Source organism: Macaca thibetana, chromosome 10, assembly GCF_024542745.1.
Source record: "Macaca thibetana thibetana isolate TM-01 chromosome 10, ASM2454274v1, whole genome shotgun sequence".
Taxonomy (NCBI): domain Eukaryota; kingdom Metazoa; phylum Chordata; class Mammalia; order Primates; family Cercopithecidae; genus Macaca; species Macaca thibetana.
In genome coordinates this window covers 11,995,837-12,128,567 of record NC_065587.1, presented here as the reverse complement: position 1 = coordinate 12,128,567, position 132,731 = coordinate 11,995,837, and the positions used below count along the sequence as shown (strand labels likewise).

Here is a 132,731-nt window from a genome sequence, read left to right as displayed (position 1 = left end):
GAGGGCTGGTGGGCCTTGGTCATGGCTGAGGGCATTTGAGCCTGGGACCCCAGTTCATTCAGCCCTCCTCTGTGCCCACTGCCCCTCCCCCAGTGCCTCTGTTTCCCTGGGGACGGTGCTTCCCGACAGCCAGAGTGATCCAGGTGTGGGAAGTCTGGGTGGGTGGCCTTGATGGCACAAAACTGCATGTGGGCAGCTGCCCAGCTCGACTTGACTTGGACCTGCAGTCAAGCACGTCAGGTGGCACCTCCCAGGGCCCTGTCCATGCACCTGTGTGTTATATGCAGGATGGCCTGTGGCTGCCAGCCCAGGGCCTCCAGGGGCTTGAGAAGCAGGAAGTGGCTTGGCAGTAGGGCGTGGTAGCCAGGAGGTGTAGGCTGAAGAGTGCCGGCTTCTTGATGCTGAAGGGAGGGATGGTGGGGCAGGATCAACTGAGCCAGGGACCAGGGCTGCCCCCTCCCCTCTGTGTCCAGGAGAGGCTCACCTCCAGGTGGGTGTGAGTGATAATGTGAGAGTGTGTGTGAGTATGAGTATATGTATGGGAGTGTGTGAATGTGTGTGTGACTGTGTGTAAAAGTGTGAGTGTGTGTGGGGAGTGTATTGGGGGAGTGAGTGTGAATGTGTGTGTGACTGTGTGTGAGTGTGTGTGGGGAGTGTGTCGGGAGTGTGTGTGAATGTGTGTGCGAGTGTGTGAATGTGTATGTGTGTATGAGTGTGAGTGTGTGGCAGTGTGTGAATGTATGTGTGAATGTGTGTGTGCAAGTGTGTGACTGTGTGAGAATTGTGTGTGAGCATGTGTGCATATGTGGTATATGTTTGAATGTGTGTGAATATGAATGTGTGTGTGTGAATGTGTGTGCATGTTTGAGTGAATGTGTGTGAATGTGTGTGTACGAGTGTGTGATTGTGTGACTGTGTGTGAATGTGTATATGTGTATGTGTGTGTGAATGTGTGTGTGCATATGTTTGTGTGAATGTGTGTGAATATGTGTGTGTGTGTGAATATGTGTGCATGTTTGTATGAATGTTTGTGTGTGAACTGATGCCTGCTCTGGCGACCTCTCCTCTGTTCCCTGGACTGGCTTCCCAAGCTTGGCCACACAGGCTCTGAGTGCCCCCTGGGTCATGGTCTTCCCTCTCTCCTTTGAGTCTGGGGTGCTCGGAGCTCTCCTGTTTTCACCTTCTTTTCTGTGTCCAGGTTCTTTTCTCGGTGACCCCATCCTCCTCCTGTTTGATTCTCAACAGCTCGGCTCTTAGGGCCACAGTGGCTGCGGTGATTTGTAATTCAGGCAATTTCTTAATCTTCCCCTTCCGGGCTCTCCCCAGCCCAGCCCCCACTCCCACCTCAGCTACCTCAGTGCCAGGTTCCTGCCCCCACCCCTTGCTCACCCGAGCCCTGCCCAGGACATGCTTTTTGGATCCTGCACCCCCTTCTCCCTCTCCCAGGCTCAAACAGTTCCCTGGGGACCCCCTTGGCACAGCCCCGCCTCCTCCCCCGAGACAGATGGACCTTCTGCCCCCATGGGGCCTCTTGCTACACTGTCCTCTTCTCCAGTGAGCTTCAGTCCCTGAACTTGACCCTGGATGGTTTCTGCAGCTTCCTGGCTGCCCCCTTCCCTCCCCTCTGCTCCAGCCTCCACAAAGCTGCCAGGCGAATGTTCCTGAAGCAGGGGCTGGACCCGGTCACCTGCCTGCAGCCAATCATCCTGCATGGCTCATCAGCCCCACGGCCAAGTCCATGGCCTGGAGGCCCCCATGACATGGCCTCTATCTGCCCCTCTGCCTCATGGCCTCCCCTCCCCTCCTTTCCCCCTAACTGTGCAGAAAAGAATGAACATAGCAGGCTGGAGACAAAGGCCTGCTTGCAAGGCTGGCCCTGGTCTGGCATCTGGGAAGCTGGATTTTGGGAGGGTTGCCACCATTCCCTAAGAAGACCAGCCCGCAGTGCCAGAACTGTTTCTACACACAGTGTGTCCACGACGCACGCCAGCTTTCCTTCTGCGGGGCTGGAATTCTGGTACGTGCCAGGCAGAAGGTGCCCATGTAACCAGCCCCCGGGCCGAACCCCAGGCACTGAGTTTGTTTTGGGCATCCCTGGTAGACAACATTCACGTATTGTCACCACTTGTTCTGGAAGAATTGATTACATCCTGGTAACTCCACTGGGTCCACTGGGGGAAGATTTTTTTTTTTTTTTTTTTTTTTTTTTTTTTTTTAACCTTTAAGCTTTGTTGGACTTGATGGGAGAAGATTGTTTTTTTCTTTTGTCTTTTTTCTTTTTTGAGACAGAGTCTCGGTCTGTTGCCCAGGCTGGAGTGCAGTGGCACAATCTCGGCTCACTGCCACCTCCGCCTCCCGGGTTCAAGCGATTCTCCTGCCTCAGCCTTCCGAATAGCTGGAATCACAGGCATGTGCCACCCCACTGGGCTAATTTTTGTATTTTTAGTAGAGACAGGGTTTCACCATGTTGGCCAGGCTGGTCTCGAACTTCTGACCTCAGGTGATCCACCCACCTCAGCCTCCTAAAGTGCTGGGATTACAGGCGTTAGCCATCGCGCCCAGCCAGTCCAAGGCTTCTTGACCAGGGCAACTGAGGTGGAGGCTCCCTCACCTTCTTGCATTTTTCATTATTAGTAAGCCTCGAAAGCGTGTTATAAACAAAGGCTGATTTTCACGCAGTCTTTGGGGAGCCCTCCTGTCTGTGAAGCAGAGTGACCCCGAGGGTCAAGCTGGTGACAGTGGGCAGGAGGCCTGGCTTAGTCCACGTCCGATGGTAACACTACCCCACTGGACAGGGGTCGGAGACACTCCTCCTTCCAAACTCGTGTGCTGGAAAAGATGCCAGCCTGGGCAGCTGCGGAAAGAACCCCAGGCAGCTGAGAAACAACCCAGGCTTTGACTGTTGGAAACACCCCCTGCTTTTGTTTTGTTTTGTTTTAAGATGGAGTCTCGCACTGTCACCCCGGCTGGAGTGCAGTGGTGCGATCTTGGCTCACTGCAACCACCACCTCCCAGGTTCCAGTGATTCTCCTGCCTCAGCCTCCAGAGTATCTGGGATTACAGGCGCCTGCCACCACGCCTGGCTAATTTTTTATTTTTATTTTTGTATTTTTAGTAGAGATGGGATTTCACTATGTTGGCCAGGCTGGTCTTGAATGCCTGAACTCGTGATCCACCCACCTCAGCCTCCCAAAGTGCTGGGATTATAGGCGTGAGTCACCGTGCCCGGCCGGAAACACCCCCTGTTTTTTAGTCCTTGGGGTGGATGATGCTGTCCCAACCCTCGGGAAGGACGCTGGGTATCAGGGCCACAGCGCTTTCTAACTGGAGTCACTCTGGCCTCAGCCTTAGTGACCCTCTGCCCTGGTGAGAACTAGAAAGGGACTGTCCCTGCAGCAGGATGGCCATCCCGACCGCACCCAGCCATGCCTCTGGTGTGGGAGTGGGACCTCATCCTCAGAAGCTGCCCCTTATGTGTTATGGGACCTCGTCAGCCACGCACCTCTCAGAGGACAAGAGTGTTTTGTGGGGTTAGTATGAAGGTTAAATTAAATTATTTTTATTTCAAATGATTTTTAAAAAATAATTTAAAATATTATGACTTGGCTGCGCGTGGTGGCTGATACCTGTAATCCTAGCACTTTGGGAGGTTGAGGCAGGCAGATCACTTGAGGTCAGGAGTTCGAGACCAGTCTGGCCAACATGGTGAAACCCCATCTCTACTAAAAATACAAAAATTAGCCGGGCGCGGTGGTAGGCGACTGTAATCCTGGCTACTTGGGAGGCTCAGGCATGAGAATCACTTGAACCCAGGCGGTGCAAGTTGCAGTGAGCTGAGATCATGCCACTGCACTCCAGCCTAGGTGACAGAGCAAGACTGTATCTGAAACATAAATAAAATAAAATAAAATAAAATAGTATGACTCAATGAATGAATCTGTGCCACACATTTTAGGATCGAGAAGGGGTGGGCTGTGTATCCCTAGGCTGTCCCCAGGCCTAAGACTCTGCGTCTGTGTCTAAAGTCCTGGGAACCTCACTTGTGGTGGTTCATAGACATCACCAGGTCACGGGCGGTGACAGAGGACAGAACACCCCAGGGGAGGCTCTCACCTGCTCTCTCAGCACTCAGGAGAGACGAAGAGGGGTTTCTGTTCCCCTCCAGACACAGGTGCACACCCCCCACACACACAGACACATACAGAGATACATAATGACATAGACACATACATTAGAGACACACAGACACACTCGGTTACATCGAAAGATGCGCGCGTGCACACACACACACACACACACACTTCTGAGGAGCTCTGCTAGGCCTTGGGACCTTGGGGGTTCCCAGGGAAAAGTAGGAAAGGGACTCCCCCAGGCCACTTGGGGTAACAGTGGGGGAGCTCCCCATTTAGCCCTTGTAGCCACTGTCACCCTGGAAGTGCTCAGGTTGGGAAAGGCTCTGTAAACCTGGGGAAGGGGCCATAGGACACCACAGTGGGGGCCTGCGGGGGCTCAGGGATGGGGCCACCCACTAGCTAGGAGTCAGGAGCCCCTGCTCCCATCCAGTGCTCTAGGACAGGCTACAGGTAGGTGGCCTGGTTGCTTGCCAGCCATTCTAACCAACTACTCAAAGCCCAAACCTCTCTGAGCCTCACTGGCCCACAGGTAGACCGAGGAGGTGGCCAGACAGCGGTTTGCCAGAATGTTCCCTAAGATCTGAGGACAGGATCCCCGCCGACTCCCCTGACTTCGACTAGAGCTGTTCTGCTCTGGTTTACACACTGGGGTTCCCTGGGCAAATTTATTTGAAAAAAGGGATTCCGCTGCCAAAAAAGAAAAGGGACAAAACACACACACACACACACACACACACACAACTGGCCTGGCCAGCTGCCCTGTGACTCACCCTGGACTGGCGCCTGCCACCCGCGTCCCGGATGAGGATGAGCAGCAGGAATCCTTCAGACCTGGGCACAGCAGGCGAGTTCGTCTCCCCTGAGAGGCAGCTGGGAGAGTCATGGGCATAGCTTGGCTGAGAAGCTCCAGTGGCCCCAGGCCCACCCCAATCATGGGGCAGTGGTTGGCCAGGCTGGGCCCAGGGAAGCGGGGACGATGTCTCGTAGGCTCGGGTCTCGTGGAAAGGCCGAGGGGCTGTCAGCAGACACGGCCTCATGTGCGCCCTGAGCTCAGGGAAGGATGTTGGCTCGTTCCCTATTCCTCTCTGAGCCTCAGTCCTCCCAGAGAAGGGCGTGGCCACTGACTGCCTTCATTATCTTGTGCCAGGCGTGGGGTTCCCAGTGAGTGAGACCCCACAGGGCTGTCCTCTGGTGCAGAGAAGAGGGATTTGTGGGGTCACACCAGGACTCACATAATCATGTAATGTCCTTACAGTCTCTTCAGTCCCGCTTCAGGCCTCTCCTTTTTTTTTTTTTTTTTTTTTTTTGAGTCGGAGTTTCATTCTTGTTGCTCAGGCTGGAGTGCAATGGCGCGATCTCAGCTCACCGCAACCTCCACCTCCCGGATTCAAGCCATTCTCCTGCCTCAGCCTCCTGAGCAGCTGGGATGACAGGCATGTGCCACCATGCCCAGCTAAGTTTGTATTTTTAGTAGAGGTGGGGTTTCTCCATGTTGGTCAGGCTGGTCTCGAACTCCCAACCTCAGGTGATCCACCCACCTTGGCCTCCCAAAGTGCTGGGATTACAGGCGTGAGCCACTGCGCCTGGCCAGGACTCTCCTCTTGCTGTTCCCTTGCCTGGAACACTCCCAAACATAGCTAGTTGCATGGCCCGTTCCCTCCCTGGCCCTCTGTCCTGGAGCCCCACTGACATCAAGATGCCTTGGCAGATGGCAGGGACACTCACGTTAGGCCAGGGATGGCCACTGCTGGTCCTGGGTAGAGGGGCCACTGCGGCATGCCTTCTACAGCCCCAGGGACAAGATCCTGCACCTGCCAGACGGACCATGGGTGCAGCTTCACCTCCCGGGGCTTTGGCTCCTTCACCTGCTAAAAGTGGAGTAGTGACATCTGCCTTGAGGGGCTGTGGATAGGCCGGAATGAGAACGTGGCTCAGGGCTGTGCACATGCCGGCCTCCCTTCCTCCCCTGGCTTCCTTCCCCAAACAGCCCACAGGCAGGCCATTCTAAAGTTGGGGGAAACGGGCCTGGATCCCTCAAGAACACGGGGTTTCGAGCCTGCTCTGGACTCACTGTTCTGCTCGGCCACATTAGCTGTGTGATCCTGGCAGGGCACCTGGCCGCTGTTTCCCCGCCCTGCCTGCTCAGGAGCACCCGCAGGTGTACGTGGTTCTAGAGGGATACTCCAGGGAGTGGCTTTCTAGGGGAGGAGGGGCGTACGGAGCAGGCAGGGCCCCTTTTCAGGGTGACTGTAGGCTTGCAGTGTGGGGTAGACTGTGTTCTAGAGGTGACACCCCCAGCCACAAAAAGGGCGCCAAGAGGGGCTGGCCCTGCCTGCATTTTCCCTAAGCCCAGATACTGCGGGGCCTGTGCTGCCTACAGGGGGTAGGGAGTCCCCTTCCCCTGCAGGGAGCTCAGAACTGCCCCGCTTTAGGCAAACCGAAGTGAAGAATCCGAAGAGGCTGTGGAGGGAATGTTGGAGTGCTCCCCAGAGCTTCCCCCTCCAATTCCATTATCTTATCCCCTGGGGGAAGAGGATGAACTAGTCACCCCCATGAGCTCCCAGAGAGGCACCCAGCATGGACAGGGGCACTGGGACAATGAGATTTGGGCACCCAGGCGGGAGCGCTTGGAATAACCCTCTGAAAGAAAGGGCCTTGGAGTGCGGAGGCAGGAGCAGTGGGAGGAGGAGGTGGGTGGTGATTGCCAACAGGACCACCAGGTCCCAGGTGTCTCCCTGGCCAGGACATGAGCACCTTCCCCTCTGCCCTCAGGAGCCCTGTGAGACCGGCAGTACTGAGCGGCAACACGGGGTGGGCTCGGAGAGGTAAGAGGAGGCGCTGGGGCCCGCAGGCCTGCAGCTGCAGCGAGGTGCAGACCTGCCTGCTCTGAGGTGGTTGCTCTAGGACCTACACAGCTAGGGTATGCAGCAGGTGCTCAATAAATATTTGTGGCCGGGCACAGTTTCACACGCCTGTAATCCCAGCACTTTGGGAGGCTGAGGCGGGTGGATCTTCTGAGGTCAGAAGTTTGAGACCATCCTGGTCAACATGGCGAAACCCCATCACTACTAAAAATTAAAAAAATGGCCGGGCGCGGTGGCTCACGCCTGTAATCCCAGCACTTTGGGAGGCCGAGGCGGGCGGATCACAAGGTCAGGAGATCGAGACCACGGTGAAACCCCGTCTCTACTAAAAATACAAAAAATTAGCCGGGCGCGGTTGTGGGCGCCTGTAGTCCCAGCTACTCGGGAGGCTGAGGCAGGAGAATGGCGTGAACCCGGGAGGCGGAGCTTGCAGTGAGCCGAGATCGCGCCACTGCACTCCAGCCTGGGCGACAGAGCGAGACTCCGTCTCAAAAAAAAAAAAAAAAAAAAAAAAAAAAAAAAATTAGCCGGGCGTGGTGGCAGGTGCCTGTAATCCCAGCTACTAGGGAGGCTGAGGCAGGAGAATCACTTAAACCTGGGAGGCAGAGGTTGCAGTGAGCTGATGGCACTACTGCACTCCAGCCTGGGCAACAGAGCGAGACTCTGTCTCAAGAAAATAAATAAATAATAAATAAATATTTGTAACTGAAGAGCAGAAGGAAGTCAGGTCTGACTCGAAGCCATCACGCCTTTTCTCAATTAGTGTGAAGAGTCTGAGCCTCAGAGAAGAGTGAGGTGAGCCCCCCAGCTCCCTCCCAGCAGGTCCCCTCAACTGCAGTCCTCCCAGCGTCTCCCCCAAGTCCTCCCAGGGCTTGGCCAGCCCTCCCAGCATCCCACCAGCGCCCTGCGCATGAGCCATGTTATGCCCACATGTGGCCATGAGAGGTCGCCCTGCGCCGCCGGCTGCAGTGAGACTCTGTGTGGTGGAGGAAAGAGCTCATCTTGGAGAAATAGCAGGTGAGCCAGGGCACGGTTGGAGGATTGTATCATCCAGAGGGGCAGGGGTGCAGGGAGCCCCAAAGTTCTGCTTAACAGCGCACCGTAAAGGGGCCCCTTGGAGCACACAGGAGAGATGGTCCCAGAGAGGGGGTGGCTGGCCCCAGAGACACACAGCAAGCCCATGGCAGAGCCAGAGGGTGCCCCAACCCAGGCCCTCGCCTCCTGGGCTTGAAGAAGGCCTGCCCGTGTTTGGGGCACATCACAGTCAGCCTCGGTTGGTTGCCCAAGACTTCTGGACTGCAAGGTGGAGATGAGGTCAGAGGACAGGGCTGGGGACAGGGAGCGTGCGCTGGGGGCTGAGGGTGGAATTGGCTGACCCAAGGCCACAATATCCTCCCTCACTGGGGGTCCTGCAGGTCATGCTGGTCACCCCTGTTGATGTGGAAGTGGAGCTGGGTGAGGCCTGGCTTGGTGGCTCTGCCAGCTTGGTTTGGACCTCCCCGATCCTGGGTCCCCAGACTTGAGGATCAGAGCTGGGCCCTGCTGAGAGGTGGTGGGTCCAGGCCATGCTGGGCCTCACAGGTCAGGCTGAAGTGCTGGGTTTTGTCCAGGGAAGTGGAGAAACCGCCGGCTGGGGGGTTAGGCCACGCTAACCAGCGTGGTTCCTCTGGTTATTGTCAGGCGAGAAGCAGGTGAGAGCTGCCTTAGGAGGCTGCTACTCTCCGTGCCTATAGCATAGTTTGAGGCCCAGATCCATTCTTGACCAGCAGAGCAGGTTACCGGCCCTCGGAGCGGGAAGAAGGGGCCTGTGTTCTTCAGGCCTGGCCCTGTGGCATCCCTCTCCTGCAGGAAGCCCTTCGTGGCTCCGTGCTGTGGGCCCAATAACGTGTGTGTCTCACCCAGCCCCGTCTTCAGCGCTGTGCACTCCTCACCCATAGCTCGTTGGCTGCAGTGTCCCAACCCCTCCTCATCTCCCTGGGGCCTACTGAAATCTCTTCCAGGCCCAGCTGTGATGTCCCTTCCTTTGAGAAGCCCTCCCGGCCAACCTTGGGCATCGAGGCCTCTGCTCCTCTGGGCTGTCGGGCACTTCCAACCCCTGGGAAGTCAGTGGTCATGTTGGCTGAGTCTGCAGTCAAGGCCTCTGAGGGGAGGGAGCTGCTGCTGGTGGCAGGGATGGGCCGTATCTGGCCATTCCAGGGTCCAGCAGCAAATATGGCATTCCACAAAATGGATGGAGCCCGGGACAGAGGGGACAGAGAAACCGGCTGAGACCCTGTCCTGGAGCCCCTGAACTATGCATGAGCTGTATAGGCCTCATGCAACCCCCTTGCTTCTCACCCCACTGGGGCCTGGAGGGGCTTGCCTCCAGCCTGGGTACCCAGCACTGTCCTGGGGTCTGGCCTGCTGGAGCCTTATTGAGGAGAAGATGGGGCTGGGCTCTGGAATACTCATTACAGGATGCGTCCTCGCCCTGGACAAACCTCCAAAGACGCCGGCCCATCACCAACATGCTACTGTCTTCTTCAGCTCCATGGGGTCCCTGCGCTGAGGCGAGGACCACCCAGCTACATCACTGAGACGCCCCCTCCCTGAATCCTTGAGGCCCTCCTTTCACAGTGGCATTTCCGATGTCTGGTGAGTCGCCGCACTTGGTCCCCTTCCCCTGTTCAGCACCCTCTCTCCATCCTGGCCGAGGTTCCCTGCCCCCAGCCCACCCTCTGGGAGGGAACTGCACCTGCCATGTGGGTGCTGTCACCTCCTTCCAAGCCACCCATTTCCACGCCTTGCCTCAGCCAATGAATCCCACACAGGTCTGACCCCCGCCTGCCTCTCCAGAGGCATCTCTCATGACCCCCTCGCCCACGTGGCCCCCTTGCCCTGGCTGCACCAAATGGCCTTGTTTCCTTTTTCTTTATCTTTTCTTTTCTTTTCTTTCTTCTTCCTCTTCTTCTTCTTCTTTTTTTTTTTTTTTTTTTTTTTGAGATGGAGTTTCGCTCTTATTGCCCAGGCTGGAGTACAATGGCACGATCTTGGTTCACTGCAACCTCTGCCTCCCGGATTCAAGCGATTCTCTTGCCTTAGCCTCCCGAATAGCTGGGACTACAGGTGCAAGCCACCACGCCTGACTAATTTTGTATTTTTCATAGAGACGGGGTTTCTCTATGTTGGCCAGGCTGGTCTCGAACTCTGGACCTCAGTTGATCTGCCTGCCTCGGCCTCCCAAAGTGCTGGGATTACAGGTGTGAGCCACTGTGCCCGGCCAGTGGTCTTGTTTCCTAAAAACGTCATGCTCTTTGTTTTCAGCACCGTGCACACACTCCCGGCTCCTCCTTAATCCCATCCTCTTGTATTGACCTCCAGCTCCTTCCTAGAGATCCAGTTCAAATGTCCCTCCTCTGGTCTCTGCCCCTGTCCCGGGCACTCTCAGCACCCAGAATGGCACTCTGCATACAGAGCTGTCCCTGTTGTCTCCTGCGTCTGCCTAAACGCAAGGTTCTCAAGTGTGGCGACCATGTCACACTGTCCTGTGTTACTGGCCCCAGCAGAGGCCAGCACAAAGAATGGACTGGAAAGTTTGGTGAATGAATACGTGGATGACAAGGGCATTTACTTAATAAACAATGATTGAGCACCAGCTGGGTACACAAGCCCATACTGAGCCTCGTAGTGGGTGCTATAACACAAAGCCCCTCAGCTGGGGCAAATGCCTTGAGAGCAGTCAAAGCAGGGAGGTTCTGCTTCCCACCCCGCCGCAGGGTGAACAGGGAAGGCTCCGGAGAAGCTTTGCAGAGCACTCCTGCTGGGAGCACCCTCCGGAACATCTGCCCGGTGCCCCCTCAGCTCTGCCGGTTCCTTTAGGAGGCCCCTTTAGAGTCTGTGTCCCCTGGGAACCAGAGTGAGTGTCTGTTTCCTCTGCGTAGGGCCCAGCACCTCGCAGGAGCCCCTGAATATTTGCTGAATGATGGCCGGAAAGACCGCCAGGACAGCAGGCTGGTGCCCAGGTGCAGGTGACACTGAAAGCTGTTGTCATGTCAGAGGCTTGTGAACCAGAGCAACTCCATCTTGAATAGGAGCTAGGTAAAATGAAACCTACTGGGCTGCATTCTCAGGCGGTTAAGACGTTCTGAGTCACAGGATGAGATAGAAGGTCGGCACAAAATACAGGTCATAAAGACCTTGCTGATAAAACAGTTTGCAGTAAAGAAGCCGGCCAAACCCCGCCAAAACCAAGATGGCGACGAGAGTGACCCCTGGTCGTCCTCACTGCTGCACTCCCACCAGTGCCATGAGAGTTCACAAATGCCATGGCAATGTCAGGAAGTGACCCTCTGTGGTCTATAAAGGGGAGGCATGAATAATCCACCCCTCATTTGACATATCATAAGAAATGACCATAGAAGTGGGCAACCAGGCCGGGCGCGGTGGCTCAAGCCTGTAATCCCAGCACTTTGGGAGGCCGAGACGGGCGGATCATGAGGTCAAGAGATCGAGACCATCCTGGCTAACACAGTGAAACCCCATCTCTACTAAAAAATACAAAAAACTAGCCGGGTGAGGTGGCGGGCACCTGTAGTCCCAGCTACTTGGGAGGCTGAGGCAGGAGAATGGCGCAAACCCAGGAGGCGGAGCTTGCAGTGAGCTGAGATCCGGCCACTGCACTCCAGCCCGGGCGACAGCGCGAGACTCCGTCTCAAAAAAAAAAAAAAAAAAAAAAAAAAGAAGTGGGCAACCAGCAGCTCTCGGGGCTGCTCTGCCTAAGGAGTAGCCATGTTTTATTCCTTTACTTTCCTAATAAACTTGCTTTCACCTTACTCTGTGGACTCACCCTGAATTCGTTCTTACACGAGATCCGAGAACCCCCTCTTGGGGTCTGGATCCAGACCCTTTTCCTGTACAGTCACAGGACTAACATAAGACCCAGAGCCAAGCTGGTCTCCTACTGGCTGCTGACCACCCTCCAGCCGCTACTGGTGACAGAAGGGTTATGACCCACTGTACAGCTGCTCCCCCAGACCCTCATCCTCCCAGTGACCCTCTGGGCTCAGCCAGCAAGGACTTCTCCCCATTTTGCCCACAAAGAGAATGGGGCTCAGGAGATGAAGGAACTCACTCAAGGCCACATGACTGGCATGGGGTGTGGCTGGCACTGGAACTCGTCTCACTGCAAAGCCCATGCGCTTTCTCCGCTGGGCTCTCCTCAAACAGCACCTTCCCTTCCACCCACGGGCTCCACTTGTGCTGGATTTTCATCTTTTCTTAGGAACCAGCTCTAAGTGGAGTGATTGTGAGTCCCAAACAGACCTGAGGCCTTTCATGAGGGGCCTGGAAATTTGGCAGAGGGTATCAGAAGTCAGATGACAAAGTTCGACCCCCAACCCAGTCCTTGCTGATACACCTTCTGGAGAAGTCTTTTCTTTTTCTTCCTTGTTTTTTTTGAGGAGTCCTGCTCTGTCATCCAGGCTAGAGTGCAGTGGCATGGTCTTGGCTCTCTGCAACTTCCGCCTCCTGGCTTCAAGCTATTCTCCTGCCTCAGCCACCTGAGTAGCTGGGATTACAGGCATGTGCCACCATGCCTGGCTAATTTTTGTATTTTTAGTAGAGACAGGGTTTTACCATGTTGGTCAGGCTGGTCTTGAACTCCTGACCTCAAGTGATTCACCAGCCTCAGCCTCCCGAAGTGCTGGGATTACAGGCCTGAGCCACCACGCCTGGCCCTGGAGAAGTCTTTCCATCCATCCACCCATCCACTCATCTACCTATCCCCCCACCCACACACCCACCCACCCATCCATTCATCCATTCACTCATCTATTCATCCACCCACTCACCCATCCATCCACCCATCCACCTATCCACCTATCCACCCACCTATCCATCCATCCATTCCATCTGTCCATCCATCCACCCACCCACCCACCTGTTCTTTCATTCACTCACTTGCTAGTCACAATGCATTTTCCATTCATATCAGGCCCTGACCCAGTCATTGCTGATGCACCTCCTAAAGAAATCTGTTCCATTCATCCACGCATCCACCCATCCATTCATCGATCCGTCCATCCACCCATTTCCCCACCCAGCCATCCATCCACCCATCCATTCATACTTTCATTCGCTCACTTGCTAGTCACAATGCATTTTCCATTCATATCAGGCCCTGGGCTAGGCATCGGGGATGCAGAGAGATAAGACAGCCCCAGCCATCGAGTAAATAAAGCATAGCAGGTATAGACACCATGACAGGAGATGTGGCACTGTGGGGACGCAAAGTGACTATGTCAGGGAGTGCAGCAGGGAAGGGGTTCTAGAGGAGCTGGTATCGCTCTGAACTGCTGATGTGCAGTGGAGACCTGAGGCCAGCTCCCACCCTGGCATGTCACACGTTCTCTACGACGCCATCTCCCTACTGTTAGGGGAAGGAGGAGCCACATGGAATCTTCCAGGCTGCTCCACTGGCCATTTTGAGACTGGAAGGACAAACGCAGTGTGGACCCTGCTGGGTCAACAGCCGAGTCCTCCCACATAGTTGCCGTTGGGATTGTCTTTCCGGGTTCTGGTCACAGCCACCTGGGGCCCTTGGTCACTGGACCAGGTGCATGTGCATGTGTGGCTGCCCTGCCTCTCCTGCTTTGGTTCCCCCCAGTGCCTACGGGGGCTTAGAGATGATAACCTCCCTATCTGGCACACCCCAGCCTTCCAGACTCCCAAGCCTCTCACCCAGAGTGGAGGCCCAAGGAAGGGATGGCTCCCCACAGTCCCTGACCCGAATACTTATCAGCCCTTCCAACTTTAAAGCACGCTCACATTCAGGGCCATTGTCTCCTCGGGGCCTTACGGTAACTTTGGGAAGCAGGCGTAGCCAGAGCTGCGAACCCTATCTTGCAGGTGACGAAACTGAGATCTGAGAAGCGAAGTGGCTTGTTCAAGTTGGCAGGCAACCCTGGCGAGGGTTCAGAGCTGTCACAGGCCTGCGGGGAACCCTGGCTCTGCCACTTAGGTCGTGGGTCTCCTCATCTGTGCGAGGGGGATACTGAGGGCATCTGCTCACGGAATGGACGTACACATTAGAGAAGATGGGGTTGGTGAAATGCTTGGTGCCGTGCCAGGCACGTTTGAGGAATCTAATAGTTTGGGAATATTATTCAAAACGATTCAAGTCTTCTGCCTTCTAGGCGTGCTCTCCTTCCACCCCCACGGCCTTTCTAAGGATTGGAGATGGCAGCTGGTGGTGGGAGGTGGTTACTTTAAATATGAGATGAGGAGAACGAAAGGAAATTAGGACAGGGTGGCGGCTTTTGTGGCTGCACTCTGACAACCCCCTCCGAAACCTGGACACAATCAGATGCTGCCTGCTTCTGCGCTAAGGAGCTGAGCCTGTGCTGCACAGCTCTCACTCCTGCTGCGGGGTGTGGCAGGGGACACCGGTTTGAGTTGGATCCCCACAGCCCAAGGGCACACCCCCTTGCCTACCTGTAGGGTCTGTCCTCTCGAGAAGCAGGAAATAGGTTAAACAAGATGCTGGAGTTTCTCTGCGCCTCTTCCAAGGCAACATGAAATATTCACCAGATTTCTCCACAGGCCCCGCAGAGAGCTTCAAAGGCGGTGGTCCCCGCGGCAGCACATCCCCTCCCACAGGCGCCACGGGACCTCGTGACCAAGCCCTCACCCTCCACCTTCTCACACTGACCGCCTCGGCACCCCTTGCTCCCCACTCTTGGGAAGCCTGTGGTTCTGGAGTCCCAGCAAGGGGACCTATGGTTCACTCTCTGATCCGGCCGGGGCACTCGCTGCTCTCCCAGGCAGAGGGACAGGCCCTGGGGTTGGGGCCTGTGACTCCCTCTCGACATGTCCAGACAAGGTTTCCGATTTGCCCCACACTGAATCTGGCTGGGCCCAGCAGAGGGGACTGGGGTGTCAGTGGGGCGAGGCCCTGCTCCCCACACTGCAGATGGTAGCGAAGAGGTGGAGTTGGTGGCAGGCTTGTGGTCGCTGCCTCCACTATAAATGCTGCAACTGCCATAGAGGGTGCAGGGGAGGCCTGGCGATGGTAGGGGAAGCAGCTAGGAGATGGATGGCCCAAGGCATGGCCAAGCCGCGGGGAGCCCAGCTGTCTGTGGGGGACGGGGCAGGAGGGAAGTGGACAGAAGGTCTGAGAATGCAGCGTGTGTGGAAGAGCAGGGACTATCCAGGCAGGTAGCCCAGGTTCAAGTCCCAGCTACAGCTGCTCCCTAGCTGGACCCTGGGCCAGACACTCCATCCTCCGAGCCTGGGTTTCTCCATTTGTAAATAGCAACAGCAACCCCTAATTTGGAGGTCTGTTGAGAGTTACACATCAGGGTCCTGAGGGAGGAAGCCCAGTGCCTGCCAAGTGGGGGAAGCCTCCTTCCTCCTGAGCCCCAGCAAACCCCTTCACCTTCAGCCCCGTCCTCTCTCCCCACCCCCGCACCCTCTCCCATCCACGGCCACTGCCCAGCTTCCCTGAACCCATCGTGAGTTTCCTGGAGTTGCGGCTCTACACGGGAGGCTGGTCCCTCAAACAATGGTGACTTCCCCCTCCCTGGGAAAATGCCAAGACCCAGTTCAATGCCACCTCCTCTGTGAAGCCCTCCCCAGTCACTCTCCTCTCTGAACTCCAGATTCCCTGAACCCCACCTTCTCTTTTCCGGCAAATGAACCTGTCTTGCTTTTCTGTTCCCGCTTCTGGCCCTCAGTAGCCTGTGTGCTGGGTGGCAAGGATGGTGCCTTCTCCATGGTCACGGCCCTCTCCTTTCAGCCCATCATCAAATGCTTATCGAATGTTATGGGCAGCAAGGGCCCTGGAAGGCCAGGTGTCCACGTCTGGCATGGGTCTAGGGGAGTGGAAGTAAAGCCATCGGGGCAACACACCTGCCATGGTTCCCAGTCACCTGACCTGGCCCAACAGTGACCACACCATTGTCTGGGAGCAAGAGAGGGAGACTGAATGACCCATTTCTGGGAAGGCAAGTGAGGAGGGGTGCAGTGTATCCCTCACTGCTGCAGTGACAGGAGTGACTAGGGTGGAAGGCAGGCTCGCCACCCGTGGTGCCACTGCAGTGCGCCTGTGAGGGCCAAGCACTGTACAAGCCCCGTCTCGCTGCATCTCCACCCACCCTGAGAAGCTGGTGTCAGCACCCTGTCCACGAGTGGCAAGAGGAGGAGCACAGCGACAATGTGGTGCACACCTCGGGGGCGTCACCTGTTCCAGATGCGGTCCCAGGCCTGCTGTCAACCTCATGAGGTGGGTGCAGTGTATCCCCATTCTACAGACAGAGCCACCAAGGACAGAGAGGTTAGGAGGAGCAGGGCCAGACCCGAACCAGCTCTGCGGGCCTCAGCACCCACGCTCCTAACTGCCACCCCCACCACCCTGGTTGCCAGCTGAGCCAGCCTCGCTTTTTGGCACCCACGTGCAGCAGATGAAAGGAGAGAACAGATGCAGAGCGGGCGGTTAATCAGCGCAGCTATTCCAGGCCTCGGCGCCTGCTCCCCACCTCCAGCGCCAGCCCCCGCCTCTCCGTTCACTCCCTTCTGCCAATCCCTCCGCAGCACCCGCATGGCACAGGGCTCTGGCCAGGGCAGGTCTGAGGCCAAGGAGCTGCCCATCCGCCAAGTCCCAGAGGGCCAGGACCAGCTGCAAAGCCGCCCAACCAGACGGTCAGCCTTGAGGCGGCGACTGCGCCTTCCCGTTCTTGCTTGTCTGTCCCGCTGCTCTCAGGCCGGATGCACACACGGCAGCAACCTTCCCCTCGGCTGCAGGGGTCTGGTCTAAGCAAACCTTATCTGCTCGCCATGAGGCTGTCCAGCCAATCTGTTGACAGATCTTGTTAGTGCTGGACGCTCAGCCTCACAAGGGCGGGACTGGGACTGACAAGGACAGGGTTTCAGCTCCCAGACCCATGTGTCCTAGGGACCATCTCAGGAGGGCCCCTGTGTGCACGGCAAGGCAGGCTCTCCCTGCTCTGTCCATGGCCGGGGTGTTCACTTCTGAGGCTCGAATGCAGGGGACAACCCCTGAGGGAGCTTCACAGTCCTGCACGTGGCTCCTGTCCTCAAGTCACTTCTCATGTCCTGCGTTTACCCCAGGAGTAACGTCTAGTTTTCTAGACATTATGGGGTAACGTCTAGTTTTCTAGACATTATGGGGTAACGTCTAGTTTTCTAGACATTATGGGGTAATGTCTAGTTTTCTGTCCTAAGAGCAGCCCTCTCCCTTGATAAGATCCCGTTTTCCCTTCAAGCGTCGGCTGTCAGGCCTTACCCCACTGGAGACCCCTGTACTCCCCAGGCTGGGCTTGGAGTTCCTCCTCCCTCCTCCCAGAATGCCCTATCCTATCTTACAAGGTTACTTTTTGCATGAGTGAAATGATGGAGCCCATGCCCTCTGCCGTGGACCGAGAGCTCACTGAGGCCAGATCTGTGGCTTCTGTCTTCGTATCCTCAGCTCCTGGGGCCTGACCCTCAGTGGCTGCTGAATAAGCATCTGTTGAACTGAGTGAAATTCTGTGGGCCTGAAAACGTCTTTAGTGTAGCTCAGTCCAGCTGCCAAGAGTATCTCAGTGTCCGTGTGGCCCCATCCGGCTGCACTTGGCCCCCAACCTCAGTGACCTAATGGTGACAGGGGCCGGGCCGGATCTGGTGGGGCTATGCCTGGGCCAGGGGCTTCCAACAGCCTCACAGGTTAGCCAGAAACATCTCTAGGTACCTGAGCCTGAGGATACTGATCACACCTTCCCCTAACATCAAGAGACTGTAGAATGAGGTCAGTTTTTGGTACTTTTAATTGTAAAAACCAAGACATTTATATAAATAAGACTGCTGTGTAAAATACGATTCACCCTTCTACTAAAACTTTTCTCCCACACTCAAAAAGAACATAGAAAACCCAGCAGAGAGCAGTACAAATCAGCATGCGGTCCCTGATGCGAAGTCGCGGGCAGGCCAGGGTTCCCTGCGGAAGCAGCCTCGTGGTGAGAGCACTCCTGCCCAGGTGTCCCACCAGAGGCTCAGTGACCCCTCGAGAAACTGCCAGGTAGCAGCTCCCACACGACAGCCCCTGGCTCTCAACTGCGCGGGTCGAGGAGGGGACGGGAAAGGCTGCTTGGTCCCTACCAAGGCTGGGGAGCTGGGTGGCTGCCGGCCCAGTGAGATGCAGTGGTCTGTTCAGCCTGGGGTCAAGTTGGGGGGAAGGGGTTTCTGCGGGGTCAGCACCTCCCCAGAGGACAAGGAGAGAAGCTGCCTGTGTCCCTTGAAAGAATCGTCTCCTTCTTGGGGCCATTTTCATATGGCCACCAACGACAAAGATGGCAGACACTTCCCGGGAGTACTGGGGATGGCAGGGCAGTGGGGCTCCCAGGATGCAAGGGGAAAGCAGCCCTCGAGAAAGGGGGGACTGGTGCGTTCCTGTGTGGAAAATCTCATCTCCCACCTCCTCTACCCTGTCACACCGCCCCACCGTGGCACACAGACCAATGCCTGCTGCCCCGTCTACACCCTGAGACTCCGAGGGAGATGACTGAGAGCCTGGGGATGGAGATGTCAAGTTCACACACTGGGTGTGGCTCAGGAAACTGGTACACAAGGACAAACAGAAAAGATCCCAACTCTCCTTGGAGAAACCGGGACCCGCCTGGGACTGCTCCCCCCTACAGATGAGTGGCAGGAAAAGGCCCTGCAGGGGACGGGGCAGGGGACAGAGTGTCAGGAGCACTTCCAGACGCACACGGCCAGGGTGCCCCCGAAGTACAGGTAGAGGAGGTTCTTCACCTCGTGGGTGATCTCAAACCCGAAGCCCTCGCCGATCACCACGTGCCAGGAGGAGCCAAACTTCTTGTCCATCGTCTCCTTGATCATCTTGGCGGCGCTCTGGAAGGAAGAGGGCGCTCATCAGGGGGCGCAGGGGAGGAGGGGGCAGGACTCAGGTCCTTCTCCAGGAAGGAGAAGGCTGGCACCGAGGTCTTGGCAAGAGAAAGACCTGCTGTCCTATTTCTGTTGTCCTCCTGCTTCAGAAAGGATTTCCACACAGGCCACCTCCTGCCAGGCCTATTACACAGGCACAGAAAACTAGACATCACCTCAGCAGTCAACAAGAAACTGGCTGAGGCGGGAAGGCAAGCATCAGGTCTGCAGACAGCCTGGGGCCACGTCCTGGCTGTGCACTTAGTGCGGGCTTCCCGGGCCAGTGCCACCTCCCTCAGATGTAACCCGGACAAGCAGGGCACCAGGCAGTCTCAGGACCAACTGAATGGACAGACTGCAGACTGTGAGGTACCTAATGCGTTCAGTGGGCTCCGGGGAGGTGCTGACTGCTCCCCTAGTCATGGCCACAGCCGACTTCTTCCTGTGCCTGCTCTTCCAAGATGTGCCCCCCATGTGAGGAGGTCTAGAGGGGCAGGGAACCCCGCTCAGCAGGGCGAGTCCAGGCGCAGGCGCCTGAGGTACACCAACAGTGCCTCCCACCATGCCAGGTGCCACGCTGGGCACTCTGTCCCCATTGTCTCAGTAAATACGTCCTCACGACTGGCCCAGTGAGGAGGCACCATCACCACCCTCCATTTAAGGACTAGGAAACTGCACTCAGAGTTGAGAAATGGCTTATTCAAGGGCACAGCTGGGAAGGGCTGAAGCCAGGACCTGAACCTGGGCCTGGCCGACCCAAAGCCTGGGCTCCCACTGGCCAGTGTCTTGCCTCCCCACCGGCTGCCATAACACTGACTTCTCGCTCTCCCCACCAGATTGATGAATGGCCTTCCTGCGTTGATGCCTGCTGGCCGTATCCCCAGCACCTAGAACAGCACCTGTTCAACACCTTTTTGAATGGATGAATGAATACATGAATGGATGCCTAGGCAGGCCTCTGTTCACCACTGGGATGGAACCATGGGGAAAGGTGCCCTATTCGGCAGCCCACCTGAGGCAGGGAACACGGGCAGAGGCGTCACGGAGACCCTTGTGGCTTTGCTCCTCTAGGGCTGGGTGTGACCGTCAGTGCCTGGAGTCAGCACCAGCCTCTCACTCACTGACTTTCCCCAGACTGAACGCTTCCAAGGAAGGCTCTGGCCCTATACTGGCAGTACTCTCCGGAGCTGACTGCAGGCAACAGGGGCCATTCTATTCACCCACAGGGGCCACCAAAGGCACGAGGGGCCGCCTGCACTGCTGGCAATACCTCGTTGTTGTTGGAGAATTTCTCACAGGCTGTGACACATAGTTCCATGGTCTCCACGCGCATCTCCTCTGGCATGTCCGAGTGCTAGAGACAGGGCAGGGGTGACAAACAAGAGACAGGCTTAGCCCGTGACCTGGCCTTCCTGGCTGGCCTCTCTGTCCCAAGCTTAAGGCATGGACAGCAGGTAGCCTCCCTGGCCCAGCCCTGGGCAGGTGACCCATCTCCTGACTGAGGGCCTGCAGCTGGGGCAAAGGTGTGGCATGGAGCTGGGCCGTGTGGGCTCTCAAGCCCAGGCTCTCTGCAAGGGTGCAAAGCCAGCACCAGGCTCCAGCCAACAGACATGGGCAGAAGGCTGGCTGAGGGCAGAGGGAATGCTGGCTATGGAAGTGCATTCCAACAGAATCTCACTCCGGAGGCCTGCAGAAGCCGCTGGGCGCTCTCTGGGGCCCCTGGTTTTCCTCCGGCCTTTCCCTCTGCTCCTTCTCCAGTGATCTGCTGGATTTCCTTCTTCCTCCCAGATCCTGGAGGGCCCTGGGCCCCACCTCCACTCTCCCGTCTCCAGTGACTCCATCTCTGGGGTCTTGTGTGTTCCATGCGTCTCTGTGTCCTCTCTATGGGAGGGCTCCCACGCTTCCACCCCCAGCTCTAACCTCTTCTTTGGGCTCCTGACTACTCTGTCCAACTGGCCACTTGATAACCTCACTTAGATGTCTAAAAATAACTTGATTCCCACAAACCCATCTTCTTCCATCTTCCTTTTCCTGGTAATTGATACCATTTTTTTCTCCCAATACTCAGGAAAAGACAGACTCTAGCAGCCACCCTGGACTCTCTTGTTCCCACACCCAGTCTCCAATTTGGCAGCAGGTCCTTCGGCCTCTGCACTCATGGAACACCCTGAACCCGACCGCGTCTCACACTCTGCGCCGCGAGCCGCACGCAGCCGCCCTCATCGCTCTGGGCCTCCACAGTGGCCTCCTCGCTGGTCTCCTCACTTCTGGTCTGGCATCCCCAAATCCACTCTGCTCACAACAGCTGGAGTGAGCTTTTGAAAACCAAACAGATCTCATCACTCCCCTGCTTAAAACCCTTCGCTGCTCCCCCTTCGATTCAGGACAGAACCCATAGTTCTCACCACATTCTTCACTGTGGCTGGGCAGGCCTGTGGGGTCTGGCCCCACTGGTGGTTACGTCCCGCCACCCCTCTCAGCACTCCATTCCAGCCATGCTGGCCTTCTCTCTGTGCCTCCAAAATGCCAAGTTCATTCCTATCCCAGGCTTCCTGTGCCTCTGTTTCCCCGGCTTAGCATATTCTTTCCCAGGTCTTTGTGAGGTTTGCTCTCTGTCTTCAGGTCTCTGATCTGTGAAACCTCTCCAGAAGCTAACCTCGGCTCTCCAGCCCCTTCCACCTGCTTCATTTTTCATTATAGTACTTACCGCCTACAATCATTCTTTTTTTTTTTTTTTTTTTTGAGACGGAGTCTTGCTCTGTCGCCCAGGCTGGAGTACAGTGGCTGGATCTCAGCTCTCTGCAAGCTCCGCCTCCCGGGTTCACGCCATTCTCCTGCCTCAGCCTCCCGAGTAGCTGGGACTACAGGCGCCCGCCACCACGCCCGGCTAGTTTTTTGTATTTTTTAGTAGAGATGGGGTTTCACCGTGTTAGCCAGCATGGTCTCGATCTCCTGACCTCGTGATCCACCCGTCTCGGCCTCCCAAAGTGCTGGGATTAATCATGCTCTTTAAACATGTCTTTCATGTGGACCAGGCCTTCGCCTGTCTCATTCGCCATCCCCACAGCGCCTTGAACAGTGCCTGGCATATAGCAGGTGGCCTAATACTTGGTGAATGAATGAATGAATGAAACAATGAATCACTGTCAACTCCAAGATGTCTAGGTCTGAGCCAGCAGAGGCCTTCTTAACTTCCTCCCACTGCCATCCTGCAAGGGACAAGCTCCACCCACCTCTCTCCAGGCTGTGTGGGCCCCGTCAGCAGTCCTGCCTCCCTCCCCTGGGGCTTACCCTGACCAGCGGGAAGGTCTGCAGTCGCTTATAATCAGCCTCATCTTTCTTCCCTTCTGTTTCTCCCATGATCCTTCCACTGTGACCGCTGGAGGAGAGAGTGGGGCTCTCAGGAGGTGCTGGGACTGGCAATTAAGACACAACCAGGAGATTCAGGAAGCAGGCCCTGCCAACTTGGTGGGAGCAGAAAAATGTCTTTCCCCGGGGGGTGCTGTAGAAAACAGGAAAAACCAGAAGAAAAGAGTTGGCTTCAAAACCATACATCACAAATTAGAAATGTCTCTGTAACAATCTGACACCTCCCCATCTTAACTCCTCCGCACCCTTTTCCAAATGGCCAGCAAGTCTGCAGACGGGAGGATGAGTCAACACGAGATGCTGGGACCTGGTTAAGAACACACTGGTATGATGCTGCAAGCCCACACTGTCGTTATGAAGACAAATACTGACTGTGGGCCAGGCTTGCGGGATGGAGCCTTGAGCTGGCAGTGAGCAAATGTAGCTTCCCCGCGTACCCACTACATACATGAGCCTTCCTTCTCACTACATACACGGACTTTCCTTCTCACTACACACACGAGCCTTCCTTCTCACTACATACACGGGCCTTCCTTCTCACTACACACACGGACCTTCCTTCTCACTACACACACGAGCCTTCCTTCTCACTACACACACGAGCCTTCCTTCTCACTACACACACGGACCTTCCTTCTCACTACACACACGAGCCTTCCTTCTCACTACACACACGAGCCTTCCTTCTCACTACACACACGAGCCTTCCTTCTCACTACACACACGAGCCTTCCTTCTCACACACGGGCCTTCCTTCTCACACACACGGGCCTTCCTTCTCACTACACACACGGGCCTTCCTTCTCACTACACACACGGGCCTTCCTTCTCACTACACACACGGGCCTTCCTTCTCACTACACACACGGGCCTTCCTTCTCACTACACACACGGGCCTTCCTTCTCACTACACACACGGGCCTTCCTTCTCACTACACACACGGGCCTTCCTTCTCACTACACACACGGGCCTTCCTTCTCACTACACACACGGGCCTTCCTTCTCACTACACACACGGGCCTTCCTTCTCACTACACACACGGGCCTTCCTTCTCACTACACACACGGGCCTTCCCTCCCGCTACACACACGGGCCTTCCCTCCCGCTACAGACACGGGCCTTCCCTCCTGCTACAGACACGGGCCTTCCCTCCCGCTACAGATACAGGCGTTTCTTCCCAGAAGCTGTGCTTAGGAAGGGAAATGTTCAGGTCACCACTGACAGTCTGGGCTTGCTGGCAAGCGAGGGGGCCACTCTGCAGCCCTGATCTTCAGGGGAATGGGCACGGTGCTGCTTTGTGCCCTCCCTGGCACACCAGGCTCCCTGGTTGTTCTTTCCTACTCCTTCTTGGACCACTGGGTCCTGTCCTGCTGGACCAGCAGCTGGGAGGCTTGGGCGCTGCTGCTGGTTCAATCACTCACCAGCAGTATGGCCCTGGGCCCCAGACTCCTCACCATTAACGCCGGGACAGTCACATCCATCTCATGAGGCCGTTATGAGAATTCAGTGAAACAGTGTCTGTAAAGCTGAGACAGTGCCAAGCACAGGGCAGGCACTCAGTACACGGCTGTTCCCTAACCGACGGGGCTTCTAAAGAGACGGGCCTGGACCCGAGATGACTGGGAGCACTGCTGGCAATCCAGGCATTTCTCTTTCATCTTCGACCCAATTTATCTCATAATTCAAAGTTTTTTTTATCTCAGAAGTACTGACATAAGCGAATACAAATCACCAGGTTGTTAAGCCCTTTTTAATGATTTATATTAGACAAATACAGCAAAATAATGTCATTCCAGCATTTCTCACATTTCCAAACAAATTTACTTTCACTTTGGGTCATGGAACCCAAAGGTGCTGAGCACAGTAACTAACAGGCAGGTAATGACACGTGATGGCTGTCAGTGTCCTGCCTGTCGGTGTTCCACATGCATTTACACACCTTGTCATCGCAACAACCCCAGGAGTTAGGTCCTGTAGGGACAGAGGCATGAAGCTGGTCAGTCGCTGGCCTGAGGTCACTTAGCTCGTTAGCGACAGAGCTGGGGTGTGAATCCAGGCCCGGCTCTCAGTGTGGGCACTCTGAACCCCTTATTCATCCATTTCCTCATGGGCACACAGGAGGCACTCACAAGCATACATCAACTGTCCACTGGGACAGCTCCTATCTGCCTAGAAGGGAAACAAATCAAGAATTTGCTCTTCCCTTTTGCTGTCTCTTTTTCTTTCTTTCTTTCTTTTTTTTTTTTTGAGACGGAGTCTCGCTCTGTTACCCGGGCTGGAGTGCAGTGGCGCGATCTCGGCTCACTGCAAGCTCCACCTCCTGGGTTCACGCCATTCTCCTGCCTCAGCCTCCCGAGTAGCTGGGACTACAAGTGCCTGCCACCAAACCTGGCTAACTTTTTTTTTGTATTTTTAGTAGAGATGGGATTTCACCGTGTTAGCGAGGATGGTCTCGATCTCCTGACCTCGTGATCTTCCCACCTTGGCCTTCCAAAGTGCTGGGATTATAGGCGTTAGCCACCGCGCCTGGCCTGCTGTCTTTTTCTAATGTTAACTTGACCCTGGTTTGGCCAAGCCTTGAGCTTTCTGGGCACTCTTTCTGGGCTGTGCTCTCGACTGGATCCCTGCTCCAATGCCTCGGTGCCACTCCATTTGGTCAGCTCCCTCTTGTGAGGCTGGAAGCCTGGCACGGACCCCACCATCCCATGACATTGGTATTTTCTGATTTCCCAGTGGACAGATGGCTCCACTTGTCTCATCAATTCTGGACATTTGTACCACTCAGATGTTAGCAGGTTTTGTTTGCCTCTCTCTATAAGCTGGCGAATTACCAAGCACAATTTCATTGTACTTTCTAGTCAGGTTTCTTATTTCACAAAATTCAGGGAATCGTTTTGTTTTTGCTCATGAATGTGAAGGCCTATTTCCAATTCCAGGCTGTCCTCCTAGCCTTCTTGCTTCCTCCTCTACCTCTGTCCAGGTGTGACAGAGGTGGCGGCTACACTGATGATAGAAGGAAAAAGTAAACACAGTTTGTTTACCTCTGAGAATTTCGGGGGGGAACAACCGAAAATGTGGAAGCACCTTCTTAGGCATCTTCCACGGAAATGTTTCCATTTGATTCAATTCATCCTCTAGGCTAAAGAGTGTGGGCATCTAGGAGCCAGGAGGGAATTAGGAGCCAGCTGTGGACGTGCCGCCCTCCAGGAGGTCAGGGTCTGTGACAGCTGCTCTAACATGCAGAATCCTGCTGAGATGTCCTGTGGCTTCAGAGGTATTACCAAGGCCCATTTCTCAGGAACAACAGGGAAAGCCAGTGGGAGAGTGACCTGTGCAGCATCTTGCAGAGCAAAGAACTGTGTGGGCCGCAAGCCAGAGTGCGCAGGCATGGACACCAGCTCTGCCAAAGACGCGCTTCTGCTCACTTCCTTTCTCTGCAGCCTTTGGTGAGTAATTTCACCTAAGCCTTGGTTTCCTTCTCTATGAAACGGGATACTAAATCCTGTCTCTGCGTTCTCGGGAAGCTGTTGCAAGCCCCAAGTATGTGCATGTGAGCGATTTGAAATGTTAAAGCTCTCTGCACTATTATCACACTGCTCTCTGCTACCACCATTAATTAGCCAGGACTTGGTCACCGTGATTCAGCCAACTTTACTAAGGACCATGACTACAAAGAGCTTTTTCTAACCACTACACATACTTCTGGGGACCTAAAAGGGATGAGACAGAATAAAAAGGAATCATTACAGATGATGTGTTTCCAAATACAGAAAGGCAGGAGAATTTTTTATGACACTGTATCATTATAGTACAGCTAGAGTCATTCAGCCACAATCCTAAAACTCTGCTCAAAGAAAGCTGCCAAAAATAGCAGAACTAGAGGTTCTAATAACCTTATCAATCTCCCATGCAGAGGAGCACGTGCCTGAATGCTTCGGGCCAGAAGGAGTCGTGTCAGGTCTAAAAGAGCCTTTTAATAACGTTAATTGTGGCTGGGTGCGGTGGTTCATGCCTGTAATCCCAGCACTTTGGAAGGCCGAGAAGGGTGGATCACTTGAGGTCAGAAGTTCAAGACCAGCCTGGCCAACAGGGTGAAACTCTGTCTCCACTAAAAATACAAAAATTAGCCAGGCGTGGTGGCACATGCCTGTAATTCCAGCTACTGCAGAGGCAGAGGCAGGAGAATGGCTTGAACCCAGGAGGCAGGGGTTTTGGTGAGCTGAGATCATACCACCGTTGCACTCCAGCCTGGGCAAAGAAGCGAGACTCAGTCTCAAAAAAAAAAAAAAGTAATTGGGCCCACTGCCAGGGTACTTGAATCTGCCGGGTACAGAAGCTCAACCCCAGCCCATCTGGCTCACAGTGGTACAAAGCCAGGGGCAGCCCTATTCTCGCTCTCACTGCCCGTGCTCTCCTCCTCACTCAAGGGCCATCTGTGGGCTTTACATATCCTTGCCCTGTTTGATGTGAGGCTCTTCCTAGGCAACAGGAGGCACAGACAAGGGCCCTTTATCTCGTCGCCTGGTCAAGGCCAGTGTTCCTGGTCTTGCTATCCCTTGTTCTTTTGTGGCACTGACCTCAGTCACTATTCATTACTCTGTGTCTGAAGTGTCTGGGAAGAATCCTAAAGAGGGTTAGGGTATGTGGGAGGGATCCGGAAAAATGAATGTGTTCTGGGAAATAAGGCCCAAAGTATCTGCCAGCCCCATGGGAGGGGGACAGCCACTCAATGTCTGGAACATCCTCGGCCCTTAGATCACGCTCGCCTCCCTGTACCACTCACCATGCACCTGAGATTGCAGGACACACCTGGAGCATGTCATGGTGGTTCTGAGTACAGACTCCATCATCAGATCTGAATTCACATTTTGGTTCTGTTTCAGACAAGGGCTAACCTCCCTAAGCCTCAGTTTTTTCTTTTCTTTTTTTTTTTTTTTTTTTTTTTTTTTTTTTTTTGAGACGGAGTCTCGCTCTGTTGCCCAGGCTGGAGTGCAGTGGCCAGATCTCAGCTCACTGCAAGCTCCGCCTCCCGGGTTTACGCCATTCTCCTGCCTCAGCCTCCCGAGTAGCTGGGACTACAGGCGCCTGCCACCTCGCCCAGCTAAGTTTTTTTATTTTTTAGAGACGGGGTTTCACTGTGTTAGCCAGGATGGTCTCGATCTCCTGACCTCGTGATCCGCCCGTCTCGGCCTCCCAAAGTGCTGGGATTACAGGCTTGAGCCACCGCGCCCGGCTTTTTTTTTTTTTTTGAGACAGGGTTTCACTCTTGTTGCCCAGGCTGGAGTGCAATGGTGTGATCTCGGCTCACTGCAACCTCTGCCTCCCAGGATCAAGCAATTCTCCTGAATCAGCCTCCCAAGTAGCTGGGATTACAAGTGCCCACCACCACGCCCAGCTAATTTTGTATTTTTAGTAGAAACAGGGTTTTACCATGTTGGCCAGTCTGGTCTTGAACTCCTGACTTCAGGTGATCCACCCGCCTTGGCCTCCTAAAGTGCTAGGATTGCAGGTGTGGGCCACCGTGCCCAGCAGCCTCAGTTTTCTCATCTGGAAATTGGGGCTAAGGACTAAGCTCCTGTCACTGGTGCAGTAGGAAGGATACTGCAATATCCTTCTACGTAGACCAGCCTGCTACACATCTAAATGTGCAGCCAAACAAACCACTATTTCCCAAGTTCCTACTATGTGTGAACCACTGTGCTAGTACTGAAGGAGGAAAGAGTCACAAGGAAATTCTGTGAAACCTGCTGGGGCCGGGGTGGTAGTGGTGTGGCTATGGTGTGCCTTCACATCCACCATCTCATTTCATCCTCGTAACACCTGTGAGGGAAGGATCCAGCTCCCCATTCTCAGACAAACCGCTGGAGCTCAGAGGGGTTTTATGGGCAGCCTGAGGGTGCACAGCCAGCAATGGCAGAGCCAGGATTGGAACCCCAATCCATTCTTCTGACTCTACCTTCTGTGCTTTCTCCTTTGGCACAAGCAAGTAGGAGACAAGCCAGTAACACAGATGACTTCGATTCTCAGCATCCACTCATCCAGCCTCTGTCCAGGCCTGCCTCTTGCTTCCTGCCACACTGGGGACACAGGCAGGCAGTCCAGTCTCCCTTGGCCTTCTGGCAAACAAATGACCAAAGCTGGCCGGGGAGGAAAAAGGATCCTAAAGACTTGGGCATTCGTCCAAGATGCCTGTAGTGAGGTCAGGAAATGATACAGAAGCCAGGCTCTCAGACCAGTTTAAAGTGGGGCCAGACACAGTGCTGCCATTTTAAAATTCTGCTGCAAAAGGGCCTTAGAAGACACATCATCTACTACAAAAGAGGAAAATCTGGCAGAATAAAGATCAGCCCTCCTTAAGAAGTCAAACACACGAAGTTGTTGTTTTCATGTGGTCCTTAATTTTTCTCATTTCGCTGAAGTCCAGTGAAAGCTTAATGTGCCTGGGACTGAGGGAGGAGTGGAGGGAAGGAGAGGAGGGAGGGAGAGGAGAGAGGCCTGTTGTCTGAATCTGCAATTCTCTACATTTCCTCATGTCCGACACCATGTGATAAGTGACATTGACTCACACAGGCACCCTCAAGGACTTAACCAGACTTGGATGAAATCCCAGACAGTTTTGTCAAGATACAAAGTATAAGGAAACTCACAACCATCACAGCTATTAGCTCCCAGAGAACAGCTGCTCACCACACACAGCAGGGCAGGCTCCCGCCCCCCTCTCTCCCACTCAAGAGAACAGATTTGAATCTAAGGGAGTAAGAGTGACATTATCACAGAAATAAATTGGACTTAGCATGGATTTATTTTTTAGAAGCTCATTCACAATTGCTAATTACCAGTGACATCTCACAACCGATCACGACTTAACCGTGCCTGTGAGTCCAGATTCCCTGGGGCTGAGGAACTTGATTTGGCTCTAGATGCCCTAGAGCACAAAGGCCAGTGTCTGGCACACCGCAGAGGCCCAGAAATTATCCAAATTGTAATTAACTTATATTTCATTGGCCCCCTGGGAGGGGAGAGGACCTATCACATCCATTCAAGACATTTATTGAACACTGATCCTGAGCCAGGCGCCAGAATGGGCGATCTACGTACAGGATGTCCCTCCCCCAGTCACTCTGTCAGACAGGCACTACTAGCCCTACGTTACTGGTATATCCACACAGACTGAAAAAAAGAGAGTTTCCACTCAGTTAATAAACAAAGGGGCTAGGATTTGATCCCAGATATATATGACTTCAACGATTATGCTTTTGCTTTTCTTTTCAAGACAGGGTCTCACTCTGTCGCCCAGGTTGGAGTGCAGTGGCATGATCACAGCTTACCGCAGCCTCAACTTCCCAGGCTCAGGTGATCCTCCTGAGTAGCTCATGCTACCACACTCAGTGGTGGCACTCTACAGGCTTGTGCCACTATCCTTGGCTAAGTTTTGTATTTTTTTGAGAGATGGGGTTTTGCCATGTTGCCCAGGCTGGTCTCAAACTCCTGAGCTCAAGCAATTCACCCACCTTGGCCTCCCCAAGTGCTGGGATTATAGGCATGAGCCACCATGCCTGGTCTGATTATGCTTTTTCAACTACTCGACTATAAGCAACAGCCAGTCCCTGCCTTTAAGGAGCTTACAATCTAATATGGAGACTAACAGGCACACACAAGGAACTAACTATGGTTCCTGGCAGAAAGTAGTGCCACAAGACGGGCATACTTGTGGTGGTGAGGAGGGTGAGATAAGAAAGCAAAAGCAGCTTGCTGGTAGGGGCAGCATTTGAGTCAGGACTGGAAAGGTTAGGAAGAATTGTAACAGGTAGACGAGGTGAGGAAGACCTTGCAGGCGGATGTACACAGCAGTGCCAAGGCAAAAAGTACAAAGCATCTTCTGGGAAAGTCTAACAGTCCAATTCAGTTAGAAGATAGAATTTGGCAAAGAAGGGAGAAATAAATCTGGGAGAAAAGGCTGGGGTTGGGCTGTGGAAGTGTAGATGGGTCCTGAAACCCATGCTTAAATATTTTTGTAGACATGGGGGTCTCTATGTTGCCCAGGCTGGTCTTGAACTCCTGAACTCAAGTGAGCCTCCCACTTCAGCCTCTCAAAGTGCTGGGATTACAAGTATGAGCCACCATGCCTGGCAAGAAGTGTGGATCTTTTTCATAGTGAATGGGAAGCTCTTTGGAGGTTTCTGGGTGGCTGGTGACGTGGGTGGGCTGGGTTGACAGGAGCAGAGACTGGAGGTAGGAGCAGTCGCTAGGAAGCTGCGGTAATTAGTACCAGGGGTACTAATGTCACAGGCATGAAAGACTTGAAGGAGAGTGGTGGCTTCAGGAATGGAGATGATGTGAGCTCCGCATGGAGGCAGAATCAAAACAACCTGACAACTGCCCGAGTGGAATGGGCATGGCGGAGTGAGGAATGACGCCCAGGATGATGGTGATGCCACTGACGGGGAGAGGGGAAACCAGGGGGCACAGCTGGGTAGAGAAGCAGGTCAGTTTCATTTCAGAGCTGCCAAGTTTAAGTTGCTGGTAAGATATGCAAATGGAAGTATCTAGTCAGGAGAAAGAAATCACCAAGTCATGGGCTATCGGTGCAGAAGGGAAGCCATCAAGTCCAACTATGGCATCAACACAGTCATGCATTGCTTAACGACAGGGGCATGTTCTGAGAAATTCATCGTTAGGTGATTTTGTTGTGTGAATATCATGGAGTGTACTTACACAAACCTAGATGACGTAGCCTACTACAGACCTAGGCTATATGGTACAGCCTATTTCTCCTAGGCTACAAACTTGTGTAGCATGTTACGGTGCTAAATACTGTAGGCAACTGTAATGCAATGGTGTTTGTGTATCTAAACATAGAAAAGGTACAGTTGGCTGGGCGTGATGGCTCACACTTGTAATCCCAGCACTCTGGGAGGCTTAGGTAGGTGGATCACTTGAGATCAGGAGTTTGAGACCAGCCTGGCCAACATGGCGAAACTCTGTCTCTTCTAAAAATACAATAATTAGCCGGTGTCATGGCGTGCGCCTGTAATCCCAGCTACTTAGGAGGGTGAACCAGAAGAATCTCTTGAACCTGGGAGGTGGAGGTTGCAGGGAGCAGAGATCATATCACTGCACTCCAGCCTGGGCAGCAGAGTGAGTCTCCACCTCAAAAAAAAAAAAAAAAAAAAAAAAAAGTACAGTAAAAATATGGTATAAAAGATAAAAAATCATATGCCTATAAAGGTCACTTCCCACGAATGAAGCACGCAGGACAGGAAGTTGCTCTGGAAAAATCAGTGAATGAGTGGTGAGAGAAAGTGAAGGCCCAGTACATTAATGGATACTACTATAACTTTATTTTATTTTTAATTTATTTTTATTTTATTTTATTTTTTGAGACTAAATCTCGCTCTTGTTGCCCAAGCTGGAGTGCAATGGCGCGATCTCGGCTCACTGCAACCTCCGCCTCCCGGTTCAAGTGATTCTCCTGCCTCAGTCTCCTGAGTAGCTGGGATTATAGGCGCCTGCCACCACACCCAGTTAATTTCTGTATTTTTAGTGGAGATGGGGTTTCTCCATGTTGATCAGGCTAGTCTCGAACTCCTGACCTCAGGTGATCTGCCCGCCTTGGCCTCTCAAAGTGCTGGGATTACAGGTGTGAGCCACTGCACTGGGCCTATTTATTTTTATTTTTTATTTATTTTTATTTTTTGAGATGGAGTCTCGCTTTGTTGCCCAGGCTGGAGTGCAGTGGCCGGATCTCAGCTCACTGCAAGCTCCGCCTCCCGGGTTTATGCCATTCTCCTGCCTCAGCCTCCCGAGTAGCTGGGACTACAGGCGCCCGCCACCTCGCCCAGCTAGTTTTTTGTATTTTTTAGTAGAGACGGGGTTTCACCGGGTTAGCCAGGATGGTCTCGATCTCCTGACCTCGTGATCCACCCGTCTTGGCCTCCCAAAGTGCTGGGATTACAGGCTTGAGCCATGGCGTCCGGCCTATTTTTATTTTTTGGATGGAGTCTTGCTCTGTTGCCCAGTCTGGAGTGCAGTGGCAGGATCTCAGCTCAATGCAACATCTACCACCCAGGTTCAAATGATTCTCCTGCCTCAGCCTCCTGAGTAGCTGGGATTACAGGTGTCCGCCACCATGCCTGGCTAATTTTTAGTTTTTTTTTTTTTTTGAGTACAGACAGGGTTTCACCTTGTTGGGCAGGCTGGTCTCGAACGCCTGACCTCAAGTGATCCCTCCGCCTTGGCCTCCCAAAGTGCTGGGATTACAGGCATGAGCCACCATGCCTGGCCACTACTGTAACTTTATAAACACCGTACACTTAGGCTGCACTAAATTTATTGAAAATATTTTTCTTTCTTCCACAATAAGTTAACCTTAGCTTACTGTAACTTTTTTACTTTTTTTGTTAACTTTTTGACTCTTTTGTAATAACACTTAGCTTAAAACGCAAACACATTGTGCAGCTATACAAAAATATTTTCTTTATATCTTTATTGTACAAGCTTTTTTCTATTTTATATATATATATATATATATTTTTTTTTTTTTTTTTTTTTTTTTTTTGAGACAAAGTTTCTCTCTTGTTGCCCAGGCTTGAGTGCAATGGTGCTATTTACACGCACAGCAATCTCCACCTCCCAGGTTCAAGCGACTCTTCTGCCTCAGCCTCCCAAGCAGCTGGGATTACAGGCGCCTGCTACCACATCTGGCTAATTTTTTGTATTTTTAGTAGAGACGGGGTTTCACCATGTTGGCCAGGCTGGTCTCAAACTCCTGATCTGCCTGTGTCGGCCTCCTGAAGTGCTGGGATTATAGGCGTGAGCCACCGCGCCTGGCCTTTTTTTTTTTTTTTTTTTTTTTTTAACATTTTAAACTTTTTTGTTAAAACTCAGACACAGATACATTAGCCTAAGCCTACACAGGGTCAGGATCCTCAGTGTCACTATCTTCCACTACCACATCTTGTCCTGCTGGACTGTCTTCAGGGCAATAACACGCATGGAGCTGCCATCTCCTATGATAATAAAGACCTTCTGCTTGAATACCTCCTGAACGACCTAAGACTGTTTACAGTTAAATTTTATTTTTTATAAGTAGGAGGCGTGTACACTGTAAAATAACAATAAAAAGTGTAGGATAGTAAACACATAAACCAGTAACAGTCATTTATTACCATTATCAAGTATTACGTCCTGTACACAATTGTATGTATTATATTTTATATGACTGGCAGCACTGTAGGTTTGCTTACACCAGCATCACCACATACGTGAGTCATGCATTTTGCTTTGACATTACGATGGCTATGTAACTAGGTGACAGAAATTTTTCAGCTCCATTATAACCTTAGGGCACCACCGTGGCATCTGCGGTCCATCTTGACCAAAACGTTGTTATATGGTACATGACTGTATTTCAATCTCCATCTGTCCCACTCCCCACCCCCTAAGTAACTCTAACCACGGAAGGCCAGGAGGAAGATCAGAGAGGGCCAGCCGGAGAAATGACAGTTCATGCCGATCACGTTGATAACATTTCCCAGAGAGGGAAAATGTGGTGAAGAGACAAAGGAAGGAAACTAACAAATATTGAATATATACTGGGCTGGACTCTATACTTCATATTAGCCTCAGAATTCCCAAAGGAGATGCACCGTCGTCTACTGATTTTACATATGCACAGATTAAGAGCGCAGGTAGGGTAGGTCTTGAGGCTGGGAATCCAAATTAGGTTTGCCAAGTTATTTTCACAACACACGATACCTCCCACTGGGGAGCACATCCTCTAGGAAGCCTAAAGTTGGGTCAAAGAACAACGACATCCCAGAACGTCAGAGTGGAAGAGGCCTCAGAGATCACTCAACCCAACTTCTCGTTTACAGATGGGGAAACTGAGGCCCAAAGAGGGGAAATGACCAGCCCGGAATCCCAGTACGTCGTCGCCAACTCTCCAAGCCAAGAGCGGTCTGACCGAGGTGATGGCGGCCCCGCGGGAGAGGGGATTACTCCGCGAAAGGTCGGGGGATCAAGGTGCTGGGGGAAGTTGGCTAAAGGAGGACGCGGGAGCACGAAGCTGGACAGGCCTCGGGTGGGTGGGGAAGAGCAGCCGGCAGAGTCGCCATGGCAAACCTGTCACAACAGAGCTCGCAGGTCCCGAAGTGGGGGTGAGGGTGAGAAGACCTGGGGCTGGGGAACAGCAGGCAGGAGACTGAGATGAGGCCTCGGCGGCCGGCGAGGCCTCTTCCGCCCTGCGTTGCCTCCCGCCCTCCCTCCGGGCGGGCCCTCCCCGCCTGGCTGCCCGCCGCGCCCCGGGGCCTCACCTGCTCCCGCGGGGGCCGGAGCCAGGGCCGCAGCCAGCGCACCCCCGCCAGGGTTGTCAAGGAGCGGAACAAGAGTGTCTTAGCAACCAGCAAGGAAGTCCTGCCCCCTCACCGGACGTTAACGGGAACTTCACTTATTATTGGTGAATAAAAGTATCAATCAGTGTGAAAGGGCCTTACAAGTCAGGCGTTTGCACGGAAAGGCCAGGGAGGCGGGACTTCACTTATAGTTGTCTTAAGCGTGCCCAAGGAGCCGGGGGCACATTGAAGTTTTTTTTCTAGGAAAACAAACTTCGAAAAGCTGTACTGCCTTGGGGGTTTCTTTAGTCATTTGAAATAACAAATGCAACTTGTTGGTGTCATGACACTTAGCCACCACTTTTTGGGATCTGGAAAGCCTAATAATAACTAGCATTTATGTAGGGCTTTACAATTAATGTCTCACTTGATTCTCACTACAGTACTTTTAGGTAATAATATTCGTCATCCTATCTGAACTAAAGTTCAGAGAGGTTAAGTAACTTGGTAAAGGATGGAGGTAATCTCTCTGCAGAAGGAACCCAGGGGCTCCTTCCTCTGTGCCACACCCTTGTATGGTCACCTAGCCCTAGTCACTAGGAGACATTTGTACCATCTAATTTGAGACACAGCTGTCCGGAGCCTGCCTTTTCTTCCCCCTTGGGAGGGAAAATTAATCTGAAAGTACGGAGAAGGAAAAAGGGAAAGGGGAAGAACTGGTGGATTCTATTATTTGATTGGTAGATCAAAGGGTCAGTTGGGTACTTCATAGTTTAAACTTTTATTATTGTGATGAGTACTTGGGGTAAAACCCCACTGCCACATTTACTGGCGTTGAAACCGTCTTTGCCAAAATTATAACTGAGGAAATTATAACAGTGAAAGAGATCAGACCTAAACCACTCCATCTTGCCTTTCTAGCCTTTAAGCTGTCCTCGTTCCTTCCTAGGCATAGGCCAAACGAACCTTGGGAAGGAATTTAGTTTATAGTTTTACTCTGAAACAAAATGGACAATAGCCCTTTCCCAAAAAGACTCTCTTCCTGCCTTGGGACCAGTCTGCCTTTGTAGGACTAACAAATTAGCTACAAAATTAGAAATTATGGTTTAGGGGTCACAGAGCAGCCTTTGACTGCAAGAGTCTGAACATTCCCAAATTGCTCCTGGGGATAACATCTCTATTGTAAAACATAAGATCAGTGTTTGAGATATTTTGCAGACCCTGCACTCGATGGATCAGCTGACACTACCCAGACCAGTAATTTGGCTCAAACAGTTCTGTGATCCCTCCCAGGAACAGAAGACAGCAAGAAAACCTCACTTCAACCCCCGCGGGATTCCATCTTCTACCTGATCAATCAGCATTCCTCACTTGTCAAGCCACAAAATTATCTTTAAAAATTATCTTTTATCACAAAATTATCACAAAATTATCTTTAAAACCTCCGATCCCTGAATGCTTGGGAAGCGTATTCAACTGCCTCCTAGCCATGTCCACCAGAATGTTCCACAAGCCCTTCAAACTCAGTGTGTCCCAAACTGAATTGATCATCTCCCTCCAATCTGCTCTTCCTGCATTCCCCATTCCAGTAAATGGCGCCATCCCCCAACCAGTTGCCTCCGTCAGAAACCAGGGAGTCGTCCTTCACCCTTCCCACTACCATCACCCACTTCCAATCACAAGCATGCCAATTTCAACTCCTCACTATTTCCTGATACAACCTTTCTGGTCATGTTCATGGCACCCTCCATGTGCACACCACCACAGTCCCATCTACATGAGTGCAGTCTCCTAGTGGGACTCCCTGACTGCAGTCTTGCCCCTCTCTAATTTATCCTCTGTACCATAGTCAACATGACCCTGCCAAAACCCAAATCTCACCACTGCATTCCCCTGTTTGAGTAATTTCAGTAACAATAAAACTCCCGTCTCCTGCACAGCTTGCTCTGTTTGAATTACCTTTCTCCATTGCAATTCCCCTGTCTTGATACATCAACTCTGTCTAGGCAGTTGGCAAGGCGAACCCATCGGGTGGTTACAACATCTACTGGGAGTTCAGCCCTAGCAAGTGCTAATGATTCAGAAAGGAGTAAGATGAGGACCTTGATCCCATGGAAGGCACAGTCCAGTGGACAGACAGCCATGTGAACAAATAGATATAGAATAACTCATTCTACTGATGCTATGGTAGAGGTGTGGGCAAGATTCTGGCTCTCCCAAGGAGGGAGTAACTAACTCTCAGAGTTTGGTACTTGAGTTGGCTGAGTCCAAGATGACCCCGGGGGGCTAACTGAGGATGGGATAGCATGTTTCACTGGGGAACTGCGGGCTGCTCCATGAGGTCTGGGTGGAGGGTGAATGTAGGTGTAAGTGGGAGGTGATGGGGGTGAAGATGCTAAGGGAAATAGGGAAGTAGTCAGAAGGGTTTTGAATGCCAGGTTCAGGGACTTGAGTGCTCCCTGGGGCGAGGTAAGAATGGGCACAGTAGCTGTTGGAGGGTTTCAAAACGTGGTCACGTTTGTGCTATGGAAAGATCACTCTGGTGGTGGAGATGGTGAATTGGATTTTGAGTGGGTAGACAGGGGGCAGGCACAGGGGGTTTGGTTCTGAAACTTGGCAGCTTAAAGGGTGCTAGTTCCTTGCTGGTTCTCAGGATGCCTCCCTGGTGCGTTCTGATGGTCTGTGGAATGTCTGACTCAGCCTCCAGATTTCCTTAATCCTCTTTGCCAACTTTCTCCAGGAGAGGGAAGGTAGCCTTTGAGGGGGAGGATGCTCTTGCCTACGCCTCTCATCCAAATTTCTCCCAAAAGGGGTCCACAGTTGCTGTCTTCTTTTTCTCACCTCCCATTCACTCTTCAGCCCACTGCAATCTGGCTTCCACTCCCACGGCACCACTGAAATTTCCTCCTCCATGGTTACCAGTGACCTCCTGAAGAGCGGAATCCAATAGATCCTTCAGTCTTTAGCTTACTGGACCCAGCCCCCACTGCTGGCATGAGCCTGTTGACCATGCCCATCTAAATGAACTTCTCTACCCCATCGGTGGTACCTGGAGAACTCTTTACCATATAGATTCTAGGGCCCTACTGCTCCAGAATGGTGAAAAGCAGGAATGTGTATTTCTCATCAGCACCCCTGGTGCACACTAGAGAATCACTGCTCTATCCCGACACCAAGGGAACCTCACTTTTCTACATCTCCTCAAACCTCTCCTCCTTTTCGGCCTTCTTCTTGGACTCTTCCTTCTTTGCTCTCTGTGCCTATCTTGACCCCCTTTTCTTCTCACTAATGCTCTCAAATTTCTTTCTACCTGAGGTCACCTTCTCATTGGTAACAGTGTTCCCTTGAGTCACATTCCCTGGAGTATTTACTGGAATTGAGGGTAGGGTATGCACTTTTGGAAAAGTCTCTCTGGTGATCCTGGACACTGTCCCAGGGAGCTGTGCCACTCCATGCATATCTTGTTGAGGATTGCTGCCTTAGGTACTTTCCCTTGGGAGTCTCCTCCACTCCCATGGTTTCCATCATCAATATCCTTCTAAATTCTGATGCCTCCTGTATTTCTCTTTCTATATTAGACCTCTCTTTGGAGCTCTGTACCCAAATATTCCACTGCCTCCTGGCCACGTCCACCAGAATGCTCCACAAGTCCTTCAAACTTAGTGTGTCCCAAACTGAATTGATCATCTCCCTCCAATCTGCTCTTCCTGCATTCCCCATCTCAGTAAATGGCGCCACCCCTCACCCCCCACCAGTTGCCTCCATCAGAAACCAGGGAGTCGTCCTTCACACTTCCCACTACAATCACCCACTTCCAGTCAATCAAAAGCAGGCCACTTTCAACTCCTGTTTCCTGATACAGCCTTTCTGGTCATGTTCACGGTACCCTCCATGTGCACAACACCACAATCCTATCTGCATGAGCGCAACAATCTCCTAGTAGGACTCCCTGGCTGCAGTCTTGCCCCTCTCTAATTTATCCTCTGTACCGCAGTCAACATGACCCTGCCAAAACCCAAATCTCACCGCTGCATTCCTCTGTCCGGTAACTTCTTCTCTCCTTCCATGACTTCCCATTGCCTAAGGGTGATATTCACCTGCCCTGTTCTGGCATTTAAGCCTCCCCATGGTGTGGCCCCCAGGCTCCCTCCTTCCTGCTGCTCCATCCCCTGTGCTTTACACCTCCACCACACCAACTCTCATGGCTCTCCACACACACCAGGCTGTTTCTCACCTCCCTGCCTTTGTTCACGAATTCTCTCTGCTCACATCCTCCCTCTGCTCCTCCCTCCCTCCTTTTGGTTCTATGAGCCCGTAAGGTTTTGGCCTAAGCTTGTATACTTTGAGATCTCTTCTCTTGCAGCCAGAAGAGTCCTTTGTGTTCCTGTCTCATCTGGTGCATGTTTCTGTCACTGCCCTTCTTCACCATTTTATACTTGAGTTTCATTCTCTGTCTCCCTTTGTGAGCTCCTGGAGAGCAAGGGCCTTGCCCTCTTCATCTTTGCATCCCATGTACCACACAGGACCTAACCAAGAGTTGGTGCCCAGTCAATACTTCGTGAATAAGTGTGTGAGTGAATGACTGAGGTGCGGAGGGTCACACTCTACTTCTCCCAGACTCAGCTCTTGTCAGTTCCAAGACTTAGCCTAGGTACCAGCTACACCCTTTCTTGGGCTGCTCTTGCTGTTTAAAGTGGCTGATGGTGGACACCCAGGAATCAGCAATTGGATCAGTTGCAAGTAACAGATTGGAAAAATAGTGGCTTAAACAATGCAAAGTGTCTGTTTTTCTCATGTAACAAAGTAATTCAGGACTGCCAGGCATGGGTCTCCATGGTCTCATCAAGGACCCAGCTGAGCCAGCACAAGATCCACACCCCCACACATCCAGCATCTCACTTGCACCCAGGTAGAAAAAGGGGGAAGGACAAAGGACAAACTGATGATTGCTAACTGGGTCAGTGTCCTTAAATGACACTTCCTCTAGCATCTCATTGGTCAGAATGATGTCACATGATGGTCTTAGCTGCAAGGGAGACTGGAGAATATATTTTAGCAGGGCATATTACAGCCTCCAATAGAATTGTGGTTCTGTTTGTAAGGAAGCAGGGAAACGCAGACATTGAGTCTGCCTACCCACCCAGTTGCCATCTTCCCAGCCTTCTTTGCTATGAGAGTTGCTATTGAGTATCAGTATTGAGTAGCACATACTCAGGGAAGTTGGGCCCAGTCCCAAAGGGTGAATCCTGTCTAGTTTAAACCAGTCATGGTACTCCCATTTGTACCCGAGATGGGTTTGGGATGAGCATATGACCTACTTCTGGATAATGAGACGTAATTGCCTTCTGAGGGCTTTCCAGAGAGTTTTCCTCCCTCATAAAGAAACAGATGTGATGAGGTAATCACCTCCCCTTTTTCCTGTCTTGAACACAGTTGGGCGATGACGTGATCCTGAAATGGTCTTGGTAACCTACAACCATGAGTGGTCAGGTCTGCAGGAAGCCAAATGCGGAGGATGGTGAAGCAGAGAGATAGGAGTTCCTGGCTTGATGGAGTCTCTGAGTGGCTGAGTTTACCAATCTTGAAGTTGCCTACCTCCAGGCTTCTTGTATAAGCCACATTTTAGCCATATGTTCTGCTACTTGCAGCTGAAAATACCTGATATTTGTGATTTGTCTGTCTAGCATCCTTCCCTTTGGGAAATAGCATCCTTTCTTTTTTGGGGGAACTCCTATCCTCACTCAACCCTGTGGTTCTAGTTGGGGATGGTATTCATTGTACCTCATCCTCCCTGGGGAAGGATGCCTGATACAAGCTAGAGCCATCCTAATCCTTCCCTGAGATTTTTTTTTTTTTTGAGATGGAGTCTCGCTCTGTCGCCCAGGCTGGAGTGCAGTGGCCGGATCTCAGCTCACTGCAAGCTCCGCCTCCCGGGTTCATGCCATTCTCCTGCCTCAGCCTCCCGAGTAGCTGGGACTACAGGTGCCCGCCACCTCGCCCGGCTAGTTTTTTGTATTTTTAGTAGAGACGGGGTTTCACCATGTTAGCCAGGATGGTCTCGATTTCCTGACCTTGTGATCCGCCCATCTCGGCCTCCCACAGTGCTGGGATTACAGGCTTGAGCCACCGCGCCCGGCCGAGATTGTTTTTTTAAACTAAGCATGCTGAGGAGCCTCTTAGAGCAAGTCAACCTGGAGAAATAAACAGACACTCAGAAGGTATGAGGGACAGGGAACCAGAGTCTTGCTGGAGGTCCAGTTGTCCTTGAGGCCAGCTGTTCCCATAGGTTGATTATGAGAGTTCATAGATGCCCCACTTTTTGCCTACACTGGTTCAAGTTGAATTTCTGTTACTTCTGACACAGATGGGTCCTGAACCTCCTTCTTCCTCTGCCTAAGTCCTTCCCATCCTTCAAATTTCCACTTGGTTGCCTTTTTATAGCCAATTCTTTGCTGGAGTTAGCTGCTGAGGACATAGGGATTATTAAGACTCAGTCCTCACAACCCAATGGAAAGACAGACACAGACAGTCACAATCCTGGGGGGGGCAAGTACTACAAGACACAGAAAACCTAAGGCCAAGGTGACTGATTTATTTTTATAACCTAATGTGGTTTGGATTTGTGTCCCTGCCTTAATCTCATGTCAAATTGTAATCCCCGTGTTGCAGGGGGTGCCTGGTGGGAGGTGATTGGACAATAGGGGCAGATTTCCACCTTTGGTGCTATTCTTGTGATAGTGAGTGGGTTCTCACAACATCTAGTTGTTTAAAAGTGTGTAGCACCTCCACCCCATGCCTCTTCCTCCTGCTCCGGCCATGTGAAGACATGCCTGCCTCTTCTTCACCTTCTGCCATGATTATCAGTTTCCTGAGGCCTTCCCAGCCATGCTTCCTATAGAACCTGCAGTACTGTGAGCCAATTATACCTCTTTTGTTTATAATTTACCCAGTGTCAGGTATTTCTTCATAGCAGTGTGAGAACTGACTAATCTATAACTCTAGTGTCTAACAAAGGGTCTGGCACAGAGTGTTGGTGTGATGAATGAATGAACACATGCACAAATTTGGTTAGAGGAAAAAGCCTTTTCACCATATATAGCTTATGGTCAATGCTCTTATCCCTGGGATTTTGCCATCATGGCCCAAGCTATTTCACACCACATCCTATCCCATGCAACAAGATGGAGTAAGGAAGGGAGAGGAGGGGAAGGGCATGCCATCTCCATTTAGAGATTCAGCTGGGAAGCAACGTGCATCATTTTACTCCATCCCGTTGCCCAGAACTTAGTCGTGTGGCTTAGCTGGAAGGAAATCTGGGAAATGTAGTTTTTATTCTGGATGGCCATATTTGCGCCTAGCTAAAAACTAGGTGTGTGCGTGGAGTTCTATTTCCATGAAGGAGATCGGAGAACAGGTATTGATGTCCAGCTAGTGCCTCTGCCACAGTGGGGCCTCAGAATAAGGCAGGTGTGATTTCAAAACTCAGTTTCTCAGATCTGTGATCTCAGCAAGTCACTTTGACCTCTCTGAGCCCAACCCTCTTCATCTGTAAAATGGGAAGGATTGTGAGGGTTGGATGGCATACCTTGCACTCAGCACTTTATGGGGGTTAAATGTCTATCACTGTCCTCTTTTCCCTCCAACGAAAGGACTCATGCTTGAATTCTAGCCCTGTCTTTAGGGCTCTATGTGACCTAGACTCCTGGGTCCTCTTGCTGGAGGAAGAGGTATTTAAGGCTTGACTGGATGATCACTTAGTGGGAAGTTGAGAAGGAGATTCAAGATCATATAGATCTTTGGCTGGACACAAAGATCTGAACCTGAGATTATAGTATAGGTTTTTTGACACCTGGAGTGAGTGTGTGTTGAGTGTTATGAAACTTCTCCCAAGACAGCACACACACATGTTGCCCTGCTCAGGCAAAATGGATAGACTCGAACAACAGTTTCTCTGTTCAGGTACTGCAGGGGTATACCTCCAGTTCCACTATTTGAGTGTCACTTGTTTGTCTATACGGCTGCCTTGTCCTGGACTGAGAGCTCCTGGGAGCAAGAAAAATCATTATATTTATTGAGCAGCTGTTATTTGCCACTTGATTTCTTGTTTAGTTCTCACTACCACCTAGCAAGAATAGCTTTATTGTCCCCATTTTGCAGATGGGGAAATTGAGGCTCTGAGTTTACTAGAGTCACCTGTCTCTCAGTAGCAGAGCCAGAATCTGAGCCCCAAACTGCATCATGAGAGCCCACGTTCTTCCTCCTGCACCATGCTCCCATTGCCTTGTTCATTTCCAAATCCCTAGCTCTCAATATGGTTTGTAGAACACAGGAAATGTTTAATGAATTCTTAAAATAGAGAAAGCCTTGCCACAGGGAGCAGTGGCTCATGCCTGTAATCCCAGCACTTTGGGAGGCTAAGGTGGGTGGATCATTTGAGGTCAGGAGTTTGAGACCATTCTGACCAACATGGTGAAACCCTGTCTCTACTGAAAATACGAAAAGTAGCCGGGTGTGGTGGTGCATGCCTGTAATCCCAGCTATTCGGGTGGCTGAGCACGAGAATCACTTGAGTCCTGGGAGGTGGAGGTTGGAAGTTGCAGTAAGCCGTGATTGTGCCACTGAACTCCAGCCTGGGAAACAGAGTGAGACTGTCTCAAAAAAAAAAAATAAATAAAATAAATAAAAAAAAAAAAATAAAAAAAAAAAAAAAAGAGAAAGCCTTGTGTGGACCAGAGTTGAGGTGGAGGCGAAGAGGTATTAGACTTTCCTATCCCCATCCCTGAGCACCTCCCACTCCATTCCTGACCAGGCAGTTCTCCACTTTCCTGGGGGTCGCTTCACGCTAGGTCCAGATGACCCAGTGGTGGGGAATGTGGCTCAGCTGTAAGCTTGGATCCTTCTCCAGAGCATAGCTAGCTTCAGGCTAGCTGTGACAAAGTCTTTGTCACAGCTCTCTGGGGCTTGTTCTTGTAGCTCCCCACCCGGGGCACTCCCTGGCTCCCAGAACTTTCTCCCTGCCTTTCTCTCTTTCTTTCTCTTTCTTTCTTTCTTTTTCCTTTCTTCTCTTTCTTTCTTTCTTCTTTCTTTCTTTCTTTCTTTCTTTCTTTCTTTCTTTCTTTCTTTCTTTCTTTCTTTCTTTCTTTCTTTCTTTCCTTTCTTTCTTTTCTTTCTTTCATCTTCTTTCTTTTTTCTCTCTTCTTCCTGTTTTCTCTCTTTCTTTCTCTCTTTCTCTCCCTCCTTCCTTCCTTCCTTCCTTCCTTCCTTCCTTCCTTCCTTCCTTCCTTCCTTCTTTCTTTTTTTTTTTTTTTTTTGACGGAGTCTCGCTCTGTCGCCCAGGCTGGAGTGCAATTCTGTCGCCCAGGGTGGAGTGCAATGGCGCGATCTTAGTTCACTGCAAGCTTCGCCTCCCAGGTTCATGCCATTCTCCTGCCTCAGCCTCCCGAGTAGCTGGGACCACAGGTGCCCGCCACCATGCCCAGCTAATTTTTTTTGTATTTTTTAGTAGAGACGGGGTTTCACCATGTTTGCCAGAATAGTCTTGATCTCCTGACCTAGTGATCTGCCCGCCTCGGCCTCCCAAAGCGCTGGGATTACAGGCGTGAACCACCGCGCCCACCCCCCTTTTTTTCTTTCTTTCTGTTTTTCTCTCTCTGTTTCTCTTTCTTTTCTTTTTTAAATAGAGACAGGGTCTTGCTTTGTTGGCCAGGCTGGTATTGAACTCCTGGCCTTGAGTGATCCTCCACCCTCAGCCTCCCAAAGTGCAGGGATTGCAGGAATGAGCCACCATGCCAGGCCCCTTTCTCTTCTTTCTGCTTCACTGAAACTTAACCATCCTAAATCCTTGTTTTAGAAGGAACCAATTTTTGGTTTTATTGGTTCTCTCTATAATATTTTTGTCTTCTGACCAGGCGCAGTGGCTCATGCTTGTAATCCCAGAACTTTGGGAGGCTGACATGGGCAGATTACTTGAGGTCAGGAGTTTGAGACCAGCCTGTCCAACATGGTGAAATCCTGTCTCTGCTAAAAATACAAAAATTAGCTGGGTGTAGTAGTGCATGCCTGTAATCCCAGCTATTCGGGTGGCTGAGGCAGGAGAATCGCTTGAACCCGGGAGGTGGAGGTTGTAGTGAGCTGAGACCACGCCACTAGTCTCCAGCCTGGGCGACAGAGTGAGACTCTGTCTCAAAAAAGAAAAAAAATTGTCTTCTATTGTATTAATTTCTGCTATTATCTTTATTACTTCTTCTGCTTTCTTTCTGTTGGATTTACTCTTTGCAATTCCTTGAGATGGAGCCTTAATTGACTATCGGCCTTCTTTCTTTCCTAACGTATACATTTATGCCTACCAATATCCCTCTAAACATAGCTTCAACTGCATCTCATATGTTTTGCTGTTCCGTATTTTCATTATTATTTAGTTAAAATTGTCTAATTTCTATTATCATTTCTTCCTTGATCCTTGAGTTATTTAGAAGTGTTTTGCTTAATTTGTAAACATTTGGATGTTATCTAGATTCTTTTGTTTTGTTTTGTTTTGTTTTAGAGATGGGAATCTTGCTGTGTTGCCCAGGCTGGTCTTGAACTCCTGGGCTTGAACTCCTGGGTCTTGAACTCCTGGGCTCATCATCCTGCCTCAGCCTCCCGAGCAGCCGAGATTACAGGCATGAGAAACCACACTCAGCTGGGGCTATGTATTTTTTCAAAAACATTGATTTCTGGCTTCCAACTTAGTATGCTTTCATTCTCAAAAATTCATTGAAACTTACTTTTAACCCAGGCATGTCAGTCGTCATCATACTTTTCTACTTTTTTACATGCCTATAATCCCAGCACTTTGGGAGACCAAGATGGGCAGATCACCTGAGGTTAGGAGTTTGAGACCAGCCTGGGCAACATGGTGAAACTCCATCTCTACTAAAAAAAAAAAAAAAAAAAATTACCTGGGCATGGTGGCACGTGCCTGTAATCCCAGCTACTTAGGAGGCTGAGGCAGGAGAATCGCTTGAACCCAGGAGGTGGAGGTTGCAGGGAGCTGACGTCGTGCCGCTGCACTCCAGCCTGGGTGACAGAGCAAGACACCATCTCAAAAAAATAAAATTAAAAAAATAAATAAATAAAATAAAAATAATAAAAATGAAAAATGAAATGTGTCTCATCGGGCTAAAATCGAGGTGTCCCCAGGGCTGCTGTCCTTTGTGGGTCTCTAGAGGACACTCCATTTCCTTTCCTTTTCTGGCCTGTAGAGGTTTCCCGAATTCCTTGGCTCATGGTCCCTTTGCATCTTTAAAGCCAGCAGTGACCGGTTGAGCCTTTCTCATGCAGCATTTCCACTATTTGAGTGTCATTTGTTTGGCACTCCCTCTTCCACATCTAAGAACCCTTACAATTTCACTGGGTCCATCCAGATAAGCCAAGTTAATCTCCTTATCTCAAGGCTACTTGACTAACAGCCTTAATTCCATCTGAAATCTTATTTCCTTTTGCATGTGACATATTTACAGCTTCTGTGCATTAGGATGTAGTCATCTTGGTGGTGGGACATTTGCTCTGTTTGTTCCTTTGTTTGTTTGTTTTTGAGACAGAGTTTTGCTTTGTCACCCAGCCTGGAGTGCAATGGTGCAATCTTGGCTCACTGCAACCTCCGCCTCCCACATTCAAGTGATTCTCCTGCCTCAGCCTCCAGAGTAGCTGGGATTATAGGTGTGCGCCACCACACCCGGTTAATTTTTGTATTTTTAGTGGAGATGGGGTTTCACCATGTTGGCCAGGCTGGTCTCCAACTTCTGACCTCAGGTGATTCACCCACCTCGGCCTCCCAAAGTGTTAGATTGCAGGTGTGGGCCACCACGTCCAGCCCAGTTTGGGTAAATTTTTCATGTGCAATTGAAAAGAATATCTATTATGTAGTTGCTCTGTTAGGTCAAATTTGTTTAATCATTTTGCCAAATTTTCTATAACCACACTGGATATAATTTTTTTTTTTTTTTTGAGACGGAGTCTCGCTCTGTTGCCCAGGCTGGAGTGCAGTGGCCGGATCTCAGCTCACTGCAAGCTCCGCCTCCCGGGTTTACGCCATTCTCCTGCCTCAGCCTCCCGAGTAGCTGGGACTACAGGCGCCCGCCACCTCGCCCGGCTAGTTTTTTGTATTTTTTTTTTTTTAGCAGAGGCGAGGTTTCACCGGGTTAGCCAGGATGGTCTCGATCTCCTGACCTCGTGATCCGCCCGTCTTGGCCTCCCAAAGTGCTGAGATTACAGGCTTGAGCCACCGCGCCCGGCCTAATTTTTTTTTGAGAGAGAGTCTTACTCTGTTGCCCAGGCTGGAGTGCAGTGGTGCGATCTCTGCTCGCTGCAGCCCCGCCTCCTAGGTTCAAGTGATTCTCCTGCCTCAGCCTCACGAGTAGCTGGGATTACAAACATGAGCCACCGTGCCCAGCCAGATGTAAAATTTTTATCTGCTTGTTCTGTAAGTTACTGAGATAAGTGTATTAAAATATTCCATTAGTCAACTCTTGTTTTGCACTTGTTAAATTTTCCTTTTGGTTCTGCCAATTTTTTTGTTTTGTTTTGTTTTGTTTGAGACTGAGTCTCGCTCTGTCCAGCCCAGGCTGGAGTGCAGTGGCATGATTTTGGCTCATTGCAACCTCTGCCTCCCAGGGTCAAGCGACTCCCACGTCTCAGCCTCCCAAGTAGCTGGGATTACAGGCACCCGCCACAATGCCCGGCTGATTTTTGTGTTTTTAGTAGAGACAGGGTTTTGCCATGTTAGTCAGGCTGGTCTCGAACTCCTGACCTTGAGTGATTCATCTGCCTTGACTCCCAAAGTTCTGGGATTACAGGCATGAGCCACCACGCCCAGCCTTGGTTCTGCCAATTTTTACTTTATATGTTACAAAGCTATGTTAATATGTGCATACAAATTTAAAACTGTCATACTGTCCTAAGAGATTGATTCTTTACCATCATGAAATATCCCTTTTATTTTTAGCAATGCTTCTTGCCCTAAAGTCTACTTTAATATAACTATACCAACTTTCTTTGAAGTAATGTTTGCATGCTATATATTTTCTATCTTTTTAATTTCAATCTTTCTATGTAGTTTTTTTAACCCAGATTGACACTATTGGAATACGTATCTTTTTATATTTAGGGCAATTACTAATTTACATTAAAATTGTTTAAATCAACCCACTTACTATTTATTTTCTATTTGTCCTCTCCTTTGGGAGTCCCCTTTTTCTCCCCTTTTTGGGCCTTTTTTGAATTATTTTTACTATTCTTGTAGTAGCTTTTTAGTTACATATTCTTTTCCAATCCTTTTAGTGATTACTGTAGGAAAATATAACGTTGATCCTGGACATATTAGAGTTTAATATAAAATTAGTACTTTTGCTACTTCCAGGACAATGTAGGGACATTAGAATATTTTAATTGCATTCACCTCTTCCCAATTTTTGTTTTTATTGTTGTCATGAATTGTAAAACTCACAAGATGTAATTGCTCTTATTTTCAACGATTACTAAGTAAAATTTATCCACATACGTATCCTTTCTGTTGTTCTTCACTGGAATCTCCATGCTTCCTTCAGGGATCATTTTCCCGCTCCCTAAAGCACTTCCTTTAGTGAAATTCTGTTGATGACAAAAATCATTAGTGATGAGTCCTCTTAGGTTTTTCTTTGTCTGAAAACATCATTATTTCATCTCCATTTCTGAAGGATGTTTTTACTGACTCTAGAATTCCAGTAATTTCCTTTCTGCACTTTGCAGATATCGGTTTATTGTCTTCCTTTCTCCATTCCTTCTTTGAAAAGTTAGCTGTCAGTCTTGCTACTGCTCCTTGAAAGGTAATGCATCTTTTTCCTTTGGATGCTTTTAAGATTTTTCTCTTTGCATTTGATTTACAAATGTTTCACTATTTACAACTGTTTCACTGTTAGGGGCTTAGTTGTGGTTTTCTTTTCATGCTTAGGGTTCCCTGAGATTCTTGAATTTGTGGCTTAATGTCTTTCAACAGCTTTGGGAAAATTCTCAGATGATCTCTATTAGAACATTATTTTGACCAGGTGTGGTGGCTCACACCTGTAATCCCAACACCTTGGGAGGCCGAGGTGGGTAGATCATGAGGTCAGGAGTTCAAGACCAGCCTGACCAATATGGTGAAACCCCATCTCTACTAAAAATACAAAAATTAGCCAGGCATGATGGCAGGTGCCTGTAATCTCAGCTACTTGGGAGGCTGAGGCAGGAGAATAGCTTGAACCTGGATGGCAGAGGTTGCAGTGAGCTGAGATCACGCCACTACACTCCAGTGTGAGTGACAGAGCGAGACTCTGTCTCAAAACAAAAAAAACAAAAACAAAAACACACAAAAAAACACCAAAACAAAACAAAAAAACCATTATTTCCACCCTAATTGTGCTGTTTACTTCTTCTGGGTCTCCTTACATGTTAGACCTTCTCACTATGTCCCATATTAATCTTCTACCCTTTTCTGCACTTTTCATTCTTTTCTCTCAGTCTTTATTCTGGGTAATTTCTTTTGGTCTTTCTAATAGACTTCACTTCAGCTGTATCTGATCTGCTGTTAAATCTATTTATTGAGTTCACAAGTTCATTTAATGTATTTTTCAATTCTATTATTTCCATTTGATTCTTTTTTACAATTTACAATCCTCTGTTGAAATTCTCCCATTTGTCATCTAAAGTCCTGAGTAGGCTTCCCTGTAATCCCAGCACCTTCGGAGGCCAAGGCAGGAGGATTGCTTGAGCCCAGAAGTTCAAGACCAGCTGAGCAACATGGTGAAACTCCATCTCTACAAAAAATACAAAAATTAGCCAGGTGCAGTGGTGCACGCCTGTAGTCCCAGCTACTCAGGTGGCTGAAGTGGGAGGATCCCTTGAGCCTGGGAGATGGAGGTTGCAGTGAGCTGAGATGGAGCCACTCCGGCCTTGGGGGAAGAGTGAGACACTGTCTCAAAAAAAAAAAAAGAGCCCTGAATATATTACTGATAATTATTTTCAAGTCTATGTCTTATAACACCACTATCTGGATAACAGGCCCATCATGGTCTGTTTTAAATTAAATATTTTATTTCAAAATAATTGTAGACTCACTCAGTTTTAAGAATGACATAGAGAGAGCCCATGTACCCTTTACCCAGCTTCCTTTAATGGTAACATCCTACGAGAGTAGAGTACAACATCACAACCGGGATGTTAACACTGATACTGTCTTATTTAGGTTTTCCTAGTTTTACTTGTAGTCGTGTGTGTGTTTGTGTGTGTGTATATTTGTGTGTGTAATGTGTGTGTGTAGGTATAGGTGTGTGTATGTGTGTGCATGTGTGTGCATGTGTGTTTGTGTGTATGTGTGTGCATGTGCGTGTATGTGTATGTGCATATATGTTTGTGTATATATGTGCATGTGGGTATGTGCGTGTGTGTGTGTGTATATACATGTGTGTAATGTGTGTGTGTGCATGTGTATGTGTTGTGTATGTGTGTGTATTTGTGTGTGTGTGTGTGAGAGAGAGAGAGAGATTTAACTGTAGGCAATTTTATCACATGTGTAGGTCTAGTGACCTTAAAAAAATTTTTCCCCCTCTGTCTGGATTTTCAGTCATTCAGTTTCATTTCCAGATATGTCTGGTAATTTTTTTTTATTGAATGCCAAACTTTGTGTAACAAAAATATAATGTGAGAGTTTGGATGGCGTTGTTCTCTTCCTCCAGAGAATTTACTTGGCTTCTGGCAAGCTGTTGGTGAAGAGGCAGACACCTTAATTCAATCAATGAATGGGATGCTTGGAAACTGCCATTCTGTGTGTGGGAGGGCTGTACTATTTCCCTACTTGAGTGTGTAACCCACTAAAAGCCTGGGTCATTTACCAGAGCTCCTCATCCTAAACTTCAGTTTTTACCTGGAAGCTGTAGTTCTCATTGTCATGTAATTTATTGAAGATATTAACTGACTGCTCAACTTAGCCATTTGTTGTTAGTGGATAGGGGCCATAAGAGGAAGGCTGCTGCCCCAGAATCCAGGCTCACCTCTCTGAACTTCTCTTCTCCCTGGGATCTTTGTCCCTCAACTCTGGCTTGTCTTGATATCTCTCCAATGCCTTCCTTGGATGCCTTCCTTTATTTTTTTTTGAGATGGAGTGTTGGGATTACAGAGGTGAGTTACTACTGCACCCGGCCAGAGAATGGATTTTAAGAGAGGAAACTGCATTTTTAGGAGACAATGGTGGCTTGGAACAGAGTGGTAGCAGAGTGGAGAGGAGTGGACGTGGGTTGAGATATGGGTTAGTGGTTGAGTCAATGGGCAATGGATTGAATAGATGGGCAAGAGAAAAAGAGAAGTCAATGAGCAACCGGAATTGAGCCTATTTATTTGAGCCTATTTATTGGGAAGGGGGGCGAGTGGGGCAGGGAGAGGAAGATGAAGTACTTAGTTTTAGATACATGCATTTTGAGACTCCTATCGGGCAACCTGCATATGCAAATGTGGAGTTCAGGGAAAAAATCTTGGAGGGAGTCAAAACCATGGACCTGGATGAGATTTCCTAGGGAAAGCATCTAGGTAGGAAGAATAAAGAGACCCAGAACTGCGCCCTGGGGTACTGCAGCATTTAGGGACCAGGGAGATGAGGAGGTATCAGAAGGACCCTGAGAAGGAACGGCCAGTGAAATACAGCAGTGGTTCTCAAAGTGCGGTCCCAGGACCAGCAGCCATAGCATCATCTGGCACTTGTTAGAGAGGCAGGCTGTTGGCCCCCGCCCCAGATCTACTGCCTCAGAACCTCCAGGGTGGGGCCCAGCGGTCAGCAACCAGTGCTTTAACTCGCTCCAGGCTATTGTAATGCAGGCTACAATTTGAGAACCACTGAGGTGAAAGACAAACCAGGACAGGGTGTTTTTCGGAAGGCAAGAGGATAAATTTTTCAAGAAGGAAGGAGTGTGTTTGATGCAGCTGAGAATGTGGCTAAGACAATGGCAGAGGCCTGGTCATTGGATTTTGCAACATGGACGTTATTGTTGGCCTGGACAGGTGAGACTTTGGTGGAGTGGGAGTGTCGGGGGAACAGCAGCCTCATGGGAACTGGACAAGGTGTGAATGAAGGTGGGATGAAGTGGCATAACAACTGTAGACCTAGCTGGCTGTGGTGGCTCACGCCTGTAATCCCAGCACTTTGGGAGGCCAAGGCAGGAGGATTATTTTGAGCTCAGGGGTTTGAGACCAGCCTGGCCAACATGGCGAAACTCCGTCTCTACTAAAAATATAAAAATTAGCCAGGTGTGGTGGCAAGTGCCTGTAATCCCAGCTACTCTGGAGACTGAGGCAGGAGAATCGCTTGAACCCGGAGGCAGAGGTTGCAGTGAGCCGAGATGGTGCCACTGTACTCCAGCCTGGGGGACAAAGCGAGACTCCGTCTAAAAAACGAAAAAAAAAAATACCCCAAAACTCCCAAAAAAACTGTAGACCCACTGTCTAGCAAAGGGTTAACTCAGCAGGCTTGGGCTGATCGAACCCTGCACATTCCAAAGAAAGGATTGGGCCTGGAGCAGCTCCCCAGCAGGCAACTTCCAAACCCTTGGAAGGTCCTGCCTGATGAGACTGTCTTTGTTTACCTTGGGCCATGCCAGATAATTTATGCTGACAAAGTCTTTTATGGCAAATGCCCTTAGTCACACTGTATCAGTTTGACCTCTGGAGAGGAGTCCTTAGACTGAGTAGTTAAGGTCAGTCATATGGGTCCTCCATTACATAATCATCCCCCAGTATAGACCCTGGACACCAAGACTGGGGTGAGCTTCCCTGATGGACAAGTCTCGTGCGTGTGTCATACATCATTGCTGAGAGAATGAAGTGCTGTCCGTAGGACTTTGGGAGAGAATGACTGGAATTCTGCTCCTGGTCTGTCCTGGATTCCACCCTATATGCCTTTCTCCTTGGCTAATTGGCATCTATATCCTTTTAATGTAATAAACCATAACCATGAGTTTAGCGGCTTTTCTGAGTTCTGTGAGTCCTTCCAGTGAATCATCAAACCTGAGGGTGGTCCTGGGAACCCCTGATACACCTGATTTTGCAGTGAAAGGAGAAAAGGAATGAGTGACAGCTGCAGGAGGTATTGGCTCGAGGCGGGATTCTGTGTAAGAAAGGAGATACTGGGGCAGGCTTGGAGGCCCATCGAAATGACAAAGTAGATAAGGATAGGTTGGTAATGCAGGAGAAGTGTTGTTGAGAAGACAAAGTGGAAGGGGATCCATTACACAGTGCCTCTGATAGGAGCAGCGACGGTTTATTCAGAGTAACTGGGGGAAGCCAGAAAATCTGGGTACAGTGCGGGTTTGCAGGCAGACTTGGTGGTGGGGTGATGGGGGAAGACTGAACTAATGGTTTTCTCAATGAACTAGGAGGTGAGGCCACCCTTGAGTGTGCAGGGCTGGGAGTGGAGGGCTGTAGATTTGAGGAGAGAGGGGATATGATATAGTCACTTTGGAGAGCAAGGCCCCAAACAAGGAATGTGTACTAAGATTGCAGGCCAGGATTGGAGATCTCTGGCCAAGGACTAAAAATGAGAGTCAGGCTGGGCGCGGTGGCTCACACCTGTAATCCCAGCACTTTAGGAGGCCGAGGCGGGTGGATTATTTGAGGTCAGGAGTTCGAGACCAGTCTGACTAACATGGTGAAACCCTATCTCTACTAAAAAAAAAATACAAAAAAATTAGCTGGGCATGGTGGCATGTGCCTGTAGTCCCAGCTATTCGAGAGGCTGAGGTAGGAGAATCACTTGAACCTGGGAGGTGGAAGTTGCAGTGAGCCAAGATTGCACCACTGCACTCCAGCCTCGGACACGGAGTAAGACTCCGTATCAAAAATAAATAAATAAATAGAAAAGAAAATGAGAGTCAACACACATCAAAATCTGTGCTTTTTCACATCTGGGTTCAATTGTGCAGGTGCTGGCACGAAGCAGGTGGACAGCAGGATTTCACCAGGGTTGGACCTTGCCAGCTGAGTGGGACAGAGGGAGACGGAGTGTTTGCAAGTAAACTGGTGCAAGAGAGGATAAACAAGGCATAGCTGCCTGTAGCTTAATTTTGCTCAGTGGTAATTAAAATATTTTTATTTTAAAACAAATCTGGATTCATTCTGGAGTAGAATGAAAAAAGCACATGAATTTTTCAGATAACTTAGCAGTCTTCAAAGGCAGTTTCCCCGTTTTGAAGTGCCACTTCCAGGGATACCTACCCCCCTCGTCCTCATGTGGTGAATCTACTCTTGTTGGAAGTTTGGGAAGCTTTGGAAAAGTCTGGAAAGCCCTGTCCTGCCGGTGTGATCCCCTGTCTCCTGGCTAGCACCCTGACTTTTCACAGGGATCATCTGAGGACGGCATCCAACCAAGAACAGTGACAGTATTGAGAGAGGAGGGGGATGAAGCCTTTGTGGCTCTAAGATGGTGTGTGCAGGGAGGGCTGGGGACTAATCAAGACCCTCTTAAGGATGGGGCGGGTGCTGCAGGGGTGGGGTGGGGTAGCTGACCCTGATGCTGGTCTTAGAGTCCAGTCTAGAGGCCAAACATATCAGAGGAGTCTGGGTAGTGTGGGGAAGGGAGCGGCTGAAATACAACAACAAGGGTCCCTCATCCCGGCCTCCCTCCCTAGGAGCCCAAGAGATGAAACACTCTGGGGGTCCAGGCAAGTGACTGGGACAGACTAGGTCCCAGGAAACAAGTCAGGGACCCGGATCCCAGAACTAGAGCACAAGATGTGGACGGGGTATTGGGAATGAGGCCGAAGCCCAGTTATCAGAACTGGGACACGTTCCATGTGGGACTTGGGTTCTTTACATCCTTCCTGCATAAATTCTGGGAAATGGGGTGTGTCTAAGCCTGGAACAGGGAGAACTTGACAGCTGGGAGGCATATTTAGGGGCACGTGTGGCCTTGGGGCAGTCCAGGATCAGGCATCTCCTCTGCCTTTCCCTGCTGCCCTGTCCAAAGCAGCCCCCTCCTTCCTGCCCAGCACCTCCCAGGGCAGCCCCATCCCAAAAGAAGAACCTCAGAGTAAACAGCATGTTTATTTTGAACATTCAAGTTTACAAAAACAAAAAGGTAACAAAACCATGACACAGATCACACACATACACACACACACGCACACACACGCACACATGTTGCAGCTCATGTCAATTTATGTACAAAACAGGGAGAGGAGAAAGGGGTGAGGCTGGGGAGGGGTTGTCAGTAGGGTGCACTAATGTCACAGTGTCAGACAACTTGACATGCTCACTCACACTCAGCCTGGGCCCACGTGAGCCCCTTCCCCACCCAGGGGTCGGAGGTCAGGGTGGGAGGTGGGGTCTGGGGTGGCAGGCAGCTGGAATAAAGGGTGAAGAGAGTAATCCCATCTCTGGGAGGGAGCCCCTTTCCACATTTACTCAGGCCAAGGGTGCTGGGACACACAGAGGAGGGTGGACTCAGTGCTTGGGAGAGGCTGCTGTGTTCTAGAGAGGGCTGAACGCAGTCAGAAGGCTGGGCTCAAGTCTCCCGTGTCCAGCCGGGTGGCCTTGAGGGTTGTTCCCCTCCCCGGGCTTCAGCTTCCTCATCTGTAAAATGAGGGCTTTGGCCTCCTCTCAGAGCCCTTCCTGCCCAAATCTGTGGTCCCAGGTGATGCAGAGTGGTGGCAAGGGGATCGGTCCCCTTGGGATGTCGGTGGGGGCACCACGTGCCACAAATGGGAAGATCTGGCAGATAACAGCTGGGAAGCACCTGGTTTAGGGCTTGGCCCCAAGCAGGAGTTGGAGGAACAGCAAGTTCCCTCCCCTTCCCTGCCAAGGACTCTTGGGAGATGCTCAGTTTCCTTTTCTTTTTCAGCTCTCCTCTGAACTCCAGCTGAGCTAGAGAAGGGCTAAAGCTCTGGCCCATGGTGGAAGGGACACATTCCCTAAAGCAGCTGAGCCCCATGGCATAGCTTCACCAAGGGGACCCTGGCCCTAGGGCTGGCTCCCTCCCTGCCTCTGTTCCTTCACTTCAAGCCCTGTGGGCTGGGGAATGGTGTCAGAACACATCTGGAGCAATGGTGCCCAGATGACACTCTACACAGTGAGTGGGTACTCGGCCCCTGGAGGTAACCCCCTTTGGTTTGAAATCTGGGCTCCATCACTCGCTAGCTGATTGACACCAGGCAGATGACATCACCTCTCTGTGCCCCAATTTCCTCACCTGTCTAACGGAGCCAAGAACGTCCTAACTTAGAACTGTGTTGTGAGGATCAACAGGACCTTGCCAGTGCCACTCTCAGTGCAGTGCCGGACGGCAGGACAAACACGGGCTCCATTGTGGTTATCAGCCAGGGAGCAGCTTAGGATGTGACTGGGCCATGTCTGACTCCTCTTTCCTTGTCTGCTTGGATGTGCTCAGGGGCAGCAGAAGATAGGAAAAGTGGGACCCAAACAGTGGCGCTGGGGAAATTTGTTCCTGTTCCCTTTGGAAGGCTGAGTGGGTGAGGCGGCACGGGAACAAGGCTTGGACATCAGAGGTCTCATCTTCACTGGGACAAAGCATAAAGGACTCGAGGTCGTGTGTCTGGGTGGGCTCAAGTGACCAAGCAAGTGCTGTCGCCTCCTTCCTAAGACCTCATCCTTCTCCCAAGTCCTCCACAAGAGCTACCTTCTTTACAGATCAAGCTTGGCGTCACTGAAATCGAAGTTCTGAATTCTGCCATCACCCCAGCAACAGTGCCATTATGATGAGACACTTGACACAGCCCTTGGGTTGATGTCATTGGCTGTTACCGTGGCAACCTAGGTCTCAGCGAGTCTGGCTGAAGTCCGCCATTGCCTTTTCTTCCAGTGGGATTGTACTGGAGGGGCTGGGCAATCTATTTATGTTCTCGAAATGGAAAGAAGGATCTGGGTGCTGGAGGCAATGCGTCTTGGAGGAGCTTCCATGGCACTGAGCCCCCCGGCCTGTGGCTCTTGCATCATGTCTCAGGCTAAGTGGCCTCAGGGAGTGGAGACACACAGGGAACAAAAAGGCAGACAAAAGGTACAATGCCCACTTGAGCCAGGGAGCCTGCAGCTGCTCAGACACCTGGTAGGTGACTAGCAGGGGAGGGACACCTCAGCTCTCCATTCTGCCGAAGCGCCCAGGGATCACAACCCCCTCCCTGCACTTCCTGGGCGGGGGGGACGCCAAGATGTTTGGGTGTTACGTAAAGGAAGATGTTCCAGGTGTCATATTGGAAAGTATCTGACCTCTCAGATGTCCACCTGCTTAGGTGTAGACTGAACTCAAAGGCCTTCAAGGGCAGGCAGCATGGAAGGAGAAGAGCACTGAAGAGGGAGTCAGACGCCCTGAGCTCTAGTCCTGGCTCTGCCCCATCGTGCTCTGTGATCCTGTGCAGGTCACGGGTCCTCCCTGAACTCTTCCCCATTTCTCACAAGCAAGATGCAGATGTGGTGCCAGATGGGGTGGCTTTTCTCATCTCTAAGATTATTATTATTACTTTCTGAGACGGAGTCTTGCTGTGTTGCCCAGGCTGGAGTGCAATGGTGTGATCTCGGCTCACTGCAACCTTCACCTCCTCAGTTCAAGAGATTCTCCTGCCTCAGCCTCCCGAGTAGCTGGGACTACAGGCGTGCACCACCACATCGGCTATTTTTTGTATTTTTAGTGGAGATGGGATTTCACTATGTTGGCCAGGCTGACCTTGAACTCCTGACTGCAAGTGATCTGCCCGTCTTGGCCTCCCAAAGTGCTGGGATTACAGGCATGAGCCACCATGCCCAGCCTCTCAGCTCTTAAGATTCTGACACTCTCTTGGAGAAGCTGGTGACGACTCAAGGGGACCAGGAAGCATCAGCCCTTTGAGATACTCTCAGACAGGCAAGGGTGCCAGGCTGGGGTGATCCAGAGGGAGCTGGTTTTTTACAATCCATGCATGAGGTTAGTCTGCCTTGAACCTTGCCCTCGATTCTGAGTCTCTGCTGACCCTAACCCATGACTGGCTTCATCCTATCTACTGCCGAGTACTGGGACCTACCCCTGCTAAGCCCAGGGTCACCAGTGCTTTCCCCACATATCCACCTGGAATCACAGAGAAGCTCACACCCAATCTGGAGAGCAAATGACCAAACTGAGGGCCTCAGCTCACGAATGAGGAACGCCAAGCCCAGAGAGGGCAGGGACTTATAGGAGGCCACACAGGACATTAGCAGGGCTGGCTAGGAACCAAGGGCTCCTCCCTCTCACCCAGTGCTCTGCCCACTGTTTCATGCTTCTCCCCTCCTTCTCAGCTTCTTCCTTCCTGCCCCAGGACCATGCACAGGGTAGGTAATGTGGCTCTGCCAAAGGCAGGGTCTCCTGAGCCATGAGGCCTCTGCCTTAGGGCTGCTGCTGCCCAGGCTGAAGTGGCCCAAGTCCTGTCCTTGGCATGGAGGGAGAGGGATGACTATCCCAGTGGAATTGCTATGGGTGAGCACAAGGGGTGACTGCAGCCCTTTGGCCTCCCGGGGTCTTTGTTCCCTTCCCTCCAGGCTGGAGCGGGGAAAGGAATGTCCTGGAGACTGAGGTGGGGCTGGGCCAGGCATGGAACCAACATTCAAACCACTACACACAAAGAGAGGAGGAAAGAGGAGGAAGAGGGAGGCATGGGTAGGGTGAGGGAGGCTCCACTGAGATCCCACTGCCCTTGACTGGCAGCTGGTGGAAAGTGGGAGGAGGATAAGTCTAACCTCCGATGTCCTCATCATCCCCTTCTACAGCCTGTTGTGGCCCTGAAGGGGAAGCCACTGGGCCTGTTGCATGGGGGACAAGGGAGTGGGTGGCCACCCCCACCACTGAGATAGTGGGGTCCCTCTCATACGCAACCCTACCCTACTGAGGGTGCTGTGAAAATTAGTGAAATCAGATGCAATCGATGGGCAGGGAGGGGTGGGGTAAGAGACAACTCCAGTGCAATGCCAGGCGGGCAGGCTCCCACTGTTCACTTGAGATGCTCCTCCCCACCCGGGTGGGGACAGGGGACACACTCACAGGGCGGGTGTTCTGGAGGTGTGGGTACAGGTGAGGGGAAACGGGAGGCACAGCCAGGAGTGGGGCGGGAGGGAAGGCCAGTGCGTGGGCAGGCTGAGGAGGGAATATGACCCCCCTCAAGTCCCCAAAGTGGCAGGCAAAGGAGGGGTCCTGGATGAGGTGGCCCCTCATGCCTTGGCTCTCCCCTTGCAGACATCGAAGGCAGCCTTTGTTGCGCCCCCGAAGGCCTCCACCAGCTTGTCTTCCCAGGGAAGGATGTTGCCCAGCAGTGGCGCAGTGCAGTTGGCAATGCCCAGGACCTGGGCTGGTGTCAGGGCGTGGTCCCACAGGTTAAACTGGGCAATGTCACCAACAAAGGCCTGGGTGGCATCAAACCGGCCACCCAGGGTATCCTGGGCCAAGACAGCAGCAGAGAAAGGAGAGATGTGGAATGAGGGAGCAGAAAAGACAGGCAGGCTGACTCAGTCAGCCTCTTGTCCCCGAGGAAGCCCCACCTTCGTCCCCACTGAAGCCCTGCCCCCAAAGCTTTAGCCCCACCTCCAAGATTCTAGCTCCTTGGGCATGTCTCTGATCTCTCTGGCCCTCAGTCTGCCCATCTGCACAATGGGGAGGTCCAGCCCCAATACCAGCCTGAGCCTTACCTGCTCCTGGCCCAAGATAAGGATCCCATGAGGCTTGATGGGGTGCCAGGCAGCCAGGTTCTCACCGGAGCCCTGCAGCTCCCCGTCCTGGTAGGCAGACCATAGGCCATCCCTTGTGGTCCAGGCGACGCAGATGTGGTGCCAGTCATTGTCTTTCAGGCTCAGGGGCAGCTGGGCCACCTGGACACAGGTTCCCCAACCCCAGGTCAGAGGTGCCCCAAGGCCCAAGGCCCATGGCTGAGGAAGCGGGGTGGGGCTGGGGAGACCCATGTCCATCCTTCCAGGGCCCAACCCCAGGCCTGACCCTCTCCATCCTCCTGCCCAGTGTCTTTCCCTGACTCCTCTCTCCTCTTTCTTCAAAGATCAAACCAGATCACAAGGGACTCTCTGGTTTTGGTTTTCAGTTGTCACGAGGTAGTTCACTCACTCTCCAACCTATTAAGGTCTATAAAAGTGGCCTATTAAGGTCACTTAGGGTGGGAGGGATGTCTCATAATCCCAACTTCCCCTGAACACCGCATACAGCACTCAGCACACAGCTGGGCTCAAGAAGTACTGGCAGGGGGCCGGGCGCGGTGGCTCATGCCTGTAATCCCAGCACTTTGGGAGGCTGAGGCGGGCAGATCACAAGTTCAGGAGATAGAGACCACAGTGAAACCCCGTCTCTACTAAAAATACAAAAAATTAGCCAGGCGCGGTGGCGGGAGCCTGTAATCCCAGCTACTCAGGAGGCAGAAGCAAGAGAATGGCGTTAACCTGGGAGGCGGAGGTTGCAGTGAGCCGAGATTGCACCACTGCACTCCAGCCTGGGCGACAGAGCGAGACTTTGTCTCAAAAAAAAAAAAAAAAAAAAAAAAAAGAAAAGAAATACTGGCAGGGATAGAATGAGCCTTGGACTCAGAGGCCAGGCTCCTTGGAGCCCTGGCTCTGCCACCACCCCCTGTGTGATCTGGGGAGGCTGCTCCTTCCTCCCTGGACCTCAGTTTCCTTATCTGTAAAGGGAGGTCAGACAAGGGATGGCAAATCTACAGCTGCTGCCTCTTGCTCCACCCAGGGCAGACATAGCCAATCAATCACGAGCCTCGATTTAGCTCAGATCCTTCAACACAGTGCTCTGGGAAGTCACTGCTGAGGGGTTAGAGCTGGCCTTTAAGATGAAAGGTGCTTGCTGTCTATGGATTTGGTGCTCCCAAAGGGCTCCCTCGTCTGGGGGAGATCTGATTTTTTTTTTTTTTTTTTGAGATCACTTTTTTTTTTTTTGAGACGGAATTTCACTCTGTTGCCCAGGATGGAGAGCAGTGGTGTGATCTCAGCTCACTGCAACCTCCATCTCCTGGTTCAAGCAATTCTCCTCCCTCAGCCTCCCGAGTAGCTGGGATTACAGGCATGCACCACCACATCCAGCTATTTTTTTTGTTTTTGTTTTTTTATGTATTTTTAGTAGAAAGGGGATTTCACCATATTGGCCGGCCTGGTCTTGAACTCCTGACCTCAGGTGATCCACCTGCCTTGGCTTCTCAGAGTGCTGGGATTACAGACATAAGTCATCTAGCCCGGCCTGCAATCACAATTTAATGTAACATTCTCTGAGGCTGACGTGGTGCCTGGTCTTGTTGTGGACACTGGGGATGTGGAGCTGGTCGTTGCCTTAAATGAGCTGAGTCTGCAGGAGGGGAAGGACTTTGTGGCAATGCTATAAGACAAAATAACGGAGGGCATATGGGAGGTACAGAGGCTGCGAGGCCCAGAGGTAGAGGGGATATGGGAACAGAGGCCACGTCGAAACCCGTCGGGAAGGACAATGGATCCACCACTCCATTGCTAGGCAAACCAAGTGGTGGGCACAGTAGGAGTAAAGGCTTAGATGCTGGAATAGAACGGGAACAGTGAGCAGTTTGCGAGGCTGGCTCTCTAAAGGACTCCAGAGTATCCCAGAACAGGGCTGCGCAATGCCCTGTCCAGGGTGCTGAATTCCTTCTAAAGAGAACTGAGTGCTGAACTTGGGCCAGGCCAAGGACGGCAGCCAGGGGGTGATGAAGGGCACCAGGCAGCAGGATCTAGATATGATCCGGCCACCCCGGTGGTCGTAGGGTTTATTGGGCCACAAGGGAAAGTCACTGGTCCCTGGACTTATCTCCTCCCTCCTCCTCCTCCCCCTCCAGAATGCCATGAAATGCACCTTCTCCTCAGCTGGGTTCTGATGGGTGTCAATCACTCCTAGTGGCTCTATGTGTCGTGTGCTGGTCACAGGTGGGTATGATATGTGATATCTGCATTTCCAGGGGGTCTCAATAGACCACCATGGCTGCAAGGCCCAAAGCAATTAGGCAGGCGGGGGAGGAGCTTTAGGAGTGGATGACAGTGATAAGATACTCCCCCTCCTCTCCCCTCAATCACCGTGCTCCTGCCACATCATTCTCTCTGCCTTGTCCTTGTCCTGCCTCCCAGCCAGGCTGAAGGAGGGGCATCGGGGAGGGAGGCCTGGGCATGAGGAAGATGGGTGGCCCAAGGGCAGAACAGGGGACGGGTTAAGAGGTGGTTTCTGGAGTCCAAGACCCTGAATCACATCACACCCCAGCAGCTGTGTGGCCAGGGTGCATTATTTCCCTTCTCTGAGCCTCAGTTTCTCCATCTGCAAAATGGCGATAATGAGGGTACCTACTTCCCAGTGCTGTTGGGAAGATCAAGGGTAATAATGTGAGTAAACTGCTTATTAGCACAGTGCCCAGTATAATAAAAATAGCTCACAGTTATTGATGTCTGCTAAATACTGGGCTCTGCTCAAAGCCCTCTACGTGCATTTAAGCCACTTCTCACTACAACCCTAAGAGGCAAGAGTTCTTATCATTCCTGCTTTAGAGATAAGAAAACTGAGACACAGGGCAGGTAGATGGCTAGTCTGAGGTCACACAGTGGTGAAGATGCAGAACCAAGACTCAAACCAGCATTTGGGCCCCAGAGTCTGAGCACAACACCTTTCTACTCTCCATAGCGGGGAGGGCCCGAGGGGCTGGCTCCAGGGAAGTAGAAGGAACAAGGAGGCCATGAGCACTTCCTTCCTCCCTCCATCCCCAGGTAGGTCTGTGCACCTCCCTTCCCTCTCTCTCTCCCTTTTTTTTTTTTTTGACACGGAGTCTCACTCTGTCACCCAGGCTGGAGTGCAGTGGCGCGATCTTGGCTCACTGCAAGCTCTGCCTCCCAGGTTCTGGCCATTCTCCTGCCTCAGCCTCCCGAGTAGCTGGGACTACAGGCACCCACCACCACACCCAGCTAATTTTTTTGTAATTTTAGTAAAGACGGGGTTTCACCGTGTTAGCCAGGATGGTCTCGATCTCCTGACCTCATGATCTGCCCGCCTCGGCCTCCCAAAGTGCTGGGATTACAGGCATGAGCCACCGCGCCCAGCCACCTCCTTTCTCTTTAAGTCCAGGAGGATGAGCAGGGCCCTGGCGGCAGACACCTCAACCCTGTCCCATAGCTGGGTCACTGGGGAAGTCACTGGATCTCCAAGAGCTTCACTAGCCTCCTCTGTAAAATGGAACAACACTTAGAGCCTCCATTAGACACAGCCTCTCTTCCGGTAGCCCCATGTCTGGCTTGTCTTTATATTCCCAGAGCCCAGCCTGGCACACGGTAGGCATTTAATGTGTGCTGAATATGCAGAGCAGGAGAATGAGCAGGAGAATGAAAGAGCCCAGTGTGGAGTGGGAGCTCCTGGAAGGGTCGCCGTCCCCACTACCAGCCCTCCCCGCCAGCCCTGCCCACCTTGTCGTTGATCAGCAGCTCCATGGGCTCATGGCCCGCCTCTAGCAGTACAATCTCGTTGGCCTGCCCAGGCACCGAGTAGGAGAAGGGGGTGCCCTGGCCGGTGCCGCTGGACCTGGACCGCAGCCACATGCAGGCAGTGAATGCGTAGAGCTCGGGCAGCACCTTCCGCACGCGGGCGTACATGTAGTTGTTACGGATGGGGATGCTGATCTTGAAGGCGTCTGGGGGACTGTAGGCTGAGGACCCTGAGGGTGGGCAAGGCAGATGTGGTGGAGGTCGGTGGACACCGAAAAGGGTGGGGTGGACAGAGCACACTTCAGAAAGAAGGCTAACAGCTCCCAGGCACCTGCTGCATGCCCAGTGCCTTCGGGGCCCTCTCTGCTCCACCTCTGTGTTGAGGGGCATGATTAAAGTGCAGGGGTTCTGGACCTCAGATGTCCTGAGACCAAATCTCGCCTCCCCCACTTCCCAGCCACGTGACCTTCAACAAATTAAACTTGTCTCCCCTGACCCCTTGGGAGACTTGGGGTAGACAGATCAGAGGCAGGGCTGAGGAGGGCTGGAGGTTGCTTCTCCTGTCCCTGTGCCCCAGCCAGGATGCTGGCCCTGAGCCACCAGACCTGTCACTCCCCTGCAGCTGAGTCCCTGCAATGGCCCCTCCATTCTGAAATTTGCTCCCCACCTCCGTTTTCAAGAAGTAGCTTGAGGGCTGCCTCCTCCAGGAAGCAGCTTGGATTTTCTTTCTTTCTTTCTTTTTTCTTTTCTTTTCTTTTTTTTTTTTTGAGACAGTTTCCCTCTGTTGCCCGGGCTGGAGTGTGGTGGTGCAATCTCAGCTCACTGCGACCTCCACCTCCCAGGCTCAAGCAATTCTCTCACCTCAGCCTCCCGAGTAGCTGGGATTATAGGCATGCACCACCACACCCAGCTAATTTTTGTATTTTTAGTAGAAATGGGGTTTTGCCATGATGGCTAGGCTGGCCTTGAACTCCTGACTTCAGGAGATCTGCCCACCTCAGCCTCCCAAAGTGTTGGGATAACAGGCATGAGCCACCATGCCCAGCCCTGTATTTTCTTCTCCTGAACCCCTGTTCCCCATGTAAGCTTGTCCCAGCTAACTGCTCATCATTTCCCCTGTAAGGGGAAATTTTCTGTAAGCCTCTTAAGGGTGGTCTTCACAGGACTTCAAAGCTGAAAGGTCCTTGAGAGCTCATGAGTCCTAAACCCCCATTTTTCAGATGAGGAAAACTGAGGCCTGGGGAAGGAAATGAACTTCTGAGGTCACAGAGCAAGCCAGAGACAGATATGCAACCAGGAGCCAGGTCTCCTTATGCTCATACCTGTACCCTGCCCATTATGTTCCTCTGACCCTTGGCAGTGCCAGGCACAGGTGTTAAAATTCTGACTGATTCATTGAAATTGCTATTTTGTGGGTGGCTAAATGTATGACTGTGGAGTCAGACCTTGTTTGAGGTCTAGACCCACTACTTTTGTCTGTGTGACCTTGAGCATGTCACTTGACTTCTCTGAGTTTCGGTTTTCTCATCTGTGAAAACTGTGAAGATTAAATCAGCTGATGTATCAAGTACTTCACCCTCTCCCAGGACACGGTAAGTGCCAGAAAATGAGACCTGTTAATAATGTTGATAATGATAATAATATCCCCCAATGATTCTCTCCATTGTGTGTTCCACAGCCTTCTCCCCACCCTCCCGTCTGTCCATGTTAGCCTCTGGGGAGCATGGATATATTTTTTGAGTGGCTCTGTCACCCTGAGGACCCCTCCAATGCCCTCTGCAGGACCCAGGACCCACCATGCTCCAGCTCAGCCACACGACCCTGCAGGACGTCCAACTCCTTTTCCACTTCCTGCCTCTGCCGGCGGCTGCTGTGGCTGAGGGCTGCACGCTCCTTCTCCAGTGCCAGCACCTGGGCCAGCAGCTGCCCTTCCAGCTGGTCCATCTTGGAGTGCAGGCCGGTGGGCACAGCAGAGACTGGGGCTGGGGCAGCTGAGAGGTTCACACGGGCTGGAAGCTCCTGCTGTTCACAGAGCAGAGAAAGATAAGTCAATTGAGGGGAGGAAGGAAAGGCTTGGAACACTCAGATGCCTACCACACCTGCTCAGTGACCCCAGGGGAGCATCAGCTTCTCCAATATGCAAAATGGGAATGACAATGCCAACAGCAGGCAACAGATGCATCCCGGGTCCCTGGCAGGCTCTGTTCCTGGTGCTGGCGCATGACGGTGAGCAGCAGTCAGAGCTGGCCCCGGCCCTTGAGGACAGCTCAGCCCGTGGTGGGGGTGTGGGGCCTGGCCGTGAGTACTGTGAAGGTCCCCCAGGTGGTTTCAGGGTACACTCGGGGCTGAGCACCCCACCCTAGTCCTTCGTAGCAGCAAGGCTAGACACTGATGGGCTGGTAAAGGGGCGGACTGTTTCATTCCCTTACTCAGCAAGCTTCTCTAGAATGGTCCTTGGCAAAAGGCTCTGTGTGGCCATTGGGCCCACCCAGGGAGTGAAGCAGGGCCCTGGTGGCTTGACCATACCAGGGTGGCAGGTGGTTAAAATCACATACTTTCGAGTCGGACAGCTCAGGGTTCAAAACCAGCTCGGGAACCAATCTGCTATGTGACTCTGAGAAAATATCTTGACTTCTCTGGACTTGTTTACTCAAAAGAGAACTGCACCTATTTGGAGAGTTGTGGGGAGGACTAAGGATTAAATATCAATAAACAGAGCCACTTATTGCAATTGCTGTCTAGGGCAGAGTGTTCCAGGGTAGGCTCTGACATCCCCCATCCAGCTCAGGATGAGGTCTAAGTGTTTAGAGTTCCTACCACATGCCTGTCTTATCTTAAGACCCCATGGGCAGCAGAACTGGGACAGGAGCTGGGGGGGTTTCCTTCCCCTTCTCATGCTGGTAGAAGTTCCTTCTGGGGTGGAGGAAGGCAGGTGAGGCCACGGGTCCAGACTCTTGGAGGGGACAATCTGTGACAGACATGTCACAGAAATGTCAGTAGGAGATTAATAATTCAAAGAGCTGCTAGGAGCTAAATTAAACCTTCACCATCCTCCACCATCCTCCTGGTTTCCCCCCCGCCACAGTTCCTGCTACCAGGCCCGATGCTTGTGAACTTCCCAGGGGCCTGGAAGGTTTTTGCTCAGTCAGTTCCTTGCTCCCAGGCTTAGGCCCCAGACATGAACCCATTGCATTCTGTGATTCAGTCACTGAGCAAACATTCAGAAGGCAGCTCCATTGTGCTGGGCACTGCCCCAGGTGCTGAAGTTGTGGCTGGAGGCAAAACAGAAAACCAAGAACCCCACCTTTCCTCAGTTTCCTAAGCTGCGAGGGGATGGCCTTGCAGCTTGGGACAAGTACAGAATCCCTTGCCCAGCCTCACTGGCCCAGCCAATGGCCTTCTCAGTCATTTGCTGGGTGACAGGACACTGCTGGCGGCTGCTGTGACTGAGGGCTGCGTGTTCCTTCTGAGCTGCATACTCTTCCTTAACTTCTGTGAGATTGTCTTCTAGCCATGGGACAAGCAGAGAAGTGTGCCCCCTGCGTCAGAGTGCTGGGGGCAAAGGACCACTGCCATACTCAGTGCCTGAGACTTGGGAGCTGCCAGTGTGGACAGCAACATGACCTGGCTTTGAGGAGTTGCAGGAACCAGCCTCGGCTCTGCCACTTCCCCGTGAGAGTAGGGGCAGGTGGGCTAACACTCCGGGATCATTTTCCCCCTTCTATAAGATGGGCACTTGGAATGCTCAGCCTCCAGGGCTGGTCAGCATTCAACGATGGCAGGTAAGGGAAGTGCCTAGAGCCTGGCCCGCAGTGGGTGCCAAGGGCATGGTTTTGGGTGCGTGGGGTAGGTGGGAAGACTGAATGGCAAGCTGTTGTTGCCGGCTGAGCCCCAGCAGACACCTTGCAAACATTCCCTCTCTGAATCCACTTAACAGTATCCCCATTTCAGGGGCAGGAAAACTGGGGTGAGTTAACCAAGATCACACCAGGAGCAGTAGCAGAGCTGGGAGCTGAGCCTAGCAGTCTGGCTCGTCCACCCCCTCTGCATCACTCACCACACAGCCTCTCTTGGCATCTGCCAGGCAGCCTCTCCAGAAGCCCTATTCCTTCTCTGTCCCACTTGTCCCTTGGCTCCCATGGGAAAGGTGAGGTTGCTTCACAGGGCAGGGGGTCTGGTGCCACTCACACTCAGCAACCCCCCTCTTCTGCTGGCAGTGGGGAGGGGCTAAGGATCAACCTCTCCATGACACAAGTCACTGAGGTCATCCAGGCTGGTTCTGGAAAGGGACCCATGAAAGCAGCGGGAGAGGGGGGACTCTGGCCACCATTATCCCCCCTACCCACCTCTTGTGTAAGAGGTCACGGCCGCCTATCCACGCAGATGCCTACTTGGCCCACCAGGCTGGGGTGGAGGCCAGGTGAAGGTGGGCATGGGATGGGCATAGGAGCCTTACAGTGCACTCCCGCCTTACATTCATCTTTGCTTTCCCGAGGGCTCCTTCTGTCAAGGTGCCTACAAACCCTGGCTCTGGTGCAGACTAACCACAAAGCCTTGGTTTTCCTTCCTCTAAAATGGGAACAGGCTGGGCACGTGGCTCATGTGTGTAATTTCAGCACTTTGGGAGGCCAAGATGGGCGCTTGAGCCCTGGAGTTCGAGACTAGCCTGGGTAACATGGTGAAACTTCATCTCTACAAGAAATACAAAGATTAGCCAGGCATGGTGGTGCATGCCTGTAGCCCCAGCTACTTGGGTGGCTGAGGCAGGAGGATTGCTTAAGCCTGGGAGGTTGAGGCTGCGGTGAGTCATGATCATACCACTGCACACCAGCCTGAGCAACAGAGCGAGACTCAAAAAAAAGTGTGTGGGGGGTGAAACAGGCTTCCTCTTGTCCATTCCCAGGACAGATGGAAGGATGGGAGGACAAGTGACAGGCCCTCATGGACTATAAAAGCATAATGCCAACTGTGGGGCTTGACTACATTAGCTGATGGGGCGCACATTACCTCCAGAGCCTTCAAGTGACCTTGGATGGCCCACAGGGTGACAGGTTCAGCCACCCACTGCATTTGAGATGGCTGGACTTCCAGGAAGCCTCGGACTGAGGCAATCAGCTCACAGGATGCATTTCATATCAGGGCTGGAAGGGCTGGGGCAGGGTCTCCCCAGTCCCAGGCGCTGTTCTGTCCTCAGTTCCCCACCCCCTCTGTGCCAAGCTTGAGGCCAGAGGGGCATGCATGGAATGAGGCTGTGCACCAGGCCCATCATTGGCACTTGGCATGTGTTTACTCATGAATCCTCGCAACCACTTGCTGAGGCTGGCACTCTTCCTATCCCCATTTCACAGATGGGAAACCGAGGCAGGAGTCCTTTTGAATTGTCTATAGCAATGGGGCTGGGCCAAGCTGATATCCCTGGAGCCAGCATCTCCTCTCTCCAGCAAAGGGAGAGAGGGGGGAAGACTTGCCAGGAAGAACAGAGGGAGGAAGACCTGCCAGCAAGAACAGCGTGTCGAGGCTATTTAAACAGACGCTGTTTGGAGGAGAAAACGTGCGGGCTGAGGGGGTGTGCGCTCAAGCTGTTCTTTTGTCAGAGCCACTGGCTCTGCAGCGGCCAGGAAGGCCATGGAGGAGGTGGGCTCGCTTGATCGTGTGTGAGTCCTTCCTTGTCCCAGTGTCTGAATCAGAAGAACACGACTCCCGCACCCCCACTTCCCATCTGCTGTGGGCGAATGCTGTGCCGCGTGGGCTCCCGGCCTGATGCCAAGTGGGCCCCTCACCTAAGATGATGGAGGGAATAATGACGCCAGCACCCCCACTCAGCTCCTGCTGGGGCAGGAAGGTGGAGGCTGAGAACCCATGGCCTGTCCCGCTGGGAGTGCAGGGTGGGGTTTGGCGTAAGTGTGCTGGGCCTAGAGCCAGAGCCCCTTGTTCTAGGCCCAGCTCAGCCACTAATGTGCTGGGCTCATTAGCACTCAATCAGAATGCTAACGGCAGCAGCTGTCTCCATCGAGCACTCTGCTGCATGCCAGGCCCCGCACTAGGGAAGCTCTGTGCAAACAGTTCTAGGCTGCTCTCAACAGCCTGGGTAAGTAGGGAGGCCCACTTGGAGATGAGGGAACTGAGGCTCGGTGCCTGCCTAAGGTCACATACCTGTGATGCTGCAGAGCCAGCACTCCAGCCTGGCCTTCCTGATCCTGAAATCTCTGCTCATTCCTCAGGCTTATACTGATGGTCTGGGTCTGTTTGTTGATCTGCCAAGTGGGCACAGTGCATGTTGCCCTGCCTAACTCGAAGGCAAAGGAGGAGAGGTACTAATGGCCACGGGAAGTCTAGAAGGTCCAGAAGGTTGTGTGAGACCATGGCGCAGGGCAGCTTTGCAAAGGGAGACTGATGAAACTGATTGGAGGGTCCACGGGGTGGCTGAGGCTGGGATGATGCAGGGCAGCCCCACCACCTTGACCCCACCCGGGGTCTCTGCCCTTGCTGCAGGGAGCAGAAGGCAGGTGCAGGACTCCAGAGCCAGGGCCCCATCCTCTGCACAGCCCACAGACTGTGCTCATTCCTCAGGCCTACACTGCTGGTCTGGGTCTGTTGAGGGTCAGAGTCCCACCCTCTGCACAGCCGCCCCTGCCCAGGATCACCCAGGCAGTGGTACTCCCAGCTGGCCCAGAGGCCATTCTGGGATGGCCAGACCACCAGGTTTTGCCAGGGCGGGAGTTTGGGGTCAAGAAGCTTTCTCAGAGAAACCCCATCCTGCCACCCCACCTCCCTCTCCAGGGGCAGATTGCAGGGGCAGCAGGACCAGGTGGAAAGTGAGCAGCCTTCAGGGGGAGCAGTGTGGACCATGGCCCCTCACCTCCCCCATCCAACCATCCCCTGAGTTCTGAGTCCTGCTGGGGGCTCACACCTGGGCTCCATCAGTGGAGTGGCCTTGCTATGTAAGGGTGCCGTGCCTCAGTTTCCCCATTGGCCCCAAAGGGTAAAATAATAAATTTCATAGCATTGTGGTGAGGATTGACCAAGTCCATAGATAGAAAGCGCTTAGTGTGCAGTAGGCATAGGAAGCATCACAGGCGTGTCTACTATTAATGTCACGACTAACAATTTTTTTGTGTGTGTGACGCAGTTTCTTTTGCCCAGGCTGGAGTGAAGTGGTGTGATCTCGGCTCACTGCAACCTCCACCCCCCAGGTTCAAGTGATTCTCCTGCCTCAGCCTCCAGAATAGAGGCGATTATAAGTGCCTGCCACCACACCCGGCTAATTTTTGTATTTTTAGTAGAGACGGGATTTCGCCATGTTTGCCAGGCTGGTCTCAAACTCCTGACCTCAGGTGATCTGCCTGCCTCGGCCTCCCAAAGTGCTGGGATTACAAGCGTGAGCCACCACGCCCGGCAGTGACTAACATTCTTTAAAGAGTTCTTGAAGGGCTTCACCTTTCTCCATCTCCAGCCCGAAATGTTTTTGTTGCATAATTATATTGAGAGAAAAGGCAAGTTACAGAGCAGCTGGATATCACCGATATAAAGTTGTAAAACATTCAACTCGATGTGCTGTGTGGTTAAAAGGCACATGACTAGGTGCTAAACGCATGAGAAATGCGTGGGAGTGGTCAACACTCATTCGGGACCGTGGTGGCCATTTGGGGGTGTGTGATTGTGGCTGGCACTGGGGAGGCTCTGGATGGGGATCAGATGATTGGAAATGTTTGGTTCTTGAGCCTGGGCAGGGACCTAGGTAGTAGTATTTATATCTTGTTGCCCATCTGAAACACTTGACAATGATTTTCTTTTAAAAACAAGAAAACAATCCTAAAGTGGCATCTCTCCTGGTTGAATCTAACCCCGCATCTTACCCAGAGCTTCATAAAGTAGTGTCTCTCATGGTTGAATCTAACCCTGCGTCTCACCCAGAGCTTCACTCAGCTCCTAGGCTTCTCCCTAGTCCTGGCTACTGTCCGCTGGACTGGGTCACAGCTTCCACTCCCACCCTCCACACAGCAGCCAGAGGCAAATCCAGCCACGTTGCTCTCCTGCTTAAAATCCTTCCACAGCCCCCTCTCCCTGCCAATAAAGTCCCTGTCCTCCTGGCTTCAGCCCTCCCCCAGACAGGACCTAGGCCACGCCCACTGAAAGTCCTCTGCTGCTCAACTGCCCCAAACTCCTTCTCACCCTAAGGCCTCCACACATGCTGTTTCTTCTCCAAGAACATTCCTCCCGCCCCCACCCCTCCTCTGCCCAGTGCCTGCTCACCCTCCAGATGGCAGCTTCCCTGATGCCTGAACTGAGATGCTCTATATAGAGAGAAGAGGGCCCTGAGAGTTTCTCTGGCAGGGCTGCAGAGCACTCATCCATCCATCCATCCATCCATCCATCCATCATCCATCCATCCATCATCCATCCATCCATCCATGTGTGCTGCAGCGACATGGCGTCCGTCGTGGTTGTGGACATGAACTCTCACGTTAGACAGGCCAGCGTCATTTTCAGCTCTTCGCTTACTAGATCTGTGGCCTTGGGCAAGTTGCTTAACTCCTCTGGCCCTCAGTTATCTGTAAAATGGGTGTAATAATAGTACTACATTTGGGGATATAAATAATGATAAAATGAAAGAACAGATATGAAGTGTGGCCAACCATAAGAGGCAGTATGTGGTTGTCACCATTACTATTATCCTTTGCTATTGTTGAGAGGCAGGAGAGTATAGTGCATCATGGTGCAGGCCCTGGAGCCAGACTGCCTGGGTGGAAATGCCAGCTGAGTGAGCTGGGCAAGCTTCTGAACTTTTCTCAGCCTCAGTTTCCTCATCTGTAAAACAGAGATAGTAATAGTCCCATAGTTCTTGTGGGATTCAATTGTAAGGTCCTTGACAGGCCTGGTGCAGAGGGTGAGCTCACCCCTGCTGCCTCTTGCCAAGTGCCAGGTGCTGTGGCCCCAAAGGCAAATATGGCCCCATGGTTCCGCCGGTGGCGGTGCTCCCAGCTGGCGGTGAGGCAGAGGCTGTTCTGGGATGGCCAGGCCACCAGGTCTTGCCAGGGTGGAAGTTTGGGGTCAGGAAGCCTTCTCAGAGAAACCCCGTGCTGTCACCCTGCCTTCCTCTCCAGGGACAGGCCCAGCAGGTGACTCCACCTCCTCCCACCCAGGCGGGGAGCAGGTGAGTGGTGGGCAAAGGACAGGGTGGTTTTGATCATCCTGGTCTCCTAATGACACTTTGAAGCTGAAGAAAAGAAGATGAACTGGGAGGAGGATGAGGAAGAGGGAGCACGGATGGGGTTGGCCGTGTACCTCCCAGGTCCGAGACCCCAGACCCTGTCTAAAGACCCCTCTGGCCCCAGGCCCCTTGCTCCTCCCTTCAAAAGTCCCTCCTGTCAGGCTGCTGCTTCCAGAAGCCCAGCTGGGAGTTCTGCTGAGGTCCTGCCTGCCCACACGCCTTCTAGGCCCCAGCCAAAATCCTCAGCAGATGGAGGTCCCCCACCCATAGCCCACTTCAGTGAGAAATCCTGGCTTGGTCTTGACTCAGCCTCTGTGGCTGTGGGCAGGTCCCTCAGCCTCTCTGAGCTTCAGCTTCCCCTGGAGTAAAACAAGGGCTGTGGAAGCACCTAAGTGCTCCCACTTTGGGTTGGTTGCTTGTATCCCTGTCCCCAGAGTTCCACGGGGATGATGTGCCCAAGACTGTCCTGGGGAGAGGCCCCCCCGCCCCCGGCCCCGTGCCCCACCTTCTTCACTCTGTGAGGAGCACCGACCTCTGAGTTCATTCCACCTCCTACAGGCAAAGATTTACCCAACGGCCAATAAACATAAGAAAAGGTGCTCGGCCGGGCGCGGTGGCTCAAGCCTGTAATCCCAGCACTTTGGGAGGCCGAGGCGGGCGGATCACGAGGTCAGGAGATCGAGACCATCCTGGCTAACACGGTGAAACCCCGTCTCTACTAAAAAATACAAAAAACTAGCCGGGCGCGGTGGCAGGCGCCTGTAGTCCCAACTACTCGGGAGGCTGAGGCAGGAGAATGGTGTGAACCCGGGAGGCGGAGCTTGCAGTGAGCTGAGATCCGGCCACTGCACTCCAGCCTGGGCGGTAGAGCGAGACTCCGTCTCAAAAAAAAAAAAAAAGAAAAGGTGCTCAACATCATGAATCATCAGAGCAATACAAATTAAAACCACAGTGAGTGCACTACACGCCCACCGAAACGGGAATGTTTTTAAAATGACCATACCGAGTTTGGCGAGGTTTACACGCGGGTGGGCGTGTAAACTCTCCCAGCCACTGTGGGGAAATGTTTGGCTGTACCTTCCGACGCTAAATATATGCCCCTCTTGCAACCCACTCCCGTGGCTCGATCCAGGGAGAAATGAGGGCTGACGGCCGCCAACAGAGATCCTAAGAATGTTTACAGCAGTCTTATTTGTAAATCAGAAACAACCCACAGGCCCATCCACAGAAAAACGGGTAAAGGAATGAAGGCTCGTCTGCACAACGGAACACCACACGGCAAGGAAAACGGCAATCCTCCGTGGGTACACGCAACAAGGCTGGATGCTACAGACGTGACACTGAATGAAAAATCACCAGATGCAAGGGTGCACAGCTGTCTGCGTCCATTTGCACGAAGTCCAAACACAGGCCAAACTGACTGTGGTGACAGGAGACAGAATAGCCGTTGCCTTGGAAGGCCAATGTCTTTTGGGGAACCAGGGAGCCTTCTGGGGGTGCTGAAAGTGTTCCAATTCCTGATCTGGCTGGCATTTTCACAGGTGTATCCATCCATACATTTTCATTTAGCTGTCCACTTACGATTTGTGTCTGTTTAAGTGACATCTGTGACCTCTCATGTATCTTGAATGTAAGATAAACCTCAAAATAAACAAGTCCCACAGGCTTTTTTATTTTTATTTTTATTTATTTTTTGAGATGGAGTCTCGCTCTGTTGCCCAGGCTGGAGTGCAGTGGTGCTCACTGCAACCTCCACCTCCCGGGTTCACGCCATTCTGCCTCAGCCTCCCGAGTAGCTGGGACTACAGGCACCCACCACCACGCTCTGCTAATCTTTTGTATTTTTAGTAGAGACAGGGTTTCACCGTGTTAGCCAGGATGGTCTCGATCTCCTGACCTCATGATCCACCCGCCTCAGCTTCTCAAAGTGCTGGGATTACAGGCATGAGCCACTGCGCCCGGCCCAACAGGTTTTCAAATCTCCATTTCAGACAGGAAACTGAGGCTGAGAAAGTTAAGCACCTTGCCTAAGGTCACAGAACTCTCAAGTGACTGAGCTGGAATTTGCACCCAGGTGATCTGGCCCTGGAGTCTGTACCAGGAACACATTCCACGTTCCATACTGCAGCTCTCTCGGGGCTGGAAGGGGCACTGTGGGGGAGGGAGGACATTGTGGGTCCACATCCTCCAACCAAAGCCCAATAGCAAAAGCCCTCTCTCCACATTCCGCAGCCCCCAGCCACTCCCTTCTCCCAAGCCCTCTTCACTGCCAAAGAGGCAGGGTCAGGGGAACCAGTGCCCACTGGGCAGAAGCTTCTAGAATGGGCAGCAAAATCAGAGAAAAGCAAAGACAACCAATGGAATTTAGAGAAGACACCAAGAGATCCTCGAAGTCGCTGTTTATCTGCAGATTTCCCGGAGAAACATAGTTCTGGGAGTGGGTGGAAGGGGCTTGAGGGCGGCACACACATGTAACCCCCATAAACATACGCCGCACACAATCTCTGTTTAGAAACCATCTGCCCAAGAACTCAGAATGTAGAGCCTAAGGGGGCTGGTACTTAGCTCTTCCTCCTGCCTGTTTTACAGATAAGAAAACCAAGGCACTGAGAGGGAATGTGATTAGTTTAAAGTCACAAGCAAGAACTCAAGCCTGTGCCTCCCAGCCTTTCTATTTCAGAGACTATTTTATTTTTTTTATTTTTTTTATTTTATTTTATTTTTTGAGACAGAGTTTTGCTCTGTTGCCCAGGCTGGAGTGCAGTGGCACCGCCTCGGCTCACTGCAACCTCCGCCTCCTGGGTTCAAGCAACTCTCCTGCCTCAGCTTCCCAAGCAGCTGGGACCACAAGCACGTGCCACCATAATTGGCTAATTTTTGTATTTTTTAGTGGAGACAGGGTTTTGCCATGTTGGCCAGGTTGGTCTTGAACTCCTGACCTCAAGTGATCTGCCGGCCTCGGCCTTCCAAAGTGCTGGGATTACAGGTGTGAACCACCGTGCCTGACCTATTTCAGAGACTTTTTAGAGCTGGAAGTGTGTTTAGGGAGTATCTGGCCTGCTGCATCATTCATTGTACGGAGGGGAAAACCGAAGTTGGTGGGGGGCGGGGCAGGGATTTGCCTGGGTCTGTGTCCTTCACTCTCTCTGAGCTTCTATTTGCTCATCTGTAAGATGGGAATGCGTACAGCCTCCATCATAGGACTGAAGACTGAATAAGCTAATATGTATCTAGTACGTGTCTAATAAGTATTAGTTATTAGCAGCAGCAGCAGCAGTAGCAGTGAAGGTCTGGCAGCAAGTCTCCTGGCTATCTAGCCATTCAGCAGGGCAAGTCTTAAGGACTGGCCTCCACGCCTCTCACTCTGGGGTTCCGAGGCAGAAATGGTCCAGGACAGTGACTAGCACAGGTACCGCCCTCACCTGTCAATTTTTTTTTTTTTTTTGAGACGGAGTCTCACTCTGTCGCCCAGGCTGGAGTGCAGTGGCGCAATCTCGGCTCACTGCAAGCTCCGCCTCCCTGGTTCACACTATTCTCCTGCCTCAGCCTCCTGAGTAGCTGGGACTACAGGTGCCCGCCACCACGCCCGGCTAATTTTTTGTATTTTTAGTAGAGACAGGGTTTCACTGTGTTAGCCAGGATGGTCTCAATCTCCTGACCTCGTGATCCGCCCGCCTCGGCCTCCCAAAGTGCTGGGATTACAGGTGTGAGCCACTGAGCCCGGCTCACCTGTCTTTCTCATGCTCCCGAAGGTGGGTGACGTCTGACCCCTCCAGATGGGTCTAGAGTTGATGATGAAGAACGAGGGCTCTAGAGCCAGACACTGGGCACCACTGCTGACTTGGGGCCAGTTCCTTAACCTCTCTGAACCTTGGTTTCTTTGTACCTCCCTCATAGAGATTTTAGGAGGATTAAATGAGATAATTCGCAGGGCCTGCCGCATAGTAAGTGCTCAGTAAGCGTTCGCTATGATGGTTATTTGGCTCCCACTCCAGGATGGGCGGAGGCAATCAGCTTGCCAGGCTGGGTTAAGGATGTGGTTTATGCCAAAGAAATGCTGTTGAAATTAATCTTGAAGTTCTGTTGTATATATACATTAAATTAACACAAAAATGGAACAGGGAACATGCATGCATGGCCTGTAGCCGCATCAATGGGCCAACTCTTGGAAAGTGGCTCCTGGCCTCAGCCATAAAAAGTCAATATTGGCCAGGCGCAGTGGCTCACGCCTGTAATCCCAGCACTTTGGGAGGCTGAGGCGGGCGGATTACCTGAGGTCAGGAGTTTGAGACTGGCCTGGCCAACATGGTAAAACCCCGTCTCTACTAAAAAAACAAGAATTAGCTGGGCGTGATGGTGGCACATGCCTGTAGTCCCAGCTACTCAGGAGGCTGAGGCAGGAGAATTGCTTGAACATGGGAGGTGGAGGTTGCAGTGAGCCAAGACTGCGCCACTGCACTCCAGCCTGGGCGACAGAGCTAGACTCTGTCTTTTAAAAAAAAAAAAAGTCGATATCCTCTGACCCAGTACCCAGTAATACCACTCCTGGGAATTCAGCCTAAAGAAATCAACAGACTCAAAAATAAACAAACAAACAGCTCTCTGCATGAAACGGATCCTGCAATGAACATCTGGAAGAAAAATAATTTAGAAACAACCTACATCTCCAGTAACAGGAGCCGGTCAAGTGACTGATGGATGCGGAGCTGCAGATGAATCCCAGGATATTATGGCGTCATTAAAATGGTAATTACACAGCAGCTCTCAAACAATGGCTGCATATGGATAAGGACCGAAAGGGGGCTGCAAAAAGGGAGAAAATGACGCAATCGAATGCAGTATTCTCCCCAAAACCTTTTGACTTATTTCAATGAACAACAATAACAACACAAGTAAAAATGGAAAAGAAGACATTTCCCCTAAGCCCTTAAATGTGGCTCCCACTTGAGGCTTTGGGGAGAGGACATGCCAATCAGACCTTCCCTTCCCTTTTGTAGGAGGGAGGTGATGCACGGATGTGCCTGGTGGGGCCAGCAGGGAAGTGTGACGATTATGGAAGCCCAGGTGGGGATAGGAAGGGGACAGAGTGTGAACAGGGATGGCTCCTGAGAGGAGGTGTCCTTGGAGTGGACTCCGAAATGAGGAGCAGGAATGTGCTGGGGGTGATCCAGGCAGAGGCAGGAATGAACTGAGAGAGGGGTCAGGAGGGGGGACGACATCCGAAGTGGTAGCTTAGGAGTGGACTGAGGAGCTTGCACCCTAGGAGAGCCCCATGGTGGGCTTAAGGAAGACCCTTGGGGCTGCCTGGAGAAGGATGGACGGAAGCGTGTGCCGGAAGTCATGAGACCAGAGATAAGGCAGCTGCAAGCGTGCAGAGATGAGGCCAGTAAGAACTGGGGGGAGAGGGAGGGGCCAAGGATGGTTTCTCAGGGCACGTGGAGGTACCCGGTTCAAGCTGAAACACAGTGTGGTTAGGGGGCTGATGGGACAACCAGAGGGAGATGCTCAGGAGGCTGATGTGTCGATGCCAAATCTGGAGCTTGGGAAGGAAACCTGGGCTGGACACTGAGTTTTGGTTTGGGGCCCCTCCGTGGAATGGGTGTGGGAAGCCTCAGGGCATGGCTGAGTGCACCCAGGGAAAGTGAGGGCCAAGAGGGGCATACCCCTTAAAGGAGGAGGACCCTGCAGGGAGACAGAGGCAGCAGACAGAGGGAGGAGGAGGGGTGCTGAGAGAGGCGGCTGGAAGCCCAGGTCATGGAGACCTGCAAGAGGGGATGATAGGCAGGGTCAGGTGTCAGAGAGGGTTCCACCAAGATAAGGACTGAGAAGTCCTCATTTATCATCTTGGGGACATTAGCAAGAGCACTTTCAGTGTATCCTGGGAGGGAAAGGAGACCCTGAAAATCTGAGGACTTTGAGGTTACTGAATGAGAAGAGAGGGGAGAGATTGGACAGTGGCTAATGGGTGCATGTGACTCCGCTGAGCCAATTGGTCTCACCCTGTGTCTGCTGGGCTCCAGCTCCAGCCCCAGACCCTCCTAGAGGCCCCCAAAAGACTAGCTGTGGCTGTTGCCACACTCAGAAGGCAGACGTGGTGGCCAAGCAGGCCCCTGCCCTTCTCTGTCTGTGGCTGCTGCACTCAGAAAAGAGGAGAAAGTATCCATGGGGAAGCCAGGGCTCCCCCAGCCTGGAAGGCTGACCTCTTGCCAAATCCCAGCGCCCAGGATCCCCCCAACCTCAGCGGGCTAACCGGAAGGGAGGCCACCCTGCCAAGTGCTGCAGGTGCTGGGGGCACAGCTCCAAGGCAGGTCCAAGCCTGCCAGCCCCAGACGTGGGAGGAGCCACCTGTGCCATCTGGGTGTGGGGAGAGGGGCTATGGCAGGCACGAGGAAGTTTATTTAATGAAAGTCAAAAATTGTTTTTTACATGAGTAAAACCTGTTGCCTAAAACCTGTTTGCTCCTATTTTGAGTTTTGACTGTATTTTTAAAATGAGTAATATTATAGCTTAATGATAAAAATAGCAATCACTCAAATTGACTGAACATACCTGTGTCCCAGACACTATTCTTGGCCTTTCATATAAAGTACTTAATCCTCCTAATATCCCAAAGAGGTAGGTGCTATTACTATCCCCATTTTACAGGTGAGAAAACTAAGACTTCCCTTCATTGCATACTTTCAGCTTTTTCCTGATTATTTTCAGGCTCTTGGTTCTCTTATCCTAGAAATCCACCAGAGCTGGAGTCGGGGAAGAGGTGGGTATGGGCCCGGCTTTTCTCCTGCTTCTACCAGACCTCTTAGGACGTTTCTGAGCTGAGTTTTCTCATCTGTAAGATGAGGGGTTGGCTGCAATGGCTGCCTGGCTGCACTCTGACACCCTGTAGGGAGAGTGCTGACACCAGTACAGGCATCTTTGAGGGCTGTCGGACCACAACATCCTCAGCCTTGCGAGTGGGCATCACCTGTGCTGGTTGCCCAGGATTTAACTTAAACAGCCCCGGGGGTAAGGGGTCCTTGCATTTACTCCCTGCCTCTCTCCTCCCTCCAACTTGCCTGATTCACTCCACCTGGGTGGAGGTAGCAGAGGGGGCAGCGCCGGCTTTGGCCTCTTTCTTCCTCTTCCTTCCACAGATCTGATTTTTTTGCTTAACCCCCTTCCTTGTGGTCTGGAAGTCAGTCCATGGCTGGCGTGGTGAATGTGTCCCGGATGTTTGTCCTGCCCAGTCTGTCTGCCTTGCACTTCTGGGAATCCCAAATTCATTCTTACAGGGAGGAAGGTGGCCATGGGACTCCAGGGGGGAAATGACTGGCCCAGGGTCACATGACAGCCAAGAGTGGGTTCCCCCATGCTGGACTCCTTATGTCTGAGCCCCAAGCCTGAGTCAGGAAAGCCTGGAAAAGGTGAGTGGAGGAGGAGGAGCTCGGTGGGGCCTTGTTCGCCATTCAGCCCCCACCCAAGAGCTGTGGGCTTCCAGGTGTGTGAGGCTGGGTGCCTGGCACCTGAGCTCCTGCGGTTTGGGTCGTAGTCTGAGCCAGAGGGGGAGATTCAGGGTAGGGAAGTGATGAGGGGCACCCAGGTTTGTCTTATGGGGCACTCTGTTCCCGGCTCTGTGTAATGAGGGGAGGACCCCGAGTCCCTTGGACAGCGCTTCCATCTCCTGGCCAGAGTGTGAGGGTGGAGCTGGTGCTGATTTGGGGGTGTCCGAAAGAAGGGACATTTAATGAGGTCCTAGTACGTGCCAAGCATTTTCACACCCCTACATTTGATTCCATTTCCACTACAGGTGGACACTGTTATACCTATTTTACAGACACAGAAACTGAGGCTCAGAGAGGTGCCTGGAGAGGGAAAAGGGTGGGGAGCGAATCTTTCTGGCGCGTCCCCTGTGCCTCAGTCACCGTGCCAGACGCCTGCCGGCGTTCCCTATCGGAATCCCCCCGCCTTGCCAGCGAGGAAGGCGCGATCGTCCCCAGAATACAGACGGGAGACCGGAGACTCGGGGACCGCGGGGCGACCGCGGCGGGGCGGCCCCTCACACCACCCGGGCAGCTCCCCCGACGGCGCGCGGCGCTCACCTCCAGGCGGTCGATGCGGTCCCGCAGGGCGCGCACGGCGTCCTCCAGCTCCAGGATGAGCGCAGGAGAGTCCCAGGGCCCGTCGGCCATGGTGTCGCGGCGGGGTCCGGCACCCTGGAGGCCGCGCGGCAGGCCGCTCTCGCAGCGGCCCAGCTTGCCGGTGAGCTCACGGATGGTGTCCTGGTCGGCGCGGATGCGCGCCTCCTGCTGCAGCGCCGTCTGGCGCAGCTGCTCGGCCGTGTTCTGCAGCAGCAGCAGCTCTTCGCGCTCACCCGGCGCAGCGCCCGCCGCGTCCCCCTGCTGGGCCCCCGACGGGCAGGCGGCCGCCAGCGGCGTGCACAAGAAGCGGCTGAACAGGGGCCCGGGCGGCAGCGGGTGCGCGCTGGCCGCGGGTGCCCCGGGCAGCGCGGGGGGCCCGGCTGAGCCACCCGCGCCGTGCAGCGCGCTCAGGCTCCGCTGCGGGCCCGGGGACGCGGCGGCGCCCGAGGCGACCGAGGCGTTGTCGGCGCCGCCGGGCAGCGCCCGCGCTGGGCTGGCCGCCAGGGGCACGCTGGCGATGATGCAGATGACGGCACCGAGGAACGCCAGCATGCCCGCGGCCAGCAGCACGGCCAGGAACTTCAGCGTGAGGCGGGCGGCGGGGGAGCCCGAGGCCCCCGGCAGGCGCGGCGGCGGGGTCGGGGCGCGGAGCCCTGGCGCGCTGGGCCGAGCGGGGCAGGCGCTGGAGCCGGAGCCGGAGCCGGAGCCGGAGCCGGAGCTGTCGCCGCGGCCGCTGCTGCCGCCGCTCTGAGCCCGGGCGGCGGGAGGAGGAGAAGGCGGCAGGCGGCGGGGAGGGGGAGCGGGCGCGGCGGCCCCGCCCCACTCGCTCCCCCGGGCCGGCCCTGGCCCAGCCCCGCACCCGTTCCGTGCCGGGCGCCGGGCTGGGGGCGCCGCCGGGGATGCGGCGAGGAGCGAGGGCAGCACCTGGGACCTTATCTTGTCGCGGTCACAGCGCAGGGGGCGGCGACCCGAGGGCCGCGCGGCGGGGCTCCTGGGTGACCCCCATCCCAACCCTCCGGTGCTCTGGCCCCCTCCCCAAGCCGGTTATGCTCACAGCCACCCAGGAGGGAGCTCTCCTCCGGGAGGGGCTCTGCGCTGGGGGCGCCACAAGCTCGGTCGCAATTGAGATTCGCCCTGGACAGGCTCACAATAGAAATGAGGAAACTGAGGCACCGGAGGTCAGGCCGCTGTCCAAGGTCGCCAGGTGGCTGCGTTGGAGCCGCCTGCGAGCTCAGGCACGTTTCACTGGACCAGACTGTGGATGGGGCTGGAGTGGGAGCGGTTAGAGGAGAAGAGGCCAGTTTTGGGGGTTGGGGGAGGCGCGGATTTTGACCTAAGTTACTGACCTAACTTACTGAGATACTGTGGCCATCTGCCCATCACCCCCACCTCCAACGTTCTGAAGGAGCAGAGTTCACTCCCCACCACCCTCATTACAAAATCTTCCTGTGATCTCAGAGGCTGATGGAAATTCTCTCCTCTGAATCCTTGGGGGCTTAGAGCATCACAGGTCCAGAGAACGCCTCCCCGCCCCCCACTGCAGTCTGCCTTCGTTGGCAAGCGATGCCACGTGCCTGGTGGGCATGTGGACCAGGCCCAGAAGGAACAGCAGGAATGGGAGTGGGCTGTGCTGTGGGGGTGGCGGAGGAGCGTTTTACTTTCTCCTGTCAAAAATGTCTATATATATTTTGTTGAAAATTAACTTTGCAATTAAAAACTTAAAAACAATCCTACTATCCTCCACAATTTATCTCCAGCTCCAATTTTCCATGAGGCCTTTCCTGACCAATATGGATTCCCAGGGCTGGAAGGGCGCTGGGAGGGCTGTGATTATTCCCAGCCCTGTCTCTCTTCCAAGCCTGCATTTTTGACTTGAAGGGAAGGAGCAAACCAGGATCTCTGGTCCACCACGGCTACCACTGTGGTTTCAAGTGGACTTCACATAGCACTGGTGGTGCGGAGAGACCAGAATGTTTCCCAGGAGGCCACAGCCCTGGGGGACACTCTGCAGCCACTGAGATTTTGTCCAGTGTTCCCAGGCACACGTGCTCCACCTCCCTCCACACACGTTAGGATGGTGTCCACTCTGCTCACCCATCTCTAGGAGCCAGGGATTTTCATCCATACCTGAGTTGTGAAAGAGGAGCGAAGCAAACACAAGCGCTGCATGCCAGGAACCCGAGTGCTGTGTGTGCGTGGATGTGTGCTGGCACTCACTGAAGCTGTGACCTCAAAACCCAGTGCAGGCAGCTGGGCTTGGAGGAAGCGTCTTATGGACAGAGAAATGGGCTGGGCTCTTGGAAGGTAAAGGCCAGCGGTAGGCCCTGCTAAAGTCCTGGGGATGCATGAGGCATCGGGACTCCTGGTATATCTACACGTGTGCTGTGAAGACAGAAGCACAGAGATAGCATCTCCAGGAGAAACTGTCATAGGAAGTCCAGGGAAGGACAGGAGATGCCAAGAGAGAGGGCTGCTGCCAAGAGCAGCAGAGCCACTGTGACTGGGGCACCAAATGGTGCTACCTTTACCTGAGCTGCCCCCTGAGACTTTGGGGACAGTTTGGATAAATGGGTCCAGAGGCTGGAGTCAAATCTTGTTTAAACTGGTGTGTTGATCCCCTAGAATGACTTTATTTATTTTTATTTTTTTGAGACAGAGTCTCGCTCTGTCACCCAGGCTGCAGTGCAGTGGCGTGATCTCGGCTCACTGGAACCTCTGCCTCGCAGGTTGAAGCGATTCTCTTGCCTCAGCCTCCCAAGTAGCTGGGACTACAGGTGCACACCACCACGCCCAGCTAATTTTTGTATTTTTAGTAGAGATGGAGTTTCAACATGTTGGCCAGGCTGGTCTCGAACTCCTGACCTCAGGTGATCCACCTGCCTTGGCCTCCCAAAGTGTTGGGATTACAGGCGTGAGCCATGGCGCCGAGCCTCTCCCTTCTTCCTTGACCCATCTCTATCCCCAGCACTAAGCATGAAGCCTGCTCAGGGAAGCTTCTCGGTGAATGTTTGCTGAACTAGTTTCCTAATGCCGCTGCTGCAGGCAGAGGAAGGAGGAGAGGACAGAGAGGTCCCAAAGCCCATTTCTCCTAGGTCCTGGGAGAGACCCCCCCTTAATCCTAACACAGGATTCCTCAAGGGATGGTCAGAGAAGTATTCTCGGGGGAACTTCCCTAAAACTGGAATAGTTCCTATATTTTCCCTCTGAATTGTCATGACTCCTAGGTTTTTTTTTTTTTTTTTTTTTTTTTTTTTTTTTTTTTTTTTTAATTTCTTCACTTTCATTCCATTCTTAGGCTAAGGGAATTCTGCCATATATAACAAATATAGGAATTCATTTTAGAAAATATGTTTTGAGACCTACATTGTGCCAGGCATAGTGCCAAGCCTGGGGAAAGCTGGGAACTAGACAAGCTCACACAGTTTATATTCCAGTGGGGAGGCAGGCAGTAAACAAATGAATAGCTAAGTAAACAAGTTAATTTCCAATAATGATGAGAATGACAAAGAAAAGTCTTAAAGTGATGTTATAGAAAGTTACAGGAAGTGGGAAGCGGGGAATTGGGAAGTGGGCAGTATTTATAAGGTGGTCAGACCTAAATGACCCGGGAAAACAGCCATGCAGAAGTCTGGGGGAAAGATGGTGTATTCCAGGCAGAGGGAACAGCCAGTGCAAAGGCCCTGGGGCAGAAAGAAGCGTGGTATGTTTCAGAAACAGAAGGAACAGAGTGGGGCTAGAGCAGAGTGAGATGTAGGGGAGGGAGGAAGCTGGGCAGGAAGGTGGGGGCCGTGTAGAGATTTACAGGCTCTGGGAAGGGAGTGGGTCTGATTCCTTTACCTGAGCTGCCCTCTGAGACTCTGGGGACAGTTTGGATAAATGGGTCCAGAGGCTGGAGTCAAATCTTGTTTAAATTGGTCTGTTGATCCCCTAGTATGATTTTATTTTTTATTTTTGAGACAGAATCTCGCTCTGTCACCCAGGCTGCAGTGCAGTGGCGTGATCTCGGCTCACTGGAACCTCTGCCTCGCAGGTTGAAGCGATTCTTTTGCCTCAGCCTCCCAAGTAGCTGGGACTACAGGTGCACACCACCATGCTCAGCTAATTTTTGTATTTTTAGTAGAGATAGAGTTTCAACATGTTGGCCAGGCTGGTCTCGAACTGCCAGAGTGGTCTTTTAAAAACACAAAGCAGGTGATATCACTTCTCTGCTTCAGCCCTCCAACTGAGTTACAAAGAGATAAGAGAGGGTTGGGAGCGTTGGCTCACGCCTGTAATCCCAGCACTTTGGGAGGCCAAGGTCAGGAGTTCTAGACCAGCCTGGCCAACATGGTGAAACGCCATCTCTACTAAAAATACAAAAATGAGCCAGCTGGTAGTGGTGCATGCCTGTAATCCCAGCTACTCGGGAGGCTGGGGCAAGAGAATCATTAGAGCCTGGGAGGCAGAGGTTGCAGTGAGCCGAGATCACGCCACTGCACTCCAGTCTGGGCGACAGAGACCCTGTCTCAAAAATGAAAACAAAAAAACAAGAGGAAATGTGGGAGGGGGGTGGACAATTGGAGGGCTATGCCTCCATCCAGGTGCTTCTCCAAGTAATGGCAACTTGGAGTTGTCAGTGGTAGAAAGATGTGGATGGATTGCAGATTTGTTTTATAGGTAGCGTTTATCAGTTGGACCCTCCAGGAAGCAAACACTGAGATGGGGCCAGAAACAAAATCGGGCAGGGAGAGTCTCCGACTTCAGTGCTGATCTAAGAAAGTGTTGGCCACCCCAGTAGGGAGCTCTGGGGCTGAGATTGCCCAGGAGGGAGTTTTTGCATCAGGCACAAGTGGCTTGTCTCTGTGGTGCCCTTTTCACCCTGAGTCATTGGCTGAAAGCTTCCCCAGAAGAGCAAGGCTTCAGCTCAGAAGCTGAGGTGGATCACAAAGTTGGAGAGCATCTGCTAACTGCCCCATCTGCTGCTGAGTGGCAAATTTGTGGTTAAATGGAGAGCTGAGGGGGCCCCTCCCTGGCTGCCATGGTCCATTCCTTACACCAAGGTCCAGTTCTCCATACACGGTCAGGAGTAGTCCCTCCAAGGTCCCCGTGGCCTCTCTTCCTGAGGGACATCTGGAAGGGGGAGGTTAGTGGGAAGAACACCAGCCTCCGCTGCTGCAGTTGGTTTCAGTCTGCAAGAGGCATCATGGATTCCTCCCCTGTCCATCTAATCATTCTCCCAGTCATTGACTCTGCTGATAAAAGGGGCAAGAACATTCTTTCATTCCCCAGAGCCTAGGAAAGTCTATGGTACAACATATTTTCTCAATAAATGTTTTTTGAGGCCAGGCATGGTGGCTCATGCCTGTAATCCCAGCACTTTGGGAGGCGAAGGCAGGAGAACGTCTTGAGTCCAGGAGTTCAAGACTAGCCTGGGCAACATGGTGAAACCCTGTCTCTGCAAAAAATACAAAAATTACCCGGGCATGGTGGCACGCACCTGTCGTCCCAGCTACTTGAGGGGCTGAGGCAAGAGGATCTCTTTAGTCCAAGACGTCGGGGCTGCAGTAAGCTGTGCTTGTGCCACTGCACTCCAGCCTGGGTGACACAGCGAGACACTATCTCAATACAAAAATAAAAATAAAAGTTTTTTGAACTGAGATACACTTTTAAAAGAGGGGAAGAGGGAGAAAGAGAATTGCACAGGAAAGGCCTTTAGACTGTAATCAAGTCATTTCTAAAAGATGGGTGATGGGATGCTAATTAGGTAACTGGTGGTTTCACCAGGCACATGGCAGAGCCAGGATTTGAACACAGGCTTTAGGTGATGAACTCATCCCAGCTGGCCTAGAATTTTCCCAGTGTCAGCACTGAAATGCTTGCATCCTGAGAAACCTCTCAGTCCTGGGCAAACACGGACAGTTGGTCACCCTGGCAATCTTCAAACCCATTCCCCCACCACACTCTCTCAGTGCTGGTATATATCACCTAGCAATGAAACACACACATCTTTCTCTTCCCTCGACCCCCATCCTTCCCTCTCCTCTAGCATCTGCCTCTTTCCCTGCTGCCTGCAGACTGTGAGCTCCTTGAGGGCAGGGACCAGCTGCAGCACCCTCCTCTCTGTGACTCCAGGGCTGGCACTCGTGGGTGCTCAAACTCCCAGTGAAGGAGTTTGGGGAGACTGGTGGGATTACAGATGTGAACCACCACGCCTGGCCTCAAAAAACATTTATTGAGAAAACATGTACCTCTTGGGGTGTACTTGTGAACAAAGGGTCCTTTTCCCCAGGGGGTGGTAAAGAGGTTGGGGACAAAGAGAGTGTCTGTGTCCGTCCTGAAGTCTCCAACTAGGTCCGGTCTCAAGACCTGAGCTGCCTCAGTCTCCTCATCTGTAAGGTAGAGCCAGTGGTACCTATGTATAGGATTATAATGGGAAGGAAATGAGGCCAGGTGAGACGTGTGTATAATCTCTCCCAGAGACTCAAGGCAGTGACCATTTCCTACCATACTGTGTATTACCGGTGCAAGGCTCAGTACTTGCTATACCTTCCTTATTTATTCCTAGCATATATTAGGTGCTCAATAAATGTTCATTCCCTTCTTGATGTCTTTGCCTTTGATTGCCCAGGCTTAGTCCCTAGTTGCTCTGCCCTTTCTTGGTTCTCCTCCCGCCCCCGTTCTGAGCAGAGGTGGGGAATCATTCAGATGAAGGATCGTACGTATATTCAATCAGCACACGCCAGTCTGAGGGCTTCCAAGCGGGGTGCAGGGTTCAGCTGGGGCCCAGAAGTGTTCACACATCAGTAGTGGATGCTGATATTGGGAACCCAGACCAGAGAGGAGGGCAGAAGCCAGGAAAAAGAGAGCTTTCCTCTCCAGGGAAGCCCAGAGATTTCCATCCAGAGTTTCTGCCTCCCTGGAAGCAGCAAAAGGAGCCAATCCAGCTCGCAGATTTGGGCAGGAAACAAGGACATCTGTTCCCACACAGGCTCAGGAGGGGCCGAGAACCGAGGAGGAAATGTGTGTCCACCTTGTGGGGGGCCCTCGGTGTTGGCTGGAAAGTGCGTGCCTGAGTCCAGGCCCGGGAAAGAAAGACCAGGAGGAGTGGCCGGCCAAGGATGCTGTAGGGGTGGGGTGGGGGTGCCCCTCACTGTCTCAAGGGCCTCCTGCAGCCCCTGCTTGCTGGTCTGTTCCTCCTGCCACTTTTTACTGTACTGGGCTCTTGCCTGTGGCAGCCCTGGAACTCTACAGTATAATCTTTCCACGTCACAGATGAGAAAATCAAAGCTCAGAGACATTCGGTCATTTGCCCTGAGGCCCCTGGTCTGTGGGGGTACTGCTGGCATTTGAACCCAGAAGTTGTCAGACTCAGGTTCCCCAGCTCACGTTCTGACACTCCCCTTCAAAATGTCTGTGGACTGGTCCCTGCTGGGTGAGGAGGCAGCCAAGTCCATCCTGGGAAGCCCCGTCCTCCCTTTACTCTCCCCCTTCCCCTCTGGAGCGCGTCTCAAAACAGCCACCATGGCCCCTCGCTTGGCTCACCAGTGGTCCCAGCACCAGTTTCTGTTGCACTATCTGTAATGTGTTTCCCCGACGAGGCTGTGGACTCCTCGAGGCCTCAAACCTTATGTTCTCCATATGTGGGTCACTGGCACCCAGGGCATGTCCAGGGTACATTTGATTCCTGCCCAATGGACCCTAAGGAGTGGTGGCCACCTCTGCAGCTCCTCTAGGAAAGGCATCTTCCGGTGGCCCCCAGGGTTCTGCAGCCATTGCACTCGGAGGCAGGGAAGCTGAGTCCTTGGGCTCGGGGAAACTTCCTTTCCTCATATGTAAAATAGGTACGCATAAACCTAACCGGCCTATGGTGAGGTGGAGGCACCTGAGATCTCACCTGGGTGGCCATTTGTGTGTGTCCAGCGAGGAACCAAGGGTACCTGGCAGCTCCTCCTCAAATACCATCTGTCTCCCGATCTAGCTTAAGTGTCCAAGGCGAGCCCTAGAAGTGGGGGGTAGGTTGAGAGATTCTGCAGGCTGGAAGAAGGGACTACACATGAAGCCAGGGTGGGGTGGGCAGTGCTGCCAGCCGGGCCCCTCCCTGCTCCTGCCCCTCGACCTTGACAGCCCACAGGCCCATCTTGGGCTGGGTCCAGGCTTGGCTCTTTCTCTTCTCTGAAATTTGCCTGCCACCAGCACTAGCCACAGCCACTTACAAAGACACCTCCCTCTCCAGCCTCCCACCACACACGTGGCTCCCTAGCCACTCAGCCTTGAAGGGGTGAGGGACCAGGAGCATTTTTTTTTCTCAGCCCCTTTGCAATGCTACACTTTGGAATGGGTACTTGGTCTCCATTGTCCTCAGCTTTGGGGGTCTAGGCTGGAGGGGGACAGCAGGGTTGGAGAGGAAGGAACGGATCCGAGTGACATTTCCATTAAGGGGTCAGTTAGTCACAAACGCTGGTGGCTGGCTGGAAAGGAATGAGTCAAACACAAGGCCTGGGGTTCAGGTCCCATCGGGGAAGCAGATGAGTAAGGCAGCCTGTCGGGGGGTGCACTTTGCAGTCGGGTTTTAAATGTGGAGTCTGAGGGCATTGCATCAACGTGGAGTGGAGTAATTGAAATATGGACTTTGAAGTCAAGGAGTTGGATTTTAATCCCAGCTGCACAACTTACTAATAGAGTCACCTGGAGCAAGTGACTCAGCCACTCTCTCCGGTTTCCTTGGCTGCACCATGGGAGGATTTATGCAAGAGTGAAATGCGAGTGTGCAGCTCAGAGCCCGGCTCGTGGAGCGCTCAGCAGAGCCCCCTGCAATTTCAAAAGGAAGGGGTATTATGATCCTTTCTCATTTCGTATATGGGGAAACTAAGGCATGGAACAAATATGCACGTATTCCCAGGGCCCTGTACAGCCAGGCTGTCCAGCCCCAATGACTGTGCCCTTAACCATAGTGCTATGCACAGAACAGTGTTGGTGTGGTGGTTAAGGATGATGGCATGGGGTCAAATCCTGGCTCTGTCTCTCCAGAATTTCTAAGCAAGTAATCACATTTCGGAGCCTCAGTTCCCTTATCTGTATATTGTGTGTACTGTGCTCTCTGGTGCTATGGTTAGAATATTTGTTCCATCCAACACTCATGTTGAAGTTTAATCGCTAATGTGGGGGTATTGAGAAACAGGGCTCTTAAGAGACGATTGGGTCTTGAGGGCTCCGCTTTCATGAATGGGTTAATCCATTCATAGATTAGTGGATTAAGGGGTTACCATGGGAATGGGGCTGTGGAGAAGCTGGCAGGAGGGAGACATGAGGTAGTCCTCTCAGCCCCCTCACCCTGTGATGCCCTGTGCCATCTCAGGACTCTGTAGAGTCCCCACCAGCAAGAAGGCCCTCACCAGACACAGCCCCATTGACCTTGAGCTTCTTAGCCTCCATAACTGTAAGAAATAAGTTCCTTTCCTTTACAAATTACCCAGTATCAGATATTCTGTTTTAAGCAACAGAAAACAAAACAGACAAAGACATCTGGGTTGTGGGGATTTAATGAATCGGTTAGTGTAAAGTCCACTCAGAACGTATTAGCTATCCTTAGAGTAATTCTGAGTTCAAAAGGATAATTTGAGGGAGCCCCCTCCCCCATTTTACCGGAGATGATACAGAGACCAGAAAGGGCGATTGACCAGGCTGAGGTCACACAGCTGGAAGAGCTAGGACTCAAGCCACTGTTTTCCTACTCGCCTCAAGCTGTTACATGGGAGGAGGACACCGAGACTTGGTGAGCAGATAGCTGGGATGCCAGACGGGAAGTCAGAGTTGTGGTCACGTCTGGACAGAGATCTATAAGGTGTGTCTTCTTACTCACCACCTCCTTTAATCCAAATAAACCTGCCAAGTAGGGGGTCCTAGTCTCCTTCCCAGCTGAGGAGCACTGAGGCCTGGAGAGGAGAAGTGACCAAGAGGCTTCAAACCAGGCCGCCTGTCTCATGGACAAGGGTCTCTTTATGGTGCCTGAGTTTGAAAGGCAGGCAGGCAGGCAGATGAGCTCCCCGGAGGGAACCAGAGACGATAAGAGCAGAAGCCTTCCACAAGGGCACCAGAGCACACAGACCAAACCGTGTGTGCTGGCAGAGACTGCCAAGGGAGCTAGCGAGTGACGATCATTTTAATGAGTCCCCTTGGGGGACAGGGTCCACATTTGCCTTTTCCAAAGTGTGTCCTGTTTCCTTGCTCACGGCTGGGAGTATCTGAGCCTTTACCGAGAACTCCTAGGGATATCCAGATCTCCTCTGAAAGAGCCTGTTGCTGGCGCTGCAGTTTCAAACCCTGAGGCGTGATAGGCAGGAGAAGCTGGTGGGGGGCTTGTCCTTATTTCACAGGACTGAGGACCCCTGCCACCCGGCTTTGTTCTGTTTCCATCAGCCCACCCTGGCTCTGCACCAATGTTTCTCAGGCCCTTGTGTTCATAAAGGCTGATTGCTGGCGGCTGTCATTTAAATGGAGGCTCATGTCTTTGTCAAGCTCTGAGCTCACTCATCCTTTGGAAAAGACAGAAAAGACATTGGTGCCAATTTGTTCTAATGAAGGCCACATCCTTTCTAGAGGGATCAGAGGGATCTGTTCTCATCCAGCTTTAAGTCAGATCGACTGTGCGCCCCTGCGTGTCTGCCCGCTATTAGGAATGTTCACATTCATCCTTGAATCTCACTGTCCTAAAGATTTCAGAGGGTTGGGGAGGGAGCAAGATGCAGGGGAGACAGCTCTGGGTTACTGTCCAGATAGATGAAGTTTTGGGTTTTAGTTACTTTTTTGCTATTGATTTTGTTTTGTTTTTCAATTTTTTAATCATAGTAAAATATGTTACAATAACAAAATTTACCATCTTAACCACTCTTTATTTTTTAGAGGCAGGGTCTTGCTCTGTCACCCAGGCTAGGGTGCAGTGTTACGATCATGACTCATCGCAGCCTTGACATCCTAGGGTCAAGTGATCCTCCCACTTCAGCCTCCTGAGTAGCTGGGATTACAGGCACGCACCACTATGCCCGGCTAATTTTTCTATTTTTTGTAGAGATGGGGTTTTGCCATGTCGCCCAGGGTGGTCTCAGACTCCAGGCCTCAAGGGATCCACATCTCAACCTCCCAAAGTGCTGGGATTACAGGCATGAGTCACTGCCCTCAGCTCCATCTTAACCATTTTTTAAAAATTTTATTTTAAGTTCTGGGATATATGTACAGAATGTGCAGGCTTGTTACATAGGTATACATGTGCCATGGTGGTTTGCTGCATCTATCGACCCCTCATCTAGATTTTAAGCCCCGCATGCATTAGCTATTTGTCCTGATGCTCTCCCTCCCCTCCCCACCTCCACCCCTTGACGGGCCCGGTGTGTGTGGTTCCCCTCCCTGTGTCCATGTGTTCTCATTGTTCAACTCTCACTTATAAGTAAGAACATACAGTGTTTGGTTTTATGCTCCCATGTTAGTTTGCTGAGGATGATGGTTTCCAGCTTCATCCATGTCCCTGCAAAGGCCATGATCTCATTTCTTTTTATCACTGCGTTAACCATTCTTAAGGGTATAGTGGAGTGGCATTACACACATTCACATTGTTGTGCAACCATCACCACCATCCATCCCAGAAATCTTTTTGTCTTGTAAAACTGAAATTTCAGACCAGGCACAGTGGCTCACGCCTGTAATCCTAGCACTTTGGGAGGCCGAGGCAGGTGGATCATGAGGTCAGGAGTTCGAGACCATCCTGGCCAACATGGTGAAGCCCTAGCTCTACTAAAAATACAAAAATTAGCCGGTCATGGTGGCATGCGCCTGTAGTCCCAGCTACTTGGGAGGCTGACGCAGGAGAACGGCGTGAACCCAGGAGGCGGAGCTTGCAGTGAGCCAATATCACGCCATTGCACTCCAGCCTGGGTGACAGCGAGACTCCATCTCAAAACAATAAATAAATAATAAATAAATAAAAACAAATAATAAATGTAAAAATAAATACATAAATGCAACTGAAACTTCATACCCATTAAACACTAACTCCACATCCTCCCTCCTCCTAAGCTCCGGACAACCACCATTCTACTATCTCTGTATGATTTTGGCTACTCTAAATATCTCATGTAGGTGGAATCATACAGTATATGTCTTTCTTATGACTGGCTTACTTGACTTCGCATCATAGCCTCAAGGTTTATTCACATTGTAGCATGTCAGAATTGCCTGTCTTTTTGTGTATGTGTATTGCCTTTCTTGTATGTGTATGTCACCTTTTGCTTCTCCATTCTTCCACTGATGGACACTTGAGTTCCTTCCACATTTAGCTATTGTGAGTAATGCTTCTATGAACATGGGTATACAAATATCTTCTCCAGACTCTGCATTCAATGCTTTTGGGTATATATCCAGGAATGCAATTGCTGGATCACATGGCATTTTTAATGTTTTGAGGAACTGCCATACCACAGCAGCTATTCTATTTTATATTCCTACCAACAGTGCACAAGGGTTCCAAGTTATCCACATTCTTGCCAACATTTTTTTTTAAATAGTAGCCATCTTAATAGGTATGAGTTAGCCGGGAGCGGTGGCTCATGCCTGTAATCCCAGCACTTTGGGAGGCTGAGGTGGGTGGATCACTTAAGGTCAGGAGTTTGAGACCAGCCTGGCCAACCTGGTGAAACAGCATCTCTACTAAAAATACAAAAATTATTTGGGCGTGGTGGTGTGCGCCCGTAATCCCAGCTACTTGGGAGGCTGAGGCAGAAGAATCACTTGAACCTGGGAGGCGGAGGTTGCAGTGAGCCAAGATCACGCCACTGCACTCCAGCCTGGGCAACAGAGTAAGATTCTGTCTCAAAAAAAAAAAAAAAGGTATGAGTTGACATCTCATTGTAGTTTTGATGTACATTTCCCTAATGGTTAGTGATGTTGAGCATCTTTTCATGTGACCTTTGACTATTTGTATATCCTATTTGGAGAACTGTCTATTCAAGTTCTTTGCCTATTTTGAATCAGGCTTTGGTTTTTGTTGTTGTTGTTGCTGCGTTTTAATTCTCTACATATTCCGGTATCAATCCCTTATCAGATACATGATTGGCAAATATTTTCTCCCATACTGTGGGTTGACTTTTTACCCTGTTAATAGTCTCTTAATGCATAGAAATTTTAAAATTTTCATGAAGTCCAACTTATCTACTTTTTTCTTTAGTTTCCTACGCCTTTGGAGTCATATCCAAGAAATCTTTGCCAAATCCAGTGTCATGAAGCTTTTGCCCTATATTTTCTTCTCAAAGTTTTTTAAGGTCTTACATTTCAGTCTTTGATTCATTTTAAGTTTTGTATATGGCATTAGGTAAGGATACGACTTCCTCCTTTTGTACGTGGATATCCAGTTTTCCTAGCACTGAAAAGACTGTCCTTTCACCACTGAATGGTTTTGGCACCCTTGTCAAAAATCACCTGACCACACATGTGAAGGTTTATGGTGGGGTCTCTTTTCTATTCCTTCGGTCTATAAGCCCATCTTTACGCCAGTACAACACTGTTTAGAGTCCTGTTTCCTATTGATTTTTAACTAATTATACATGATCTGAGATGCCAATTTCTTGAAAATTATTGAGACTTGCTTTATCTCCTGCCACATGATATACACGATAATTTTAGAAATTTTTTGTTTGTTTTGTTTTTCCCTGAGACGAAGTCTCACTCTGTCTTCCAGGGTGGAGTACAGTGGCACAATCTCGGCTCACTGCAACCTCTGCCTCCTGAGTTCAAGTGATTCTCCTGCCTCAGCCTCCCGAGTAGCTAGGATTACAGGCATGTGCCTCCATGCCCAGCTAATTTTTGTATTTTTAGTAGGATGGCATTTTGCCATGTTGGCCAGGCTGATCTCGAACTCCTGACCTCAGGTGATCTGCCCACCTCGGCCTCCCGAAGTGCTGGGATTACAGGCATGAGCCACTGTGCCTGGCAGTTTTAGGAAATCTTCAATGCATGTTTGAAAATAATGTGTTGGGTGCAGGATTCTGTATGTACTGTTGGCTGTTTTGCTATTTGTCTTTGTGGCTTGTGTGTTTTGTAATTTTGGATAGTGAGCTCACATTTACAACGGTTTTATCTGTGAGAATCCGGTGTGGCCTTTACTGTGGGTAGGGCCATCCACAGAGGCTTGCATTTGCTACTAGTAGTCACATGTCTGTGATGTAACTCACCCCAGGGTTTTTTTTTATATTAATTTCTATACTTGGGAGTCCTGGGACCATGTGGGTAATACAAATTCAAACCTTAAATTCGTGTTAGTGAAGGTCTAGAGTTAAAATTTCTCAAGAGATCATTCTTTTTAAATTTTTTCCAGCAGAGCCAGAAACGAGACTACAACTTTTTCCTCTTCTCCCTTTGTGACAGGCTGATCTTTCCCCACCATTTGCTTTTTCATTGAGGATATGGGTCCAGTTTTATTCTGGTTCCAGATTTCTGTTGGCAAGAGTCCCAGGCCTTGTCTCCTATCCCTCCCTCCACAGGTGTAAAATCCAAGCTCCTTTGGTTACCAACATTAGCAAAAGCCACCACCTCCCACGCCCATCTCCTGCCTCCCTTTGCCACCCATAGGCTCACCCTGCAGGACAGCCAAAGAATAAACATCTGCCTGTCACTCTGATTTTTGGCTTTTGTCTTTGTTTTTGGTACCTGGGGATTTTTTTTTTTTTTTAAATCTTGGAAACTCAGTTGGGTATTTGAAAGAATGTTTATGTTTTATCCAGTCTTTAAGTATAGACAGAAAGTTAGCAGGACAGAAGGTTCTATCTTTTCATGCCTCAGACCTGGGTTCCATTCTCTCTGCCTCTGAGTGATTTTGCGGAGCATCGCCACCCCACAACTCTCAGGCCTCGCCTTGCACCTATCCGATGGGATTAATCATTCCCCAGCCTCACCTCATGGTGATGCTCATGGAGATAAAAGGCATGAGATTGAGGAGGTAGAGGCGGGAGGCAAGGGGCTGGATATTATCCCCTGGAATTTCCAGTGGCATCCAGAGCTAAGCACCTATGTCCCTGGCGGTGCTTCCAGGATGGCTGGTGATCAGTCATCTCAGAGCTGAGGTGCACTAAGGGACAAAGACCCTTCAACAGACTTCTCCAGCAGTGCCTATATGGGCAGGAGCTCGCTCTGAGCCTCGAATCTATAGATAAAAATCCCTCCAGGACCCTATGGCTGATTTACTCCCAACGTGTCCCAAACCGAACTCATCTTCCCTGCAAGCTGTGTCCTCCACCAGCTTCTCCACCTGAGAAGAGTGCACCCACTCACTCCTCTGCCTATACCACATACCCAGGTGCTTCTTCAAAAAGGCTTTCTTACAAGCTCTCAAAGGCAGTCCCTCGGCCGGGTGGGGTCGCTCACGCTTGTAATCCCAGCACTTTGGGAGCCCGAGACAGGCGGATCACAATGTCAGAAGATCGAGACCATGGTGAAACCCCGACTCTACTAAAAATACAAAAAATTAGCCTGGCGCAGTGGCAGGCGCCTGTAGTCCCAGCTACTCAGGAGGCTGAGGCAGGAGAATGGCGTGAACCCGGGAGGTGGAGCTTGCAGTGAGCCGAGATCGCGCCACTGCACTCCAGCCTGGGGGACAGAGCGAGACTCTGAGATTCCGTCTCAAAAAAAAAAAAAAAAAAAAAAAGAAAAAAAGGCAGTCCCTCACCAAATCCTAAATATTCCAAACAGCCCTCCACTCTGACCATTTCCTGTTGTCCCCACCACCTCAGGCCTCATTATCCTCACCAGGGTCATTTCAAGTCTTGCCCTAGAGTGGCCTCTGTTCCTCCTGGGACTCCCTCCTGAGCTCACAGCTTCCCTGGCTGATGCTCAGAGCATGTGGATGTCTGGAGGCCAGGATGGCGCCTCTCCCCTGCCGCTTCCTTTGTGACCCACTGCTGTGGATCAGGTGTCCTTGTCCTCGGCCTCTGCAGGCCACCAGGCCTTTTTGAAGTCTGTCCTCTCAGAAGTCAGCAGCCTGAACAAAGAGCGCGCAGAATCAGCTCACAGGCTTGTTAGCTGGCTTGGGAGGGTGCTGGGCAATTTGATGTGGCCTCTGTCACCTCCTTATTCACTCCAGGCACGGCTTGACATGAACCAAAAAATTTCAACTTTTAGCTTTTAAAAAGCCACCAAGGGTCGGGCATGGTGGTTCACGCCTGTAATCCCAGCACTTTGGGAGGCTGAGGCAGGCGGATCATGAGGTCAGGAGTTCAAGACCAGCCTGGCCAACATGGTGAAATCCCGTCTCTACTAAAAATACAAAAATTAGCTGGGCATGGCGGCATGTGCTTGTAATTCCAGCTACTTGGGAGACTGAGACAGGAGAATTGCTTGAACCTGGACCCGGGAGGCAGAGGTTGCAGTGAGCCGAGATTGTGCCACTGCACTCCAGCCTGGACTATAGAGCAAGACTCTGTCTCAAAACAAACAAACAAACCAACCAACCAACCAACCAACGTAACCAAGTAATTTTGCAAAAATAGTCATCCTCATCTCATCCCATTCCACCCCCCACTTCTTAGCTTGCCACAGCCCTGAGCTTCACCCCACTGCTGACCCTTAGCCCTGGGAGGAGGTCCAGGAATAGGACAAGGAAGGGGTGGGAGCCAGGCAGGCACCCCCCCTCTCTAAGCCCAGTCAGCTCGCTCTTGGGCAATTGCTTGGTCTTGCCCAGTCCTCATCACAAACCATTCAATTCCTTGAGAAGTTGCTACGGCCTCCTCACTCATTAACCTTCAACTAATAAGGAGACTTACCTGCTTAGCAATGGCAGGACTTGTGACCAGGAACATGGTGACTAATTTCGGCATGAACTTGCCTCACACGGCCTGCCCCATGTCCTCATTCCCAAGAGCTTGGGATTCAGGGGCAAACAGATGGGGCTGGGGTGAATGTCGACTCCCCTTCTTCAAGTGTGCCCCCTTGGGCAAATGAACAAGTTGATGACTTCGCCTCTCTGGCCTCTTCCTCCCCGTGACATTCGCTCATAACTCATGGGCTTGCTGGGCATGGGTGAGGGACATGGGCTAGGGCCAGTGATGTGCTCACCAGGGCTTGGCCGAAAGTAGGTGCACTGATAATTCGGGGTTTAAAAAAAAAGTACAAATGAGGGCTTTCTGGGAGCAGAACACCAAGACAGGTGTTCAAGATGACGAGGAGGTAGCCGTGAAGTGTAGCAGTGGCACTGAGCAGGACCAACCCTGGCTTACTGGCTGCCCTGTTGGTGCTTCACTGTGGGTCCCTTCCCACCCACCTGCCCAGTGGCATCCCCGTATCTGGGACAGGGACACACTCCCATTTGTACTGCTGGCTTCTGCCTGGCCCGGGCCAGGCCCACTGGTAATGCTCAGAGGCAGTTGGTTGATTGCATTGAGCTCCAAGTCTACCTCTCAGCCACTCCCAAGCCTCACTGTCCCCGCCAGTATAGGAAGAGGACTGAGCTTGGTGACGGAGATGATCTGGGCCTACCATGTGCCAGGCACTGAGGTGTGGGCAGAGAGGGGACGAAGAAAGAGGAATCCTTAGGAAGAGGAATGGACAAAACCATAGGTCAATACCGAGGGAGGAGCCAGGGCAGGGCCTGGGAGGGCAGGTGGCAGGGGAGGGGCTTCAGAGGGAGGCAAGGAGGAGGAGGGTTGGGGAGGTGGAGGCTGGGGGAGACTTTGCACCTCAGCCATTTGCAGATGGCACACAGGCTGTGTTGAGCTGTGGGAGCTCTGGGCATTGCAGCCTGGAAATTAACAGCAGCGTCTGTCTGCACTGAATATCCCCAGCGCTGGAACCAGGCATGACAAGGAAATAGATCGGATTCCTGCCTGCCTAGAGGCCGTGGTGCCGGGGCATGATCCTGAAGGCGGTGGGCTCCCTGACCCATATGGCACTGGTGTGGAAGACACAGGGGGCAGGCGCAGGCCAGGATGGAGACCAGTGGACCAAGCAGGAGCTGCTGCCACAGCAGAAGCACTCAGGACCCCAGGGTGCAGGGCAGGGAGATACTAGAGAAGCCAGACAGGAGGTGGGGTGGTGAGGAAGGGGAGACCAGAGCGCCACCTGTCCGAGGCCTGGCAAACAGGTGGCCGCGGGAGGCATCGGGAGCTTGCAGGTGGAATGCCAGGCAGTCGGGGAAGGCATGGAAGTTTGCCTGGGGCTGCTGCTTCTAAGCCCACCTATGTGGGGAGAAGGTGCGTCATCTCACGAGAGAAGGCACATGGCGCCCGGGAAACAAACGCCAAGACCACCTTTCTCATGACTGGAACATGTGGTGCCAAACTGTGGGACCCAATGGCAGGAGCGGCTGGTGCCCCATTCTGGCCTGCTCTCTCCTGGGCTCGGGGACCACAACCCCACAGGCCCCTTCCTCTCTGCGGGTGCTGTGATTCCCACTGAGGGACAGGCAGTGGTGAGACCTCCACCCTCCCACTCTCACCTACCAGTTATTCTCAAGGGTCCAAGAAGCAGCAGGCACCTGCTTCTCCCACTGAGGCACATGTGAGCTGGGGGAGTGTGGGAGATAGGAACCGGGAAGCAAGTGAGTGCCAGCGGTGGGGCAGGGCTTCCCCCCTTCACCTGTCACTGGAGGGGCATGGGCCTGCTGCTTGTGAAAAGCCAGTCACAGCTGGAAGAAGACACAGACACACCCCAACCTAGGGGCTAGGCCTCAGCTTCGGAATGTGACAATTTATTGGGGGGTAAAAGAGGCTTTTCACCCCCCTTTCCTGGCGTTGATACAATATTGAAGAGCAGCAGAACAAACGTACAAGACAGAGTAATCGGCACAGACCCACCCCTCCCCCGGAACCGCTGAATCCAGAATGGAGCCCAAACCCACACCCCCAACTAGGCGTCTTCTCCACCGGGGGAGGGGCAGGGTGGACTGGGGGACCTGCCCCCCATGCCGGGGCGGCACCTCCGTTTCCCATCTCCTGCCAACCCCACTGTTTTTCCATCTTTGACCACTGGAGGCAAAGTTTAGCCAGCTGGGAGCTGGATGGTTGAACCACATACAAAGGCAACAACACTTCATTTTAAAAATGAGAGAGAAAAAAGAAACAGTGCCCCTCCCCAAATATAGAGCTATATATGTATATTTTATATATATAGAATTCATTCGTGCACAATTCATTAAATGAACTTCTCAAAAATTAAAAAAATTATAAGATACGTATTTCTTTAGGCCTTTGTGTTTTTAAATTAAAACCAACGAAAAGAAGTCTCCCTCTCCACTCCCCCCAGCAGCAAGGGCGGCCGGAACGCTTCGCTCCCGCTACCTGGCCTCCTGCAAGAGGGTTCCCCCGTGAGACCGTCCGTCCCCCTTTGCCTGGCTGACTACCTGCATACAGTAGACACTCACTGCTGGAGTGAGACACTGACTCCTCCAAAGACTGCAGGGGGCGGAGGAGGGAACCCCAAAGGCCTGGGAGGGGGCATCTTTGGCCCCCACTAACCGTCTCCCTATTTCTGCATCCTGGTGACTGTCAGCAAGAGATGAGTCGGGGAGACCCTCTCCTGGAGTTCTAGCCCCTAATTCTGGGCTTTCTATATGACAGGACATGCAGATAGGGAAGAAACTAAAACCTTTCAATGTCTTCCTTTTTTCTTTAAAAGTGATTCCTCAAACCATCCCTGCCCCAAAGAGGCCGCCTTGGACAAGTGCATGGGAGCCCATAAGTGGAACTGACCAGGTAGGGCTCCACTGTCCCGTGTGGGCGAAGTGCAAAAAAAAAAAAAAGAAAAAGAAAAAAGAAAAACCACCACAAACCAAAACAACAAAATGACACAGAAAAGTGGGCAAAGTGGGGATGTGTCCTCTTGGGTCCCCAGAGGCCAGAGAGGCTGGTAGCAGCCCTGCTCCCTGGCCAACCCAGCTCCCCACTGGGGCTGACCCTCCAGCCTCGGGCAGGCCCACCGGCCTGGCTCTCCTCCAGGACCTCCTGGCTCAGGGGCTCGCTGCCAGTCTTGTGCTGGCTCCAGGGCCTGGGCCCTGCCTTTTAAAGGGCTTTCCCCACAGGCCGAGGCATCCTGGGCCCTAGTCCCTGCCGCATTCCCCCAGTGAAGCAGCTGCGCTTCTCCAAAACTATTTCCACTTCTTTGAAAAGGGGCCATCCCCCCAACTCTGTCCCTCACACTGAAGTTGGGGACTTGATCATCACCTCTTCCCAGATTACAGGAAGGATGAGGCTCATTTTGACCTTGACCCCTTTGCAGGGTGAGAACAAAGAGGGGTTGTAGGCAGCTGGGGGCCCCAGTACCAGCAACCTTGACCCCCACCTGGTACTGGGCAGCTGCTCTGACACCAGCAGCGCTTTCTGAAGGGCCTTGCTGCCCAATATACCCATTTTGCAGAAGGGCAAACTAAAGGTCAGAGTGGGGACCGAGACAGGGATGGGTCCCAACTTACGGTCTCAAACCAGAGACACCAGACCTCACCTGTTTCCTATGATACGTGGGTGGGGAGGGGGTGCACTTAAGGGGAGATGACCGATGCCCCAACCAATATTGAACATGGGAGATTGGGCTTTGGGGGTTATTTCACATACAAAAATAAAGCAAACCAGATTGCAACTTCTGCTTGGTAATTAGGCAAATGGAAAGCAGCAAGGGTGGAGGAGGGGCCCATCGAGGCCGATCTCCCAAGGGAGGCCGGATCAGAGCAAGTGTGTGGGGGGCGGGGTTACTAGAGAGGGCAGGACGGAGGCCTCCGCTCACCCTCGGTTCCAACCACTTGGGTCCCCAGGGGCACTGCCCACCTCAAAGCGGTATGCCTGGTGCCTCTTCATGCACCAAGGCCGGCCTGGGCTGCTCTGCTTGGAGCTCAGGCCAGCAGAAGCAGACTACCTGTGGCAAGGGAAATGCATTCCCTCTCCCCAGCCACTCCCAGAGCCCAGCTTCTTGCCTCCTGAAGCCTGCATCCCCTTTCAGGCTAGGGAGGCTCAGAGAGGTCGTGGGCTTTAGAGTGACCCGTGGGGAGGGAAGTCTCCCCCACAGGGTGGCGGTGGCAGGGACCAGATGGCCCAATGACTGGCAAAGCAACGGAAAGGAGCAAGAAACCAAACCGCCCACTCACCAGCCCCCTGGAGAAAATCACCAGTGACAACCCTACCCTCCCAAACCTCAGCTTGCCGGGGCCTGCAGCTTGGGTTAGCTCCCCGGGGACCCGCTGTTGTCCTTCCCTTTGAACAAGCATGGGTGTGGAGATCTGGGTCCAGGCCCTCTCCACAGTGCCTGCAATGCCAGGGAACCTGCCAGCTGGGTCCAGGCCTCTGCCCCATCCTGACATTGCCACCTCACCTGTGCAATCACTGCGTTACTATTTTTTCTTAAATATCTCTTTCTCCCCCCACCCCCCCATAGGAATCCCATAATATTTTTTTCTATTTATTTTTTTTCCTCTTTTTTTGTTTTTTTTTTTTTTTGCAAAACTAATTCTTTCACTTTCCTGTCATAAAATCACCTCTGAAAACACAACTTCTTTACAAAAAAGTCACGAATGACACGAACTCTCAGGAAAACACATTTCTATGGTCTCTGGAAACACCTGTAACTGGCACCCAGGTGATCATTCACCTAGGGGAGGGGGCCAGGGGGAAATCACCTCCAAGGACAGAGGAGAAATACCAGCCCTTATTTGGGGGAAAAGCCAATTGGCACTTGGACGGCCACAAAGCCAACACACAGGGCAGGGCAGGGAGGGCCGAGGAGGATCAGCCTCCGCCCCGACCCTGCGAGGCTCCCCGTTCTGTATCCCGGGGAGGGGAGGGCTAGGGCCACAACTGCGGGCCCTGGCAGGGAGATTGGGAAGGAAGGCGACCTCCCATTCTTAGGACCAAAGGCGCTCGGGTTCTGATTGGCCTCCTGCCAACGTGCTTCTGAGGGAGGGGCCCAAGGCAGCACAGCCAGGAAGCCAGCTCCAGTCACGCCTGGAACATGCCACCCATGCACAACGGAGACCCGGGAAGTGGCCCAGGGCTGGCCAGTGGGGCAGCTGGTCCCAATCCTGGGACCAACACCCTCATTCTTCTGGAGAACACAGCCCCTCTGGTCTCGCCTTTGCCTGCCTGCCCTCCCAGGTCCTGGCCTAAGGCTGGGGCTGTGCCCTCTGCCACTGGCATGGGTACCTCAGCTCCCTGGCAGCAGAGGGAAACAGAAGCTGCCCAGGACACTGGAGGCTCCTTGCTTCAGGCAGGCTGGGCTATGAGAAAGCCTCCGTGGTCAGAAGCAAAAGAGGGGCGGGGAGAAGCTGGGAGGCCCTCGGGAATGGATTCTTCGGCGTCCTCCCCAAACACCGGGAGGAAGGGGGAGCTTGGAAGGGGGTCTCCCTCTTTATCTCGGTCCCCACCATGATGTGAAGGTCCGACAGGTTGGGCTGACCACCCCGAGGAGGGCAGAGGGGTAGGGGGCATGGTGCCCCCAGCACACCTGGGCCAGGAGGAGAAGCCTGGTGACTTCCACAGCAAACCTCCAGACCCAAGCCTGGTCCCCAGCCCTACTGAGGCGAGGAGCGGTCCAGGCCTTCAATGCCCCTGTTCAAAGGAACTGTAAAGGATGCCACCTGGCAGCCTGGGGCCTAGCACCCAATGCACGTATGAACCCACGGACAAACACGGCAAGTAGGGCGGACGCACAACTGAAGTTTCCACGGCAGGTTCTCGTAGCACCTTTGGTCAAGAACTGAAGAGGCTTTTAGATGCTGGGAGGCTGCGGCCAGGCGCACCCTCTGCCAGTTCCTCCCACCGTTGAGGGGGTTAGGAAAAAGACAGGGCTGAGGCAGGGCATAGGGGGTCTACTTAGGCCTCATCCAAAATCCAGCAGGGAAGACCCCGCCCTGGCCCAACTTCTGATGCCCTGGCTGATGTGGAGGGAGGAGCCGAGTCTGGCCTCATCCTCGGCCTCTGCCTGGGGCTTTGCCAAACAGGCAGGAAGCCCTCCTCCTGCCTAGGCATCTGCAGGAAGGAAAGGGACTGTGCCCACCCTCAGTGGGGGTCTCCTAAGGGCCCCACAGCTGCCAGGTTAGCACCGAGAAATCAGACGCCGCACAGGAGAGCAGGAAGCAAGCTAGAGAGACGGGTGGGATGTGGAAGGGGCAGAGGAACCGTAGGTTCTGGGGCTTTCCAGAAACCACCCAGTGGGCCCTACCATGCATGGGCAGGGGGTGTGCCCTTCCCCTGCCCCATTCCAGGGTGGCCCCTACCCCCTAGTTTTCTGGGACCCCAACTACCCAGCCCCATCCCTGGGTCAACACCGAGCCATTTGAAACAAGCAAAGCACAGGGAGAGAGGGCTGGGGGCAAGGGCGGGGTGGGAGCAAGAGTATGACTTCGGGCAGGAGGGCCCCCCCAAGCCCCCCTCCTTGGTGGAACCCCCTCACTTGCTCGCCCCACTGCTGCCACCACCCCCAGCGGCGCCTGCTACCCCAGCAGCCACCTTCTCGAAATCCTCAGGGTTGCAGAATTCCTTGATTGTGACCGTCAGGAGGTTGCTGGTGACATCGGTGACGACCACATTGGAGCAGGGTGACATCTCGGGGCGCCAGTCCCCAGCCTCGGGCTCGGAGGAGGCACCGACGGGCTCAGGGGCCGTGGGAGGCGCCGGGCCGGCAGCAGCTGTGACCTCGGGCGGTGCCCGCTTGCTGGTGGCTGCCGACTCGGGAGGGAGGGACAGGTCGAGCACCTCCGGCTCGCGCCAGCTGGGGGCGGACGGGCTCACGGTCTCGGGGAGGAGCTTAGGGGGCGTGTCGTCGGGGTCAGAGGACTGTGGTGCAGGTGAGGGGCAGCCGGAGGAGCCGGAACTGCGGGCGTCGTAGGGGGTGGCGGGAGCAGCCAGGAGCAGCCCAGGGCCCGGGGCTGAGGCATCAGCCTTGCCGGCGGGCGGGGCAGCCAGGGGGGCGGGCGGGGCAGCCAGGGGGGCGGACGGGGGCTTGTACAGCGCAAAGGCGCCGAACTTCATGTGGCGGATCTGGGTGCGCAGGACGCTCTCACTGAACTTCTTGCTCTTGCCGATAACGCGGTTCCGCGAGGGGACTTTGGGGCGGGCCAGCGCCCCAGCCCCCTGCCCGGTGCCCCCGCCGCCAGCGCCCTTGTCGATCACCTTCAGGTTCAGGATGATGCGGTTCCGCTTGGGCTCCCGCGGCTTCACCTTACGGTTGATGATGCGCACCGTCTCCGAGAAGGGCGAGATGGGCGGGCGCAGGCCGGGGCTGCCCCCCTGCGGGTCCGGGCGGGGCAGGGGACGGCGGGACATGCGGTGGCAGCGGCGGATGTCCTTCTTGAGCCGGTGCACTGCTGCGCTGGAGTGCAGCTTGGGCGAGGAAGCACTGGCAGTCGGCTTGACAGAGAAATGCACATCACTGATGCGGAGGGCCTCGGCCTGGGCCCGCGCCTGCGGGCAGAGGGAGGGGTGGGTGGGACCTCAGAGCTGCCCGCTGACCTCCCCTGGATGTCCCTGCGCCAGCCAGCCCTAAGTAGAGCCTCTCAGCCAATGATCTCAAGACCATGCAAGAGAATCACTGGTCTTCATGACCTCGACTTAGAAAAGGAAACAGAGGTTCAGAGATGAATCAATTTGCCTCCGACTCCAAGGTGTGAGTCAGGACACCCTTGTCCAGGCCCAATTCCAAAACTGTGTTTTCTTCTACAACCCACCACCACTGCAAGCTCCACAGAGGGCCCTGGGCCATTCCACGGCTGCCCTTGCTGACACAGGGGAGTACGGACAACTGGGACACAGTGTTGGGAGGGCAGCCCTTTGCTCAGAAGCCCCTGCCAAACCCCTGCTCTGTGCCAGATCCAGCCCAAGCGGGGCCTCCTCCACGGACTCATTCCTGGTGACCGAAAGGAGGAGGTGGGTCCTCCCTGCTCCGCCGCACCCAGTCCTGCTGAGCCACCGTGTCCCCGGTGCCCCGTACTCTCTCACCTGTGAGCAGGCTGACCTCCGGCTCCAGCCTGCCTCCTTAGCTGGCAGCACCTCAGCCACCACACTTCCCTGGATGGGTCTCATTTACTTGTCTGCCCAGTGCCTGGCTCAGAGTGAACTGGTGCCAATGCAATCCAAGCCTGCACCCCAAAGCCTGGGCTGGAACCCAACCTGGTCAGACGTGAGTTTGGGGGGGACAGGCCTAGAGGTGGGCCTGACCACTCCCTATTCTCTGTGCCAAGATGGTCTGGGGCAGGATGGTGGTGCAGAGGTCGTGGGCAGCCAGGAATACTGCCCCAAGCTCCTAGGCCTGTCCTTCCAGCTGTCCTTCCAGGCATGAAATCTCTCTAAAGCCGCAGGGCTCTCAAGAGACCCCAGGTTCCAGTCCAACCCACCCGTTGTCAGATGCCACTAAATGGAGAAAGGCTAAGGGACTCGTAAGGTGATGTAAGCTGTCTGCATGGCCAGTCCTTTCTTTACTACGGAAGGAACTGACGCATCAGGCACCAGCTGCTTGGGGTTACAGCTGCACACACAGACTCTCCTGGAGAGCTGCTCTATCACAGGGAGGATGGTGGGCAGCAGGAACAGGAAGTGATTTGGTGCAGTGAAAGAACCACAGAGCCCAGAGAAGTACAGACCCCAGGCTTGAAGAATGAAACATCAAAGCCTGGCCCTGACACCTAAGTAGGAGAAAATCCTGGTCCTTACTGAGACCTGACTGCACCCCAGACAGTTCCAGAGGCCCCGGTGCCCTGCTCAGACAGACAGATGGTAGAGGCAGAGAGTCCTGTGGGCAAGGTCTCAGTGGTGTGAGAAGATGGCAAGGAGTCACAGGACTGAAAGCAAGGGCTGGGGACAGAGGCTGGGGTGTGTGGGGGGTGCCACAAGGGGCGTGGGTTTTACAGATTCTCTGGCTCCTACTGGGGAAGGGAGGCTTGTTAGGTGACGGCTGCCCTCAATCTAGGTGGGAGATGGTTGGGACCGAGAAGAAGGCCATGTCCCCATGGTTGGTCTGTGAGGTCCTTGAAGGTGGGATCTGTTGTGAGGTCTCCCTACCTCCCACGCCCCACAGCACTGGATGCTTAACTAGTACCTGCAGGTAGCCCATATGCCCCTCAGACAAGACTAGATGACACTGGACCACAACTCCCAGGACAGATGTTCGCTGGCTTATTTGTTGGCTAAGCAAGATGTCTTCATTTAGAACGTGGCCTTCACCCCCATGGGAGAAGGGACTGTGACTCCACGTGGTCCTCCCAGCCCAGGCTGGGGCCTCCTGGGGCTGCTTGGTTAACAGTCCCTTCCGCCACTAGGTGGCAGCACATGAAGCCGGGCCTGCCCACGCCAATGCTGCCAGCCCAGCTCCCAGGGATTGGGCCCCTCACACCCCTTCCCACACAAAGGCAGGGAAAAGCCCCGACTTTTTCGGCATGGTAGGCAGACATTCTGCAGGTGCATCCCCACACTTTCTGACTCGCAGAAAGTTAAGTGTTTACTCCTGCAAGCTGCCTGAGCTTCCTGACTTCTGCAATTATGCTTCCAAGAGTCCAGTGGTGATGGACTGTCCCTGGGGGAGGGGCAAAGAGTGTGGGCAAACAGCAGGCCCAGAAAGAAACCCTGGCTCAGTGAGTCTCCTTTCCTTATCTGCTCGACCATCACAGGGCCTACTTCAGGTGCTCCTGTGATGATCAGAGAGTACATGGCACCTGCTCAGCACACTGCCTGGCATGCAGCAAATAACTGAACAGACCTACCTATGGGTGGTGGACTTATAAGCAGTGATCTTGTTCCAATGTATGCTTGGCATACATTGTTATTTCTTACTTTATACTTTCTATATATTATTATTTTTTAAAGGGTTCACCCCTCCTCTTCCTCCCCACATGGAGAACTCCTTGAAATCGGGGACTTGGGTCTGCCTGGTGAATTAAAAATAACTGTAGCCAACATGGTTATTGCACCCTGACCAGGTGACAGGCATAGCTCTGCGGGCTTGGCATGCACTGTAGATGGTGTAGATGGCATGAACTGTACCTTGGCCTCTCCCCATGTCTGTGGGCAAGTTACTGGACACCTCTGACCCCGTTTCCCCATGCGTAAAACGGGGGATGGAAGCTATCTCGTGGGCTCCTGTTTGCTTCACAGTAGTTCCTGGCAGAAAGCACGGAGCGTAATTTGCTGACTGCCATACTGCCTCCCACGGAGTCCCAGAGCAATGTATTCGGCCCAAGCTAATCTCCATAGCCCCTCACAAATATCCACATCTCTCTCAGGCTACCTGTTTCTTAGGGTCCAGATAAAAAAGTTCTCCTATCTGCATCTCTATCCCCTGCCACGCCAACTCTACAGCCTCCATAGTTTCCTGTGTGTATCTGCCGTTCCCCCTTAACCTGACATGGACTCCTCAAGGCACAAGATGAAGAAAAGGAGACAGGATGAAGCCAGGACGCTGGACCTTGGGTAAGTCACTTTCCCTTCCTAGGCCTTGATTTTTTATCTGTGAAATGGGGATACTACTCCCCACTTCTTGGACTGTTGAGGGCTCAGCCCTGTATTAGGCCCACAGCCAGCTCAGGAACCAAAAGAACTATCAAGAAAAAAGGCGTTTTGTGTATCAATGTTCATGGTCATACTCGCTTCACCGCTAGAGGGTGCCCCAGCAGCACTGAGAGACTGTCACACAGCCCATCAGCCTTCCAGCTGCTCCGCCCATCCTTCCCCAGGAGAAGCATCAGGGTTAAGGTTACTCCCTGGATCCCCTAGGATGTGCGTCGCTTGAGGGTGGGGTTTATAAAAATATGAAATTCTGGAAACCCACATTTCTTTCACTTCTGCTTCTCTTCTCCAAAAAAGAGTCCTCCCACAAAGTCACGAGCTGTCGGGTGGGAGGGGGCCCTGAGGCATGTGTAGCACTACAGCGAGACAGGTGGCCCAGTGAGTTCCACCTGCAGCCTTGCCTGCCACCTAGGGCCATCTTGCCCTTCCTTTCCCAGACTCTGTTTTTTCTTGTCAAAATAAAATAAAAACCCAAATCCTCCAAGATGGCTTCCTCTGGAAGTTCTTCCCTCCCTAGCAGAGGCTAATATGCTATGCTCTCACTCCCACATCCTCATCCTCCAGAAATGGCCGGGAGTGGGGGGAAACTAAGGCTCAGAGCCCTAAAGTTAGTGGCCCAGCCTGGGTGATAAATTCAAAGAGAAGTGATTTTGAGGTCAAATTCAAGTTGGATCCCCAAGAAAGGAGGGGAGCCATGAAGAACAAATCCTGAAAGACAGGGAACGGAGGAAGCTGGGGGCAGGGAGGCAGGTGGTCCCCCAATCCTCTCCTTGTGCCCTGACAGGAGGTGGGACCCCACTCACTCTCCCCCTGGGTTCCAACTCCCAGCACAGTCATAACAGCTCAAACAAATGCCCCCTTCCCATGGGCATCCCCTACCTTCCTCAGCCACCCCCTTTCCTGGAGCCCTAAAGGCACCCTCAGACTCTGGTTTCAACAGGGAAGATTATCCCCAGTCCCAGGACCCTCTTGTTGAAGGTGAAGCTGGCTGAGGCTTGCCATCAGGGGCTTCTGGGGGGGCACACAACCACCCCCTGCCCAGCTGGGGCCCCTCTGGAAAGGCCCGCCCGCTTGGGCAGCCGCGTATCTGTCCCTCCCTTCCAGGCCCCGTGCTGTGCCGGGGCTGGGGGCCCGAGAAGGGGATGCTGCTGGGGCTGGGCCAGGTTACCTTCAGAAGGAAAGTTTTGGGTTTGGGTCCTCTCTTCTTGGGCCCATACAGCTCACGCTCCCTCTCCCTGCGGCCGAAAAACACCAGAGGTTAAAAAGAGCCCCTTCCCGGGCCCCACTCTGCGATGCCCTCCCCGGCTCTCCCGCTTCCCCGCGCGGCGCCCCAGCCGAGCCTCGGCCTCGCTGCCAGCTTCCCCAACAACTCACTTTTGCTCGAAGGCTGCAATGAGCCGCGAGTCCAGGATGTTCTCCTCGGGCTCCCAAGTGCTGTACCTGCCGAGTCACAAACGCTCAAAATCAGGATGAAGACCAGAGAGGGACAGGCACGCGGCGAGAGCAAGCGCGCGCACCCCCACCCCAGGCCCCGGTGCCCGCTGCCTCCCCTCCCGCGACGCCCCCGGACCCCGCGACACTCACTTGATCGCCCACCCCTTCCATTTCACCAGGTACTCGATGCGTCCCTGAAAAATAGAGGGGAGAAAAACGGGGGTGGGGGTGGGGAGGATGCGGGGACGCGAGGAGGCGGCGGCGCGGGGCTGGGCGAGGGAGCCGGGCTAGCGGGACCGCTTCGCCCCGAGGGCTCCCGGCCCCGGCTCCGGCTGCGGACAGCGGCGGCCCGCCCCGGGCGGCGGCTCACCTTTCGGATCCGCCGTTTGATGATGGATTCGGCCGCGAAGACCCGCTCGCCCACTGCAGACAGCTCCATCTTGCTCAGCGGCACCCACAGCCCATAATACTCCCTGCGCCCGCGGCCGGTGCGGCACCGCTCGCGCACGCGCCGCAGCGCCCAGGCCCCGGCGGGCGGGAGCGCGGCGGGGCGCGCGCTCGCGTTCCAGCTGCGGGCCGTCACGTGATCCTCGCGGCAGGCGCGCGGTTGCCAGGACCTCCCCCTCTCCCGGGGCGGTTGCTAGGGAAAGTCGGCGCTAGCGGGGCGGGGGCGCGCGCTGGCTCTTAAAGGAGCCGCGCCGGCGGAGGGAGCAGCTGCCGGCGGACCCGATGGGTACCCGGCTTGTGGGCACGCTGCGGCCTTACGCTTATAACCCCCTCCCCCATCTTGCTGGCGCCCGATCGCTGACACCCTCTCCTCGCGTCTTAATCCCCACGCGAGTCTCACCAGGCCCCGGGCGGAGAAGGGCTGTGGAGCCGGAGTCTCTCCGCCAACGCGCGTCTCCCGCAGTAGCCTGCAAACAGTTAAAAATGATGCAGCAGAAATGCAGTTGCTGTTGCCTTGCCAGGCCTTGCGGGAATTTCTTTAAAACATCGCCCCCCATCCATTATTTATGTATTCGTGGGAGTGTGGTTTTGTAACCAGTTCAGAAGAGTTAAAACAAAAACGCCACCGCAGGAAAGGGGTGTGCAGCTAATGGGGCCGAGGAAGGCCTGGGTGACCGTGGGCATCTGACTGCGGCCGGGGTCTCGGGCGACACCTGCCCTCGCCCGGGAGACCGGGGAGGACTCGGCGGGTCCGGTGTGGCAGTGAGGGAGGGAGAGGGACCGCGGGCAGGAACGGGTCTCCCTGCACCCCACCTTGGGCCCACAGCGGGTCTTCATCTGGTTATTCGGCAGAAGCCGCCTTCGCGGTCATATCTGTGTTTTCCGATTCCCAGCACCCCTCCCGGCCCCCCGACCCGGCCGCGTCCCTCTCCCCGCCCGCAGCTGCGCGAAGCTTCCGCCATTGCTCTGGGGAGCCCAGACCCCAGCTTCCTACTTGGGGAGGGGCGGGGGATCGAGCTGGGGCTGTCCGGGAATGGACACGAAAAATAGCCCTGCCGCGCAAAACGCTCCACTTTTTAAATGTTGAAATTACTTGAACTTTATTTCCTATTATGTTAGTAGTCTTGTTCTTTGTAAAACAATTTTTAAAAATACAGATAAAAAAGCAACTGTCCATAACTCCCATAAAACCATTGTTAACATCTTCACCAATCTTCCAGCCTCTGCTTTATGCCTACATGAACTTACGTACACCTGTGTACGTCTGTGTATGTATATGTATATACATACACATTGTCTGTAGATTTGATTTTTTAACAAAATGGGATCACGCTATTCACACTGTTCTGGAATCTGCTTTTCTCCCTTAATGCTATAAAGTGGACATCTTTCAGTGTCATTAAATACAGATTTCCCCATCCTTCCAGTGACCACCTTGGGGTTGAGATGGGGTTGGGAGGAATGGGGATTGTGAAGAGTCAGGGTTGTATCTTGTGAACATCAATGGCTCATTAGGAAAGATTTTTACGTTTCTGTGCTACGATGCCAATTCTTGGGTTTCAAATCCACCATATCAAAATGTTAGTCTTTTCCTCCCGGCAGATTTGTCCAACTACTACCTTGAAAGAAATCCCTCTCCTCACTTAAAATAAGTATGTTCTAGGGAAACACCTATTTGCTGGCCAGCCCAAGGTGAGCTGCTGTGGTAAAAATAGAAATGTCCTCCTGGGAGATGTGGGTGGTGGTGGATGGGCCGGCGAGTGGAGTGGGTATGAGAGTGTGTGTGTTTGGGCTGAGGGAGACATGCGGGCGATGAAGCAGGTGAGTTCACTTGTTGATTCATTCAGCAGTGTTTGTGAGCCCTTGTGAAGCACCAGGCTTTGTGTTAAACCATCAGGAAACAAAAGCGCCCCAGGCTGAGGAGTTCTCAGTGGAGTGAGAAAAGCACAGTGTGACTAATGCTAGAATAAAAGTGTAGGAGTTTCGTGTTGCTGCTGTCACAAATTAACACAAGCTCAGTGGCTTAAAATGACTCAAATTTGTTATCTGATGACTCTGGAGGTGGGAAGTCCCAAATCAGTGTTACTGGGCCCAAGTAAAGGTATCCTTAGGGCTGGTCCCTTTTCGGAGGCTGGAGGAGAGTGTCTGTTCCATGCCTCATCCAGCTTCTAAATGTTGCTGGCATTTCTTGGCTCATGACTTCATCACTCAAATCTCTGTTTCTACGATCCCTTTGCTCACTTCCTGCCTCTTTTTCTTTTCTTTTTCTTTTTGTTTTTTGTTTCGTTTTGTTTTTGATATGGAGTCTTGCTCTGTCACCCAGGCGGGAGTGCAGTGGCACAATCTCCGCTCACTGCAACCTCTGCCTCCCGGGTTCAAACAATTCTCCCTGTCTCAGCCTCCCGAGCAGCTGGGATTACAGGCATACGCCGCCACACCCGGCTAATTTTTGTATTTAATAGAGATGGGGATTTCACCATGTTAGCCAGGCTGGTCTCGAACTCCTGACCTCAAGTAATCCGCCCGCCTCAGCCTCCCAAAGTACTGGGATTACAGGCGTGAGCTACCGCATCTGGCTTCTGCCTCTTTCTTATAAGGACGCTTGTGATTACATTGGGTCTGCCCAAATAATTGAGAATGATCTTTCCATCTCAACCTCCTTAACTTAATCAGATCTGCAAAGACCCTCTTACCATAGGGTAACATGGATGGTAAGTAAGGTATCCTATCCACAGGTTCTGGGGGCTAGGGCATGGACATCTTTGGGGGAGGCATTGTAAGCTTACCATAAGAGTCTGAACAGGATGTCTTGGGGGTGGACATGGGGGAGCAACCTACTGCCTGGAGGTGAGACTGGGAGGCCTTCTCAGAGGTGGAGACCTCTGATTTGGGGCTGGAAAGACAAATGGGAATTGGCCTATGAGTGAAGAATGGGAAGGGTGTCCTGGGTGGATGTGTCAGCTTGAACAACAGAACACATCAGAGCCTGAGAGTGTGTTTTGGGGATGGGAAAGAAGTCTGCTATGGCCTGGGTTGGTGCAGTACGGCAGAGGATGGCAGTGGAAAGATGGGTTGGGCCTAACTTGGGAAGCGCCTTGAATGCTGGATAGGTTTGGACTTTGCCTCGGGCAGTGGGAAGTGTGAGGGAGTTTTGAGTAGAGGAGGGACGTGATCAGATGAAGTGGGAATGCGGGCAGCCAGGCTTGGGTCCCTTTTCTTTTGGTAAGCGTATGATGTTGTCCAAGTCCTTTTCTCCTCTCTGGATCTTAGTTTTTCAACTTCAAAAATGGGGGAGGAACTGGCCCTTTTTAGTGCTCTATGACATTTTTTGGCAGATGACTTTGTTTTTTTTTTTTTGGAGATGGAGTCTCGCTTTGTTGCCCAGGCTGGAGTGCAGTGGTGTATCTTGGCTCACTACAACCTCCGCCTCCCAGGTTCAAGTGATTTGTCCTGCCTTGGCCTCCTGAGTAGCTGGGACTATAGGCACATGCCACCATGCCAGGCTAATTTTTGTATTTTTAGTAGAGACAGGGTTTCACTACGTTGGCCAGACTGGTCTCAAACTCCTGACCTCGTGATCTGCCCGCCTTGGCCTCTCACAGTGCTGGGATTACAGGCGTGAGCCACTGCGACCAGCTGCAGGTGACTGTTTTGAAAATCTGTTCTTTTCAAGTCATTCCAAAATTTCGGAGAGATTTATGGACCTCTCACATGCCCTTCCCTTGTTTATGAGCCCCTGGAGAAGATAGTCTCTATGCTATGAGAAAAAAATCCCCTCTACCTCTGACAGTCTGTAGTTCTGAGGTTTGGTAGAACATCATGAAGGAAAAAAATTGATCTCTTAGCCTGTGGGACTTGTTGCCCAGACAGACGGCAAATCAGTTTCCTATGAAATTGTGAACCAAAACTATATGAGACAAATGTCAATCAATTTAGAAAGTTTATTTTGCCAAGGTTAAGGACGTGCCTGGGACACAGCCTCAGGAGGTCCTGATGACATGTACCCAAGGTGATAGGGGTGTAGCTTGGTTTTATACATTTTAGGGAGATATGAGACATCAATCAGCACTTTTTTTTTTTTTTTTTTTTTTTTTGAGACGGAGTCTCGCTCTGTCGCCCAGGCTGGAGTGCAGTGGCGCGATCTCCGCTCACTGCAAGCTCCGCTTCCCGGGTTCATGCCATTCTCCTGCCTCAGCCTCCTGAGTAGCTGGGACTACAGGTGTCTGCCACCACGCCCGGCTAATTTTTTGTATTTTTAGTAGAGACGGAGTTTCACCGTGTTAGCCAGGATGGTCTCGATCTCCTGACCTCGTGATCTGCCTGCCTCGGCCTCCCAAAGTGCTGGGATTACAGGTGTGAACCACTGTGCCCGGCCCAATCAGTACATTTAAGATGTACGTGGGGTTCAGTCTGGAAAGACGGGACAACTTGAAGTGAGGGTTTCCAGGTCATAGGTAGATAAGAGACAAAAGGTTGTATTATTTTGAGTCTGGTCAGCCTTTCACTGAATACACAATTTACATGTGAGGAGGGGTAGAGGAAGAGTCACTTATGCCTCAGCCTGTCTCACTGAATCTGCGTTTTTACATAAGCGACAGGCCAGAGGAAGCAATCAAATATGCATTCGTCTCAGGTGAGAAGAGGGGTGGCTTTGAGTTCTGTCCTTGTCCCACCATCTGTGAAGATAAACTGTCAATTTACATTGCCAAGGCGAAATTCAACACAACGGTTTCAGGGTGAAGATCTTGAGGCCCACATGGAAATTCCTTGGGGGCAAACTGTGAAGGAGATATGTAGTTTTTTAATCTTTGTAGCTATCTTATTTAGGGAAAAAATGGGAGCCAAGTTTACCTGATGCAGTCCCCAGCTTGACTTAGTGATTTCTGGGGTTCAATTTTCAACCCCAAGAAAGGCAACAACTTTCTTTCTTTCTTTTTTTGAGACGGAGTCTCACTCTGTCGCCCAGGCTGGAGTGCAGTGGCGCGATCTCAGCTCATTGCAAGCTCTGCCTCCCGGGTTCACGCCATTCTCCTGCCTCAGCCTCTCGAGTAGCTGGGACTACAGGTACCCACTGCCACGCCCGGCTAATTTTTTGTATTTTTAGTAGAAACAGGGTTTCACCGTGTTAGCCAGGATGGTCTCAATCTCCTGACCTTGTGATCCACCCGCCTCGGCCTCCCAAAGTGCTGGGATTACAGGCGTGAGCCACTGCGCCCAGCCAACAACTTCCTTTTCGGCTTCGTGATTTGGGGGTCCTGAGACTTACCTTCCTTTCATTAAAAAAAGTCTGTAGTACAACAAACAAAAATTTAGTGGCTTAAAACGCAATAATCTATTATCTCTCATGATTCTGTGTTTGATGGGCACCTTGGATGGTCCTCTTTCCTGCTCTTGTGTAGGGTAACTGGTGTGGCCACAGTCACAGACAAGGCCAAGGCTTCACGCATACGTCTGGAGTGATAGTACTGGATGCTGGCTGGGCTTCTCTCTCCTCCTGGTCTCTCATCATTCATAGTCTAGTTTAAGCTTCCTTACGTGGTTCCAGGAGTCACATAAGGTGAGAGACACACAAAGCCTCTTAAGGTCTTGCCGTGGAAGTTACACAACGTTGCTCCCACTGCATTCTATTGGTCAAAGCAAGTCACAAGGTATGGTGAGCAGATTTCAAGGCCACCAAGGTTACTGCCTCCCCCAACCCCGTGTACATACCCTATATAATCCCTTCCCTTTGAGCATGAGAGGGACTTAAGGAATGTGTTGGGATTTTGCTCCCATGACTAGGTTATATTGATTAAACAGGCTGGGCGTGGTGGCTCCTGCCTGTAATCCCAGCACTTTGGTAGGCCAAGGTGGGTAGATCACCTGAGGTCAGGAGTTTGAGACCAGCCTGGCCGATATGGTGAAACCCCATCTCTACTAAAAATACAAAAATTAGCCAGGCGTGGTGGTGGACACCTGTAATCCCAGCTACTCGGGAAGCTGAGGCAGGAGAATCACTTGAACCTGGGAGACGGAGGTTGCAGTAAGCCAAGATTGTGCCACTGCACTCTAGCCTGGGCGACAGAGCAAGACTCTGTCTCAAAAACAAAAACAAACAAACAGGGTTTTGTAGACATCATTAAGGTCCTTTCAGTTGACTTTTACTTATTCAAAAGGGAGTTTATCTTGGTCTAACCTAATCAGGTGAGCTCTTTGAAAGACAGTCCAGGCCTCTCCCAAGGGGAAAGGTTGGAAGCAGCAGAATCACTCTCCTGTTGACTTTGAAGAGGCAAGAGCTGCCATGTTGTGGAGGGGGCCATGCAGCAGGAATGGTGGTGGGTGGTTTCCAGGAGCTGGGGACCGCAGTCCTACAATCACAGGGATCTGAATTCTGTGACTAGCCACTGAGCTTGGAGGAGAACCCTGAGTTTTCAGATGAGGATGTGGCGCCAGCTGACACCTGGATTTCAGCCTGTGAGACCCTGAGGAGAGACTCCAGTGAAGCTGTGCCTCGACTTCTGAGCCACAGAAACTGAAACGATAAAGGGGTATTGCTTTAAGCAATTAGTGGTAGAGCACAGCAAACTAATATATCAGGCCAGCCCAGATTCAGGAACAGGGAAAGAGACTCCATGCCTGGATGGGAAGAGTGGCAAGGTCACACTGAAAAGGGGACGCACAGCTATTATTGTAATAACTGACCTCAAGGGTCCCTAGTTGGCACACAGCTCATGCTTAAAGCTGATGGGATCCCTGGGCCAGACACTCCTTTCACAAAGGCACCTGCAGAATTCTGAGCATCTTACCTTATGTGACTTCTGCCAGTTGGGTGTGGTTGGGACTCATGGGCTATGCCTCCATGTCCTTAGCATCAGACACTTGTGGGTGCCTCATAAATGTCTGTGGGACAAATCAAGGAATGAAGGTGCTGAACTGGGCTTTCCAGGGATGGAGAGTGAGGCCTTTGCCAAACAGGGTTTGTCTGCACCTGGGGCAAGGAGGGTCTCAGGGATGGGAGGAGGTAGCTTTGTCCCAGGCTTCGACTGTCAGCCTGGCAGAGTTGAGGCACAGAGTCTCTTAAGGCTGTGGACAGTGTCAGAATCGGGAAAGAGTGCTTTAGCTCCCGTCTTATTGAACATCTATCCAAGTCCACTTTCCAGAATGGACTGTCCTCTCCCTGATGCCAGGAGTCAGTGCCTTGAGCTTGGAACCACAGGCCACAGGCCTTCATTCTGTCCCTGATTTGAGGTCCTGGAGTGCTGGGGTGTGGGTTAGAATGTGGAGGGTGTAGCATCAGCTGGACGTTTAACTCAACAGAGAGTCAACTCTGCACTTGTCTCCATCATTTAGAAAATGTAAAATGATATTCTGCAGATGTCCTTATCACTATACACTGCACATTGCTGCAACTCAACCCATTATGTGATTGTCTTAGTCACATGTAAGTGACTTATTAAGGAACTGTTCCCAGGGGAGATTGCTAAGGGAATGAGTGAAGCAAGATAGGAAAGTGAAGGAAGCAAGCAGAGAGCAAGGCGTCGAGCTAAAGTCCTGCAGTGGGTGGCCCCAGCCTCACTCCTCAGGGGATCTGGAAAGTAAGTTATTCCTCAATATTTGCCCCCACCCACCAGACCCTAGTTACAGGCTACAGGGCAAGGGTGGGGGGAATGTTGATCCCCCAGACACGTGCTGCTTTCTGCCTCTGTGTGCAAAGTGGCTTCAGTACCCTGGGGATGGCCTTTGGAAGGAGAGCTGTAGATGCTGGCTGCTGGAGGAAAGGCACGTGGGTGGGCTTGGGGGAACATAGAACAGGGACCCCTGGGGATCTGAGCTGGGAACAGATGTTACTGTGGAGGGTTGAGGCACAGCAGCTGAGTATGGTACTTTATAGGCTCTGTAAACTCCAAGCTGCTCCCACCCCAGGCCCTTGGTCCTTGCTGTTCCCTCTGCCTAGAACAGTCCCATCTTCTCCCAGGGGTGGCACGGTGGCTTCTTCAGTTCTTTCAATCTCTGCTCAGACGTCACCTCTTCAGAAAGATTTCCTCTGACGACCTTATGTAAAGGAGCCGCAACTCCTACCCACCACCCTCTCTTCCCGTAGATGGGAAAGGAAAATGCAAACTCAGGACCCAAATTCACTATCTTCCAGGTATGTCCCTGACCTTGGCAAAATAAGCTTCTCGATTGCTCGAGGACTGTCTCAGACACTTTTTGGTTTACAATGTCTGTTTTTTTCCCCCTGGTCCTTAACACAATCTGGCATTGTAGGAATGGTTTGTTTAATGCGAACCATTTATTTAATGCCTGACTCCCTCACTAGACGCCAGGATCCACAGTGGCAGGGACTTTGCCCATCTGGTTCCCACTTTCTCTCCAGTGCTAGCACAGGGCCCTGCACACAGTGTGTATCCCATATATATATATACACACACACACACATATATATATATATTCAATTAATATTTGTTGGATGTGCCATTGAAGGGCCTGTTAAGAGTAATTTTGACCATATAACATGTATAGGGATTCAGGCCCAGCAACTGCTCACTGCGTCTCTCTCGCCTTCCCTGCAATGGGCTCTGGGAATGCAAAGTAGAAAAGATGGGATTCCTGCCCTGGAGGAACTGAGATGCACGGACAGATGGATGTGCACACGGATGAATTTCAGCGGTGCAACTTTTCATCATCAACCTCTCTGAGCCTCAGTGTTCTTCATCTGTAAAATGGAGATAATCATTCCTATCTTGTAGGATTATCGTAAGGATAACAACATATGATATATATCAGCATCCGCAACTGTGTTGGGCACACAGCAAGTCTGCAATGGTGGAAGTGTATGTTTATCTATGCCCTGAGCCAGGTTATACCTCAAGAGAGATGAACATCACACCCCATCCCCACGACACACACACACAACGTATACACTTACAAATTTTTCTTTCACTGAAAGTATATTGGACCAATTCTAGAAATTGAAGCTATATTGGCCAAAAATAACAACAGCTAACACTTTGTATAGAACTCCTTATAGAGCTCATTCCTGTAATCCCACCACTTTGGGAGGCCGAGGCAGGAGGATCATTTGAGGTCAGGAGTTTGAGACCGGCCTGGCCAACGTGGTAAAACCCCGTCTCTACCAAAAAAATACAAAAATTAGCTTGGTATGGTGGTGGGCACCTGTAATCCCAGCTATTTGGGAGGCTGAGGCAGGAGACTGTCTCGAACCTGGGAGGTGGAGGTTGCAGTGAGCCAAGACCACGCCACTGCACTCTAGCCTGGGCAGCAAGAGTGAAACTCTGTCTCAAAAAGAAAAAAAAAAAAAAAAGAGCTCATTATGTTTCAAGGACTCTTCTGAGAGCTTTACATTCAGTATTAATAATTTATTTTATTTATTTTTTCTTCTTTTCTATCTCTACCTGATCAGAGAAAAGGTGTTAATAATTTGATCTCAAAAGGATCCTACGAGGTGGATGCTGTTATTATTCCATTTTACTATTGAGGATACTGACTTTCTACCAAATGTGGAAGACTCAGAGATGAATGAAACTTTCATTCTTCCATTTAATGCCCTTCCCTTATCTCTTCCTGCTGCCCAACGAGACCAGCCACGTGATGCTATTTGACCTAGGAAGCTGTGGACAAAGAAGCCAGAGACGAGAGTTCAGGGGACAGTGTGAGCTCCAAAGAATAGAAACATGTAGAGTTCCTTCTGAAACGTTGCGCTGTGAAATTCTGTGCCTCTGAAGACAGGCTCGCTATTTTTAGAAAGAGGGCAGCAGAGTTGTTGGAAATATGCCCGAATACGGTCATGATTGGGCAAGGGACACGGGAAACGCCAATTTTGGCAAAGGGATTATTTGGAAGTGCAGTTCTGACCAAGTCATTCCTCTGTTTAAGATGTTTCAACATTGAAGGAGCCAAAATATCAACAGTGAAAAAACCTCTCAGCGGCTCTTGCTGTCTCTAGAGGAAGCCTGAGCTCTCTTTCTCGTGGCAGAGCGGCTCTTCCCCATGTCCCTACGCCCTGTACCCTCAACCTGCACACCTTCTTCCTTGGGTGTCTTTGAACCACCTGCTGTTCCAGGGTGGTCCCCGCTTTTCCACACATTTGTACCTTCACCAGGGATGCACCTATACATCTTTCAAAACTCAGTTCTGGGGTCTCCTGTATGAAGCCATATCTGGCCCTCTCAGGTAGAACTGGGAGAACGGCCTTCCTTTGCCCCATTTGGGTGTGTATAGAGTGTCAAGAACACTGGAGAGTTCTTCCTGGTGACTTGCCACCTCCCTGCAAAGCATGAGCTCCCTGAGCGCAGGGCCCCCTGTGCCTCCGGTTCACTGGACAGGGCCTGACACTAGGTAGCCAGTCAAGTAATATTTACTGGGCTTCAATCATATGCTTGTACTATTCTAGGAGCTGGGGACATGGCAGAGAACAAGACGGACAGAGTCCCTGCCCTCAAGAGTCTTGGATTCTTATGGGGGCAGCAGACAGACAAAAACACACAAGACAAGGTGATTTCAGGTCAGATACGTGTTGTGAAGAGGCTGAATAGGGTTGCACGGTGGAGAGGAACAGGAGAGGAGTGGGTGCGGTGCTCAGCAGGGTGGCTAGGGCCGGCCTGTAGAGCAGCCACATCTGAGATGAGACCCACACCAGGAAAAGGAGCCGGCTGCATAGATCTGGGAGAGGAGCTTTCCTAGCAAAAGGCCCTGAGGCAGGGACACACCTGACATATCTGAGGGACAGAAGGAAGCCAGTGGGGCTGGAGCCGAGTGGACACAGAGAGTGAGGTCAGCGAGGGAGGCAGGGCCCTGCAGGCCGTGGAGGAGAGCCTGGGCCTTGATCCAAGTACAGGGAGGAGGCCCCCGGTGACAACTCACTGCAGAGGCAAAGGGGCCTGGCACAGCAAGCTGGATGCAGAGGCTGAGCCCTGGGTGAGGTTCCGAGGGCCAAGAGGCAGATGCATCTCCAATCTGCTGCAATGCAGCCTCCTCGATGTATATTCAGAGAGGCAACAGGCTGTACATTAAAACGGAAAGAGCTGGAAACTCCATGCCTGGATACCGTCTCACAGACGGGTGCACAAGACAGAGGGAGCCATTGCCCTCTAGTCTGCTAGTTACTTAGGGCTTCTCTACAAAGACACTTGGAAATACAATGATTTAAAGAAGAGTGTTTGTTTCTTTCTTCCACAGCAGTCTGGCTTGTCAGGCCAGGGGCCCCCAGCAAGGTCTGCGGGACTGACGAGGGGTGGCCAAGGCCACGGTGGGAAAACTGACACCTGGGCAATTGCAGATAAAATCCAGGGGCGCTTCTGGCTCCCGCGGGCCCCTCGCCTGGACACCTCTTTCCAGGGAATGCGAAGCAGATGTGAGGAGATGCAAAGCTCTGGTGTGATGTCTGTCATCTCTCAGCTCTGTGCCAACTTGTTCTCTTCCTGCTCTTCCTGTTTTGCTGGGAAGCAGGTTTTTTTTTTTTTTCTTCCAACTACATTTCAGTGGTTTAGGGGGAATGCTAGTTTCTCCAGCTTCTTTTTTGCTTTAAGGAAAGGTTAGGGCACCCTGACAGGGGGATGCTGGGAGGCTGGTGCTCGCTTGGGTTCCATTCTGCCAGTTCTTTTTTTTTCTTTCTGTCTTTTTTTTTTTTTTTTTTTTTAATGGCGTTTTGCTCTTGTCGCCCTGGCTGGAGTACAATGGCGCTCACTGCAACTCCGCCTCCTGGATTGAAGCACTTCTCCTGCTTCAGCCTCCTGAGTAGCTGGGATTACAAGTGACTGCCACCATGCCTGGCTAATTTTTGTATTTTTAGTGGAGACGGGGTTTCGCCATGTTGGCCAGACTGGTCTCGAACTCCTGACCTCAAGTGATCCGCCCGCCTTGGCCTCCCAAAGTGCTGGGATTACAGGCGTGAACCACCGCGCCCAGCCCCATTCTGCCAGTTCTGCTGAACTGTGTGGACTCTTGCCCTGGAGCAGAGGGCTGGCATATGGCCGGAGAAGGCTGGCCACTGACCCGTGCTGCTGACCGCCTGCCCTCCCCAGCATTCTGGCCCCGGTGGGGTGCCTATCCCTGCTCATAGCGGGAACCGGTGTCACCTGGAGCCTGCCGCCCTGGCGGGAGGAGGAGGGCCCCTCACTATGCATCCCCTCACCTTTGCCTTTTCCTCCTCATCCCCTTCCCTGGGGTCTTGAGGGGGCCTCTGAGGGGGAGTGACAATATCAAAAGCTTGCTGATAGGAGATGGCCTATGTGGTTCCTGTTCCTGTTGTGACACAGCAGTTCTGGAATTGTTTTAGGAGAGAAACTTCAAGAGGTTAAATGAGAAAGGAGCCTTCTAGTGGGTTCATTGAGCTCTGCTTCCAAAGCACACACCCAGCAGAGAAGCCCCGAGAAAGTGCTGGGCCCAGCTAAGCACCCGAGATCCTGTGCCCAGGGACACACCTGGGCCTCCCAGACAATCCTGGGAGGGATTTTCCAGGGGTGTGGAGTTCTTGGTGAGGCAGAGTCAGCCAATAGAAGAATGCATCAGTGTGATTATGTAGTTAGTTTAGAACCAAACCCAATTTCGGGAGTCCCCGGCTCTGGGAGACTGCCCCCACCTTCATCACCACCAAAATGCATCATCTTTCTTCCGTCTCTCTAGTGTCGTGTGTATGACTCCAATTTGTGATGTATCCCCCACTGCCTGGAGAGGCAAGGATGGCTGTTATCCACCTGGGAAGTCCGGCTGTCCAGGGTGGACGTCACCTGTCGGGGGTGCCAATAAGGACGCCGCCTAAGGGAACCGCATCCTGATATTCATGTTCTGAGCCATGGGGGAACCCTGCTACACTCCAGCCTCAGCCTCTGGGACAGGTTGGAGCCCCAGTGACTCTCACATGGAGATAAGACATCCCTCTGGGGGACACTGTGCGCCACAACCTCAACCCATTTGGGCTGGGGATTCTCTGTCCCTCGGGTCCTGTGTGACCTGCAGCTACTGAATGGTGTGTAGAATTGGAAGAGTTATGACCAAAGGCCAGTTCCTGTGTGAATTTAAGGGTAGTGGGTGGTTAGTCCACGGGCCTACTGAGAACTTGTCTTATTCTTTTTTTTTTTTTTTTTTTTTTTGATGGAGTCTCGCTCTGTTGCCAGGCTGGATTGCAGTGGACCGATCTTGGCTCACCGCAATCTCTGCCTCCTGGTTTCAAGAGAATCCCCTGCTTCAACCTCCTGAGTAACTGGGACTACAGGCGCGCACCACCATGCCCAGCTAATTTTTTGTATTTTAGTAGAGACGACATTTCGCTGTGTTAGCCAGGATGGTCTCAATCTCCTAACCTCGTGATCCACCCACCTGGACCTCACAAAGTGCTGGGATTACAGGCGTGAGCCACCACGCCCGGCCCGAACTTGTCCTATTCTTGACCCCACATAAACAGAAATAAGAGGTAACAGGACTGTCTCAACCTCATATACACATTAATGTCAATTTTTTGGATGCCCTGAAAGGTAGATTTTGTGTGCAGAAACAATTATCCAGGGGTTTTCTTAAGTTTAAAAAATTAATATTTAATTTTATTAAAGTTGTAAATAAAAGGAAAAACCTAGTTTGTCCTTACACTTTTAATTTCAGCTGAAATAACTTATTATTTTAATTATAGATCTAGCAAATTTAGCAATCACTTCTAAGAAGGCTCCAATTAATTTTAGTATCATTTATGAAATTAAACTCCTTTAAACTTTTCATATTGCATTATTCATCACATATAATATATTTGCTTAACTTCCTAAGTATAATTGGTTGACAAACCTTCTTAAGCGCTGAAGCGATTCTTATAAATTGAATACATTTAGCATATAAATATGAACTTGAAGTCTGACTGGCTGTTCCAGTACTATGTGTAAAAGAGCAAATCCCAAGTCCAGATCATTTACTCAGTTACACATTTAAAATTGTAATCATTTACTCAGTTACACATTTAAAATTGTAATCTATTATTTTAATAGACTGAGTTCTCTTAAATATTATAAGAATATAAAATAGAAAAACCACCTTAATATAAAAGATGGCCGGGCGCCGTGGCTCATGCCTGTAATCCCAGCACTTTGGGAGGCCGAGGTGGGCGGATCACCTGAGGTCAGGAGTTCGAGACCAGCCTAGCCAACATGGTGAAACGCCATCTCTACTGAAAATACAAAAATTAGCCGGGCGTGGTGGCAGGCACCTGTAATCCCAGCTACTTGGGAGGCTGAGGCAGGAGAATCACTTGAACCTGGGAGGCGGAGGTTGCAGTGAGCCAAGATCGAGTCACTGCACTCCAGACTCCGCGACAGAGCGAGACTCCGTCTCAAATAAATAAATAAATAAATAAATAAATAAATAAATGATTAAGATTTTGTTCTTTTTACATTTCTGTACATAATTCAAGTCTTCCTGGGGGTAAAAACTACTTACTCACTAAGGGAATAATTCAGTCATTTCAAACCACTTTTGAGGGTCTCTACTCAGCCGTTCGATGCTGCATAATGGTTCAGGATTCTTGCCTGTGACCCTGATGGGCCATTCCGGGGTCTATTTATAGATGCTTATCTCAAGACCTTCTGTGTGGGTCATCTGAGAACCCTTGGGACTGCCTTTGTCAACAACATTGGGTTTGAGTCATATCACTACGGAATTCTTCCCTCTGTTCATGGAAATCTGGTAACTACGTCAACGAGGTAATTTCTACAGAACTATTGGGTTTTTTGTTTCTTTGCCTCATAAGATATAAAAATGTCTAAAGGCCCTGGAACGTCACAGTATTAACAGCTGATGCGTATGGAAGGCCTATTATGTACTGGGTATCATTCTCTGTGTTCTTCATTTGTTAATTTGCTCAATCCTTTTTTTTTTTTTTTTCGAGATGGAGTCTCACTCTATCGCCAGGCTGGAGTGCAGTGGCACGATTATATTCACCTAGAAGTTTGTGAACACTGTTCCTCTTTCAGCAAATCTATGTTATAGATGATGCTGGATTTTAGGCATCCAGAAAGGCCTGAGATTGGCAGCTATTTGTTGACAATTCAATGGCCATAAAAGGTAAGCACTTAAGATAACCAACTATTAAAAGACTGAGAATGAGGGTGGTGGGGAGTATTCAGGGGACAGGAGAGCAATACATTCTGGTGATGCCATTTTGGTTCATTATTCAGCAATTTTTTTTTTTTTGATGGAGTCTTGCTCTGTTGCCCATGCCAATCTCAGCTTGCTGCAACCTCCGCCTCCCAGGTTCAAGTGATTCTCCTGCCTCAGCCTCCTGAGTAGCTGGGATTATAAGTGCTCGCCACTATGCCTGGCTAATTTTTGTATTTTTAGTAGAGATGGGGTTTCACCATGTTGACCAGGCTAGTCTCGAACTCCTGACCTCAGGTGATCTGCCAGCCTCGGCCTCCCAAGATGCTGGGATTACAGGCGTGAGCTACCATGCCTGACATGAATTAACATTGTTAAAATGTCCATACTACCCAAGGCAATCTATAGATTCAATGCAATCTCTATCAAAATTTCAATTGCTCCTCTTTAAGTGGAGGCCTCTGGCAAATAAATAAATAAATAAATAAATAAATAAATAAATAAAGGAAAAAGAAAAAATCCAATGGAATTCTTCACGGAAATAGAAAAGAAAAATCTAACATTTGCGTGGAATCAAAAAAGGCCTTGAATACCCAAGCAATCTTGAGAAAGAATAACAAAGCTGGACACATCACAATCTTGCTTTCAAACTATATCACAAAGCTACAGTAATCAAAGTAGCATGGTACTGGTATAAAAAGACACATAAACCAATGAAATAGGATAGAGAGCCCTGAAATCAACCCATGCTTATACTGTCAACTAATCTTCTGCAAAGATGCCAAGAATACACAATGGGGGAAGAGTAGTCTCTTCAATAAATGTGTTGGGAAAACTGGATATCCACATGGAAAACAATGAAATTGGACCTGTATCATACACCACACACATAAAAATTAACTCAAAATCAATAAAAGACTTAAATGTAAGAACTGAAACTGTAAAACTCTTAGAAGAAAACAAAGGGAAAAAGCTCCTTGACATTGGTGTTGGCAATGATTTTTCATATATGACACCAAAAGCATAGGCAACAAAAGTAAAATAAAGAAGTAGGGTTACATCAAGCTAAAAAGCTTCTGCACAGCAAACAATCAATAAAATGAAAAGATAATTTATGAAATAGGAGAAAATATTTGCAACTCATATATCTGATAAAGGGCTAACATCCAAAATATATAAGGAACTCATACAAGCCAATAGCCAAAAAAAAAAAACCTGATTTTAAAATGAGCAAAGAAATAGTAATAGACATTTTTTCCAAAGAACACAGCAAGTATGTGAAAATGTGCTCAGCATCACTAATCATCAGGCAAATGGAAATCAACACCACGTGAGCTAGCAACTAACATTTGTTAGAATGGTTCTTTTGAAAAAGACAGAGATAGTAAATGTGGGCTAAGATGTGGAGGAAGACAAGGGAACCCTGGACACTGTTGGTGGGAATATAAATTGGTACAGCCATTATAGGAAACAGTATGAAGGTTCCTCAAACAATTAAAAACAGTGCTACCATTTCATCCAAGAATCCCACTTCTGGATGTATATCCAGATAAAATAAAGTCAGTATCTTAAAGAGAAATCTGCTCTGTCATGTTCATTGCAGCATTATTCCCAATAGCCAAGATATGGGAGCAACATAAATGTCCACTGATGGATAGCTAAAGAAAATGGTAAATATATACACATTGGAATATTATTCAGCCATAAAAAAGGACGTCTTGCCATTTGTGACAACATGAACCCAGAGAATACAATGCTAAGAGAAATAAGCCAGACATGCAAAGAAATATTGTATGTCTCACTTATATGTGGAATCTAAAGCGCACACACACACACGTAACAATGTGAGGTAATGGATATGTTAATTAGCTTGGTTATGATAATCATTTCACAATATATACATATATCGTTGTGTCATATATGAAATCATCATGTTGTATACCTTCAATATATTCATTTTTTTTGTCAATTATGATATCAGTTTTCTCAGTAAAACTGAGAACAAACAAAACCAAATGAAATAACAATGGTAAGAAAGAAGCTAGTAAAATATATCCTGTAATTAAATCCAAATAATCGATGGTGCAGCTGACTGTAAATTTTAAGCAAGAGTCAAGTAGAAACATTTATTGAGGGCTTACTTTACACCAGGCATTGTTCTAAGTGCTTTCTGCACCTGTATCACCTCATACAATCCTCACAGTAGCCCTATGAGGTTTATACCACTATCAGCCCAAATTAGTCTTCTAAAAATTTATTTATTTATTTTTGAGACAGGGTCTCACTCTGTCACACAAGCTGGTGGAATCTTAGCTCACTGTAACCTCAAACTCCCGTATCATCCCAAATTTGAACGAGTCAAATGGCAGTTAAAGGACCTATCTGGGATCACAGAACTAATGAATAACACAATCCAGATCCAGACCCAAGCCCAGACTATCTGGTTCCAGCACCTGGTTCTCAGGTTCTCAGCCTTTGCAGTGTGTAGTGCAATTTTTACCAAAGAGTTCCTGAAATGAAAGCAACATAACTTAAAAAAAAAAAAAAAGGCCGGGTATGGTGGCTCACACCTATAATCCCAGCACTTTGGGAGGCCAAGGCGGGTGGTCAGGAGTTGGTGAAACTCCGTCTCTTCTAAAAAAATACAAAATTAGCTGGGTGTGGTGGCACATACCTGTAATCCCAGTTACTTGGGAAGCAGAGGCAGGAGAATGACTTGAACCCAGGAGGTGGAGGTAGCAGTGAGCTGAGATCGCACCACTGTACTCCAGCCTGGGCAACAAGAGGAAACTCTATCTCCAAAATAAATAAATAAATAAATAAATAAATAAATAAATAAATAAATAAATATCACAGATGGAAGCCTGAGGTGATTTTAATGAAACCTCTGTGAAGCAGTGAGGAAAAAAGGTGTGCTAAAATTATATCATTTTTAGAGCAGATAATTTTATACATATTGATGAATTCTTTTTAAACTTTTCAAAAATGCCAACAGCTAATTCTATTTATCCCAAAATGGGAATCACTTTGTTTTTCCTGATTATAAAAATGATATATAGTCATGGTAAAAAATTAAACACTCCGGCCGGGCGCGGTGGCTCAAGCCTGTAATCCCAACACTTTGGGAGGCCGAGACGGGTGGATCATGAGGTCAAGAGATTGAGACCATCCTGGCTAACACGGTGAAACCCCGTCTCTACTAAAAAAATACAAAAAAACTAGCTGGGTGAGTTGGCGGGTGCCTGTAGTCCCAGCTACTCGGAGGCTGAGGCAGGAGAATGGTGTAAACCCGGGAAGCGGAGCTTGCAGTGAGCTGAGATCCAGCCACTGCACTCCAGCCTGGGCAATAGAGTGAGACTCCGTCTCAAAAAAAAAAAAAAATTAAACACTCCATTAAGTCCAAAGAAGATAAATGTCATTCTAATTCCCACTACCCAGTGATAAACTATGGTGCAGTGTGGTGAATGACCTTCTAGACCTCTTTTTTTTTTTTTTCGCAAATATGTACACAGATGACTATGTGTATATCGGATCAGCATGTGAGTGTGGGTATAGGTGTATCCACCTATCTCCATGTCAAGAAATATAGATCTTGCCTGGCACAGTGGCTCATGCCTGTAACCCCAGTGCTTTGAGTGGCCCAGGGGGCAGGTGGATCACCTGAGGTCAGGAGTTTGAGACCAACCTGGCCAACATGATGAAACCCCATTTCTGTTAAAAATACAAAAATTAGCTGGGCGTGGGCACGCCTGTAGTCCCAGGTACTCGGGAGGCTGAGACAGGATAATCGCTTGAACCTGGGAGGTGGAGGTTTCAGTGAGCCGAGATCGCACCACTGTACTCCAGCCTGGGTGACAGAGCAAGACTCTGTCTCAAAAAAGAAAAAACAAACAAAGAAAGAAATATAGATCTCCATTGTCCCTTTAACAGTGCAGAGTAATCCACTGTATGGCTGTGCCATTATTCATGTATATAATCAAAAGTTAATGGATCTAAATGTATGGTTTTCAGTTTTTTGAAATTACAAAGAGGCTGCAATGAATATCCTTAAACACATGTTTTCATGCACTTGCCCAGTTATCTTCTTGGGATACCTTTAGTGGAGTTTAGGGAAAATTCACTCACATTAGGGACATTATACACTGCTGAGTTTGACCCATCACATTCAGTCATGGATTCTCTGCAAACCCAGGGGCCGCCCAGCTCCCCTGAACAGTGGTCTTATTCTGCTGGGTCCTTGTGAGGGCGTAGCATAGCCTCACATCCTAAATTAAATTCAGTTCACTGGCCATTGCTCAGAAAACTGGCGAGAGAAAAGAGCCTTTGCCCCTCCGCAGCCGGGGAATTTCCAGATTCTGAAATTGTCCTGCCCAGACACAGTAAATAGTTTGGCCACAACAATCTCTGCGTCCGCCTCCCTCCCATCTGTCTGGGCTGCACATGCCCGTAATAAGTTTTTCATTCGTGACAGGCTCAAGCATCCTTTTCTGAAAGGAGATGAAGGAGATAAAAGGGTCTGGGCTCAGAATTTTGCAAACAGAACCCACGGAGGCTGTGCCAAGACAGAGATGGCGGCTCGATGGCCAGCTAATTCTTGTTTATCCAACAAGCCACGCTAGTTGCTGGGGAGACCCAGAGAAATGAGACACAGTCCCTGCTCATGGGAGTTAGCTGTGTAGTAGAGTTGATAGACCCATGGGGCCACGGAGCGGGTGTTGGAGATGGGGCAGAGGCTACTCCATCATCACAGACTTCAGAATGTCTTTCCAGCAAGACTAGCCACATAGTCTGCCTTTAAAGTCCCCTGGTAAGTCACTCAAAATGATATTTTCAAGTGTCTACCATTTACATCTTCTGGGTGTTGGGGATCGACATCTGTTATCACAGGAAATGGTGCTTTTATTATCGTTGGAACAGGTGGATGAGGATGTCAGCCCTCCTCTGGCAGGACCAAAGCACTGGTCATCTGCAAAGGGAGGACGTTTGGGTGTCCTCAGACTTGGGCAAGGTGCACGCTAGGCTTTAGAGAGCCCAAACCAATTATCCTCCAAATGTCCTCTATACCTGGTTTTTCTATGTTAGGGTTTAGGACCCAATCTGCTTACATCCACAAATCTCTTTTAATTTAGAACAGTCCCTATTTTCATATCGTGAATTGAAGGAATTAAGCTACTGTCCGATAGAATATTCTACCTTCTGGATTTCACTGATTGGTTTCTTACTGTGAATTTGGATAGTTCTGTCTTGTCTAACATACCTCACTGAGTAATTCAGAAGGAGAAAGTAGAAAAAAAAAAGTCAGTGAGTGTAGAAAAGACGAGAGATGAGAATTGTGGAATTACAAATTTTACTTAATGGGAATTTCCAGAACATTTCACCAAGTAACTGCAGACATTACATTATTTTCAAGCACGTCTGGAACATTTATGAAAATTGACCATTTATCTTGCCAAAAAGCAATCTTTTGTTAATGCCAAAAGAATGGATTGAACAAACAGTACTTTCAGACCACTGTGTACTTCAATAAGAAATAAATAATAAAAAAAGCGTAGAAATAGAAAAAACTTTTAAATAATTCATGAGTAAACAAAGAAAGCATAACCGGTTTTAGAATATGCTTAGAAGCAAACAATAACAAAAATTCCACGTATCAGAACATACGAGAGGCTTATGCTATAGGAGAAAGAGCCTGAAAATCAATAAGCCAAACATTTAACATGAGAAATTAGCAAGAGAACAGCTGAGTAAATCCTAAACAGTAGAAAAAAGAAAGTTTACAGGTAAGAGCAGAAATAAATGAAACAGACAGCAATCATAAAAGAGACGTAATGAACAGAGTCAAATTTTGTTTTTTTGAAAAAACTAATAAAACAGGCAAACCTTTGGCAAGACTAATTAGGAAACAGAGATGGGACCCATAAAGTATAGCAGAATTGAAAGGAAATTGGCTGGGCGCGGTGGCTCACGCCTGTAATCCCAGCACTTCGGGAGGCTGAGGTGGGTGGGTCACCTGAGGTCAGGAGTTCGAGACCAGCCTGACCAACATGGAGAAACCCCATCTCTCCTAAAAATACAAAATTAGCCGGGCATGGTGACGCATGCCTGTAATCCCAGGTACTCAGGAGGCTGAGGCAGGAGAATTGCTTGAACCCGGGAGGCGGAAGTTGCAGTGAGCTGAGATTGCACCATTGCACTCCAGCCTAGGCAACAAGAGCAAAACTCCATCTCAAAAAAAAAAAAAAAAAAAAAAAAAAAGAAAGGAAACATGACTTCAGATGAAGAATCAATTTAAAAAATGTGATAATATGATGCAACCTTCTGCCAATAATTTTGAAAATGTAAATCAAATTGCACGAATTTTACATTTAAGATATTTTAAATGTAAATAATGTTTTAACCATTTAAAAAATTGAATTGGTGATTAAAAATCTTCATATCAAAAAAACAGCAGGACTAGATTTTTTTTTTTAAACAGGAGAGTTTTACCAAACATTTAAAGAATGAATACTTTGAAATACAAACTATTCCAGCAAGTAGAAAAATTACCAATACTCCCTAATAATTTTTATGAAGTTGGCTTAATCTGCTTGTTATCCCAACCAAAGACTGTTTGAAGAAGGAAAATATAGGACAATCTTTTCCATAAACAAAATATCAGTAAACTGATATAAAAGATGTATTCTTTTATAAGCCATAAAAGATGTATTCTTAAATATTCCCCACAGTGAAGACTTTAGTAAATGTTAAAAAATCCAAGATAATGCATCATGGCCAAATTGGATTAGAGTACACTAGAATAGATTAGAAAATTAAGTAATGTAATTTTTCACATTAACAGATAAAAGGAGAAAAACCATAGGATCATCTCAATAAATACAGAACAGGTGTTTGATGAAATTCATCCTCTATTTATGATTTAAAAACTAAACAAATTAAGAATATAAAGAAACTCTTTTAACCTAATAAAGGATGTCTTTTTGTTATTTATTTGTTTATTTATTTTATGAGATGGAGTCTCGCTCTGTCACCCGGGCTGGAGTGGAGTGGCACAATCTCGGCTCACTGCAACCCCTGCCTCCTGGGTTCAAGAGATTCTCCTACTTCAGCCTCCCGAGTAGCTGGGAATTACAGGTGTGTGCCCCTACACCCAGCTAACTTTTGTATTTTTAGTGCAGATGGGATTTCACCATGTTGCCTAGGCTGGTCTTGAACTCCTGACCTCAGATGATCCACCTGCCTTGGCCTCCCAGAGTGCTGAGATTACCGGCATGAGCCACCACGCTCAGCCATAAAAGATGTATTCTTAAAAATTCCCCACAGTGAAGACTTTAGTAAATGTTAAAATGTTAAGGTCAGTAACAAGCCAAGGACACTTACTTTCACCATTCTATTCAACATTAAAGTATAGTAGGGCCAGGAAAAATGAATGAAGGATATAACATTGGGACAGAAGACACAAAACTGCCATAACTTCCAGATAATATGATTACTCTGTCTCATAGTGGAACTGCCTAGAACAATGCCTGGCATGCAGTAGGCACTCAAAAAATATTTGTTGATCATTATGTCGTGACTTACTTTATCTTGAGTTATTTTATTTATTTATTCTTGCCTTGAAGCCTTCTGTTTTTTTCCCCAATCTGAATACTGAAAGATGTATATGTGCTTTTTTCCTTCTTTTTTTCTTTTTTTGGAAACAGAGTTTCACTCTTGTCGCCCAGGCTGGAGTGCAGTGGCGAGATCTTGGCTCACTGCAACCTCTGCCTCCCAGGTTCAAGCGATTCTCCTGCCTCAGCCTGCCAAGTAGCTGGGACTACAGGCATGCACCACCACACCCGGCTATTTTTTGTATCTTTAGTTGAGACGGGGTTTCACTATG

The 132,731-nt window shown here is 51.4% G+C and overlaps 3 protein-coding genes across 4 annotated transcripts; all 3 read right to left on the bottom strand.

The window, feature by feature from the left end:
- Positions 1-17,778: 17,778 nt before the first annotated feature.
- On the bottom strand, positions 17,779-34,662 carry DNAL4 (dynein axonemal light chain 4). The gene is made up of 4 exons (XM_050806420.1): positions 34,599-34,662; positions 22,205-22,415; positions 20,184-20,267; positions 17,779-18,880 (listed from the first exon to the last, which is right to left on the bottom strand). The coding sequence occupies exons 2-4, from the start codon at positions 22,271-22,273 to the stop codon at positions 18,716-18,718; spliced, it is 318 nt and encodes a 105-aa protein (XP_050662377.1). The 5' UTR covers positions 22,274-22,415; positions 34,599-34,662; the 3' UTR covers positions 17,779-18,715.
- A 20,017-nt stretch (positions 34,663-54,679) lies between these two features.
- On the bottom strand, positions 54,680-89,819 carry NPTXR (neuronal pentraxin receptor). Its single transcript, XM_050806898.1, has 7 exons — positions 89,780-89,819; positions 81,582-81,675; positions 80,370-81,399; positions 64,877-65,102; positions 63,063-63,310; positions 59,298-59,477; positions 54,680-59,048 (listed from the first exon to the last, which is right to left on the bottom strand). Exons 1-7 carry the CDS (start codon positions 89,817-89,819, stop codon positions 58,824-58,826), a joined length of 2,043 nt encoding a protein of 680 aa, XP_050662855.1. The 3' UTR covers positions 54,680-58,823.
- Positions 89,820-101,927: 12,108 nt separating this feature from the next.
- Positions 101,928-109,907, bottom strand: CBX6 (chromobox 6). 2 transcript variants are annotated; one of them, XM_050806285.1, is made up of 5 exons: positions 109,701-109,907; positions 109,481-109,524; positions 109,271-109,336; positions 109,065-109,131; positions 101,928-104,803 (listed from the first exon to the last, which is right to left on the bottom strand). In XM_050806285.1, the coding sequence occupies exons 1-5, from the start codon at positions 109,767-109,769 to the stop codon at positions 103,790-103,792; spliced, it is 1,260 nt and encodes a 419-aa protein (XP_050662242.1). In that variant the 5' UTR covers positions 109,770-109,907; the 3' UTR covers positions 101,928-103,789. The 2 variants fall into 2 exon arrangements, with proteins under 2 accessions (XP_050662242.1, XP_050662243.1); XM_050806286.1 differs by having other exon boundaries at positions 103,767-104,749; positions 109,701-109,871.
- Between the last annotated feature and the right edge of the window lie 22,824 nt (positions 109,908-132,731).

Coding starts and splice junctions, on each gene's coding strand:
- DNAL4 (XM_050806420.1), bottom strand. CDS start 22,273: ATGGGAGAAACAGAAGGGAAGAAAGATGAGGCTGATTATAAGCGACTG. Junction 20,268..22,204: donor AGACCTTCCCGCTGGTCAGG/GTAAGCCCCAGG, acceptor CCCTGTCTCTAG/CACTCGGACATGCCAGAGGA. Junction 18,881..20,183: donor AATTCTCCAACAACAACGAG/GTATTGCCAGCA, acceptor TCTTCCTTCCAG/AGCGCCGCCAAGATGATCAA.
- NPTXR (XM_050806898.1), bottom strand. CDS start 89,819: ATGGAGGCTAAGAAGCTCAAGGTCAATGGGGCTGTGTCTG. Junction 65,103..80,369: donor ACCGCATCGACCGCCTGGAG/GTGAGCGCCGCG, acceptor CTCTGTGAACAG/CAGGAGCTTCCAGCCCGTGT. Junction 59,049..59,297: donor TTATCTTGGGCCAGGAGCAG/GTAAGGCTCAGG, acceptor GTCTTGGCCCAG/GATACCCTGGGTGGCCGGTT.
- CBX6 (XM_050806285.1), bottom strand. CDS start 109,769: ATGGAGCTGTCTGCAGTGGGCGAGCGGGTCTTCGCGGCCGAATCCATC. Junction 109,337..109,480: donor TGGAAGGGGTGGGCGATCAA/GTGAGTGTCGCG, acceptor GTGACTCGGCAG/GTACAGCACTTGGGAGCCCG. Junction 109,132..109,270: donor ATTGCAGCCTTCGAGCAAAA/GTGAGTTGTTGG, acceptor TTTCGGCCGCAG/GGAGAGGGAGCGTGAGCTGT.